We start from the raw sequence: 144179 nt of genomic DNA, 5'->3' as shown, positions 1-144179 counted from the left end.
AATGTAAGTTAAACCAAAGGGCAGGTTTCAAGCCTTTGGTTGGTGCGCAACAGGAGATTTAGCAGAGATGGTATTCACTGCAGACGGACATACATAGCAACAAAAAACAAACTCTCCTCGAGTATCATCACTGTTGGAGGGATTTAACTCTCAGTTACAAACAAAATGCTCTGTGGATTGATGAGTGCAATAAATCAGGCTGTAAATCAGGGTGTTCTGTTAATTGCAGCTTTTATAGAACAACCAAGCATCTGCTATCTGGTGTACCCGAGAGTAAATACAGATGCACTGCTGCTTAAACCACTGAAAAGAGTAGAATACAAGGAGTAAAAGTGAAAGGACTTGATGAAGACTCTACAAGGGTGCAATCAGGCTGAGTGTGAGGGTCAGAAATGAGAACAAAAACAGCTGCTTGTATTGAATAGACTTATCAGAGCTCTTCCGTGCTCACTGCATTCGGCCACGAGCCACTAGGCAGAGACTATTGTGTTATTTTAGTCTTGTGTGGGAACTCCAGCCCAAGGGAACAATTGGCCTAGCTTAAAAAACAACTGTCAATCAAATTTAGAGTGAAAGAGATTATCAATTAGGTCTCTCTCTGCGATCAGTGCAGTTTTACAAACTTCCATTTACTTGTTTCCCTGTCAGTGAAATTCTCAAATACTAGCTTTTAGCAAGTGTATTTTTATTCATTTAAAATAAAACGTTTATCTGACAGACCTTATAAACCAATTTTCCTGACTAGTCTTATACATATATAGAAATGCATAGAATTTCCAATGTGGAAACAGTCCAATCAGATTGTGTCAGCATTTACCCACCACATGAACAAATAGTTCTACTTAAAATGACATACTCTGTCCCCAAATTGTTTTAATATGCTTCCTCCAGCCACTGGTCCAATTTAATCTTGAGTGTTGACACTCAATTTCTGCCTCAAAAATTCACCTTTAAAGTGAATTCACCATTCTCTGTATAAAGATGTTTCTGCTCCTCATTGTCCTAAACCCCATTATGTAATCTTGTAGCTATGGCCCATCGTTTTTGCTTCTTTAACAATTGGAAATAGCTTGCTACCGATCCTGTTCCATCTTTATGGATATTGAAACTCTTCTAACAGGTCGCCTGACTAATCTAATGAAAATAAAACTTATTTGTAACAATCAAATCTATTTACTGCAGTCAACAATCTTGAATTTTGGTCATTTTATTTGACACCGAGCTGATGTGGAATGGCCGTGACCTTATGAAGACATGAAAGAAATGTTAATTTGTGCTAATCACCAAATCACTTTGACACCAATTTCTTAACTTCAGGTATCACTCATTACCTGAAGTTACCTGTTACCTGACAATCATGAGAGCAGTTTGACCTCTTTATCAATGAACGTGTGCTCAGAGTGCTGTGTTGTATTTTTGGTTTCTTCATGGAGAGAACTGAAAGGCTACATTTATCTCAACTTGCCACTCAAGTGAACAACTGGCATTACCAACTGGCCAATTGTTCTGAAACTGCACAATTTTCTTTCCGTACAGATTTCCAAAATAAAATTCAATGGATATGGGGGGAGGCAAAATGTGCATAGGTTACTGAGCTGGATGGTCAGTTATGATCGTAATAGATAGTAGAGCAGGCTCGAAGGGCCAAATGGCCTACATTTGCTTCTATATATTGAAAAAATAGTCAATTTCTATCACTGATAGCTGAGCCACGATGCCAGTTGGTCATCTCGAGGGGGCAATTTGAAAGTATACTCCACTTCACCAATTGGCAACATCAGTGGAATGCCATTTCCACTTTTGTATGATATTCAAAGAGTGGTAGGATATCAGTACGAGTACTCTCAATAACATGAACTACAAAACCAATCTAATATTGTAATGTAATTTGGTGAGGTGGCATTAAGCTGGTATAGGTATGGTGCCACTATAAATCCATATCACATTGCAGAAAATGACTCTTAATACTTCTCATATGATGGGGTCTCATTTTACTTGCCTTTGTCACTGTGAAATATTTCTGAATGTTTCCTTAAAAGGAATGTGCACATTCCTTAATATTACACAAGGCATTGAATTAAACTTGCAAAGCACAGTCATATAGGGACATTCAACACCTTTGATATGTCCAGAGAGATTCTTCTGTGTATATATATATTTAAATCTGAGATTTAAGTCCTAGTTTATGTACTCTGCCCGAAGTCAGGCCTTTGAACCCTGTTTGCTGTTGCTTCATCTGTGCTGATTTCTTGATAGTTTTTGTTAGTGATGATTTGCCATTGCATTCCATCCTCAGGAGTAGAGTGAGCAGGCAGACCCCAAATCTGCCTTAGCTAGGATAAGAACCGAATCTTTCTGGTCGGCGTTGTTCTGAATCACATGCTAGCCAACTGAACGAACCCCCCCTTTTGATATAAAGTTACTAATACACTCGGTGACAGGGTGAAATATTGAAGTTAAACCTTAATGTAGAACAAAATAACATGGTGTATAGGCCACCTGTACAATATATGTAACTGTTCTGGAATCTTGTTTTTATTACAGAGCTGTTTAAAAGTCATGGCACAGAGATGCCATTGTCATGAGTCCCACTGCTGTTGAATCATGTATTACGCCATGAAGTCTACTGCTAGAGGGCTTTGCAAGTCACTCCATTGCCACCATTTCCATCCCCAGCAATAGTATGAAGCTGTGGAAAACAGTTTCTAACCTTGTTATTCTGTTTGACCCTGAGATGAGCATCTTATTACATGTCCACTCTACCACCAAGACTACCTCCTCCATCTCAGCAACATCTTCAGATTGTGCCCTTGCCTCAGCTCATCCACTGCTGAAACCCTCACCCATGCCTTTGCTACCTCTAGACTTGACTATTCCAATGTTTTCCTGTTGGCACTCCACCTGACATATATTTCTGCTCAGCCAAAACTCTACTGTTCTTGCTTTGAGTGTCATCCATCCGATCCCTCTGTGTTTGCTGGCCTACGCTGACTCCAAGTCCAACAATGTTTCGATTTCAATATCCTCAGCCTTGTTTACAAATTCCTCTATGGCCTCGCCCCGCCCTATCTCTACAAACTCCTCCAGCCTTACAATCCTTGGTGTTCTCCTTCAATTTTGGCCTCACATTCATTCCTGATTTTAATCAATCCACCATTGGCAGCCATGCTTTGGCCCTAAGCTTCAGAATTCCCTCCCTAAAATATTCCATTTTGCCATCTCCCATTCATGCTTTAAGGTGCTTCTTAACCTCCCAACATTTTGAAGAAGCTTTTGATCACCTGCCCTAATATCCCCTGCAGATTTGTGTCAAAAAATGTTTTTATTGATATTGTTCTTAAACACCATTTTGCTATAAATGCAAATGGTATTGTCGTTGGTATCTCCTCATGGGGGCGACTAATTTCTGAATATAGAACCATGAATGTCAGTAAGGTCTGACAAGGGACCTCGGGGTCCTTGTGCATGAGTCGCAAAAACCCAGCTTGCAGGTGCAGCAGGTGGTCAGGAAGGCGAATGGGATGCTGGCCTTCATAGTGAGGGGGATTGAATATAAAAGTAGGGAGGTCTTGCTGCAGCTGTATAGGGCATTGGTGAGGCCGCAGCTGGAGTACTGTGTGCAGTTTTGGGCGCCGCACCGGCGCAAAGATATTTTGGCCTTGGAGGGAGTGCAGAGGAGGTTTACTAGGCTGATACCGGAGTTGAGGGGGTTGAGCTATGAGGAGAGGCTGAATGAACTGGGCTTGTACTCGTTAGAGTTTAGAAGAATGAGGGGGGATCTCATTGAGACGTATAAGATGATGAATGGGATGGATAGGATAGAGGTGGAGAGACTCTTCCCGCTCAAAAAAGACAGTAGGACTAGGGGGCACAGCCTCAAGATAAAAGGGGGGCGGTTTAGAACGGAGTTGAGGAGGAACTTCTTCACTCAAAGGGTGGTGAATCTCTGGAATTCTCTGCCCGTTGAAGTGGTGGAGGCTGCCTCGCTAAATATTTTTAAGATGCGGGTTGATGGGTTTTTGATAAGAGAGGGGATTAAGGGTTATGGGGAGAAAGCGGGAAAGTGGAACTGAGCAGCGACAGATCAGCCATGATCTTATTGAATGGCGGGGCAGGCTCAAAGGGCTAGATGGCCTACTCCTGCTCCTATTTCTTATGTTCTTAATCTCCCTTTCATGATTACCCATAACAATTCACTAAGCAAGTTGATGCTGGCCCATCTGCATCTTATAGTTTGGATGATCCCTGCAGCTATGTTACTGCAAGGATATACTTCATGAAAAATATCCATACTTAGATTCAGAACTATATAACTAAAGTCTTAGATGCCAATGGTGTTGTGCCATCAGTGACAGTGCAGCCAGCCAATGCTTTAAGACATTACTCTTGTATGATGACATTGAATATTAAGTTATTTGGCAGCTCTCATTCCCAGATCATCTCCCAGTGTAGCCTACAATAATGCAACCGAATGCTCCATACAAACCCATTAACGTCTATATACAATAATGTTCAAGAATTGTACAGAATTGGGTTGTTGCTCTGTACAATTGCCCTCTTGGCAACCATTTATCCTGTTATACCTTCTTCACTATTGTATTAGTGCTTTGTCATCAGTATCCCTTGTTTTTTTCCATGTTGTATTCACCTTGACAAGTGACTTCTTCAACTATGGATGGCGATAGTTAATACTCTGGTGATTATTAGTCTTTAAATATGTATAATAGGCAATTGCACTCTCCTTGCTGTATCATTTCATGAGTGATTAAGCATACTTAGCTACTTAGTTACTGCACTGAGATCATGCCCACTATTATGTACAATCACAGTGTAAGATAAAACAAAAAAAATTGCATTTATATAGCATCTTTTATGACATTACAACAGTGACTATACTTCAAAGGTGCTGCAGTGGTTAGACGGGACTTTGTGACAATTTGTGATACTGAAAGGCATTATACAAATGCAAGTTCTTTCTTTCATTCATTCTTTCTTTCATGTCTGGAAGACTAGGTTCGGAATTCTCTCACCATTCTGCCCTGCTGCCACAACCAGTGAGATGGGAGAATTTGGCACTCAGCTAAATCTCAATTCACTGCAGCGAGACCAGAGAATTCCAACTACGGACAAGGTCAGAGAATCTGGCCCTAGGTCTTTTTGCACAGTGTCACCCTCAATTACACACAAATTTAAAATGTTTTTTAAAAAGCGACATATCGGATTGATTTAGCCCACTGAGAATCTCTACACAAAACAGTTTCTCTCCCAACATGACATCAATGTACATCCCTGTTTTTTTCATTTCTACTTCCTCATTTGCAACATCCTGAAATCCACAGATGTACTTCCAGCAGGAGCCAGAAGAGGACAATCAGGAGCCGGAGTTCTGTTCAAGTTTCCTTTCATTACAGTGGAACACTGTCATAAGTCATAATAAAATGACTGCAGTCAACAGATCAAACCTGGTTCCTTCCTGATCTGGGAGGCCCAGACAAGCTTTTGGGGATGCCAAAGTTACTGTTTCATTTGTTTTACGTTTATAAAGTTGGCAAATTGATTTCTTAATAAATTTCTTAAGGGTGGCACAGTGGCACAGTGGTTAGCACTGTTGCCTTACAGTGCCAAGGACCCGGGTTCAATTCTGACCTCAGGTCATTGTCTGTGTGGACATTCTCCCCATGTCTGTATGAGTTTCCGCCAGGCGCTCCGGTTTCCTCCCACACTCCAAAGATTTGTGGATTAGCCTATGTGATTGATGTGATTATCTAGGCTAAGTTGCCCCTTAGTGTCAGGGGGTTAACAGGGTAAATAAGTGAGATAATGGTGATAGGGTGGTCGGTGCAAACTCAATGGGCTAATGGGCTCCTTCTGCACTTTAGAGATTCTATTATTCTGCAATTATCTTGCTCCAACCTGTCCTCCATACAGATGCTCCCGAACCTATGTTTCCCTGCCTTTTCCTGAAAAAAACATGTCCCATGTTGATCCTTCTTTCTAATCTATTGCAGTTGGGAACTGCAGTTGTAAATGTGAACCCCAAGTTCAAGTCAGGCAGATCATCTTTCCTGTTTTTCTACCTAGATCTACTGGTTCCATCTCCAAGATCAATGTTATAGAATTCCTACAGAAGGAGGCCTTTCAGCCCATTGAGCCTGCACTGACAACAATACCACCATCGAGCCTGTACTGACAACAATATCCCCGTAACCCCATATATTGACCCTGTAAATCTCCCTGATACTAAGGGGCAATTTAGTGCGGCCGATATAGCTAACTTGTACATCTTTGGACTGTATGAAGAAACAGGAGGACCCAGAGAAAACCCATACAGACACAGGGAAAACATGCAAACTCCACACAGACGGTCACCGGAATTCTACTGCCCCACCCGTCACAGGCAAGGGAAATGTCCATTGACTTCAGGCAGCATTTTACAACCTCACTCGAACGAGACCAGAAAATCCCGCCCAGTGATTCAAGGCAGGAATTGAACCCAGTTCCCTGGTGCTGTGAGGCAATAATGCTAACCACTGTGCACTGTCGTTAACCTTATGCTTCAAAATATGCTCCACGTATTCAGAATTATCAAGCATCAATGAAGGCTTTTTAAGTTCAGTAAGAAGTCTCACAACACAGGTTAAAGTCCAACTGGTTTATTTGGTAGCAAACACCACGAGCTTTCAGAGCGCTGCCCCTTTGTCAGGTAAGTCTGACCTGATGAAGGAGAAGCGCTCCGAAAGCTAGTGACATTTGCTACCAAATAAACCTGTTGGACTTTAACCTGGTGTTGTGAGACTTTTTACTGTGTTTACCCCAGTCCAATGCCGGCATCTCCACATCATGGATTTTTAAGTTACCAGGGATGTCAGCATGGACAGCAGCCTAAAAGATTAGCAAATATAGTGGTGTTGGGAAGTCAGTAGAAGTTTAAAGTTTAAGGTTTATTTATTAGTGTCATACGTAGGCTTACATTAACACTGCAATGAAGTTACTGTGAAAATCGCCTGGTCGCCCCACTCCAGCGCCTGTTCGGGTACACTGAGAAAGAATTTAGCATGGCCAATGCCCCTAACCTGCACGTTTTTCGGCCTGTGGGAAGAAACTGGAGCACCTGGAGGAAACCCAAACCTGCTATTTCCACAATCAACCTAAGTGCATTCGTTAGCATGTGGGAATGCAGCCCCCACCCTCCCCCACACAGTGGGATAGGTAATTCTGAAATTCACATCTGTTAGAAAGGCATTTAAGTGCAGCTTTAATTCCGGATTCTGCTTGTAACTCTCCGCGCACAGAATTCCCATACTTCCTGAAATTTAACAAATAAAACAAGGTGAGAAGACAGTAGGGATTGGCAAGGCTGAGAAACTGACAGGCAGCAAACTCTTGAAGTATTGCAATAAGACATCTTCTAAGTGGAAAGTAATTGTTTATAGAAATTGTTCTCAGAATGTACTTTCACTGCTTTGGGGTGATCTCCAATCATTTGGAGGTCATTTTTGTCACCTTGTAGTTTTTATGATTTTGGCCTGCACTTTCCACTTATCAGTCTTCTCCACAGCATGGCAGCCATTTATACAGTTCTAGCTTGGATCTCAGGAGAGGACCAAGAGAAGCAGCAACCTCAATAGTTGCAGCAACCTTCTCCTTAACTACTTGCTGCTCCTTATAGCAGAAAGGGGTGAAACACAGAGCTCCAGCCAGTAGGAGACGTTGCCTCCAGCACAGGATTTACTGCAGAGGATAAGCTTGTTGGATTTGATTGGATACCAGTGTAGCCAGACTTTCCTGTCAGGCTGCTTGCTGAGATTTGCGAGAGCTCCTGCCAAGGGAACCGGTGGGAATGCATTCCCAGCGATGATCAAGATCACAAAGGTTTCTAGTTTCTTCACATGCTGCTCCTTCCAGAGATGTGTGGGTGACACCTATCCAATCTCACAATTAGCAGCAACAAGGGGGTGTCATGAAGCAATGGCCACCATGTTTGGTAGGGCACTGAGGTGCACCTGGCTACTGATGATCCCAGTCAGAATGCAAGTGTTTTCATATTTGCTACTGTGGCCCGATTCCCATGGCTAAGGGGTTATGGATTGCTTACACATTGGAAAACTCAGATCACCCAGCAATATGCATCAATGGGATTCCCCTCTATTCATTTTCAGGTGGATTATGGCCACTGAATACCATCATTCACATATGTGCAAGATACATATGATGCCTTCAATCTGTGCTAGTCAAATTTTCCACAGGGATTCACTCCTCCAAGCAGAATCAACAAAAGACTCCTTGGAGACTAGGAGATGTGGCCAATAAAACCTGTGAAGATTCCCTCCCACTGGCAACCAGAAAAGGTACAAACAAAGTCACATGAGCAGAAGAGTGCTCACTGAGCAAGCCAATGAATGTCCAAGATGCAATTCAGGTTCCTGATTAGATCATTGATGGTGCACACTTCAGGATGCACCATCAATGGTTTCCAGAATGGTATTGGCCTGGTGTGCCCTGCACAGATTTGCACATGGTGAGGACCGGAGTTCCTGGAGGAGGAAGGTGATGATCACTGTGCATCTTCAGAGGAGGAACAAAAGAAGGAGATGCTGATTGTAGCAAGGAAACTGCAACCAATCAATTAGCTGCCAGGGATACCAGGGTTGGACTCACTCGAACAAATTTCTAACATTATACTAAGAAGTCTCACAACATCAGGTTAAAGGCCAACAGGTTATTTGGAATTGTAAGCTTTCGGAGCGCTGCTCCTTCATCAGGTGATTGGCACTCAGGGCATCCTCAGGGTGAATGAGTGAGTGAGTGAGTTTTCACCTTCCTCTGAGGAATACTCTTGAATTAGAACTCGCAAAATGAGAGGGCTCCATTTCATCATTGTGCACACAACCATGTACCCAGACTGGAGGCACTGCAGCTCCATTATTGACCTCCTCTGCAACCTCCAGCCAGTATACTCCAGTTACCTGAGTATTTATATCCCTGGAGCTATGACTACCCCCTGGACCTACCCACCCCCCAGCCAACCCCTGAGCTGCAGACTGGCTCAGCAACACAAAATAAACAAACCTATTTTTCATCTCATTTACTTCCAGCCCAGGAAAGATTATGTGCTCTTAGACAGAATGGCACCAAAAGATAAAAACTAACTGATCAGCAATACTTCATTAAAGAAACAAATGTTTTTTTTGTAAGTTGTATATCAAATTTATGCCGCATTGGAATAAGAAGCAATGCCACTGATTATTCAGATAACAAGAGACTATGTGTTTTGTGTCCAACTTAAAAATAAAAAAAAGCTCTCAAGTCCATTTCCAGAATAGTTCAAGCGTAACCAAGAAAACCAAACATTATTGTGATAATAGAACTGTAAAACGTCAGTGTTGCCTATGCTGTTATTTGTTCAAGATTAAATCTGAAGCAGTTACAGGAAAAGTACAAGAAGACAACAAATATTTTAGAAAAGACATTCAATTCAAATTATACAAGGCACACTGTAACAGGTAGTTTTGTGCCTTCATAATGTTTGCATGTATTGTGATCTTGGAAGATCACAACCCAGCTGTATCACTCATTATTTTAGAATTCAGCAGATATAATTTACTGATTTGCAAAAACTGTATTAATATCAACAAAATTGCATTGCTTTTTTACTCAAATACTGGGACACAGACAAGTAGGAAAGCCCAGCGCTTAGCTGAAGAAGGAATCAAAAAGAAATGCAATGCTAAAATGTTGTCTGCATTCAAAATCTTACTATAGGCTTGCTCAGGGAAGCATTGTTTCATGATGTGACCAAATGGAAGCTCCTAACCTCCTCAAAGAGTTTTTCTTTGGATTGCTGCAATGCAGTAGAAACATGCAAACATAGAAGATAGGAGCAGGAGGTGACAATCTGGCCCTTTGAGCCTGCTCAACCATTCATCACGATCATGGCGGATCATCTAACTCAATAGCCTAATCCTGCTTTCTCCTCATAACCTTTGATCCCATTCGTCCCAAGTGCTATATCTAGCAGCCTCTTGAATACATTCAATGTTTTGGCATCAACTACTTCCTGAATTCCCATAGGCTCACCACTCTGTGGGTGAAGATATGTCTCCTCACCTCCCTCCAATGCATGACATTTTACAACAATTTTAATGAAGTGCCTTCTCCTAAGATACAAAATATTAACAGAATAGAGTTGGAATGGGAGTACAGGACAGAAAATCCAAGAATTCAATTTAATCAGTTCCATGTATGATGCCATGAAAGTTGTATCTACCCACATGAATAGGGATTGGCTAATAACTCTACAACGTTAAATTTCTCAGAATTTAGTGCTGAATTCACATGGATAAAAGTCATCAGGGTAGTTGGTGCAGGAAATACAAATGCCATTCCAGCACAGTGGAGAGGTACAGTCTGAAGGACCATTCTTTACTGCGATATGGGGTTAATTTTAATTCCCTCCACTGGGTATGAAAGGGCAATAATGCAGACAAACCAGTAGAGTGGCACATTCTGACAGCCCCGACCATTTCAGTGGGAGTTGATAAATGGGGCAGTTGATTGTTTGCCGGAAACAGGCAGAAGTGTCATGAACCCAAGCATTCCTGTGATTCAAAAAAGACCACAATGGAATTCTGAAATGCCAGTGGTGTGAGCTTGCAGCCTACAATCTCCAGCCTTTGGTGGTTGATGTTGCATTTCCCAACCAGTGGTTCTAATGGACTGATTTTTACTGCTCAAACTAATTGATAAAAATGTTTATAGATGATTTTTGTGGGGCCGGGAGAAGTATTGATGAGAACCCTCTATGTTTCCCCATCCCCCTGTCCCCTCACAATTATCTCAAGTATCTCTTCCACCCCCATTAACACATCCAGAGCAGCAGGGCCATGTGGTGGGACTGGCAGATTTTCAACCCCAAGCTGTTCCAAAAGCAGAAGCGGCATGCCAACAAAATGTTAATGAGGGTCTGGCCTACCTATCCTTCCCATCAGCCAATCACTCGTTCCAGCCACGTTCTGCTCCTCCATTCCAGACGGATGTGGTCATCTGACAGTTGCAGCCAGCTTGGCATTGATTGGAATTGGATATGGAAATTGCAAGTACCCCAAGCTAGTAAAGGAGGTGGATGGGGTGGAAAAATATCAGTCGCACCAGATCTGACCATTGCCTACAGACTCTTCTTGGAAAATATGGGTGTGGTGAAGATGGAACTGGTCAACATAGGTGCCCATCATAGTTGAATAATCTATTGACACCCATCTGCCAATGCTGAAAAATGGGAGGTGCAAATTCACTTAGGAGTCAGTACCTCCAGGAAACGAAGGCAGAAAAATTAAGTGACACTGTTTAAGTTGTGCTTTATTTGTTATTAGTTATTTATTAATATGATATGAATGTCACTGGCTGGTCAATATTTATTGCATTTTCCCAATTGCCCTTATTAAAATAGTGGTGAACCACCTTCTTGAATCACTGCAACAATGAATAATTAGTGCTAAATTTCCAAGTCAGAATGGCATATGGCATGAAGGGAAGCTTGGAGTTGTCTGCTGCCCTTTTCCTTCTCGATGATAGAGATTATAGATTTGGAAAATGCTGTCAAAGGAGGCTTGGGTTAGTTGTTGCAGTGCAAGTTGTAGTTGCTACATGCTACAGTCACCATGCATTGGTGATGGAAGGAATGTCATTATGCCACCACCCTACCACTCCATCCCCATCCCCAACCTGGCCACCCCTCTTCAAAAATAGCAACACATTCTGGAGACATGTTAAGGCACAAGGGAATATGGCAAGGCTTAATGGCATTTACTTCAATGCAAGGAACCTTACGGACAAAGCAGATGAACTGAATGTGTTCATTAACACATGGGAGTTTGATATTATTGTCATCAATGAGACGTGGCTGAGGGGCAGCATTGACAGCTAAATATTCTGGGGTATCGAATCTTGTGATGACCCGAGGGGAAGAATGAAACAGGAGATTGTGTCATAATTTTGATCAAGGAGTCAATTACTACAGTGTGGAAGGATGAACAGGATCCTCAATCGAGGCCATATAGGCAGAACTTAAATACAAAAAGGAGGCAATCATGTTGCTGGGAGTATATTATAGACTCCCAAGTGATCAGAGAGAGATAGAAGAGCAGGTATGCCGACAAATCTCAAAAAAGTGTAAATACGACAAAGTAATAATAATAGGGGATTTCAGCGTCAATGTCAATTGGAATACGTAAGAAGTGAAAGGCTTAGTAGGGATGGAATTCTTAAAAAATCACCCAGGAGAGCTTTTTGAGCCAGCACAAAGGTAAGGGGCGATATATGGCCTAATTTTAGGAAATGAAGTCACGCAGGTAACAGAAGTGTCAGTCAGGGAGCATTTTGGTGATAGTGACCATAATTTAGTAAGATTGCTGGTAGCTATGGAAAAGGACAAAGATGGACTGGAAATAGAGGTTCAGGGGAAAGTCAATTTTATTGGATCTGGCCAAAGTGGATTTGGGGCAGCTACTTGTTGGAAAATCCATATCAGAGCAGTGGGATACATTCAAAAAGAATCACAAAGCCACATGTTCCCATGAAGGTAAAGGATGGGACAAAAACTCCAGAGAACCCAAGTAAACTTCTCTGAGTCTATAACTTTGGGAGACTGCCTTGCCACATTGAATCACTTTTTCAAAGCACTCAATCTCATCCCGCAGGTGTATGAAAATCAAGCTCTCTGAATCATTGAAATGTTACCAGTTTTCACCTGGGCTAGTGAAGTAAAATGGATTTCAATTTCAGAAAATGAGTGGGGTCTCTAGTGATCCCTATATCACCCCTCGTGAACTATGCTGCTGCTGATGCAGCATAATCTGCAGTCACAGCAAAAAGAAAGTTTGCTGCATGTCACAGTCCAACCTCATTGACAGCCCTGCCTGAAGGGGGGAGAATATGTGACAGCACAGAGAGGAAAAAAGAGAAATGCAAGTGAATTTTAAGGTGGCAAAGATGCTCTAGTGAATAAGTACTTTCATGTTAACAAAATTGTAGAGTTTGATTGGTTAAATGATTTCAGCAAAATGGAATAATGGCGTTTTAAAAAAGAGAACCTTAAAACTAGGACTTTTTTTAAATTTTAGAACCCAACTGTTTTAGCAGTTACAACTAAACAGGCTATTTGGATTTTAAAAGTTCTTACAAAAGGGACAGCTGGTTCTTATAAATGCTATGCATGACAAGAGCATTAATATACTACAAACAGAATTACCCAAATGAAACATTATGTTACAATCTGAATGACTTTTATGAGGTTGATAGAAGAAGCCCGTTGGCTCTAATTCCTTTCCTTCTTTTCTAATTGAGTGTAAGTAATGAATATACATGTTGAACAGGTCCATTATTCTTCACTGATTTCACATTTGTGCAGTGGCTTAGAGTCTAACAGGGCTACACTTCATTGTCTTCGAGGAGGACAAAACACATTCTAAAGGATTGCCCTCCAGATGTTTTAAGCCACCCACAGAACACCATCAATAGGCTGTAAATTTGTGAGGAATGTGTGAAAGATTTGTAAAAGAATCAGAGGCTACCACTGTGCTGGATTAGAATGGAAAGTGCTCCATTGGTGGTGATGGTAACAGGAGATGGACAAGCCCTTGGGTTTCATTGAATCTCAATCTGTTCTTCGCCATAAATTTCAATGTGTCCACACTAGACCTCAGAAAGAGTATACTTTACAAGTACAATATTGTATGGTTTCATCTTGAGTGCCCCACCAGCTGTCTGTCAAAACAAAGTCCCTTTGAAATGAGTGTATTGACTAAGGAGTCAAGATAGAAAAGATAATTTATATCATTTTATACTGTAAATCCTGGTAAATTCATTCTCGTTGCTGTGATACCCTCTGTTATCTTATTGTGTATAGTTTCTATTTTCTGGTTCTTTACAATATTTCAGCTTTGCACATCTGGTTCAATTTATTTATTTCTATCTCTCTATATATATCATATATATTATATCTATTTCACTTTGCTGTCCATTTTTATCTATTTCTCTTTTGCTGGGAATATCTTCCGGTTATTCCAAAATAGCTATCATAGTTTCAGCTGGAACTTAGTTCATGTGTAAACACAGTAAGACGTCTCACAACACCGGGTGGAGTCAACAGGTTTATTTGATAGCACAAATTTTTGGAGCGCTGCCCTTCATCAAGTGAATAGCCTACTCACCTAGTGAAGGGGCAGCACTCTGAAATCTTGTGCTACCAAATAAACCTGTTGGGCTTCAACCTGGTGTTGTGAGACTTCTTACTGTGCCTACCCCAGTCCAACGCTGGCATCTCCACATCATGTGCAAATAGGCTTTCCATCTAACCAGTGCTAAAGTAATGATAGAGCAGCAAGTGAGGAAAATCCGGGTGTCTGCCATTTATATGTCAAATTGCTCCTGTCAGAAGGACGGCACAGGGGCACAGTGGTTAACACTGCTACCTCGCAGCGCCAAGGCCCCGATTCAATTCTGCCCGCAGATCACAGTCTGCGTGGAGTTTGCATGTTCTCCCTGTGTCTGCGTGGGCTTCCTCCAGGTGCTCCAGTTTTCTCCGACACTCCAAAGATGTGCAGGTTAGGTTCATTGGCCCTTAGCGTCAAGGGGACTAGCAGGGTAAATACGTGGTGTTACAGGGATAGGGCATGGAAGGATTGTTGTCGGTGCAGGCTCAAAGATCCAATTGGTCCCTTTCTGCACTGTGGGGATTCTATGAAATTTTATTTTATTGAACAAATCTTTGAATTTTATCTTGTCAAAAATGCCTGCATAATGATGATCTAAACTCCCAATTTCAATGAGTCAATGAATATAAGAGTATAAGAAATAGGAGCAGGAATTGACCACGCAGCCCCTCAAGACTGTTCTAACTCTGGCATTCAATCACAAACACAATTATCCAAATGAAGTATCATCTTACATACCGTGTCTGTCTGCTGTAAATATGTCAAATTTCTCCTATCAGAAGGACAGTAGGATGGCACAGTGGTTAGCACTGCTGCCTCGCAGTCCCAGGGACCTGGGTTCAATTCTGCTCTTGTGTCACTGTCTATGTGGGTTTACACATTCTCCCTGCGTCTGGTGGATTTCCTTCTGGTGTTCCGGTTTCCTCTCTGCCACAATTCCACTTTCCCACCGTCTTCCCTTGATTCTCCGAGAAGCCAAAAGAACAACTTACCTCAGCCTTACATATACTCTACCCATGCTTCGATTTTAAATGATTGACTCCTTCATCCTGACACTGTGTCCCTGTGTCTCGATTCTCCAGCCAGGGAAAGCAACCTCTCAGTTACCGTTATGTCAAGAATCTTCTACAGTTCAATGAAATCATGTCATGTTCTTCTACACTCTAGAAAGTATGCACCCCAGTTCACTCAGCCTCCCATCATAGGACAGCAACCAATCTGGTGAATCTTCATAGCCTCCAAGACTTTCCATAGACATGGAGCCCAATTCTGCACACATTACTGCTGTTGTGGCCTGGCCAAGACTATATATAATTGTAGGAAACCGTTTTTGCTCTTGTACATTATTTAACTTGCATTAATGGCCAAAATATCATTTACCTTTCAAATTGCTTGTTTGATCTGCATGTTAGGTTTCTATGTTCTTTGTATGAGTACACCCACGTTTCTCTTGAGTATCAACATTTAGAAGTCTCACACCTTTTTTAAAAAACCTGCTTTTTCCTTATCAAAATAAGTAATTTCATATTTACACATATTATAGTCTATCTGCCACTGTTGCTCTCTCCCTTAACCTGTTCATATCTCTCTGAAGCTTCTTTGTGTTCTCTTCACAATTTACATTCTAGCTAGCTTTGTATCATCAGGAAACCTAGCTACATTACTCTCAGTCTCTTCATCTAATTCATTAATAAAGATTGGAAATGGCTGATCACTGGAGCATTACCTTGGGTCTCTGGATTACTAGTACAAAGAAAAAAGAACAAAGAAAATTACAGCACAGGAACAGGCCCTTCGGCCCTCCAAGCCTGCACCGACCATGCTGCCCCACTGAACTAAAACCCCCCACCCTTCCAGGGACCATATCCCACTATTCCTATCCTATTCATGTATTTGTCAAGACGCCCCTTAAAAGTCACTACCATATCCGCTTCCACTATCTCCCCCGACAACGAGTTTCAGGCACCCACTACTCTCTGTATAAAAAATCTCCCTCGTACATCTCCTTTAAACCTCGTATCTTAAACCTGTGCCCCCTCTTCCACCCTGGGAAAAAGCTTCTGACTATCCACTCTGTCCAAGCCTCTCATAGTCTTGTACACTTCTGTTAGGTCGCCCCTCAACCTCAGCCATTCCAGTGAGAACAAATCAAGTTTCTCCAACCTCTCCTCATAGCTAATGCCCTCCATAACCAGGCAACATCCTGATAAATCTTTTCTATACCCTCGCCAAAGCCGCCACATCCTTCTGGTAGTGTGGCCTCCAGAACTGAACACTATATTCCAAGTGTAGCCTAACTAAGGTTCTATAAAGCTGCAACATGACTTGCCGATTTTTAAACTCAATGCCCCAGCCGATGAAGGCAAGCATGCTGTATGTCTTCTTGACTAACTTCTCCACCTGCATTGCCACTTTCAGTGACCTGTGTACCTGTACACTCAGATCCCTTTGCCTATCAATATCATTAAGGACTCTACCATTTACTGTATATTTCATATCTGTATTAGACCTTCCAAAATGCATTACCTCACATTTGTCTGGATTAAACTCCATCTGCCATCTCTCCGTCCAAATCTCCAACTGATTTATATCCTGTTGTATCCTCTGGTGGTCCTCATCGCTATCTGCAAATCCATCAACTTTTGTGTCATCTGCAAACTTACTAATCAAACATTTTCCTCCAAATCATTTATGTATATTACAAACAGCAAAGGTCCCAGCACTGATCCCTGAGGAATGCCACTTGTCACAGCTCTCCATTCAGAAATGCATCCCTCCACTGCTACCCTCTGATTTCTTTGCCTTTATACGCTCTGTATGTGATCAGAACTCCTCACTCACCTGACGAAGGGGCAAAGCCCCAAAAGCTAGTGGCATTTACTACCAAATAAACCTGTTGGACTTTAACCTGGTGTTGTGAGACTTCTTACTACCTTCTTTAACTGAGCCAGTTTTGTATCCAGCTTGCCAGCTCACCTCTGATCACATACAACTTCACCTTCTGCATCAGTTTGCCATGTCAAAGGCCTTACTGAAGTCCATGTAGACAACATCCATTGCCCTCGCCTCATCAATCACCTTCGTCACTATCTCAAAAAACTCAATCAAGTTCGTGAGACACGACCTCCCTTTCACAAAACCATTTTGCCTCTCACTAATACGTCCACTTATTTCCAAGTGGGAATAAATCCAGTCTCAAAGAATCCTCTCCAATAATTTCCCTACCACTGATGTAAGGCTCACTGTCCTGTAATTACCTGGATTATTCTTGCTACCCTTCTTAAATAAAGGAACAACATTGGCTATTCTCCAATCCTTTGGGCCTCCCCTGTAGCCAGTGAGGATACGAAGAGTTCTCGCAAGGCCCCAGCAATTTCTTTCCTCACCTCTCTCAGTATTTTGGGGTATATCCCAGCAGTACAGTGAAAATATCACTGAACCACCATTCCCTGTCATTCTTTGTTCTCTTTACCCTTCCATTCTAACACCTTTCCTGACTGATGGATGTCTCAAAGCATTTTACATTTATATACCCGTTGAAGCACTGTCATTGTTGTAATATAGGAAACATGGCAAAACAGTTTACACACATCAAACTCCCACAAACAGCAATGAGATGACAACCAGATAGTCTGTTCCATGATGTTAATTGAGAGATAGATATTAAATGGCCAGGATATTGGAATTAACTTCCCTCTTTTCCTTCAGATTAATTACTATGGAAACTTTAATATCCACTGAGAAGGTAGACCAGACCTCAGTTTAACATCTAACCTGAGACACCCCCTATTATTGCTCTGGAATGTCAGCCTAGACTTTGTGCTCAAGTCCTGGAGCAGGTTTTAAACCCACAGCCTTCTGATTCAGAGGAATGAGTACTGCTAACCAGGCCACAGTTCACATTATAGCTATCCTGCTAAATTCTTTTTGTAATATTGGTTAAGACTAACAACACTGGTTGTTGAATAAAGATTGTATTCAAAGATCTCTCTATTGTTTGAGTTAATTTGTTCACAAGGAAGAATCAATGGTAAACCCATATTTGCAGTTACTCTTAACATACTCAAAATTAGTCACATTTAACTTATCAGCTATATGTAAATAAAGGCACTGAGATAGCCAAATTAGGTATGTAATTTCTGAGTATATAATAGCATACTGCAGTTCAGTTTATCTCATTATTGGATTACGGTGCTTCAAATGTTCATCCAAGAATTTTTAAATGCAATTAAGGGTTTCTGCCTCCACCGTCCTTTCAGACAGTGACTTTCTTGCCCTGATTAGCCCTTGGGTGAAATAATTTTTCATATTCCCTCTAATCCTTGACCACTTATTTTAAATTTATGTCCATTGGTTATTGACCTCTCTATTAAGGGAAATAAGTGTTTTTTAATCCATTCTATTTAGGTGACCTCATAATTTCATGTAGCTCAATTAAATCTCCCCTTAGCCTCCTCTGTTCTATAAAAAAAACTAACCCTTTATCACTCATTCCTTATAGCTAGACTTCCGCATTTCTGGCAATATACTCATAAATCTCCTCTGAAGTCTTTTATAATTCCATCACATTTCAATCTAATGTGGGGAACAGAACTGTTATGAGTACTCCAGCCGTAGCCTAACTCAAATTTTATATAGTTTTAGTGTAAACTGCTTGCTCTCTAAACTGCATGGCTGATATTTGGAATGTATCTCCTATGCTTTCTGAAACATTCTATCAATTTGTCTTGCCACTTTCGGAGGTCCCTGGACAGGCATTTAAGGGACCCTCTATTCCATTTTTCTCCTACCATTTATTGTGTTTTGCTTTGCCTCATTTGTGCTCTCCAAGTGCATTGGGTGGAATTTTCTGACTGTTTCTCTGGTCCCACTGCAGTGAATGGAGATTTGGCAAAGTGCCAAATTCTCCATCCTTGCTTGAAGCAGGGACAGGGCATGAACGGCTGGAAATCCCAGCCATTACCTCACACTTCTTCAGATGGCATTCCATTTGTCACTTTGCTGACCACCTAACGAGTCCATTTATATCTTCATGCAGTCTATAGATTTTTTTCTTCATGATCGACTACGCCGCTATTTTATGTTTTTGCATATCTACAAACTTCCTATTATGCTCTCTGCACTGAAATCATTGATATAAATGTGATCCATTATTTCAATAAATAAGGGAGTTAAGTATAAAAGCAAGAAAGTTTTAAAGCAGCTGTATTAAACCCTAGTTTGGCCTCTACTAGAGTATGGTGTCCAGTTCTGGGTACCATACTTAATTGTGTCAAAATCTTATCAAGAGTGCAGTAAAGGTTTATGAGAACCTTTGGTTCCAGGCATGATGTGTCTCAGCTACATGGGTAGATTGGAGAAGATCATAAGATGTAGCAGCAAAGTAGGCCATTTGGCCCATCAGATCTGCTCTGCCATTCAATGAGAACATGACTGATCTGATATGATAATCCTCAGCCCTACTTTCTTCCTTATTCCCCATAACTCTTGATTCCCTTATTCCCTTATTGATTAGCAATCTGTCTACCTCAGCCTTGAATGTATTTAACAACGAAGCCTCTTCAGCCCTTTGTGGTAAAGAATTACATAGATTTGCTACCCTCTGAGAGACAAAATTCCTCCCAATCCCTTTCTTCCTATATGTCTCAATAAGGTCACTTTTCATTCTCTTAAACACCAATGAGTACAGGCCTCCCCTAAAAGAAAATTCCTTCAAACCTGGGATCAACCAAGTGAACCTTTTCTGGACTGCCTCCAAAACCAGTATTTATTTTCTTATGCAAGGGGTCAAAACTGTTCACTGTATTCCAGATGTGGTCTAGGTGTGTAGAAGCTGGGGCACTTCTCCTTGGAGAAGATAACATTAAGATAAAAGTTGATTATGGTGTTCAAAATCAGTATGGAGTAGACTGGGAGAACCTATTCCTGTTGGCAAAAAGGTAAGGAACGAGAGGACGCCAAAGTAAGGTGATTGGCAAACGAAGCAGTGAGGTGACATGAGGAAAAATTCTTTATGCAGTGCATGATTAGGATTTGGAAGTCAATATCTGAGAGTGCAATGGAGGAAGATTCAGCTGAGGCTTTAAAAGAGAATTGGATAAATATGTGAAGTGAAAAGAATTGTAGACCTCTAGGGAAAAGGCAGGGAAGTGGGACTAGGTGAGTTGCTCTTGCAGAGAGCTAGCATGGGCACAGTGGTTTGATTCTATTTTCCTATATTCCATATAGCATTTAAAAAGTACTGTGCCATTGTGAAACTCTACTGGAAACAGTCCACCGATCTCAAAAATACCCCTAGAAAATTAACCTTTGTTTCTTAACACTACACCAATTCTGAAACCAACTTGCCATTCCCTTTGGATCCCACAGATTCTTCCATTTATGATTAACCTGCCATTTGGGAGCTTGCTAAAGCCTCAGCAGATGACATCAAAGGTGCAAACCTCATTTTTAATTCCTCAAATATTCAATCAAGTTAGTCCGAAAGGCGGGCTGATTAGGTGCATTGGCCATACTAAATTCTCCCTCTGTGTACCTGAACAAGTGCCGGAGAGTGGCGACTAGGGTATTTTCTCAGTCATTTCATTGCAGTGTTAATGTAAGCCTACATGTGTTACTAATAAATAGGCTTAAAAAAAAGCAAGAATTTTGCTTAACAAATTAAGGTTGTTTATCTTTGTTTATTTTATGCTTTAATAAATGGTGATTTTTACTGTCTATGGACTTTTTTCCAATATTTTACCCATCACCAAGGTTAGATTGATTGGCCAGCAATTACCTGGATCATCCTTCCTGCCTTTTTAAACAATATTTGAAATTGTCCAGTCTTCTGACACTATGTATACTTGTATACCAAAAAGAATTGGAAAATGATGGTCAGAGCCTTTGTTTTTTCCCTCCTTTACTTCTCATTAAAGTCGATTTCATCAGGCTTAGCTTGGTGATTTGCCTGTTTTCAAAGATGCTAAATCCCTTAAAACTTTCCTCCTAACCATATTCACCCTATCCAATATTTCTTAGCTACAATCTTGACAAACTTTCCCTCCTTTATGAAACGTTATTTTACCACATGCTGACAGTGACCAGGAGCTCTGTATTCTGGGAAACATACAGGAAAAGCCAGCAGATTTGGAAGTTTTAACTTTCATCAAGACCTATGAAATTGGCAGTGTAGTCCTCCATCAGGATTCACTGAAACTAGTGACTCAGGACTTCAAAGATGTTAATGATTTACGCTTCATTTCAAGGCCTGGGAATATGTTGTACTCTCAGAGTTGGAGGTCAAGGACTCTTCACAAATTTACTCTGTTCTCAGCCTTTGATTACAACTTGATTTCCTTTAGCATCAAACAAGCACCTATTTTGGTGAACAATGTTCTTCCTCAACATAGATCTTGTTACAATATCTGGCAGTGAGCCAAATTACTTACCGGCAAAATCCATCCAACTTTCATTTCATTCAACATGGATGAATCTTCAAAACCGTTTAATACAAATATGCTAAAACAATGTTTATAATGAGTAAATATTTTGTTCGTAAGGTTTTAGGCTGACGTATTTTTCACTGATCTTTTTTGATTGTCTTTCAGTTGCTTCTCAGAGGGTTAATGGGAAACTGTCCTAGTGGGCATGGAAACACAAACTGGGATGGTCATTGCATTCACTGTTTTTTCCCATGTGCTGCTAAATTTGAACCTATTGTTTCTTGTGCTCTAAATTAGGAATCTGACCAATAATGATAACAACATCTTGTCCAAAACCTTAACATGATGTGATGAAAGGTCATCTGCAGTAAGAAATACTCTAGGTGTTATTGACTGCCACAGGGGAATTGTGTAGCAGGGGTTTTGATTGTTGACAAACTCTATTCACTGACGATGCAATTCTGCAGACAGATTTACAGAAACAAACATGCATACTACAGCATAAATTTCTGGGAATATTGTAAAAGTCTCAGGTACTTGTATTGCCCACTTGGATTATGCAAGTAATTATAATGGCACTGGTTTGATTTAAAATATAATTTGAAGCACATTTCAATACCTATACTTTACAAATTTAATGCTGCCAACTTTTTGACGCACCAATGAGAGGCTAAAGATATATTTACACTGAAGCATTAATAGGGGACCTGCGGGACCAGGAACCTTCCACTCAATTGGAGTGAGGTGTTCTTGATGTTGGGACTGGCTAGCATGCTACTTACTGTTAGTGTCTTTGGGGAAATCACTTTAAGGCCTTTCTCATTAATGTTTTATCGATGTGTTATTTTTAAATTGTTTAAATACGCTTTGCCTGAAAGCACAATCCTTAAATGCAACTGCTTCTTCCGAATCCTTTTAATGGAAAATTGGTCACAATTCCAAAAATACGGTCCTCACTTTGCTTGACGCTAGTCAGGGCACACACACACACACACACACACACACACACACACACACACACACACACACACACACACACACACACACACACACACACACACACACACACACACACACACACACACGAAAATAAGTAGGCCATTCAGTCCCTGAGTCTGCTCTGCCATCAAATGATCTTTTCTGAACTCTATTCACCTCCCTTGATATTCTTACTGAACAAAACACTCCCTCAGTCTTGAAAGTTCCAGCAGATATAGTGTCAACAACTTCTTGTGGGAGACAATTAATGATGTTCACTATCTTTTGTATGAAAAAGTACCTCCAGATTTCCCTCACAAATGGCCTGTCTCTAATTTTAGGATTATGCTTTGTTCTGGATTCTCCCATCAGAGGAAGTAGTTTCTCTATATCTACCCAATCATTTTAAGTGTCTCAATTAGGTCACCACACTGTCATCTATACTCAAGAAAATAATACCAGGTTTATGCAACCTGTCCTCATATTTAATCCTCTAAATCCAAGTTTCATTCTGGTAAATTGGCACTGCACACCCTCCGAGGCTAATATATCCTTCCTGAGTGTGCTGTCCTCAGGATACTGCATTTAAACTACCAGTTTGGGGCAGTGTGTTCTTAAATGAACTTCTTGCCTTGATTGACACAGAAAAGCTGATTCCATTCATTAGCTGAGTTTTGCTTACTCTTAGCCAAACTTTTATCAGAACATTTTATACCAAAAAGCGAGCTGGGTCATTAAAGCGCATCTCCTGTAGTTAATGAAGGATATGATTATAGGGAAATGGTGAGGTTATCAGGAAAGATACGTACACATAAATGAACAATATGTTCATTGTGTGCTCGTTGTTTGGTCTATTGAAACTCTAATGAAAAATTAAACTGAAAATAAGTGATATCTAAGAGTGATTACAAAGCAACAATCTCACTATGTTGCCTCCAATTACATTATTAACTTGGCCAGTTTATTACTGTTATCTGTTAAGTTAAGATTACAATTTTGAGTTTGATACAATATGTCTTTTTTTAACTAATTCTGAAGTCCATAGGTAAGATTTATTTCACTTTGTGTTTTCTTTGTAAATAACATGTACCATTTAATTTAGCAATCAGCTAAATGACAGAGTATAGATTCAGGCAAATACATTTTTCAAACCTAGTTAATGAGCTTGTTTATTGCCTGATGTTTTAGATACTGAAATAATTAATTAACTTTAAACACAAGGACAAGGAGAATCAATTTGCTTGCATATAGATCCTTGAGTTTTCACAATGGTTTGACATCCATGCAAACACAAGAAAATAAATTATTTCTGCGCCTAGTTTATCAAATAGCACTATCATTTTGCAGGTAGGATGTGAAATAGCTAGTGTTGTGGGTCTTTAAACTTCTATGAAATTGTTAAATATTTCCATATATGTTTATTCAGTGTAGCCTATTCAATGTAAGGAGAGGAACTCGCATGACAAAATTATTTTCCAAAAATGTGCTTTATTCATAAAGTATCTGAAAGAAGATTACACATGTTTCAAAATGGCCATTGTACACAGTGCAATAATATTCAGGTTGCCTACATCATGTTGCACTCTAAAGTGCTTCAATACAGTCGAAGAAACACTACGGACATTTCAAAATGCTCATTACAAATGGTGCAAAGGTTTTTAAGTAGTCTACGTAGATCAAGATGCACTCTGAGGTGCTTCCATACAATGCATGTAATATTTACTGTATACGTTCAGTGGGAGCCCAACAGCCTGAGGGGATTCTATACAATTCCCCTTCACAAGTTGTCATAATGCATCCTGTAAATGATACTTATGATGACCTCAGTGTGCCAGTAGCGTAGAAGATGGATAATGATTTAATTGTCAGAGTTGCTGCCCTGTAATGGATGTTGTTGATCTCCTTACAATGTTGCCTCAACTGACAATTGTTAAACATTCCAAAATGCATTTGGCTTGAGCTTTGGAGGTGGTGACAAAGCACTGAGGGGAGGTGATCCATTGTCACTGAGCACCCGTCTTCCTCTTTTGCTTTTTAGCATCAGGGATATTTCAGGTTAGTTTCAGAAGCTTCTGCTCAATGGCAAGCACTGGCATATTTATTGGTCAGGGAACAATGGGTCTTAATTGTTTAAAAATAGTGGCAATAGCAAGGTGTTAAAATAATCCACTATATATAACATTTTTAAAGAGGCAATTCACGTGGATTGTTAAAATTTCAAAATTTATTTCAGCATGTAATTATACTGTGAACCATCCATTGCAGAACAGCACTTCTGTCATTAAAATGATATTCATTCCCTCTATTGCCGGTGGACTGTGGTTGCAGCATATACTGTCTGCAGGAGGCACTTCAGCAACTCAACAAACTTACCAAACTCGACCAACCGGGATAGGAGGAGCAATGATCCTGGGAGTACAATTACCTCCTATGATTTAGTTTACTACTGCAGGGCCAACATTATTTTTGATTATCGCTGTGGGAAAATTGCAGCATTACTTTTTAGAATTGAACAATATAAATGGGACAATATGTAACCAAACTTCTGACATTTACTCACGAATGAGAAAAAACAGAATCCACCTTTGGGGAAATACATGTGGCCATGTGATAATGATGGAATAATATGGGTAGTATTCATTATTTTAAAAGAACTATTATTAATAATCCTGGAAGGATGGGGCTATTGTCTGATGATTTAATAACGTGCTGATGAAGCCAGTTCCGCTCCAACAGAGGGCGTGTTTCCATTACAGCTTTCTGCTCTGTGGGCATGCTGAGGTTGTCAGGACCAAACATATGTAACCTGCTCATAACCCACCAGTATCACAAATCCCTGCTCCACAGTACCTGTCCATAATTTCCTGATTTACATTCCTATTACATGAGGAACACAACAGAAATGTATATTTAACTTAGACATTAATAAATCAAGAAAAGGCTGAAGTGAAGTAGAATGAAACTCCCTGGAAGGGATAAAGCATTGCCATGGAATATTCATCCAGTGTGATGTAAACTGTGGCAAATGATAAACTTATCTGCAAACTTTTGCAATATTTAGATAATGTGGATGTTGTTCTCATAGGTGCTCAATGCACACATGTAAATGGGCAGCACGGTAGCACAGTGGTTAGCACCGCTGCTTCACAGCTCCAGGGTCCTGGGTTTGCCTCCTGGTTCAGGTCACTGTCCGTGTGGAGTTTGCACATTCTCCTCGTATCTGCGTGTGTTTCCTCCCACAATCCAAAGATGTGCAGCTTAGGTTGATTGGCCATGCTAAGAAATTGCCCCTTACTGTCCAGGAATGTGTTGGTTAGGGATTAGTGGGTATAATATGTAGGAATATGGGGATAGGGCCTGGGTGGGATTGTGTTCGGTGCAGACTTGATGGGCCGAAAGGCCTCTTTCTGCACTGTAGGGTTCTATGATTCTATGATAAATGGTGGCAAATAGAAACTTCTGCTAGGCAGCAGAATTATCATTTCAAATAGGACCCATAAAGTTAGGCTTTTTTTAAAAAATTGATAGCCCTTTGGATTCAGGCGACTCTAGCTAGTTTACATTTATTACTTAGGAGAGCTGTAAAAGGGAACAAAAGGCAAAGAGAGTGTCTAAGAATAGGTTAGAAGTTAAAATAAAAGGGAACCCAAGAGTTCTTGATAAATATTCGAATAATAAAAAGGTAATCGTGCGAAAGGTAGGGTTAATTCAGAACCAAGCTGGGATGTTCTGGTGAGGTCAAGAGGAAATCATCATAGAATCATAGAAATCCTATAGTACAGAAATAGGCCATTCGGCCCATCAAGTCTGCAACAACCACAATCCCACCCAGGCCCTACCCCTATATTCCTACATATTTTACCCACTAATCCCTCTAACCTACCCATCTCAGGACACTAAGGGGCAATTTTAGCAGGGCCAATCAACCTAACCCACACACCTTTGGTTAAGATGCCAGCTGGAATTCTATTGCTGTTCATGCCAGCGGGATTATCTGGTCCCACCAGCGACATATCCTGCTATGGGTTTCCCAGCAGGATGGGGTGGCTTCAATGGGAATTCCCATTAACAGCAGTGGGACCAGAAGATCCAGCCACCAGCGAATAGCACACCACCTCCTGCTGCCAAGAAAGAAGCTGAGGGGGAACCATAGAATCTCGCCCAGTAAATGAGTCCTTTGCATCTGTCTTCACTAAAGATGAGAATGCTGTCAATGTCACAGTTACAAGATAGACAGTAGAAAAATTGGATAGGGCAAAATAGATGAAGATGAGATACAGGAAAACGTTAGCAGCATTTAAAGTACAAAGTTCACTCAGTCTGGAAGGGATACATCCCAGGTTGCTGATGGTAGAAATTACACAGGCTCTGTCCATAAATTGTGGTAGAGAAACCTTCAGAGACACTAATCCAGAACAAAATGAATCAACTCTTATAAAAATACTGGTTTGTAAATAAATCATAAAATCATAGAATGGTTCCAGCAGGAAAAAAAACATCCAACCTGACATGTTTGTGCTATCTGTCCGCAAGATTAACTCAGTTCGTCCCACTCCCCCATTTTGCCCCCAAGCCCTGCAATTCTTTTTGCTTCAGTTAATTATCCAATTCTCTTTTGAAAGCTGTGATTGAATCTGCCTCCACCACACTCACAGGCAGTGCAATCCAGGCCCTAGCCACATGCTGAGTATAAAAGTATTTCCTCATCTCGCTATTGCTTCTTTTGTTAATTACATTAAATAAGTGCCCTCTGGTTCTCAATTCTTCCACCAACTGAAACAGTTTCCCCATCAATGTGGGGACATGGGGGTAGGGCCTGGGTGGGATTGTGGTGGTGCAGACTCAATGGGCCGAAGGGCCTCTTTCTGCACTGTACGGTTCTATGATTCTATGATTCGAATTCCGTCCAAACACGTCATGATGTTGAAATCTTCAATCAAACCTTGAATAAGCCTTCTCTACTCCATGGAGAATACTCCAGCTTCTCCACTCTATGCAAGTGAAGCCCCCAGAACCATTATGTGAATGCACCCTTCACATCCTTCCTAAAATGCAGCCCTGAACTCAACATAATTTTCCAGCTGAGGCTAAATTCAGTGTTTTACACAGATTCATCATGTCTCATCATGACATATGGGCAGCATGGTAGCACGGTGGTTAGCACTGCTGGCTCATAGCGCCATAGACCCAAGTTCAATTCCGGCCTTGGGTGTGGCATTTGCACGTCCTCACCATGTCTGTGTGGGTTTCTTCTGGCTGCTCTGGTTTCCTCCCACAGATGTGGATGTGCTGGCTACACCAACATCCCCCACAACGATGGCATTGCTGCGACTGCCTCAGTACTCAATGCTGACAACTGCCAGTTTCCAGATGCAATTTTACAACTCATCCGCTTTATCCTGGACCACAACGTCTTCACCTTCAACAACCAGTTTTTCATCCAGACACACGGAACAGCCATGGGGACCAAATTTGCACCTCAATATGCCAACATCTTCATGCACAGGTTCGAACAAGATTTCTTCACTGCACAGAATCTTCAACCGATGCTATACACTAGGTACATCGATGACATTTTCTTCCTTTGGCCTCCTGGTGAACAATCACTGAAACAACTATATGATGACATCAACAAATTCCACCCCACCATCAAACTCACCATGGACTATTCCCCAGAATCAGTTGCATTCTTGGACATATGCATCTCCATTAAGGATGATCACCTCAGCACCTCACTGTACCGCAAGCCCACAGACAATCTCACAATGCTCCACTTCTCCAGCTTCCACCCTAAACATGTTAAAGAAGCCATCCCCTATGGACAAGCCCTCCGTATACACAGGATTTGCTCAGATGAGGAGGATCGTGGCAGACACCTCCAGACGCTGAAAGATGCCCTCATAAGAACAGGATATGGCGCTCGACTCATAGATCGACAGTTCCGATGCGCCACAGCGAAAAACCGCACCAATCTCCTCAGAAGGCAAACACGGGACACAGTGGACAGAGTACCCTTCGTCGTCCAGTAATCCAGTAATTCCCTGGAGCGGAGAAGCTACGACATCTTCTCCGGAGTCTTCAACATATCATTGATGAAGACGAACATCTTGTCAGGGCCATCCCCACACCCCCACTTCTTGCCTTCAGACAACCACACAACCTCAAACAGACCATTGTTCGCAGCAAACTACCCAGTCTTCAGGAGAACAGTGACCACAACACCACACAACCTTGCCACAGCAACCTCTGCAAGACATGCCGGGTCATCGACACGGATACCATCATCACGCCTGAGGATACCATCCACCAGGTACACGGTAAATACTCTTGCAACTCGGCCAACATTGTCTACCTGATACGTTGCAAGAAAGGATGTCCCGAAGCATGGTGCATTGGGGACACCATGCAGACGCTACGACAACGGATGAATGAACATCGCTCGACAATCACCAGGCAAGACTGTTCCCTTCCTGTTGGCGAACACTTCAGTGGTCACGGGCATTCAGCCTCTGACCTTCGGGTAAGCATTCTCCAAGGCAGCCTTCACAACACACGACAGCGCAGAGTCGCTGAACAGAGACTGATAGCCAAGTCCCGCACACATGAGGACGGTCTCAACAGGGATCTTGGGTTCATGTCGCACTATCTGTAACCCCCGTGACTTGCCTGGGTTTGCAAAACCTCACTCACTGTACTGTCTGGAGACAATACACATCTCTTTAACCTGTGATTAGTGCTCCTTCCACTCACATTGTCGGCCACTTCAAGACTTGAACAGCAGGTTAGGTGTAAAGATTCGCATTCTAATCAGTAATCTGTAAACTGTCTGTGCTTTATATGCTCTGTCTGAGGCCAGAACTCTCCATTCAGCTGACGAAGGGACTAACCCGAAAGCTTGTGCGTTTACTATCAAATAAATCAGTTGGACTAAAACCTGGTGTTGTCAGACTTTTTACGGTTCCTCCCACAGTCCAAAGATGTGGGTTGGCTGTGCTAAATTGCCCCTTAGTGTCCCAAGATGTGTAGTTTAGATAGACTAGCCATGAAGAATGTACGGTGTTATGGGGGAAGGGCCTGGGTAAGACACTCTTTCAGAGATTCATGTAGACTCAATGGGCCAAGTGGCCTCCTTCTGCACTGTAGGGATTCTATGGTTCTTTTGCTTTTGTATTCAATGCTCCTATTTGTAAATCTCAGGATCTCATATGGTTTATTATGAGATCCTTTCTCAAACTATCTGCAATCTTCAATAATTTATGCACATATCCCCCCCGAGTCCATCTGGTCCTGTAGTTCTTTTAGAATTATACCCATCGTTTTATATAGCCTGTCCTTATTCTTTCCATCAAAATGAATCACTTCACAATTCTCTTCATTGCATTCCATCAACCACTTGTCCACCCATTGTACTAACCTATCTATTTGAGCCTCACATCAAAATCACCTTTCTCTCATCCAAAAATTCTGAAATTGTACAACCAAGCCTTTGTCATTGATATGTACATCAGGAAAAGCAGGAGTCCTAAAACCAACCGCTGAGAAAAATTACATTCATACAACCATTGGCGTGCATTGGTGAACGCATCTTCAAATGCTATATACTTAAACTGAACCATTGGTCTCACATTATACTCAACTCATCACTTCTCCTTCATTCACCTTCTGCATTCTCTATCAAGCACTGCTCATACTTCGTAGCTTGATCTCACACATAAATGTTCCATACAGCCATAACGGGCAAATATGCATTTAACATCTTGCACACACTGCCAGATTTTCAATCATGCAAGCTACATATTTTAAACTCATTGGTATAAAATTAGAGGTGGCAGATTCTTACCACAAGGAACAGGTATAACAATGGAGGAGACATTGTGTGCCATAACTGGACTGGCCACGATTGAGTCTTTGGTCAGCAACAGGGATCAATGCATCAAAGGTGATGGGATGCTTATGCATGATCCTGCTTTTCACATCCCACTTCATCCTCATTCCACAATTTTTTCTGATTTGAAAGCAGTAGTGGGAATAATCATGTATCTTTTGCTTTCTCACCCTACCCTCTCACCATAGCCTATTCCTGCAACTTTCTCATGTCAAGCAACACACTTCAGACAATTGCACAGGAATGGCAAGTGGAAGGGGAAGAAGAGGCTGATGATGAAGAAGTACCATTGTTCACTGTCAAACTTGCATCCATTAGCTTAGATACTGACACTCTGGAGGGTTGATCTTCATGTGGACATTCACCAGCTATGGCTATTGTAGCATACAGTCATGGCAGGGGGAAAGAGGTAGCACATGTAGCAACTCAGAGGAGCAAAAGGTTGCACGTGAAAATGTAGCATAAGGAATGGAGCAGAGGGAATTCACATGTTCCCTTTGCCAATTAATACAATCATAGCTGATCTTCTGCCTCAACTCCACATTCTTGACCCCCCCCCTCATATCCCTACATTCCCCAGGAGTTGAACTATTGAAGAAACAGTATAACTCAGGAAAAAATACTATTGCCAAGGAAGTGGTACTGAGTAAATTGTTGGGGCTGCAGGCTGAAAACTTCCTAGATAGACTTCATCTCGGGGTCTTGAAAGAAGAAGCGAGTGATGATGTTGACGCATTGGTTTTAATTTTCCAAACTTCCCTATATTTGGGGAAGGTTCAATTAAATTGGAAAAAGTAACTCTTTTATTCAGAAAATGGAGGGAGACAGAAGTATGGAAGTACAGGCCAGTTAGGTTAACATCTGTCATGGGGAAAATGTTAGAAGCCAATATTAAAAAAGTTAAAGTAGGGCACTTGGATAAGTAAGCAAAATCAGTCTGGTTTTGTGAAAGGAAAATTATGTTTAACCAATTTATTGGAGCATCGTAAAGGGATACATAGGGGAACCAGAGGATGTATTATACTTAGATTAAGCACAGTAAGAAGTCTCACAACACCAGGTTAAAGTCCAACAGGTTTACATGGCAGCACAAGCTTACAGAGTGCTGCCCCTTCATCAGGTGAGTGGGACTTACCTTCATCACCTGATGAAGGATCAGCACTCTGAAACTCGTGCTGCCAAATAAACCTGTTGGACTTTAAGCTGGTGTTGTGAGACTTCTTACCATGCCCACCCCAGTCCAAAGATGACATCTCCACATCATAGATTAACAACAGTAAGTAAGATTACTGAAGACGTCATTGAGAGTTGGTTCAGATTTTGGTGGAGGCACAAAGGCTGCAGGCTGGCTCTGGAACAAAGCAGTTGAATGGAGGCAGTGATTAGCTCAAAGCTTTAGGTGGGCCCCAATGCATTCTTCTGGATTGGAGTTGGCGGGGTTGGGCAAGTGTAGCATATAAAGAGGGGAAAGATTATAAAACATAATTGGGGGAGCCACCGCTGCACAAGAAGGCAACAGCTGGAAATGGGAGAATGATTTGGGGTCTATTAGTGATGAGGAAGAACATCCTTTCCTGGAAGGCCAGAATCCAGGCATCAGGAGGTGATGGAGGGAGAGACAAGGGCCAGGAAGGACACAGAGGCCATGCCTTCTAATGGAGCCACAACTCTCCAGGCGGACTATCGCATAAATCATGTGCACTCACCACGAAGCATCGCACTGTCCATGATGTTCTGAGTAACCATCAAAGTCACTGTGACCTTGAACTTCTTTGCTTCTGGTTCCTTGCAAAGTCTAGATGTGGGCTCATAAAGATTTGCACACCATTGCGTCTTGATAGTAACTAATGCCCTATCAACAAGAGAATCAATTCCAGATTGACAGGGTCTCCCAGGCACAGAGAGCAGTGAGTTTCATTTCTATGCCTATTCCCACCTACTTTTTTTCATCCATTTGAAATAACCCATACATATGTGTGTTATACAAACAGCACATTCTCTATTCTGATGCTAGCTTGTCAGCGTACCCATCCTTGCCTGGAGTTACAGCTCTCCCTCACAGCAATGATATAGCAAACAAGGGGAAAAACAATTTATTTAAAAGTGTGGATCCAATCACCTTTCTAATTTCCAACATCCCAGTGTATGCTTCAGACAACTGACTAAAGTAGCTCTATTAATTACTTCCATGCTGTGCTGAAGTACAGCGCCTGTAGGAGGAGTAACAGTGATAACAGAGGGGTAGATTGCCAGATGCCCCTTGGGTGGTTGTAGCCATGACCCTCTGGGTACAGGGGTCTTAAATATCCTTAAAACAGCTGCAGCTATGGGTCGCAATAGTGTGGCTCACAATGCAGGATGAATGCATCTGCACTAAGGCTGTGTACACTCATACATTTTTCAATACCATTAGATCAGGGGTGAATACCCCAATTGAGTCACTTATAACTTGCTAAATGCAGTTTCTCTTTCAACATGCTTTAAGTCAACCATATGTAATTAACCTCTTGAATATTAAACTTCTTTTATATGCAATGTTACTCAACATTTGTGACCAGCTTGCAAGTTCATCGTTGTACAGCTAGTGTGAACAGAAAAAAAAACAATCTTTAGCAAGACAGTGAATTTTTAAAACTGTGTTCTTAGCTGAATACCAGAACTCTTTTATTTTAAGTGCAACAAGTGAAAAGACTATTATAGGGCTGAGAATTCAACAGCTGTAGGTCATGGTAGTTTATGGAGCTTACAATATTGTGTGCCAGCAGCTGTGATCTCAGTTTGTCCATAAAGTGCCACAATCCCAATGAAAACGGAGACCAAAGGGGAAACAACAATGAAGAATTATTGCTCCTCCTCAATGTCGCCTCATTTTCATGAGAATGTGTTCCTTACTTATGTCATATGTTCATGTTCATTTTAATCAAATAGTCCCATGTGCTCAAACTAATATTTGAAAAAGCGAAGATGTAAAAACAGATCTCACGGGTAGACTTCTCAAGATAAATATTTACAAGAACCTTGTAGATTCTTCAGAATTTTCCTGCAAGAATATTTGGATAGGCTGGTCCACTTTTCCCAATATTCACACATTTGTTCGGACCCTTGGCATCAGGAAGCACTTATTGTTTAAAGTGAGTTTAGTCATGTGATGACAAAGTGACATTTTACATTTACAGGAACAGAGCATTTCCTGCTCAGCGGTTTCACATGAGTGTTTCCTTTACTTAATGAATAGGTCAAAGTAAGAAAGAGTACACATTATATAATAAGTCAAACAATACCACCTTCCCCTTCTCAAAACTATACATTGTTTGAACTCACATCATAAAACGACGACTTGCACTCAACCTTCCTTTCTGAAATTAACCCATTCCCTGGCACCTAGCATCTAAATTTAAACTTTCAAGATGCACTTTTAATTTAAAAGAAAGCTTATGGTGTGAATCCTTGGAATAAGGTAAAGTAGACTATTACTTACTTAAATACCCAAAAGCTTTGTTAGTTCAGGTAACAATTCACCTCCTTCCTTTCAGATTGCGACAGTCAATTGCGTAACTAAAAAACAATTGGTCCCAATGATTCAGACTGCAGCACCTTCCTATATAGGCTCCAGAGAGTCTCTTTCCTTCACAAAGATTCTCCTTAGACTTGTACAAACATAAACACAGCCTTCCCTGGTTTTGAATACACGTGCATATACGTACACACAAAACACATCTTCCAGTTTCTGCTGCACCCAGAAACATTCCTTTCTCTCTTTTCCACACATAACATGTCACTGAAATTCTCTTCAACTTGTTTTTTCTCAAGGTCTCACAGGCCCCTGTGCCCTGTTTTACACATTTCCAAGGTCACTCTGCACTAGTGCATTAGATTTCTACAAATCAGTTTCAATAAAGACAATTGCGAGGTGATCCATCTACTTTGGACTTTTAAAAAAAGGATAGAACAAAGTACTTTCCAGCTGTCTGGGGGTACAGAACTTGATTTTTTACTGAAAATTGACATGTTGTCGTAGCTTTTCATCTTACACTCATCAGGACAATTGCCAGAAAACAAATGTCAAGGGAAACAACAATGTTATACCTAAAAGAAGAAGGTGCTGACTGGCTGGCAAGTGGACTCTGATTAATAGAATGTCTTTTTCAGCAATATTTTTTCAGTAATGAAAAGCTAGAAACACTGGACATGCAATTAACTTGGGAGTTCAGTCCACAATGATTAAAATGTCATAAACATGTCCGAAGATAATTAAAAAGTTAATGGATACTTTTTTTATATATATCTGGAGGAATAGAATACAAGGGGAAAGAAGTCATTCTTCAAAAGTCATATAAGCCCTGGTTGAATATTTAATTCAGTGCATTTTGGCAATATTTTAATTAGTATTTAAATTTAAAAGTATGTGCACTGCTTTCCTGGAATTCTTAACGTTTACTATTGACAACGAAGTGAGAAAGCGGCATGGGAATTCAGGGGGCTCATTAAAGATCAGGCATACAATAGTAATAAATACTCTCTCTTACCTCCCACTGGGAAAACAATTATTGAGAGTAATTGTGATGAGAGGCTAATTTGTGCACTATCAAGGCTCTGAATCAGGATGAATGGTGTCATGGCTGCCTCAGTTTAGACCTCAGGCATATTGCATATGACCAATAGCATCATCAACTAGTGTGGAGAGACCTGCAAGTGGTCAACAGAGAGGGGAGCAGCAGCAACAATCCGGTAGTATCTTGAACCCAGCAGCAAGCCAGTAGATTAATGAATTTATTGAGATAAACAACTATGTATGAAGAGTGGTGAAAAGGCAACCATGGAATATGACTCCAGACTCCCAACAACCAGGGAAATTCCCATGTTCTGTCCCTGGAACTCAGCGTCCAGCCAAATTAGCCAACTGGGTCTCATGACTCACTGAGAGCTTACCTTTTAAAGGGGCGTGCTGCCGCAAATCTGCTGTGGGGAGACCTACAGGTGCACAGCAGAAAGTAGCAGAGCAGCAGAAGCATTGACCTTGCAAGAGATTCTGCCCACACAATACAATGCACAGGTAGACAGACAACTTCCTTGACCTCTCAAAAGAATAGGGCTTCCAGAGGGGCAGACTGTCAATAAAATGCAGATGTCTGCAACCTCCTGGAAGATGATATACTATCTGCTGAACCCAGTTGTGAAGGCGATCACTGTCTTCATCATTATTATGGTTGAATCCTTGCCAGGAGCTACAGAAGGCATATCCATTTTCTCAACAGGGTGTAAATGCATAAGGCAGGTTACTGATGGATTGGTTGTGAAGGTCAAGAATTATGTCAACTTCACTTTACAAAATGAGCAGGCTTTACACCTCTGACTGATTCCCACATGAGCAAGGGATCATCAATGGCACTTGGCAATCTGTGCACATCCAGGTCAAACATTAGCATTTGTAAAATGCAACAAATTCCATTTCAGCAATGCTCTGCCTGTGTACAATTTTGCAGAAAGGTTATGCAAATGTGCCAAATTCTCTAAGAGCCACAATGAACGCATGAAACCTGCAGTAGCTGATGCTCCCCGACCTCACTTGACCTGTGAAAATATTTATGATGTGGATACAAGGAAACAAAGAATATCCCCTTCAAATATGGCTGGTGACATCTGTGAGAAATGTCACCATGAAGCACAAGACCAGCACAGTGGCAGCCATATGGCAACCAGATGTGCAATTGAGCAAGCAATCAACTTGTTCAACATGTACTTCAGGCTCTTAGCAGCCCTACTGCCTAACTGATCGCAATGATGTTGTGTGTATCTATACTGGACCATGACGTGCACAATTTCTATGATAGCGCACCATCAGAAGGATTCAACTCTTCTGAGGGTTTTTGGTTTGAATTACTGCTTGCAAGGTAACACTGTTATAGCACTGCATTACAAAAATGGCTGTACTCCAGTCATTGTTGAATTAAGTCATAATTATTAAGTATTACATGACATGTGTGTCGCTGATATTTGACTTTTCACTAGGTAGTTTAAGTCTCAATCTTTTGCAACAGGGGAAAGTAAACTTGGATAAGTTCACTACTGGATACAGAGTAATATGTGAGGGTAAGTATCACAGAGAGGGATCAAATTGACTTAAGATCAAGTGGCAGCAATAAACAATTAGATGATGAAGTGAGGAAGTGTATAAAAAGAGAATAACAAGTGTGCTTGCAAGATGTAAGGATTGAAGTGATTTGGTATGCTTGAAAGATAGTGGTGTTGGGGAGGGGAAATCAGGTGATTTGTAAAATAGGTATCAATGTAGGGAGTGTTTTATTGAACTAACCAGGTCAGGAAACAGTAAGTATCAGTGTTGCCAACTGTTGCCATGCAGAGTGGCATGTCTGCATCGTACCACATTGGACTACACACTAAAAAAAATCACATAACTGACCCACTTGAAACCCTTCCATTTTGTCTAACACGAGCATTGTGACACATTCACTCTTGCAGATCTCAAGAGGTCATTGAGTACTGTAGCCAGGTTCTCTGGATGACCCTGTACTGCTAAATTTCACTGTACCCAGTGGTGCATCAAGTGGTGGGGCATTAAATCGAACCATGTTCTTTGGACATCCTGAATCCAATAAGGAATTTTTGCCTCTTTTTGTTTAGCTAATAATTCCTCTAAATTCCTACTTTAGAGGGGCCCAGTTGAGATTTCATTGCACAAGTTTGCACAATACTCACTGCCATGCAATCCATGCCAAACACTGATGGAACATTACAAAGGGCTGATTCCATCCAAACTCCACAGACATACGTACTGAAGGTTTACATTTTAATTAATTCCTGGGATGTGAAGATCGCTGACAAGGCCTGTATTTTTTGCTCATCCCTAATCACCCTAGACAAGGAATTACTCAAAATCAATTCTTTAAGCCTTTTTTTCTCTCACTGGTGGCCAAGAGAATGGAGGCAGGAGCTGGAGAGGGTCCAAGATTTAGTCCAGCCCCAAGATTTGACAATTACTCTCTGCAAGCCCTCCTCCAGACATTATGCGATAGGCAGAAGGTCCTCATCTCCACTGAAAGAAAAAGAGATCTCCCAGCCTGTATGGAAGTCGCAGTGAAATTTAGCAGTACAGGGTCATCCAGAGAACCTGGCTACAGTACTCAATGACCTCTTGAGATCTGCAAGAGTGAATGTGTCACAATGCTCATGTTAGACAAAATGGAAGGGTTTCATGTGGGTCAGTTATGTGATTTTTTTTAGTGTGTAGTCCAATGTGGTATGATGCAGACATGCCACTCTGCATGGCAACAGTTGGTGTGGGGGTGGGGGGGTGTTGCGGGGAGAAGAGGAAGAGGGGAAACAGCATGGAGTCTGTTGTGGGAACAACAATACCTGTTATTTGACAAAGAGTATTGGGAAAAGTGTGCTGTTGATGAAGTGCATGTTGGCCACACAATTGGAAGCATGATTAGAGCACAGCATCATCATTGCAATTTCCTTCTTTATTTGCAGGAGAAGAGGGTGTTCAATGCCCAAGAGAAAACCAGGACTAGTGGTGGCTGGAGCTAGGCCATTGGTTGAGGTAAGGTTACAGGAAGGCCATGGGATGATGGGATTCCAAGGACTCATAGCTATAATTCCTGTAAACAGTTCTGAAGGAGCAAAGGAGGGGACTGTGCTTAACAGATTGGTGACTGTCAAGGATAGTTGAATCCAACAGTTCACTGATGGGATTCTGTGTATGCATTCTGACCCACATTCTGTTGCCATTTGTCTAAGTCTCAGGGCCAAGAACCTGATCAAAAGAGGGATGAGGAGCATGAAACCACATCCAGGTTCTGATCCCTCTTAGGGAGCTAACTGAAGAAGGTGTTAAGTTCCAACAAGGTGCTAATGAGCTGGAGATACTCTTTTGGTATCTTCTAAGTTTCAGAGAATCTCTTCTCTCACAGGCATCCAGACCCTCCAGTGGAATGGCTTTCATAGGTGCCTGATAAGGATCACCCTACACTTCATTGGATTGTCAATTTCTTCTTAACAGGCCTTTCCATCTTAGGACAGCCAGATTAACAATGTACAGCTATGGCTGTCCATAAGCAGCTCTCCTGCTGCTTGGAAAGTGCCATCTTACCAGTGCGGACATCTGAATCACATCTTAAGCAGGCAAAGAAGGAATCCATGGATGGAACTTGAGGGTAGCTGTACTGAGAACCATACATTGACCACACTTGTGAATGGCCTGCTCAATGATGGCCTTGGTCAATCATTACACCTATACTCAGGGTTCAACCATCAATTCCTTACTGGAGCCATCAGCTATCTTTTTAAAGGGTATCCTTAATTCACGAGCTGTGAATCCAAAGTTTCAAGGTGACAAAACACTACCTTGAAGTATCTAAAGATATAGCATCTTGGTTACTTTTCAGGTAATGTGCATAACCTTTGATGCTTTGATTCTTTATGTTGATTAAATGACATTCTTTTTGATAATGAATACCCCTGACTGTTCAGCTAGTGCATTTGTGGCTAGAATCAAATACGATTAATTACGATGTTCCAAATGAGAATCTTATCAGACTTGAAATATCAACTTTCTCCAGAGATGCTGCCAGAACTGCTGAGTTTTTCCAACATTTTCTGTTTTTATCAGGAACACACATTACAAATTTCAATGTCAACCAGAACAATTGTTATTTCTTTTCCTAATTATGCAATCTCAAAAATACAATTTTAACAATTGTTATTAAATTGGGAAACTAGGAATCCCAAATAAAAAATAAAATAAAAAGACATTTATGATACCTTCCAATCTGCCCCAAATCTTGCAGAAAAATGATAAGCTATTCAATGGGAAATCCATCTGGTACATGGAGATAAGGTTAACAAACACAGTGCCAATCTACATTGCTTATAATGTATGGTCATGACACATCAAGTCCTGCAAACTTCTAATCCCTGAGCCTCTAAAACTCAATTTTCTTAACCTAAATTGGAATATAATAAAAAGCTGCCAATAATAATGGAGGTAAACTTATCAAGCCTTGTTCCATGTTATCGAGGCAGGAGGATGTTGTGATGTTTGATCAACACTCCCCTCCCTATGTCTGGTCCCACTGGGGCAGGAGGCAAGTAATCTCTATGTTGTCTTCCAATCTAAATGATTGCAACATGCAATTCAGCATGGAAGGCACTGCTGACTGGTTGCAAGCTGAAAGAGTGTATATGATAGTCCATGTTTCACCTAGTCTCCCATGCCTTAAAGCTAATCCCACTAAAAGTGAAGATACATATATTGTGCAGAGGTTGTTTGCAGACTATCTCTGGAAGATATGGAGCAACAGCACAGCAACTGGAGCAACAGGCAAGAGCAAGAGGTACCATGTTTTCTGATGCCATGCTGAAGGCATTAGTATTGGAGGTAGGAAGGAGAAGAGAAGCAAGGAACTGGATCTTACACTCCCTCACTGGTGGATTTAAATGTGGAGGGCAGGGAGGGGTCATATAATTCAATAGGCCCTGCCCACATCAGCAGTGGGTGTGGCATTAGATAGTCTGGGGCAATTGAGGCCCTTAAGTGGACAATCCATGGCCACTGACAAGCCTCATTTTGCCATCACCAAGCTTTAACTATCAGCAGAAGAGACCTATGTCAACCACCCAGCCAGCAGATTTCCTTGCAAGGACCGGTGATGGGAAGAGGTGGGATTCCTCCTTAATGGGACTCCTCATCCAGCTTGACCTCCCCCAGGGTGTCTGAAACCTCAGATGCCCAACCCTTCCCACACACCCTTCATCTCCTCTCACCCCTCCTCTCTCAGGCCTGCCAGCTTAGTGCCCAGCAAAACACCAAACACTCAAGTCCTGATTCAAAGCCACACACTTCTGGAGACTTCTAGACAGATGCCATCAATACATGGTGTTGCAATTGATTGTCACACTGTGGTCATAAGATCCACGCTACTGCCACGCAGGCTCAGAATGCTGCCATCCATGACTGCCAATATCAATGCTCAACATTTCTCACAACAATGCAATCAATCCTTCAGTAGATTACTAGGATTACTGATTGCCCCACTCTGGTGGAGTAGCAGCTACTGCCTTTTGTTTGAAGTGAACAAGCACGTACTTAGAGTCATAGAGGTTTACAGCATGGAAACAGGCCTTTCGGCCTAATTTGTCCATGCCACCCCTTTTTTAAAACACCTAAGCTAATCCCAATTGCTTGCATTTGGCCCACATCCCTCTCTACCCAGCTTACCCATGTAACTGTCAAAATGCTTTTTAAAAGACAAAATTGTACCTGCCTCTATTACTACCTCTGGCAGCTTGTCCCAGACAGTCACCACCCTCTGTGTGAAAAAACTTCCCCTCTGAACACTTTTATATCTCTCCCCTCTCACATTAAACCTATGCCCGTGCTTCCACAGAAAAATAAATGAATGGTGCTATCATGCATATTAGTTTGCTTTTTACTGTTTTGACAATACATTTATATATTGCCACTCCACAGGAGCCTTTCCTGTTGTCTCTCAGACAGCCGGTCCAGGCTGCTGGTATCCATGCTGAGGTGGTTTAATCTGAAGTTAGCCCCACAAGACATAGCCCGCAAGCAATCTACAATCTCCCTCAAAATCAACAGTCTTCCATCAGCCATGCTGCAGTCACTGGAATAGCGCTGTGGAGCTGGGCTTGGGTAATGGATTCCACAAATGTTGAAGAGAGGATGTTAACCAGACCTACATGGTCCAAAATGGCAGACTGTGCAACATCACTATTTTCCTACTCTACATGCTCCCAACATACACGTTACTCCCATTTTGGTAGCCCGTCAGTCAGTGCAAGTCACAGGAGATGCCAAAGAGATGGCCAGAAGTGTGTTTTACTTCATTACTTCTGCAGCGTCTGTACGAATAATACTAAGGAATCTAATTTCATGGCCAATGACTTTTAAAAATGAAATTTAGTATTGATGATGAAGAAACTCCTCAGAGATCAGTGGCACTCATAAGTTACTAAAACCATATCATAAACAATCTATAACAATAATACTCAGTTATTATCTGAACAGACTGTTTTCATTGTTCAGTTTAAGGGGTGCATCAAACTCCATTGTTCTGTACCTATGGGGCTGATAGTTCGTCAATCAGATATTTTAAAAGTTCATTGTAACATTCAGGCACTGAGTGCACAGAGTATAGCATGTTTTTTGATTCTTCTGATATAAGACATGGGAGGAAGGTTCTCTGTTTGCAACCAGATGTGATTCTCCTAACTTCTGCCATGCATGTAGTATCAGGGGAATGGTTGCAAACTGCAATTTTTTGAACTTCTCACTATAGTTTGTGGAAACTTGCTGTCCACAAAATGGTTTCCACTTTGTTTTGGATGCAAAGCCAGGGACCTGGTGAAAAGGGAACAGATGGTGCCAAATCCATTGAGCTGAGAGATGAGCGGGGCCCAGGCTCAGCATTTTAAACGGAGTTCATTTTCTTCAGGTGAGGTTCAGATCGGAAAGACCGGCTTTTAAGAAAATCTGAACTGTCAGGCTGGTGGTTACGAGATTTTTAAAGCCAGATTTATTGGTCAGTTTCACTGAGTTGCTTCACTACTGCTTCCAACATTCAAGCAATTTTGTGATTTTTTTTTTGCCTGAATAGCCTACCAGAAAACAACAAAGATAAAGTTTATTTATTAGTCGTAAGTAAGACTTACATTAACACTGCAATGAAGGTCAGCAGCATAGCAACTTAAGCTATTCTGGGATGAAAAATGGTAAATGAAATCACTCATTATTTGAGGGCCAATAGGGCACTACAGGAGGCGAGATTGGGGGTGGGGATTGAAAGCAGGGGTGAAGGGGAGTTTGGGATGTGAAGGAATGTACAGGGGTGTGTTGGAGGCACGCGAGGGAGGTTGGGCGGATGGGATTTGGAGATTTAACAGTTGGGGTGGGACTTTGTTAGGGGATGGGTGAGTTTGTGGGGTGGGATATGAAGGATTGGAGGAGTGAGTGGGTTGATTGGTTGTGTCACTTTTAAGGTTTAGTGCCACAGACTTAAATATTACACACTTCTCAAAAGTCTCCTCGGAATGTAAACCAGCATACAAATAGAAGCCTAAAGTAGACACAAGTCTGCTGTGTTGACGTATGAGAGGTTTCAGAACCTTAGTTCTCATCAAATTAAATAGAAAAAACTAAAAACCGGATATGATGCAAATCAGGATGGTGACTCACTACCATTTGTTTTATTACTCTTGCAAAGTCTGAGAACGTCTGTATGTGTCACTAAGAGATTGCTTAAAGAAAGGTTTTACAATCTCTATTCCATCCTAGGTCCACCCCACCCTGCACCATTCTGTTTAAATCTAGCAGAAAGTGTTCACACTGGGACTAAATGACACCTAGGATGAGGAAAGGTCCCTAATCATCCATTGTAATTTTGGCAAATGAAATTAGTTGAAAGCCCAGAGGAACAGCATAGGGTTTTTACCATAAAGGGTCTTTATTAAACGCAATCCTATGACTGAAGTGCTTCTTCAAATGATTTTGCTGTAATTCTCTTTTATTGCTTTTGGAGCTTCTTATTTATTCATTAATGTTTCCATCTTAGGTTGTAAATTCACAGTGCACAACGCAATTTGTATGATAGCTCCTGAGGGAAGGGAAAACAATCCAGTTCTTGAGTTAAGACCGTACCAAATTTTTGTATCATGTATCATTCTTCTCTGAAAAAATTCAGATCAGAGTCTATGTTTTTCCTGAGCTGCCAGAAGATGCCTGATTGACAAATCTAGGGGCTAGTGTCATCAATGTAAAAGTACAAATGCTATTTATGGTACATTGTGGATTTGTGCCCAGAAAAGTCAGAATGGTAAGATAGTATTAATTACAGAATTGAATTATTGTATACATGTAGTGATCTCTTTGTAACCACTTGCCCTACATTAGATGATTGCTTTAAATTATCCTTGGAGAATCAGGATTGATTCTCTAATTTCACCATTGTTTCAGTCACTCTGCCTATTGCACGTCGGTGTAATGACAAAAAAAAACCTACATTTATACATACCTCAAATCACTTCAGAGCCAATTATAAAAATGTAGGCAATGTTATCAAATGGCAGAGCAGGGTCAAGAATTAAATATTGTTATAAAATTATTTTGCATAATAAATATTGAAAAGGTATTGTCCGGAATTCTCCCAAAAAAATTCTAAGTGTTGAATTCGCTTGAAAACTGGACTAATTCACGTTCATGGAAGTTCAGACTAGAAACACCTACACTCTGTACACTGCAAAGACCACCAGCTTGAATATCATTATAAATTGGTGGGTGTGACTTATTCCCACTAAGAAGGCTGAAACCAGCAGGCCTTTGTGCACACACAGTTTCCCTGTACTGTCAGTTTCCCGATTGCTGAGCAGCTCAGTCACTGGCCAGTCCCGTGACCCCCTCAACGCTGCCCCTCCGATCCCCCAATACCCAATCGTGGGCCCCCCCAAACAGTCTCAGACTTCCTCAATCTCCAGTGCCACCCATCAGTTACACCCCCCCCCCAGTAGTACTGATTTACCTCCTAGCAGGCAGACCCTGTCCTCCCCAGCCCAGCTGACAACTCCCCTCGGACTGCACCAATCACTGGCTTCTCTCCTTAGTTGACCGATCCCAATTGCAGAGTGTCCACACCCACCAATCACCCCCTGGGCCTCATTCAATCAAGCCCTGCCCCTTGGCATTGCTTATTCTCCTGGGTCCTTGGTCAGGCCTTCCCTGGATGCAATTGTCCTAGATTTCTCTTGTCTCTTCAAGCTTTGTGTCTGCATGGACATCAGCCTTAACCACTGTGCCACTGTGCTGCACAAGCCAGGGGAAGCAGCATCTAACTGTAAGCCCTCTCAGTATCTTATGTGTTTCAATGAGGAATGCGGCAGATGGCTCTCACTCTTCTAAACACCAGTGTTAACATCTGCAAGGCATATTTCTGGGTTCTCAGGGAGGACAGCAGCTATATTGTCTTTTTCACAATCTGCCTTACATGTAGTGGGTAGGAAGGTTGCAGAGAAGGGAGCAGCCAAGCAGCTCCTTGCCACATTTGCAGACAACACCAAGATTTAGCTTTCGCGTCATGCGCTGCAGTTACGCAGATGCATTGTCGAGAGGCTTTTTTTAGATAGTTATGAGTGGCTGATAATCCGTTTCATCAGATGCAGGACGACCATATAGGAAGTCATGAAACTTCTGACAGATGAAGACTAAAGCAAGGATTTCCTTTTCAATCTGTGTATAAATATTTCCGCATCAATGAGGACCCTTGATGCAAAGGCTATTTCGCTATTCTGGATGCAGACTGCACAAAGTCCATGCTAGGAGGCGTCTGCTGGTACACACACCAAGTATTATAACACTGGTGAGGCTGAGAGTGCCTGTTTTAATCTGTTGAAAACCAATATGTGAAAGCCCTGATGGAGGAGCTGACATAGAGATCCAGTGATCTCACTATAACAAGGAATGAACTTACAAAACTAATTTGTCATACCAAGGAAATGCTGCAAAGTGTGAATGTCCATGGGGATGACCATCTGTCATTTGTCTGTTGTCTTGTCTAGCTCTGACTTCATGCCATCGGCTGTGAATAAATGACCCACAAAAGGAACGTGGTTGACCCTGAATTTGCATTTCAAGATTCGACTGTATGATTCTGTCGAGGATAAGACAAAGACATGCATCATGTTCTTGTATAGTTTGACCCCAAGCAGGATTTCATCAACAATGATTTTGCAGGGTTGGCCTGCAAAGAGTTGCTCCATGCACTGCTGGAAAACTCACTACCTGTGGAGATCCCATAGGACATACAAAGAAAATAACATCTGCCAATCAGAGACATGAATGCGGTTAATCCAGCAGGATTTACCAGAACCCACATTTTGCATCCACAATTCTGAAAACGTTAGCATTTAGCATGTTATCACCTGCTCCACTGTTTTCATGGGGTAATGGGATCTGAACAGCGCAGTCCGTAAATGCAAATCCTGACTGTGACATTTTTATTTACTGCAGCCACCATTGCCAAACCCATTCTGTGGCTTCATCTGTGGGAATTATGCCACCACATCATCAGATGCAACTAATTGACTATTTCTGCTTTATGGCTATTGATACTTTTCTCTGAGTGCAGACTGTTGGTTGTAATGAGTCATCTAGTCACATGTTACTGATAGCTTCCCAGTGATGTTACAGTTGAAAATGTCTTTGTTCTCTGTCATTTCTGGGACCTGATGTTACAGAAGACATGCCTCTGGACCAAAGTAGACGAGCCCCTGTATGATGCTGTCCTGAAGACCTAGCAGTGGTCTTATGTTTTGATAAATGATATGAAATTTGAAACTGCCAAGTGTGCAATGGAGAGTGGCCACATCTTCAGTGCAGATGGTTTGTCCACCTTAAGCCACAAGGTCAACCTGGGTACTTAAGTCTGGTGCTGCATATGGGTCTAGTCCCCATAGCACAATATGTTATACTTTGCCCCAAAGTCAATCTTTACCTTTAGTCTTGCATTGCTGCAAATCTTGTTCAGGGTGGTGCAAATCTCACCTTTCTCCATGTCGGTGTTAACAAGTTTTGTTGGAGGATCACTGGTTTGGCTGAGCTCCAGTTCGTTCACCTTGCTAATGCTCTTAACCTTGAAGACCCAACAGCTGCAGTGTGGCTGATGGCAAAGGAAGGCTGCTGTGGTTTCAATCTACAGCATTATGTGAAATGATTCCACTTGCGGTATTTATTGCAGCATTTTCCATACGCAAAACTTGCTGTTTTTTCTGAGGGTGATGCCCATGACAGTTGAGGCTGAGTGTACCCTGTATTGCGAAAACTTGTTTTTTGTCCAAAATCTCTGCTGCTTTTTTCTGAATCTTCATTTAACATGCAGATGCTAATGGATGTTTGTAGTGTTAAATCTTTCTCTCACAGTGGCTACTTCCAGACAAGATAGCTATGGGCCCCACAGACCATTTGATCCCTGACTAACTTGTCAGTCATAGTGCCAAATGCACACTTCTTCACTATGATTTTCAAAGTTGCCATGTAAGATTCATCTGAAGATTGCATTGATTCATTTTTCATTAGATTTGTTGAATTAAACTTGTGCCTGTCAAATACCATATTTTTTACCAGACGGCAAATGCTCACAAACGTTTTTGCATTTGTTTGTGTCCTCTTTCTCCTCCTTCAATTGGAAAACAAAGGACTCGAATTTCTTGACGGCCTCAAGGCCAGCTTAGTTTAATAAGGTGTAAGTTTGTACCTTTTTTGATATGTCAGATAATGCAGCAGCACAGTAAATATGCCACTCCTTCTCAAACTTTTCCGAATTGTCTGCAATGTTTTTGTCAAACACAAGTGGGTTGATGAAGCAAAGTCCAGTGCCAACTCCTGACACCATATAAAAATGCTGGCTTTCCAAACACCGACAACCAAAGACTTGAAACAAACAATACTTTATTCACTAGCTGAGCAGCTATTCCATGCTTGTAATCCACCCATGCTTCAGGCAGAACTCCCACACTCCTGACACATAACTCTTTTAGTAGCCGCCTATCACATCATCATGTGACTACTCAGTCTACAGATACTATGGGTGGGATTTTACAGTTTCGCTTACCCCATAACCGTAAAATCCCACCTGCGGTCAACAGACCTTCCCGTTGTCTGCTCTTTGCCCTCTCCAATTCCCATGTCAGGGAGGGCAGGAAAATTCCAGTCTATCTGCTTTCTTAACTGCTTTTTCAATGTGCTCTGCCATTTCAATGACTGAGGAACATATCCAACAAAGTCCCTCTATTCTTGTGCCACCTTTTGCGTTTCTCCCTTTATTTTCTTCTGCTCTCCATATTCTTCCTGCCAAAATTAATCACCTCACACTGCTCTGCATTGACTTCATCTATCACTTATCTGCCTAATCCATCAACATTCTGTTTTTTTTTTAAATCTGAGACTATTCTCCTCACAGTTGACAACATTTCTAGTCTTCATAACATCTGCAAATTTTGAAATTATGCCCTGAATACCACTGACACTTGGTCATTATCGTATATCAGGAAGACAAGGGTCCCAACACTAGCCCTGGAGGAACATCACTTCAAATTTTCCTCTAATTAGCCTCAAATACTCATTGATTTTAATAGATAATAGGGATATAAACCTTGGAATCTTTGAAATACATTTTGGATGGAGGAAGGGAAACAAGTGTTTTTAAATGGGTGACTGCCAGCTTGCATATCATTCCTCCTTTGGTGCGGCCTACACGATTATAAAAGCAAATGTAAACAGAGTTAATCACAGAGCTAGTTTTTAAGAAAAGACTTAACATGTTTTGAAACAACCTGGCAAACACAGGCAAAGATGCAATCTGTGACTGATGAACCGTCTAAAGCAAAACAATTAGAGCATGAATGTCATATAACACATCTATATTAAATTCCTGTATCCAGGATTTTAATGGTGATGGTAGCCATGTTTATTCTGTTCCCTTAAGATATGTTTTGCGACTTTTACATCAGTATGTCTATTCATTATCAACTTGAAGGAGTTAAGACATTAAACAATATTACATGCCATGAAGGTTTTGATGTTGGAAAAATGAGATAGATATTTTCATCAGTGACAACATAGGAAATCAATTTAACCTGAAGCAAAGGAAACACTACTGCCTCGGCTGTAATATTTCTCAGGTTTATAGATGGGAAACACTAGAATCACAAATCAGACTTGGGTGCCTTAAACAATGTAACAAGGAAGCAAATGGAAGCAGTGCAAGGAAATTGCTACATCTCCCAAATTGTACATGTTCTGTAATTTATCAGCAAGACAACAATGGAAATACAGCGATAAATTTTAAAGAGACAAATAACAATGGTCCCACCACTTGTACACGTGGTTGACCTTGCAAATATAAAATGCTATTTTAGAGCAAAGAACATAGTGCAATGATCATCATACTAATACTGAGTGTTAATCAGGATTTCCCTTGGAAACCAGACTGAGAAAGGGGTCAGCAAATTGATCCTGGGATTTGGCCATGTAGCTCTGTTAAGGAGAGAAATCAGTTTTTAAACAACTATTGAAGTAGTCCAGTTTATGCGTTTAATGCGGACTGTAAATAGCAACAAAATAACACATTACATATTTCCCTAGTCAGCTACCCAAAAAATTGGGAAAGAAACAGAGGGCCAAAGCATCAGTGGGATGGCAATCCCTTTGGATTGCAACTCCACTCCTATTTACTTACCCTACACAGCAGCTCCATGTTTTTCATCCAGAGTTCAGACCCACTTACACTGAGAAATGTGGAGCATAGTTGCTCCTGGAGTCCTTCCTTTGTAGTGTAGGAGCATCGTTGGAAGTGAAGTTACGCCATGAAGACTTTTTACAGCACTAGCTGCCTTACATTGGTAAGTTTAAATGTCTCGGCCACATTGATAGAAGAGATAGTAACTGTGTAAGGAATCAGGTAGTAAGAAGGAAGACAGGTGATCGGCAGGGAGGAGGGGTTGGGGGGTCAGTATTTGGGGAGTGGGGCCGTGGGGGAGTCAAGTGATCAGTGGGTGAAAGGGTGGGGTAGATAAGTGGTCATGGGCGAAGGTGTAAGCAGGTAGACTGGGACAGTTGGGGGATCAAGAACAGTTGGGGGATCTGGGACAGTTGGGGGATCAGGAACATAGGCAGGCAGGGGAAGGGGTAGTCAGGGTGGAGTTAGTTGGTATTCAGGGACATTCAAATTCCATCATTTGCTGTGGTGGGTAGGAAAGAGTAACGGGATAGTTGGGTGGTCAGGGACGATAGTCTAGGGATCAGGGGGGGCGGCAATAGTATATTTATCCATGAGTTACAACTGTTTTAGTTCTTCTAACCTTTCCTAGGATGCCGTGTTATAGTGGTATTATCACCACACAATAAACCCAAAATTCAGGGTAATGACCAGGGTTTAAACCCACCACAGCAGATGATGGAATTTGAATGCAAAAAAATCTGGAATAAAGAGTCTAATGATGATCATTGTCAATTGTCATTAAAATCCATCTGATTCATTTATATCTTGAGTGAAGGAAATCCTCACTTGAAAGGCCCTCATGTGATTCCAGACCCATAGCAAGGTGGCTGACTCTTAAATGGCAAACCACTTAATTGTACCAAACTGCTACAACATCAATAAAAATGAATAAAATCAAATGGACTGCCTGACATTGATTGAAGCATTGGAAACAACAATGACAAAGTCAGCCCTGTCAAACTTGCGAAGTCCTCCTTACTAACATCTAGTAGTTTATGCCAAAATTAAGAAATATGGCTCATAGATTCTTCATGAGAAAGACAGAGTTTGGAGGACTTTGTGACTGCTTGTGATCATTAAAATCTGACTGGATTGCTGAGCTAATTCATAGGATCTGTCCAAGTTGGACCTGCCTTTTATGGTGAAATTTATAGTTTTTATTTGATCACAATTTGCCAGTTAATTCATGTTTAATTCATCTTATTTCTGGATGTTAGAACATAGGGTAGATATTATTTAGTGTTTGCTTTGGTGAATCTTATATGGTAAAAATTCTTCTTGGTAATACCAAACCTGAGTATTGCTGAAAAAAAAATGCTGTCAAAAAACATCTTGCACTCATCAGGACAGTTACAAGAATGACAAATCTCAAAGGGAACAACAATTATCTGTATCTTATTCATCTTAATTGATGTGAGCGTACTCCATATTGAACACATCTTGAAAGAAGCATTGAGGGTAACAGAATAACATTGGTAGCAGAATAACTGCCCATGCTGGCTAAGCCTTTGTTGAGGGCTTTGATCTCAGCCTTTTAATTGATCACAATTTTATCCTTCAAGTAACCGGTCAAGTTACAGAGTCTTCTTAAATAGGAGTTTTAATACAAGCTACCGCAAGGATACTAGGAAGAACATAAGAACATAAGAAATAGGAGCAGGAGTAGGCCATCTGGCCCTTCGAGCCTGCCCCGCCATTCAATAAGATCATGGCTGATCTGTCGTGGCTCAGTTCCACTTTCCCGCCCTCTCCCCATAACCCTTAATCCCCTCTCTTATCAAGAAGCTACGGTTCACATCCCTGTAGAGTGGCATATTCCAAGATATAAAGATACAAAGGCAATTAAAGTTTTCAAAATTGATTACAAGTAATTAGCATAAACCAGTCACAATCATTTTACGCTTGTTTTATTATAATATCCAGTCAGTATGAAAACTTCATAGTACATCTCATTTCTGTGCCTGTGGTTCACTCCCATTTTCCAGTTACAGATGTCTGATTTGTGTGCTTTTCCAGACTAATGTCCTTGGTGTCTGTCTGTAAAGGCTCTTAAAAAAGACCTTTGTTTTTCAGCCTGTGTGATTTTTAAACTTGTGTAACTATTAACCCTTTCAGTCCACCCTTTGGCCATTGGGCGACCACCCAAAAAGGTCAATATGATGTTGAGAATACCGTTCCCAATCCTTTGGGTGGCCAGCCATCCAGATGTTGAGAGATATCCCAAACTATTCTGCTGTAAATTTCAGCTTTTAATTTCTCCCCTTCTTTTACTTAGGGCACCATGGAAACACTACCCCATCCCCTACAGTCAACCCCATCTTGATTATTTCCCACCAATTGGTTAGGTGGTTCCTTGAACAAATACATCCCAGCAATGGTGTGTTTCTGATTTGTTGGCAGTCTGGGTGGCTAGGTTCATCTGCTTACGCCCCAGATGAGTTTGTTTTTTGAAGCGTCTGACATATTCATGGGCAACTTCCTTGGCCTCTCGTATGGCCTGTCGGACCACTTTCCCCAGTGTTTTGTCAGTGTACAATGAGTCAGCCCACCTGGTGCCAAATGGGTATTCCCAAGATTTTCCTGGCAAGTGGAATCCTTTCACAGTCAATGAGTCTGTCATTTGTAGACAAAAACTGTGATTACTTTCACAAAGTCAACCCCCTGATATGATCTCTGTTTCCAGGGTGATTATGCATCACTGCATGGGACTCACCTGCACTGCTTTAAATACCTCCTTCAACGGTAAATTATCAACAATTATCTTGCTGGTGTTCCCTAGAAGCTAAAGGGTCTGACAAGCACACACTATGTAATGCTCTGATTCTGAACAGCATCCTGTCATGCTCACACATACAAGGCCTCCTTATGGGTCATGTATCCTTTTAGATTTGCCTTGGTGAACCTAGCCCCCTTCTTCTGTCCCTGGGGTTTGATTTAAATCTGTAGCTATCCTTAAAGATCTCATTGGATATATTTTCCTGTGGTACCACCATAATGAATATTATAGCCCTTTCCACTGGGCCCCCTCTTGGTCAGGTGACTACTAATTCATGTCTGGTCTATGAAAGTTGAGGAAGTCTATTTTGGTGCAGGCAGACAAATAAATGTCGAGGGAATGGTTCCAAATCCCAAATCTTCAATGTCAGACATAACCTCACCTATCAGATCTCTGGTGAGATTATTTTTATACGCCTACCCTTCCCTTTGGGAAGTGGTCTTAATTATCCCCGCAGTTGTGTGATTAAATGTTTCTAGGAATCTCTCACCCTGTACATCTATTTAGGTTAGTACATACTAGTCCATAGGTTCCGTAGTGTAGTCTCTTTTCAACTTCCATGGCAACCCAGATGAATGGTATTTCAGTTCAGGCAATTGGACTGAATTAACTATGGAACTTGCACACAAACAATCCCTCGATACCTCCCAAGGGTGGTATGGTGGCACAGTGGCTAACACTGTTGTTTCACAGTGCCAGGAACCCAGGTTCAATTCCCGGCTTGGGTCACTGTCTGTGTGGAGATTGCATGTTCTCGCCGTGTCTGCATGGGTTTCCTTCGGGTTCCCCGGTTTCCTCCCACAATCTGAAAGACACACTGTTTAAATGCATTGACCTGAACAGGCACCAGCGTGTGGTGACTAGGGGAATTTCACAATAACCTCACTGCAGTGTTAATGTAAACCTTACTTGTGATTAATAATTAAACTTTAAAATGTTCCTTTATCTCGTATTCATGGTTCAGGGACAACTTTGTAAATATAATCATCAATGATTCCCTGCAGCTGCACTTCTGCCTATTTGATGACATTAGGATGATCGTGGCATGTTGAAATGTAATATGGTAATAACACAAAACATTGTAGCTTATCCCGAGAAATAACACTGCCACACCATGTAGTAAGTTTAGCTTTCCAATCCTAACTAACCCATCTGGGGAGGGCTCTATCATATTTGGATATTGGATAGGTTTTTGATATCTACAGATGTTAAGCTGGTAACATCTATTATGTCTACAATCAAGTCTTATCTGTTACATGTTCACATAGCTCTTGACAATACTGGCCCTCAAAGCCAATTCTGTGACATTGAATAAATATTTTCACAAACCTAATATTTGAATCGTATATCCACTAAATACCCAAATTGCCCTCTGTGAGTCTTTTTCATTTCTAAGTCCCATCTCAGACTATCTACAATCTGAATCACTGATTCAGATTGGCAAGTCTGGCCTTTCTCGGAGCCCAAGAACATTGGATATCAGATGTTGGGTTTCTTTATCCACTGTCCTGTTCCTCCGGTGGGTAGCTGACATACACGATCCCATGGTAGTCAACAGAGTAATTAGGAACCTGTAAAAACATTAATGTTGGTCCTCACCAGCAGGATTGTCATCAGGTTTGTTACTTTCCTCATTCGTTTTTAATGGATTATAACGCTTCCACCACTTCAGGTCCTTGTATCTACAAGCATGCATGTATCAGCTGTCATAATTAACTTGCACGGTCTATGCCATCACAATTGGAGACCACTGCACTCCATTCCCACCCTTACCATCACCCTGGGACCCACTTGTGGTATTCTTGATTTTTCAACTTGCTGACCCCTCTCCAGAACCTGCCTGTCAGTCTGTAACTTCTTTCTTAACCAAATTGTTCACGCAATTCTCTAATGTAACCTCAGATCTTGCTTCCACATGTTATTGCATTGTTTCCCCCTCTATGATTTGTTAAGGCAAAGTAATCTCTTGTGTGGAATGCTTCCACCCACTTAGTAAATTGATTCATAATTATAAGACAATATTACTTTTCTTTTTCATGGGGGTTACAGACTTCTAAAATCAGTCTGTATCTGTTCCCAACGTTCTCTGGAAAAAGGCTGGTAATGTAGTTTTATTTTTATTACTTTTCCAGGGTGTACTGGGCATACATAGTGCACTGCTGGCAAAATTGTGCAGTTTTTCTTCCCATTCCTTTTCACCACCAGCACTGACCCATTATATCTAGCATATTGTTCTGTCCAGTTTGCGATGTCCCATGATGAATCCCCAGTAAGAATCTTCTGATGGTTCTTGGGGTGACCACCTTCTCTTTGGCCCCATTTCCCATTTCATGCCTTGATCAAGTAGTGTGCATGTCTGACATGTATGTGCATGTTCTTACATGTATAATTGAAAGCCATTGAATAGAACTATTTTGGAATGGTTTCTTGTATGTCAGTCATTTCATATGTAACTCATGTGCATACTTGTACAGTAACTTAGTATTATGCCAACACTTCTTGACATTTAGGTGAACTTATCAAAAGATTTTGAAGTCTGCCCATCTCTCCACATAGGTCCAGATGCCTCAGGTGGTGGTCAGAGTATCAAATTCTGCTCTCTTAAAAACATAGATAAGGTCACAAATATCACCAAGAGAAAGCTATCAATTTATTACCCCATCTATACTTTCCTTTCATGAGAATATACATTAGTACCAAGTCAAAATATTGCAATAAATTGAATTGCACTCAATAACCCAATTCCCATTTACTGTTTAATTTCTGGTCTCTATCTCCTTAATTACTTAATCTGATTCAGCTTGTTTCATAACCTAATTACTTAATCCTATTCAGTTCATTTCATAACATCTTTAAAACAGAAATCAAATCTTTCCATTTGATTCCAGGCAGTAGCCTATTTTGATTGTTTGCTGTTTGTCTTGAATAGCATAATTTTAAAGGTGGCTTGCTACAGCATATTTTTCCTATGTCAGAATTGTCCCAAATTCAAACAACAGTGTTGTGGCTTTTCAAATGTCCGTCTTGTCTCTTGTTAAAATGAAATGTTGTTCCAGCGTTCAGCACTACCATCTAAACTGTATTCTTTTCTTTGAATCTCGTTAAATGTTTTTCTTATCATCATTGTCATTCTCATTAACCATCAAATGAATACCACCTTTAGTTCTGTCCGACCCTGTTCAACTATTGTCCATCCTATTCTTGGTTCTCCATTCATTCTACTGCAAACCTTTGACAACAGGATCACATCAGCTCCCTTGTAATGACTCTTCTATTACCCTGTTCACTTCCTCACATCTCATCTGTACATCACATACGTGTCCCTTTCCTTCAATGTTCATCTATTCCATTGGGTTACTTCCATTATCACTAATTACAGTAATCGGCCCAGTTGCTGGCAGGAGGAGGCTTTCCTATTGAACCCGTTTCAACCCAACATGGTTTTCAACCTTCCCATATTCAGGATTTGCACCAGATTGTGTTCTGTAAGTAGCTGCTTCCCCAACATTGTAATTAGTTCATTTCCTCTGTCAGCCCATGCTGGACAATCCAGGGCTTGAATACAAATAAATTCTCAAATACTTTAAAGCTTCTTGTTCCATTTGCAATTAGCTGCCACAATAAAAAAAATCCATCCTGCTTGGAACAGAGTGGGTTAATTCATCTGCACGTACCTGACAAATTTGAAACGTTAAAATCTTGTAATTCCCAATTCCTGAAAAAAAAAATCTTCAACTGTTTCTGCTAATTTCAAAGGGATGGAGTAAAAGTTCTCAAATGGATGTCATTACATCATTACCCTTTTGTAAAAACTAGCAAGCATTCAGGAACCAGGACTAATACCTTCCTTAGAATCTAATTCTAAAATTATCTTTTCATTGCCAATTGTATCAGGAATATATATTATAACCTGACAAAAAGTTTTGATCCAAGATCAATCCAATGCAGGATTTTCATAATCCCTGATGAGCTGAATGCATTCAACGCCCGTTTTGAGCAAGAGGTCAGCAAGAGCATGCCCTCCATCCTGGAAGCCCTGGATGAACCGATATCTGGGGTCACCATTGCAGATGTCACAGGATCTTTCTTGAAGGTGAACCCACGGAAAACAACTGGCCCAGATGGGGTACGTGAACGTGTACTCAGATCCTGCACAGCAGCTGGCGTAGGTACTCTCAAACCTCTACCTTCTCAGAAAGCTAAGGAAATTTGGCATGTCAGCTATGACTCTCACCAACTTTTACTAGATGCACCACAGAAAGCATTCTTTCTGGTTATATCACAGCTTGGTATGGCTCCTGTTCTGCCCAAGACTACAAGGAACTACAAAAGGTCATGAATGTAGTTGATTCCATCACATAAACTGGCCGTCCATCCATTGACTCTGTCTACATTCCCCACTGCCTCTGCAAAGCAGCCAGCGCAATTAAGAACCCCATGCACCCCGGACAGTCTTCCTTCCAACTTCTTCCATTGGGAAAAAGATACAAAATTCTGAGGTCTGTGCTGCTGTCAGATTTTTGAATGGATTTACCTCACATAAAGTTGATCTTCCTCTACACCTAGCTATGACTGTAACACTACATTCTGCACTCTCTCATTTTCTTCTCTATGAACAGTATGTTTTGTCTGTATAGCACGCAAGACACAATACCTTTCACGTTACGTTAATAGATGTGACAATAATAAATCAAATCAAATCAAACTTCAAATATCCCAAAGTTGAATTAACCCTCCCAACTATCACATTTTCACACTTATTCCACATTTCTCCAAATCATTCAATAAGATCATGGCTAATCTGATTGTGGCTTCAACCTCACATTCTTGCCTATCCCAATAACCTTTTGCCTCCTTGTTAATCAGGAATCTCTCTTCCTCCACCTTAAAAATATTCAAATATTCTGCTTCCACTGCCTTCTGAGAAAGCAATTGCCAAAGACTTATGATCCTCAGAGAAAAAACTTCTCCTCATACCTGTCTTAAATGAGCAATCTCTTATTTTTAATCAGAGACACCTAATTCTTATTCACCCACAAGAGCAAGCGTTCTCTCTACATCCATGCTGACCACCCTCCTTGGGGAGAGGTGGAGAATGCAAACTCAGAGCTTCTGATTCAGAGGCAGGGACGCTATCCACTGTGCCACAAGACCCTCTCCCCTAAGACATAGGAGTAGAAATAGACAATCGATCCTCATAAATTTGCTCCGCTATTCAATAATAGCTGACCTGCTACCTCAGCATCACTTTCCACCCTATCCTCAGAGCTTTGCATTCCCTCAGTATCCAAAAAACTACCAATCTCCTCCTTGAATACACACTGAAATAGGTATTACTAAGGGGATTCACAACCAACTATGTCAAGGTATTTTCTCCTCTCCGAAAGATGTGCTGGTTAGGTACATTGGCCATGGTAAATTCTCCTTCAGTATACCTGAACAAGTGCCAGAGTGTGGTAACTACAGGATTTTCGCAACTTCGTTGCAATGTTAATGCAAGCCTACTTGTGACATGAATAAATAAACATAAACTCATCACAGTTCTAAGCCGCCAATCCCTTAGCCTGAAACTATAACCCGAGTTCTAGCCTTTATAGCCAAGGCAAACAGCTTCTTGGCATCTACTACTTTAAACCCTTTATTGCTGCAGCATTACTGTAATCTGTACAAAATGAACTTTGACAAGTCCCAGCCAGTCAGCAGGACCAGATAGGACATTTCTCAGACAGGAAAATAACACTGAGTGTTAATATATGAAGTATATAAGTTAAACTAAAAGGGGAAGTGGAGGGTTCAGGTGAAGAGAGATTTTCAAATCTACAAACAAAAGTGGAGACAATAGACCAGTGTAGCCATTTGTGTAAAAATAAATAAAGTTGAACCAGAACTGAAGAGAGTTTAATGCAAATAGTTCACTAATGAAAATAATACACAAATAATTTATCTGAATAGGTGAAGCACCCACAATAAGATCATCGAACTGGTGGCACAATTAGAGATAAATGGGCGCTCTAACTGTCTTTGCAGAGGCATGATCACCAGGTGATCACTGTTAGGAACTGAATGTTAAAGTATACACAACATTTCTAATCCACAGATAGAATCGACAAAGAGGAGACATAGCCCTGACAGTAAATGATATGAGGACAATTGTGAGAAAGGACATTGGCTCAGAAAATGAGGGAGTAGAAACAGCATGAGCGAAGATTAGGAATCAGAAAATGCAGATTGGAGTAATTTACAGACCTCTGAAATTATACTACTGGACACAGTATTAAGCAAAATTGAAGTTTCCTACCTGCCTCACCAGTGCCCACTTCTCATGGTAGGGTTGCCAAAGTTCTCAATTTGACAGCTGTCTGATTGGGCTGTCAGCTGTAGGAACCCAGTTGCCATTCTTTAGTGAGGTAACAAGCATAGAGGCAGCCAATTCAGAGGTTGCCACCAAGAAAGTACCTCACCCAATCTGGCTCCCAGCAAGAGATCACAGTGACTGAGGTGGGTGAAGCCATAGAGGGATTTGAAAACAAGTATTATTCCTTGGACTGTCTCATTCTTTGGGAAATGAAAATCAGTTTGAAATTTCCAAGATTTACAGTAAGATGGAAATGAAAATCACGAGGAAGTAGTGAGGTAACTTTCCCTTGGTGCAGACCTCCATTTTGTGACTCATGCCTAATTAACATTTGGACATCTGGCTACAGACCAAAATTGAGCACCTCAAGGCAGTTTTAACTCCAGCTGTTGCAACATTGGGTGGCCTGGCCAGTATCCGAGCCTGAAAAAGGTTTGGCCCATTGATGGTTGGAGAAAGGGTAAAATCTGGAGAGAGGGAAACAAAGCTGCAATGGCACAGTCTCACATTGAGGAGCCCTGAGAAGAACTCCTGTTATCCATGCCTACATAAAATTACAGTGCATTTTTACTATTGGCCTGCAATGAGTGGACCAGCAGATTATGCTGGGCATTATATGTCCATTGGTCTCCTAAAATTGGATCCTATATAAGCCATTACATTTCTGAAAATTTACACAGCTCTCAAGACAAATAGTTTGTTGGCACCAGAAGTATTGAGAATTGCTCATCAGAGTAATATAAGGTCCAAAATAATCTAGATGAAGGATGTAATAACTCCACGAAGGCAAAAGTCATCAAGTTATTTTATTTGCACTATACATTTGTACACAGCCAGCTCTCCAGTTGCTCTCTGCAGGCTGGGAATCTGACACACTTGCTTTAAATAAGGAGTACGAGGCTCCCTGATTTAACCATCAATTAGAACTCATCAGGTACCTCTTTTTGTGATAGGACTCATCAGGTATCTCTTTCGACATAGGACTCATCAGGTAGTTCATACCTCATTAGCCTGGCTGAAGTCATCACAAAGAAGATTATAAAAGTTTCATAAATGTAACACTCCCAATTTTGACCTCCTTTACTTTTATCTTCATCCCCCCTTCCTTCTTTCCTCCTATAAGCTCCCCTTTGTCTTCCATATCCTTTCCCTTCTTGCCAGTCATTGATGACATCATTTCCTTTCACAGTGTCAAATCTTCCTGTCATGTTGCAAAAAGAATTACATATTGTCAACAAGAATCCCTGTTCTCTCCGATAATTCCCATCTGCTTTATATGACTGCCAAAATCACTTCAAATAATAATTGTGCTTAGGTAAAAGGACTGATTTGAATGGTTATCAGTGTAAAACATTCATAGTTGGCATATATGTAATTTGTACGGTCAGCAACAGATCTGCATGGTTACATGACAGGTTGGCCAACAGAATTTTGTGACATTGTTAAATAGCTTTACAGTGGCAGCTTCTTTAAGGTGTGCCAACTTCTTACACTATTGCAAACAGTGCAGAAAAGTTGAGTTGAGCATATTGTCTTGATGTCCTCAGCTGTGTCATCACTTTTAACTTGGGTATCTTTGCTTTACCAGTTCTGGAACAAAGAGCACCAGCGCTGCACCAACGTATCGAAGCCCACAGGCTGTTTCCTTGCTCCACATTAATTATATCAGCAACTGAACATTGACAGTTAACGCCTTTGCCCAGATACATTTTGGAAATGATCAATGTTTCAAAAATATTTACAGCTGCTTTCAGCCCCCAAGCAGTCTCTCACCTTTAAATAAATGTTCCTATTGTCCTCCACATGACTTCCTACCCATAGCCTAGTGTCAGGCTTCATGTCAGCTAAGAGTTGGCTGAAAATGTTTTGAGGTTAATTTATATTCATTTTTTTAATGTCGCATCTTCTCAAATGATTCCTGGAGGAAAATAGACTCAAGGGTAAACAATAAACTAACTCAGTGGAAATATTAAAATTGAACTGACTCCAACATTTCGTATGGGTCAACCCTCTTCAATCAGGTAGAACAAATCCTGGGCTGTCAACTTCCCGCTGGGTTTATGTCTGTAAATCTATGCTCAGTTGAACTAACTCTATGAAAATATAATTAGCTATTTATAGTGAATTTAGATATCATGAAAAGACAGTGAAACTGAACAATCTGATTCATATTTGTTGCTAGCACGTATTATGCCATCTCACAGCCTTACAATTCTTTCATTACTGACCATGTAGGTAGCATTTATTTTTTTCATTGTTACCTTTCAGTATTTTATTTATAATCAAAAATGTTAATTCAAATTAAGTGCAATCATGGCCCTACCTGGGGGACAAACCAGATCCAAGCTGAGAAGACAAGACATTGCATCCCATCTTGAGCTCGATCAGACAAGATCCTAGATGACAGGATGAGCATTGCACCCCCTCCCGGGCTTGATCTATTGCTTCTTCTTTGTCAAAAGGCCGAGACACTTTGAAAAATTGTTTCAGGTATAGTCTCGGTTTAACCTGGTTGGCTGCCCTGATCTTTTCCTCTGCTCTAGCTTAACCAGGCCATGATCAGCATGGTGATCAGGACATCAGCACGGTCCATGTGCAATCGGCTAGCCTCGTCCCCTCATGGTGATCATGGTTTCACTCCTGCCAACATGTCAATAATTACCATATCAAACTGACAGATAGCGTTTTGAAGTTTTGATTCATGTGCAGACTGGGGTCTTCATTGCCACTTCTAACCAAATCCTACTGTTACTTGACAAGTTTAATGGGGGGGATTAATGGGCCCATTAGCCATGGCCCAAACACTGTAATGATTGTTAAATTTCAACCAAAAATCGAAAACAGGATTTGAGCCAGTGAGAACTCAAACTGCGATCTTCCCAGGTCCTCACCTATAATGTTGTCAGGTTAACACCCAGGAATGATGAAAGCAAAGAGTGGGTGTTTTTCTGGTTGATGATCAGTGACTAGTGGTGTGCCTCAGGGATCAGTGTTGGAACCGCAATTGTTTATGATTTACATAGATGATTTGGAGTTGTAACTAATTGTAGTGTGTCAAAATTTGCAGATGACACTAACGTGGGTGGCAGAGAAAAGTGTGCAGAGGATGCTGAAAGTCTGCAAAGGGATATAGATAGTCCAAGTGAGTGGGTGACGGTCTGGCAGATGGAGCACAATGTTGTTAAATGTGAGGTCGTCTACTTTGGTAAGAATAACAGCAAAATGGACCATTATTTAAATAGTAAAAAATTGCAGCATGATGCTGTGCAGAGGGACCTGGATGTCCTTGTGCAGGAATCTCAAGGAAGTGATTTGTAGGCGCAGCAAGTAATTAAGAAGGCAAATGGAATTTTGCCCTTTATTGTTAGAGGGAGTTTATAAAAGTGAGGTTATATTGCAACTGTATAAGATGCTGATGAGGCCATACCTGTTTTGGTCTCCTTACTTGAGAAAAGATATACTGGCACTGGATGGGGTGCAGAGGAGATTCACTAAGTTGATTCTGAAATTGAGAGGGCTGGCTTATGAGGAGAGACTGAGTATACTGAGGCTATACTCTCAGTATACTGGAATTCTGAAGAATGAGAGGAAATCTTGTAGAAACATATATGGGAACAGATAAGATAAGAACATAAGAACATAAGAAATAGGAGCAGGAGTAGGCCATCTAGCCCTTCAAGCCTGCCCCGCCATTCAATAAGATCATGGCTGAAGCAGGGAAGTTGTTTCCACTGGCAAGAGAAACTATAACTCGGGGACATGGCCTCAAAATAAGGGGAAGCAGGTTTAGGACTGAGTTGAGAAGGAACTACTTCATACAAAGGATTGTGAATCTATGGAATTCTCTGCCCAGTGAAGCAGTTGAGGCTACTTCATTAAATGTTTTTAAGGCAAGGATAGATAAATTTTTGACAGTAAAGGAATTAAGGGTTGTGGTGAGCGGGCGGGTAAGTGGAGCTGAGTCCATGAAAAGATCCGCCATTATCTTATTGAATGTGGAGCACGCTCGAGGGGCCAGATGGCCTACTCCTGCTCCTAATTCTTGTATTCTTATAACCTGATTTTATCAATTGGAATCCATTATGATAGGGGGATTCACTGGTCCTTTTCACCGATGGAGGGAATACCATTTGCACACTGAATGGGGTGTCAAGCAAAAATTGGAATGCACACCAGGTGTGGGAGCATTTTGGATTCACCTGGCTCGCCCTGCAGGCCCCAGTCATGTTCACGCCCACAGCAGGCGCCAACCAATTAATTATGCTAAATTCCCGATTCCAATATCATTTGCAGCTGGAGGCCCAGTCATCTGCCATCCCAGCTGGAAGCCATGTAGGCATGATTTGGTGTTGCTCTTGAAAAGTGGAGCCCTGATGCCATAGCATCCGAGGGAGAGCAAGGAGGTAACTGGCTTGTTTTAAACTTCTGTACGTTGTATGCAGGACTTGAGCATCCCAACTGGGGGAAGTGGAGGGCGAGCTGGAAGGTAGAGGCTGACCTTGGGGGAGTATCTTCCCAAATGGGGGTGCCTTGGCTGACTGGCTTAATGGTGTGTTTAAACAATTCTAACAATCTCCCACCATGTTAACTTATGGCACCAGACAGTTAAAAGTCTGGTTTCTGCTCAATGTTAATCCAAACACCACGCTCATTTGACCCATGTAAACCCCTATAGCAACCATTCACAATCTGACTCTGCCCTGGGTTTATTTCACAACCTCCAGTTATTGCCAGCACTCTCTGAACTCCTCTGACTCACAGGATATGTCACTGCTCCAAGGACTCTCTGCTTTCTCAGCCTGAATGAGCACAAGCTGTTGGCACAGCTCATGGAACTGCTTTCATTGACAATCCCTCAGCGGATGAGACTGGGGAATTACTGAGATTAGTGCACAAAATGATCAGATGCCCATTAGCAGGTAAAAGATGTGCTGGCAGACAGCCCATATCACATCCAACATTGCATTGCCGCGTCATCTGCAGAATGCTCCATTCAGGCAGTTGCTCTCTGTCCCTGTCCGCAGCTGCTTCCTCTGCTCAGGAGAAGGGCCAGGGAGAATTTTGCTCAGGAGAAGGGCCACAGAGCATTTTGCTCACACCCAGTGTAGCGCCCACAGGCTTGTTGTGATTCAGAGAGGGATTGGGAGGAGTGAAATGTTTCATACCAAGGGGCGGCTGGTAATTCCCTGAAAGCTATTGGACTCATTGGAGGGGCCCTGGTGTTAAGGGGAATGTGGGTACAGTGTACTGCCAATTGAATGGTATGTGCCAGGTCATACCATAGTTGCCCAGCACTGTGGAGTCTGCCAACCTGCCTGGAAGAATGTGGCAGGGTGTTCAGCTTCCACCAGACTCCTTCCTCATCTGTGACTACCCTTGATCCTCCTCCTATCAATTGTTCCTCATCATTGACTCATCAGCCATATCACAGGAATACACATTATCAGCTGTCAGGGAATAGGCAGCCACAGTCAGGGCCATAAGCCTCATGGGCATGGGATCACCAAGCAACTTCCACTTTCATCACATCATGATGCGCTTTGGAAATGTTGAAATGAAGGGAGGGATGATGATGAGGCCATGTTCCAAGGTGAGAGATCATGGGGTTGTGTCAGTGGCTGTGTAGGCGATTTGCTGTGGGGGCTGCAGCTCTTGTAAAGCAATGCTGTGTGGGAGCAATGCTGAGAGTTGGTCAGCCCTCAACCACTGATCACAAGGGGATTAGTGAGGAAGTTAGAGTGAAAGGATATATCACATTGCTGAATGTGTGTGTGTCTCTCTCTCTTTTCCACAGCCTCACAGATTGAAGATAAATTTTGGTTTGGAGCCAGGCCAGCTTGCTTTATTGCTGCTGATTGGCACCAAGGCACACAGGAGGTGGTGAGTGTGCCAGAGCCAGCCCAGACCTGATCCAGCACTTCAGGAGCCAGACTTGGAACATCAGGGGGCTGCTGCAGAGGAACATCAGAATTTATTGACGAGGTGTCAGAGCCTCTCTCCGCTGGAGATCACAAATACACCATTATCCCAGGTGAAGCAGGAATTCAATAGTTTACCACAGCTGAACTATTCATTAGCCAGTATAATCATTGGGAAATTCATCATTTCTCATTTGTCACAAATGATTTAAAAAGAATTCAACAATCATGAAATAATTCTTCTCAAATATCCTAACTTTTCATCTCTTCAATCTAGACAATATTTTATATAGTACGGCTGTTCAGTGGGTGACCTTCCTCTCTGTCATGTGGAGGGGCATATGGTTGAACAGGAGGCAGGTGAGACTGCTAAAATAAAGGCAAATTACTGTGGGTGCTAAAATTGGAAACGAAAACAGAAACTGCTGGAAAAATGCGGCAGGTCTGACAGCATCTGTGGAGAGAGAAACAGAGCTAATGTTTCAAATCTGGGTGACTCTTCTCAGAGCCTTTTTTTAATGGAAGAACTGAAAAGAAAATTGATGAATCCAGGAGCAGAAAATTGGCTCTATTCTTTCCCTATAGATGCTGTCAGACCTGCTGAGACCTCGCTCATCCCGAAACCGTTAAATCCCACTTTCCCATTGTCTGTTCCTCAGCCGCTCCGATACTTTTGGAGGGCGAGACAGTAGAATTCCACCCAATGACTCAGTGCCTTATGACTAAGCAATCCAGCAAGTTTAAGGCAATAGGAGGAGTTGAAAGAAGTGATGATAAGGAGGACCTGAGAGTTGCCAGTATACATGTGAAAACTAACAATTTCTCAGTAATGATGGGGCGATTCTCCCAAAAGTGCTGAATTGTTGGGAAAATAGTACTATATTACAACTGTTTTTTTTCAGTGCAGCTTCAGATCTGAATCTCCCCACCCTGTGCAATGCAGAAGTCACAATCATGAATATCATTAAAACCTTGGGGGGTGTGGGGCCTATTTGCGCCAGAGTCTGACTGTTCTGGAACTTTGCGCACGCGCAGTGGCCCCGATCTGGCAGTCTCCCTATTCGCTGGCCAGCCCAGGACCCCCACACTACTAACCCTCCAGCCCCCTCCCCCCCCCCCACACACACACCTCAATTGCAGTCTCCACAACAATTCCTGGGCCAACCCTGACTCCCCCCCTCAGCCCAGAGCACCAGATATCCAACCCACTGCCCCCCGCCTCCAGCAGTGGCGATCCCCTCACCCCAGCAGATTCCCCCCCCCATTGACCCTCCTACCAGGGTCAGACCCCCTCCCCCAGGAAGGCAGGCTCCCCCCCCAAGCAGACCAGCCACACCCTCATCCCAAGCCCACCCCGATCACTGGCCTCCCTCCAGCCCAGTCCAATCCTAATGCAGAGTGGCAACGGGACTCCCCAACCCCACCAATCATTCCTAAGCCCTGCCCACAATAGGCCCCAACCCTTTGGCACTGCCCAATACTTGGTGGACAGTGCCAAGGTGCCCCCTGGACATGAGCACTTTGCCCCTTGGGCAGTGTCAGGGGACACTGACACTGCCAGGATGCTCATGTCCAGGGACACCACTCCCCTGCTGCCTGATCCTGTGGATGCCCCGATTGTATCCCCCCCACCTCATTCCGGTGGGTTCTCCCGCTAGTTCCCCGAGTGTGGGGAGCTATTCTAAATCCTGCTGGAATAAAGCATTCCTGGCAGGGTGGGAGATGCTATAGGCCCAGCACGTTCCATGGCGGGCCTGATAATAGCACTTAAAATACATTTAAGATATATGTAAAACATATTCAAATAACTTACCTTACTTTCTGCTGCTCTTCTGCGCGTTCCCAGTGGCGCCATTTTCTTCTGGTTGGGAGATGTGCGCAGGTCGTAAAAGCTCACGAGGAATCCATGAAATGGCCGACATGCGCATCGCCCAACCCAACCCGCCAGAAAAGTTATGGGTTGCAATGGGAGAATCGGGCCGAATGTTACTGATGGGGAGAATGTAAGTGAGAAATACGTGGGAACCAAAGATCAATCCTTTTGGAAGACCAGAGGAACTGTGCGGGAGCTGGATGGGAAGCTATTAGAGGTGAATATTTGGTTATGTTTCAATAAGATTGGAACCAGATGGCTTCAATTGCACCCAGCTGGATGATGGTGGAGGGACATACTGAATTTTTAGAGAAAAAAATGACTGTTGGCTTAACATGATATAGGGACGATTCTCCCATCCTGCTGAGCTGCTCTTGTAGCGCAGTGGGCCGGGAGACTTGAGCAGAGGCTATTTTGTGGGCTGTCCGCTGGGTGCCATGGCCACCGCGAGTCTCTAGCAACCGGATTCCTGGCACCGGAAATGAGTTGGGAGCTGAATAGTTTCTGGTAATGATCTTTTGCATATATTTTAAATAGCATTAGCAGGCCCGGGATTGAAATCTCCAGGCCTGCTAGCATTCCCACTCCCTCGTCAGAGGGTACAGCTGCGGGGCCGTGGTGTGCTAGATCAAGGCGGGCCGGGGTCAGCCATCAGGTCGTTGTGGGGGGGGCGGGGTTGCATGGCTGGGGATGCAGGGGTCACGGGGCTGGCCAACTGCACATGTGCTGAAATCAGCACTGACAGATTAGTGCATGTGCAGTGGCCCACTCAATGCTATGCAGCCGGCTTCTCCAGCGGGAATAGGAACCACCCATTAATTTTCAACGGGATTTACACTGGTGCAGTCTGCAGTGCACTGAGTGTAGGAGATTCATTTCTCCAGCGGGAATAGGCCCCACCCATTAATTTTCAATGGGATTTACACTGGTGCACTCTGCAGTACACTGAGTGTAGGAGATTCATTTTGAAACTCCTGCTGAAAAAAAAGCATGATTTACTCCAGTTTTAATGCAAATTCGACACTTAGAATTCTTTTGGGGAATTACCCCCATAACATTTAATACCCATACAAGTCTCTGTCATGTTTTCAACAATGCTTATGCAATCTTTCCTACTTGCTGCATAGGTCACAGGTTGCTGCAGGTCATATGATGATGCTTTTCCCTCTGGTAACTCATCTAATTCAGAATGACTCTTGTGCCATTGGGTGAGATTTTCATGTGATACATGGGTTCCCAGATGTGATCAGGACTAGTTAAAGGGTCAAGTCGCATTCAGTCACACCCCGAAATAGGTTTAACTATGCACAGGACTTGTTATTGTTAATGAGGAAAGATTCAGGAATACTATCATTAAAGTAATTCACACCAAAGTACAGGGAAAGGCAATTAAGAATGAGAGATCTGTCTCATTTTGAATTCATCCCTTCAAGCCAACACAACAATTTAACTGGATCAAGCCTGATGTAATTAGGATCCAAAGATGTACAAGTTAGGTGGATTGGCCATGCTAAAATGCCCTTAGTGTCTAAAAGATATGTAGGTCAGTGGGGTAAGTGTGTAAGGTTGGGGGATAGATGGGTGGGCCTGTGTAAGATGTTCTGTCGAAGAGTCAGTGCAGATTTGATGGGCTGAATGGCCTCATTTGAACTGTAGGGATTCAATGAATCGTGCATCAACTCTATTTTCCTGCCTTTGATCCATATTCCTTGATAAAGGTTTATTGATCTCACTTTCTAAAGTTTCAATTGATCCAAAAACCACAGCATTTCAGGGAAGGCAGTTCCACTAATCCTCTTATGAAATACGAGGAAGGGGTGGGAAAGTGGAGTCAAAGCTGAAGATCAGCAGTGCTCATATTGATTGGTAGAGCAGGCTTGAGAAGCTGTATGGCCTACTCCTGCTCCTATTTCTTATGTTCTTACTATCCTTAGGTTGAGAATGTGCTTTCTCTTCACTTCTGAATATGTAGCCCAGCCTCAGTGCTGAAATCCCCCTCTCACTGTGACTAGTATAGCTGCTATCCTTGCCAATGTTTCTACTGTCTGGAGAGAAATATAAATTAACCTATAGCTAGGAAGGCATCTGTATAACAAGGTAGCCTTTACTGGAAACAAGTCCGGCTTATGAGGCCTGCTTTAATTTTTTTAGACTTTGTGGCAGTCCACTATTTGGACAAGACCACCAGAGCTGCTCTCCTTTCACAATGTATCATTTTTCAGTTGGGCAGAGAATCCATCGCAACTGGCCAGTTTCATTGGCAGCCAGTGTTCATTGTCCTATTTATGACATTTATTGAAATACATCAAAGCTTGAATTACTGCAATGCAGATGGAACACACATATTTTCTGAGAATGAGAGAAGCAATATAATCTAAATAGCACAATTTTTAGCAGATGCAAGATTGAAAGACCTGGCAATTGATGGCGATGCCATAAATTGATATGTGACTTGAGTGGCTCGGTTGTACAAGAGGGAAGTAAGAAGAAAGGAAGAACAACAGCGAGAGTAGATTCATTAGTTACAGAACGGACAGCATTTCTGTGGCCACAGACATGATTCCAGGATGAAATGTTGCCTCCCTGATGCCTGGGTCAAAGGTGTCACAGGGCAGCTGCAGTACTTCCCTCTGGGGGAGGTTGAACAGCTCGAGGTTGTGGCCATGTTGGTACCAATGGCTTAGGCAGGAAGGGATAGTAGTCCTGTAATCAGAATTTAGGGAGGTAAGAAAGTTAGCAAGTAGGACTTAAAATGTAGTAATCCCCAGATCACTCACTGCGCCATGTGCGAGTGAGTGCCGAAATAGGAAGAAAAGGCAGATGAATGCGTTGCTGGAGAGGTGATGCAGGAGGGAGGGCTTTAGATTCCTGGAACATTGGTACAGGTTCTGGGGGAGATGGCATCTGTATAAATCAGATGGGTTGTGCCGGAATGGATTTGGGACTGATTTTTTTGTGGTGCATTTTGCTAGTGCTGTTGGGAAGGCTTTAAACAATTTGGCAGGGGTGTTGGAAAAAAAACAAAATATTACTGAGGAATACCAGCGTGCACAAGTATTGGGAGGGACAGAAAACACTAGTATAGAAAATAGTATTAGGTGAAGTCAGGGTAAGGCTAATGAGGTCTATATCAAGGTTATTATACATGTATGTGAATGTATTGAATATAGTGAATAAGATTGGGGAATTACAGATGCAGATTGTAATGTGGAAATCTGATGTTAAGGTGTTAACAAGGACTTAGCTCAAGGAAGAGCAGGACAAGGTGTTAATTATTACTGGTACAAGGTGTCCAGAAAAGATAGGAAAGGAAGAAAAGGAGGAGGGGTGGCCAAAATTTGTTAAGGAGAGCATTGCAGTGCTGGAAAAAGAGAATGTCTCAGAATCAATGTGGCTAGAGCTAAGGAAGAAAAGGGTGCAATTACATTGCTTGGATTCCAATTAGTGAGAAGGATGTAGAAGAACAAATCTGCAGGGAAGTTGCGGAGTGATGCAAACATTATAGAGTAGATATAATGGGAGATTTTATTTACCCAAATTTAGACTGGGACAGTGGTTGTCTAAAGGTCAGAGGGGGATAAAATTTCCTAAATTGTGTTAAGGAAATTTTTCTACAATGGTATGTGTCCAGTTCAATAAGAAAGAATGCACCATTGGATGTGGCTATTGGAAATGAGGTGGGCCAAGTGATCAACTGATAGCGGGGGAATATTAATGAAACCGTGATCGCTCATTGTACTGTAAAGGTTTAGGATGATGATAGAAAAGGACGATAGGCAATCCAGAGTAAAAACAATTTCACTGGGGGAGAGCTGACTTCAATGGAGTAAGAACGGAACTGAACCAGGTACATTGGAATGAAAGATTGGTTGGGAAATATTGTAACTGAACAATGAGCTGAACAAAATACTTTGAACTCAGTCAAGGCAAACTCTCTCAAAAGTGAAAAGTGGGGCAAACAAATTCAGAGCTTCCTGCATGAAAAATGAGACAGAAATTAAGATAACAAAGAGAAAGTGTGCTTATAACAGGTATCAGGTAGAAAGTGCAATTGAGAACTAAGAGGGGTGCAGAAGGTTCAGAGGGGAAGTGAAAAAGAGAAGCAAAGATGGATTATGAGAAAAAGTTAGCAGCCAACACAGAGGGAAACTCTGAAGTCTTCTGTAGGCATGTAAGTAGTAAATGGGTGATAAAAGGAGCAGGGCCAATTAGACTTTACACCGGGAGGCAGGGGGCGTGGCTGAGGTATTAAATGAATACTTCACCGAGAAGGTAGGTGATAGCATGGTGACAGATGAGGAAATTCCGATCCTAGAAAGGTTTAAAATTGTTAAGAGAGAAATGTTGACTAGTCTGTTGGTACTAAAAGTTGATAAGATACCGGTACCAGATAAGATGCATCCAGTGATATTAAAAGAAGTAGGAGAGGAAATTAAAGAGACATTTCTTTAGAGTCAGGGGATGTGCCAGAGAACTGGAGAATTATAGACATTACACCCTTGTTCGAGAAAGGAAAAGCCCAGCAATTACAGACCAGTCAGTTTAACTTCAGTGTTGGGCGAGCTTCAAGAAACAATTATTTGGGATAGAATTAATGGCCACATAGAAAAAATATGGAGTTATTAGTAAGAGCCAGCATGGTTTTCTAAAGGGGAAATCACACTTAACTAAGTTGCTGGACTTATTTGAAGTGATAACAGAAAGGGTCAATGATGGTAATGCTGTTGATGTGGTGTACATGAACTTTCAGAAGGCATTTGATACAGTGCTTAACATACTTACGAGAAAAGTTATAACTTATGGAATAAAAGGGATGGTAGCAACACTGAAGCCGAGACTAACGGTCGCTGGATATTTTTTTAGACTGGAAGAAGATTTGTGGTGGAATTCCTCAGGGATCAGTATTTGGACCCTTGCCTTTTCTGACACATATTGATGATCTGGAAGTTTTTAAAATTATGAGGAGCAATGTAGAAATTCGAAAGGACATGTACGAGTTGGTGGAGTGGGCAAATATATGGCAGATGAGGTTCAATGTGAAGAATGTTAAGGTGTTGCATTTTAGTAGGAAGAACATGGGCAGACAATAAAAAAAGGTAAAATTCTTTCAGGGGTGCAGCAGCAAAGGGACCTGGATGTATATGTGCATAGACCATTGAAGCTGGCAGAACAGATGGAGAGAATAGTTAATAAAGCATTTAATATTCTGGGCTTCATTAGTATGGGCATAAAGTACAAGAACAAGGAGGTAATGCTAAACCTATATAGACAGTAATTCGGCTTCAGCTGGAAAAATGTGTACAGCTTTGGTGCCAAACTATAAGAGGATGTGGACTCACTGGGGACAGTGCAGAAGAGGTTTACGAGAAAGGTTCCAGAGATCAGAAACTTCAGTTATGAGGATTAATTGGAAAGATCTCAGCAGGAGAGAAGAAGGATAATAGGAGATTTGATAGATATGTTCAAAATCATGAGGGAGCTGGACAGGGCAGATAGGGAGAAACTACTCTCCTTGAAAAGTATCAAGAATGTGAGGGCACAAATTAAAAGTGATCTGCAAAAAAAAGTGATGCGAGAAAATTTTTTTTCACGCAACAACTGGTTGGGGTCTGGAATGCACCGTCTGGAGATGTGGTGGAGATAGGTTCAATCAAAGCATTCAAGAGGGTGTTCGATGATTTGAATAGAAACAATGTGCTTGCATATGGGGAGAAGGCAGGAGAATGGCACAAAGTCATAATACATAATACTGGCCCAGGGACATCCAGGATGGAGTGGGGGAATAGGAGGGGCAGCATTGCAAGGTCACAGGGCTGGCCAGTGATCAAGCTGACCAGCGATCGGGAAGCCAGCAGTCCAGGGCCCCGGCACAATCTCAGCGCTGATAGATCAGTACAGGCACAGTGGCCCACTCAGTGCCATGTTGCCAGCCTTTCCAGCAGGAATAGGCCCCGCTCCCAGATTTTCATGCTGAATCATGCTAAGGCACTCTGCAGTGCTTGAAGTGTGGGAGATTCATATTGAAAACCTCGCTAAAAGAACCAATGGGTGTTACGCCAGTTTTTACGCAAATTTGGCATTAAATTAGAATTTTTTGAGGAAAATCCCGGCCAATATTTTTTACCAGAACAGGGAATCCAGGACTTAACTATATTGAGTGACTAGAGTAGTTCTTACAGCAGAGAAGGCTCAAGTAGGATTTAATAAAGGTGTCCAAAGTGATGAGGGATTTTAAGAGAAAATAAAGAGAAACATTTTTCCAATAGGCCAGTAATCAGTGAGCACAGGTTTAAGATAAAGCAGGTAGAGCCAGGTTGAACCATCCCATTGATATCAAGTGTTCAATTGACCCATGATCAATTTACAAGTCTGAATCCTGATATATTTTGGCTGTATACTGCTTGAATCAAACACAGTTTCAGGCACTAATGAATGTCAGCCCCTGGGAGTTTTGAAAAAAAAGTGACAAATTAAGTGATGATATTTGTAAAATGAAACTGAGATTCATATATTTGAGTAGATATGCAGGTTACGTAACTCCTGTTTCACCTTACATTTTATCAAATTTGACAGCTCTCTAGTGACAATGGGAGCTCTTCCTGTTTAAAACAAGCTTTAAGTGGTGTTTTGCTCTGATCAGTGCAAACCTAACAGAACATAACTTGTTTCTCTTGTCAGTTCTTTGAAAATAAACAGTATTGCTAGTGGAATTGGGATTTTTTTAACTCTTAAGCTTCTTTTCCCTTTGCACAACATGAAGCTTATTTAAAAATAAAATCCTGCAGACGCTGGAATGTGAACCAAAAATAGAAAATGTTGGAAAATTTCAGCAAGTCTGGCAGCATCTGTGGAGAGAGAGAATGTTTCGAGTCTTGAATGACCTGACAAAGGGTCATCCTCTACAGATGCTGTCAGATCTGCTGAGATTTTCCAGCATTTTCTGTTTTTGTGTTGATAAAGCTTATTTATATTGTAATTCTGGCAGTTTCATATTGATGTGAAATGGTCACTTGCAGCTTTGTAATAACATCATAGAATCCTACAGTGCAGAAGGAGGGCATTTGGCCCATCAAGTCTGCACTGACCACAATCCCACCAAGGTTCTATCTCCACAATCGCATACATTTACCCTAGCTAGTCCCCACAACACTAAGAGGCAATTTATAACAGCCAGTACAACTAACCAGCAAATCTTTTGACTGTGGGACGAAACTGGAGCACCCAGGGGAAACCCAGGCAGACACAGGGAGAATGTGCAAACTCCATACAGACAATGACCCAAGCTGGGAACTGAACCTGGGTCCCTGATGCTGTGAGGCAGCAGTGCTAACCATTGTACCACCATGCCACACCATGTAGTTTAATTTTGGATTCAATATGTTAACTGAAGCCAGGAGCAAATAATCTGTTTCTAATAGATAGCCATACACTGTATGGGCAATAGATGTGGTAAAAAGCCAAACTTAAAAAGTAAATAGACTATTCATTATATGACAGCTTTTGGCCTGAGATTGGTATCTGTGATATAACAGCGCTTTTAGTGTTGTTACCAATTGGGGTTTAAACTGGACAATTCAGTGATTAAAAATGACACATCATGAGAGTTGAAAGTAGAAATATAGGTAAATCAGAAAATTCAGATTGGGTAATGCAAAGTTTGGACACCAAAAACATGGGAAAATATGTATCTGATTTTCCTGTTAGTACAATTCTCCAACTCATTTTCTCAGGAGCTCAGGACTGAAACAATGGTTGAACATTCTGAATAATTTCTGAATGATTGCTTCCCCCAAATATTCACAAGGGAAGACATAAGCAACATCCCTCCCAAAGTAACACATCAAAGCAAAATTAATGTTTCAGATACAAATTAGATGTATTGAATTCCTTAACAGAGGAAATTGCTCACAACAAACCAATTCTCAAGCATAGATGGTATTCATCTCAGAATACTAAAGATAGACAAAGGAGTTCTTAATGAGATGGTGCCACTGGAGGGAAAACAGTCGACTGGAAATAAGCCATCTAAATAGTCATTTTTTAAAATTAAAGGTAATAAAGCAAATGCAGGCAAGTACAGGGGGAGCAGAAAGTCCCAGACAAAGTCAGTGGCATATTTGCGGCATGTTGAGGATTACACCATTCTGTACTTGTAATACATTTCAAGCCATGAATGCTCATTTTGGCACAACTGTTTTTAAATTATGTCCTGGCAACCAGTTCAGGATTACTTAACGGTGGCGTGCACCAGTTGGCTTTGTACAGTATCAGGACTTGTCTTTGTTTAACTCTACAGTATTGTAAAAACTGGAGGTGATTTGATGTGGTTCTAACAATGAAGGGTTTATTAGCTAATAATAATATATAAGTTAAGGATCTGACAGAAAACTTTTGCACAGGTACTCTCTTTTCTCCTCCCTGGCTCCAACTGAAGGTTCTACCCAAATTAGGATGTCTGTCTTCATTCCCAATTGGCCTGGCTTCCCACAGGGCTTCTCTCTAGGGTCCAGCCCAATCATATGGCTTACAAATGATCACTCCTTGCCTGGCATCCACCCTCCCTGACACTCTGGAACTATCCAATCTGAATGGGTTCACAGGCGTCATTCCATTGATAATTCAGCTGGCATAACCCTGATTGTATATTCAGTGCCTTATTGTAACAATAACATGAAACCTTCCAAACATAAGATCAGTGGTCTGTGAGCTTTCATTGAAGCTTCAAATGTTTGTATGGCTCACTCTGCCTAGCCATTTGAGGCTAGGTGATATGGGGCAGAACAAACATGTCCCATTAGACTTTCCAAATTGGTACAGTGCCTCAGCTGTAAATGCTGTGCCATTGTCTGACAATGAGACCTCAGGGATGCCATAATGGCAAAGTTCTGCTGCAACCTGTCGATGGTGGCTGTGGCCATTAGCTGGACATCTAGCCATTTTGAATGTGAACAACCAGGATGAGGAACGTATGTTCCATGAATAGTCCTGTGAAGTCTATGTGAAACTGAGACCATGGCCAGCCCGGCCACTCCCATGGATGCATATTTGCCGATGGCAGCAATAACTGCTATGTTTCATAACTTGGGCACTAGTTAACCATCCTTTCAATCATTTGTTGATGATCAGATATCACACATAGCTGTGGGGCAATGCCTTCATCCTATTTTGATACACATGCAATGAAAGCCTTCACCTGGTGTGGCACTATAAAATGAACCCTCTGTGATAACACACCATCTTCACATGTAATCTCCACCCTATGCTGTAGTTAGGGTCTGACATTCTCTGATTTGTCATAGTGGCAACCTTGTAGCACTATCCTCTTTACTTTTTAGAGCAATAGATCCCTCTTGGTCCAAGACTTTATGTGGGAAGCTGAAATGGGCAATGTCTCTAGCAAGTGCAATGCCAACACTATTTTTTGTGGCACAGGTGAGGACAGTCTGTGGCACAATTGATATTTGCATCCCTTGTCTGTGCTAAAAAGAGTAGCTGAATACCACCAGCAACAAGGCCCACCTCTGTACCCTCGAAGAGGCTAACAGTAGCGCTGACTTGTCCTCCCAAAACAAACCTAATCTAGGCTTGTGATCAGATACAATGACAAAGTGCCTTCTACATATATAATATAGGCAGCTCAGTGGCACAGTGATTGGCACTGCTGCCTCACAGCTCCAGGGACCTGATTTCAATTTCAGCCTCGGGTGACTGTCTGTGTGGAGTTTGCACATTCTCCCCATGACTGCATGAGTTTCCTCCAGGTGTTTCGGTTTCCTCCCACCTCCAAAGATGGGCAGATTATGTGAATTGTTCATGCTAAATTGCCCCTTTGTGTCAGGGCTGGGGGCCCGGGGGAGGGGCACTAGCAGCATAAGTACGAGGGGTTACAGGGGTAGGGCCTGGGTGGGATTGTTGTTGGTGAAGTTTGATGGGCTGAATGGCCTCCTTCTGTGTGGAGGGATTCTATATTGATGAAACTTCTCTACCACATAGATTACCATCAGAGTGTCCTTGTCAATTTGAGATTTCTTCTCAGCCTTGGATAAGTTTCTTGATGCAAAGGTAGTAGACCTTTCTATTCCACCTGACATTCTGTGGGAAAGGATTTCCCCCATTCAGTGGTGAAACATCACAAGTCACAACTAGATTTGGTTGGATCAAAATGTGCAAGTACTGCTGAAGATTGTAAGGCTTGCTTTACTTTAGCAAACACCTCTGTTTGTGCATTTCCACATTTCCATCTTTGATGCTTCAAAAGATTTTAACTCCATCACAGTCCTCAGCTGCGGTACTTCTTTGATGGCTTTCACCTTTTCCTTTAGGGAATGCAAACCCATGGCATCTGCCTCAAAGCTGACATACCAGCAGCTGGAGTTGGATGAAGACTCACAAATAAGTAACCTTATCTGTCTGGAAGGTGTATTTCTCTTTTGTAAGTGGATGCCCATTTCTTCAAATCTTTTTAGGATCGCTTCTAAATTTGGCTTCTGTTCCTCAGGGGACACTCCAGTAATTAGAACATGATCAAAGTACAGCACTACTCGAGGTATTCTCTGCAACAAACTTTCATTAGTATGCTGGAAAACGGTGAAGACCGACGAAACCCCAAATGGCAGTCAAGTGCACTAATATAGACCTTTGTGGGTATTAATGATGATTAGCTTTTGTGAGTCTTCATCCAGCTCCAGTTGCTGATATGCACGGTTGAGATGTAACTTGGTGTACTTGAGGTATTTAAGGCCCTCTGCTAACTTAGCATCGAGGTCCTCAATCCTCGGAATGGGGTATCAGACTATCTGGGGTCGTCAGTTCACAGTTGATTTATAGTCTCTACAGATTCTCACAATACGATCAGGCTTCAAAATAGAAACAATGGGCACAGCCCATCCAGAAAACTGAACTGATTTTATGCCCAAGTCTTTTAATCTTTTTAACTCAACTTCCACCTTATGTTGAAATGCATAAGGCCCTGGGTGGCCTCAAAAGAATTTTGGTGTAGCCCCGGGGTTTAAATAAATTTAGCTTTGGCCCCTTTTATTTGACCCAGTTTCTTTTGGAAAACTTCTGAGTAACTGCACAGGAGCTCTGGAAAACATCCATCATAAACATTCAATATCTTCAGCCAGTCCAATTTTATCTGTTTTAACCAGTCTATATCAATGAGACAAGGTCTGTGACCCTCAATCACTAAAGTTATTAACTATGCTGTTTGGTCCCTGTTGGATACCCTTATTGCAACTGACTCTACTGTCTTCAGCATCTATCCGATAAAGAGTGATAAAATGGCTTCTGAATGAACCAACCTCAAGGGTTGTCTTTCTGGATGTATCTGAATTCTTGTTCACTCATGACTGTGGCCTTGGCTCCAGTGTCAACCTCTGACTTTAAAAATCTGCCATTGACCAACAGGACTATCCTGATAGATGGTACCTTGTTAAATTGGACCTGGTTTAATGTATAAGTTTAGGATCACTTGTCAGGTTTCTCGGCCAGTCGGTTTAACAGTGTTGCCTTAACCATTATTTCTTGGTGCGTTCTGTCCTGTTTGATTTACTTTGCACAAAACCTGCAAATGATCCTTCTTCCTGCTAGAAAAACACATAATTTTTACACCAGGACATCTGCTGGGAAATGTTTTCATCCCTTCATGGACTCTGCTGTGCTCTCCTTCAGACTGTTCCTCATTGCAAGCTCGTTGGACATTGTAATTTTCTTAAGCCTTGCTCAGCACATTCAGTCACCTGGGCCATCTCTACAGTTTTCTCCAATTAAATTTTAGTCTCAGCCAACAGCTTGTTTTGTATAATGAGGCTGTTAATCCTGCAAACTAAACAATCTCCTAATAACTCCCCTAAAACCAGGCCAAATTCACAGTACTCTGCTAAACATCATAATCATGCCTGGAACCCGGAGACCATCACTCCTGATTTCCACGCAGCCAAATGAAACTTATAGCTCCACATGATGATTGAATGTTGACTGAATAGTCTTTGACCAGTTCCTCAATTTGATCAAAAGATCCTTGTCTGGAGCATCAGGTAATGTCAGGGTCCTCACAAGGCTATAGTTTGTGGGCCACAAACTGTGAGTAGTATCATCCTTTGCTTTTCCACTGCAGAATTCTCGTTAGTTATGAAGAAATAACTAACCTTTCAATCAGCTTTCAACTTTTGGGTGAAATACCTTCTCTATTAAAGGCATTCTAAGGCATCCATACCTGTTTCTTCTTAGCTTCGATATGGCCCTAAAGGGCCAGGACTGTGCAAATATATGGTCATTTCAGGGTGTTCAGTCATGTCCCACAGAACGGTGACTACAACTGGACACCACATGAACACAACTTTGTTTCTTCCACAATAAAAGAATTGTCCCTAACTCTCCTATAAATTTAAAGTTTATTCATTAATCACAAGTAATGCTTATATTAACACTGCAATGAAGTTAATGTGAAATTCCTCTAGTTGCCACACTCCGGTGCCTATTCGAGTCAATGCACCTAACAAGCATGTCTTTCAAATTGTGGATGGAAACTGGAGCACCCAGAGGAAACCCACACAGACACAGGGAGAATGTGCAAAATCCACACAGGCATTGACCAAAGCTGGGGATCGAACTCAGGTCCTTGACACTGTGAGGCAGCAGTGCTAACCACTGTGCTGCCCCTATTCTCTTCAATGTGTGCCAATCATGAGCCAGTAAACCTAGCTCTCTCACAAAGTTAGTCTCAGCAAATAATGATGATGCATACATGAATAAAGTGAAACAAATGTAATGTGCAATATTTATAAGTGAAATTTAGTTTTGAAAAACATCAATGCCATCTTTGATCTCTCAAGTCTTATGTTAATCACAATGGAGTTGGGTAAGAAAGTTTTGGCCATGATGCATCCCTGATTTAAAAAAAACTTGATTAAAAATTGACTTTTAAGCAGTTAGAAACATAACAGAATGCAGACCTCAAGGAGTGTGCTTTCAGCTCAGGACAACAAAGTGGGTGTGGTTTCACTTCAAGTGTACCTCACCACTAGGCCTCACATTACTCCTTGAAAATCAATGCAGGAGAGAAAGTTCTTGATGTGGGCAGAGTTAAAAATAAGAATGCAATTTAAAATGCAACCAGTAGTGTTAAGCCACAGTTTAAACACAAACAGGAATATCTGAGCTAATGGCTTCTGCTTTCCCAATATTTAATTGGTGGAAATTTTTGCTAATCTAGCATTGGATGCTTAGGCAAGAGGTCAAACATTTAGAGACAGAAGAGGGATTAGGGCAGGTGGAGGAGTGGTAGACCAGGTACCATCAATGTACTTTTGAAAACTGACATCATGACTTTGGATGATGTTGCCATGGGGCAGCATATTGATGAGAAAAATGAGGGAGGAGAGACAGAACCTTGAGGGACACCAGGGGTAACATTGTTGGGGTATGAGAAGATATTGGAAATTATTCTCTGCCTATGACAGCATAGATGCAAATGAAACCAGGCAAGTGTGGTCCAATCCAGCTGGATAATGGTGAGAGATAATGGAGTAAAATTTCAAGGTAAACCATGTCAAAGGCTGCAAGCAAGTTGAGGAAGATGAGGGAGGACAGTTTAATAATGTCACAGAGAACTAGCATGCCAGTTAGGAGTTTGAGAATTCAGTTTTTTAAACCACATTTGCACCAAGTTTGTAATAAGGTTGAGACCTTAATGATGTTGACAAAACTCCAGATGCTGGAATCTGAAACAAAAACGGAAAATGCTGGAAAATCTCAGTAGCTCTGACAGCATCTGTGGGGACAGAATAGAGCCAACATTTTGAGTCTAGATAACCTTTCAACAGAGATTTGTTGAGCAGGTTATCGGTAAGTGCTGTTTGATAGCAGTGTTGATGACACCTTCCACCACTCCACTGATGATCAAGTAGACTGATTGTGTGGTAATTGGGCGGCATGGTGGTTAGCACTGCTGCCTCACAGAGCCAGAGACCTGGGTTTGATTCCTGGCTTGGGTGACTATCTGAGCGGAGTTTGCACATTCTCCCCGTGTCTGCATGAGTTTCTTCCTGGGGATTCTGGTTTCCTCCCAGTCTGAAAGATGTGCTGGTTAGGTATATTGACCCAAACAGATGCTGGAGTGTGACAACTAGGGGATTTTCATAGTAGCTTCATTGCAGTCTTAATGAGCTGGGCTGGCGCTTAATATAAAAAAGGATAGCAAGAGTTTTTATAAATATATAAAAAGGAAGAGGCTGGCTAGGGTGAACGTTGGTCCCTTAGAGGATGAGAAAGGGGACCTAGTGGTAGGGGATGGGGATATGGCTAAGGTCTTGAATAACTTTTTTGTTTCTGTCTTCACGGAGGAGGACGTGAATAATTTGCCGGGTGTTAGCGATGGAAAGGTGGTAGGACTGGAGGGTCTTAATGACATTACTGTTACTAGAGAGGTGGTGCGCGACAGACTGGAGGGGCTGATTGTGAACAAGTCCCCAGGACCGGATGGAATGCATCCGAGGGTTCTGAAAGAAATGGCGGAGGTGATAGTGGATGCCTTGGTGGTTATTTTCCAGACGTCGCTGGATTCCGGGGAAGTGCCGGAAGATTGGAAAACGGCTAATGTTACGCCGTTGTTTAAGAAGGGTGCCAGGCAAAAGGCGGGGAATTATAGGCCGGTTAGTTTAACGTCTGTGGTAGGTAAAATGTTAGAATCCGTCATTAAGGAGGAAATTGCGAGGCATCTTGAAGGGAATTGCTTGATAGGGCAGACGCAACACGGTTTCATTAAAGGGAAGTTGTGTCTGACAAATTTACTGGAGTTCTATGAGGATGTGTCTAGGGCGGTGGATAGAGGAGAGCCGGTGGATGTGGTCTTTCTGGATTTTCAGAAGGCGTTTGATAAGGTACCTCACAAGAGGTTACTGCAGAAGGTCAGAGGACATGGAGTTGGGGGTAGGGTGTTAGCGTGGATAGAGGATTGGTTGTCAAATAGGAGGCAGAGAGTGGGGGTCAATGGGTGCTATTCGGATTGGCGGTTGGTGACTAGTGGGGTGCCCCAGGGGTCGGTGCTGGGGCCTCAGCTATTTACCATTTATATAGATGATCTGGAGGAGGGAACCGAGTGTAGGGTGTCGAAATTTGCTGATGACACCAAGATTGGGGGAAAGGCAAATTGTGCGGAGGGTGTGGAGAGTCTGCAGAAGGATCTAGATAGGCTGGGCGAATGGGCCAGGAAATGGCAAATGGAATTTAATGTTGGCAAGTGTGAGGTGGTCCACTTTGGTAGGAAGAATGGTAGGAAGGACTATTACTTACGTGGCGAAAAACTGCAGCAGGCGACGGTGCAGAGGGACCTCGGGGTCCTTGTGCATGAGTCGCAAAAACCCAGCCTGCAGGTGCAGCAGGTGGTCAGGAAGGCGAATGGGATGCTGGCCTTCATCGCGAGGGGGATTGAATATAAAAGTAGGGAGGTCTTGCTGCAGCTGTATAGGGCATTGGTGAGGCCGCAGCTGGAGTACTGTGTGCAGTTTTGGGCGCCGCACCTGCGCAAGGATATCTTGGCCTTGGAGGGAGTGCAGAGGAGGTTTATTAGGCTGATACCGGAGTTGAGGGGGTTGAGCTATGAGGAGAGGCTGAATGAACTAGGCTTGTACTCGTTAGAGTTTAGAAGAATGAGGGGAGATCTCATTGAGACGTATAAGATGATGAATGGGATGGATAGGATAGAGGTGGAGAGACTCTTCCTGCTCAAAAAAGACAGTAGGACTAGGGGGCACAGCCTCAAGATAAAGGGGGGGCGGTTTAGAACGGAGTTGAGGAGGAACTTCTTCACTCAAAGGGTGGTGAATCTCTGGAATTCTCTGCCCGTTGAAGTGGTGGAGGCTGCCTCGCTAAATATTTTTAAGAAGCGGGTTGATGGGTTTTTGATAAGAGAGGGGATTAAGGGTTATGGGGAGAGGGCGGGAAAGTGGAACTGAGCCACGACAGATCAGCCATGATCTTATTGAATGGCGGGGCAGGCTCGAAGGGCCAGATGGCCTACTCCTGCTCCTATTTCTTATGTTCTTATGTAAGCCTTACTTGTGACTAATAAACAAACTTTAATTGGTCGGGTTGCACTGGTCTTGTTTATTGTAGTAAAAAGTCTGACAACACCAGGTTTTAGTCCAACCTATTTATTTGATAATATTCTCACAAGCTTTCGAGGGGACAGCCTCTTCGTCAGGTGAATGGAGAGTTCTGGCCTCAGACAGAGCGTATAAAGCACAGACAGTTTAGAGATTACTGATTAAAATGCGAATCCTTACACCTAACCTGCTGTTCAAGACCTGAAGTGGCTGACAATGTGAGTGGTAGGAGCACTGATCACAGTTTAAAGAGATGTGTATTGTCTCCAGACAGTACAGTAAGTGAGGTTTTGCAAACCCAGGCAAGTCACGGGGGTTACAGATAGTGCGACATGAACCCAAGATCCCTGTTGAGACCGTCCTCATGTGTGCGGAACTTGGCTATCAGTCTCTGCTCAGCGACTCTGCGCTGTCGTGTGTTGTGAAGGCCGCCTTGGAGAATGCTTACCCGAAGGTCAGAGGCTGAATGCCCGTGACCACTGAAGTGTTCGCCAACAGGAAGGGAATTATTGTACACAGGACAGAGCTAGACAATTTTTCCAGCTTTGTTGAATGGTTTGCCACCTTCAGTTTTCCATTTTTTGAATTGTACAGAATTGACCTTGGTTAACATCCATTTGCCTGTTTGTGTTTTTGATCTCTCTTTAACTTTATTCAACCCTGGTACCCTCCGCCTCAGTTAGAAGCTGACCTGGAGCCTCCCTGAACCCGAAGCCGTTCGGTAATTTCCGGAAGAGCCCGAGGCGCAGTGCACTGTGGGTGCAGATGCCGTGCTCCTTTCCCATATTTACCCGGGCCGCCATTTTGTCGCCGTTTCCGCCGCGTCTCAGAGGCCTCGGGGAATCGGCGAGTTGGAAACCACCTTGGGAAGCTCGAGTGGGCAGACGGACTCCTTCCTCGGTTACCGGTAGCCAGTGTGGTATCATTCCGGGTCTAGACTCCTCTCCTCCAATTTCCTCCACACACACTCTCCCCCCCCCCCTTCCTCCTGTCCCCGAGACCGGGGGGCTGCGCCGGCGGCGATGGGCAGGTCTCGGAGTCGCAGCTCGTCCCGCTCCAAACACGCCAAGAGCAGCAAGCATGGTAAGCGGCGGACTCGCTCCCATTCGCGCGACAAGGAGAGGCCGCGCAAACGCTCCAAGTCCCGGGAGAAGAAGAGCCGCCGGCACGCGGCCAACCGGGAGTCGCGCTCCCGCTCCCGCTGCCGGACCACCCCGGAGCGCATCGACATCTTCGGCCGCAATCTGAGCAAGAGGAGCAGCCTGGATGAGAAACAAAAGCGGGAGGAGGAGGAGAAGAAAGCCGAGCTGGAGAGGCAGCGCAAGATGTGAGTGGGGGGACATGAGGCAGAGTTGGGACCTCCCCTTATTAACCGGCTGCGGCCTAGTCCGAAAGGAGGAGAAGGTTGGTTCTCCTCCTTGGGCCTCCGCCTCGATTTTAAATAATTGCGGACTGGGATGGGGCGGGGGTGGATACTCCATGACTTCCTTATTGGTTGAATGGTGCAGTTGGGAGATGCCGTTAGCGGACGAATACGATAAATTTGCAGGCCCAGGCTGATTGTGATGGCTTCTTTCTGGTTACCAATCTAAAATGGCAGCTTAGGCCCTGTCCCTCTTAATTAGACAAACACTATTCGCAGTCCCCAATTCTTGTCTTTTGACAAGAGGCCTGACTCCACCTGTGTTGGGTAAACCATTGGTAGATAGCTCAGGTATAGATGGTGTTATGCAGCTTCTTGCTGTTTGTTGTTTACTTTGGTAAGTTATTTCTGGTAATCATGAAGGGACTGCCCCTTTTGTTTTGTCCCTCAGTTCATTTAATTCAGTTTAATTAGACTCAAAAGAGTCTTTAAATGGGTACGTGATTTCATGCATGTCTGGTACTTGTATTGAAACATCAAAAAATGATATACAAAATGCTTTATGCTGAAATAGATGTAGCAAATACAATCTTATGTATACCCACTGCTTTAGTTTCAGTTTATAGGTAGTTCCAGTTATATATTCAGGATCTTGATATACATGAGCTGTCGTCCTTTTGCAGGTTTGTGTGCACGCATGTGCGAGCTTTTCTATTTTGGGAATAAGCCTGTATCCCTCAGAGTCTAGAATAATTAAAGGTGATCTCATTGAAATGGACCCAATTCTTCAAGCTTGACTGGGTATGTGTTGGAATCTGCTGCCAGAGTGGAGGGAGGTTCGAACAAGGCATTCAAAGGAATTGAATTAACAAAAAAGAAGAATGTACAGGGTTACAGTAAGAAAGCAGAGTTGTGGTACTAGGTTCCTTTCTCATTCAGGGAGCCAGTGCGTATGTGACAGGCTAAATAGCCTTCTCCCGTGCTGTATACAGTTCTGAGACGTTGGACAGATTTTTGCTTAATTGGGAACCTTGAAAATTAGGGCACAGGCTTTGAATAAGGAATTAATCAATGAGGACTGAGATGAGAAATTTCTTATCTCAAAGGATTGTGAATGGAGACTCAGTTGAGTATATTCAAGATATCAAGAGTTTTTTTGGGCACAGAGAATGGAGGCAAATAGGGACAGTGTGCAAGGTTGAATTCAAGGTATCTCGTTGAAGTGTGCAGCAGGCTTGTAGGACAACCACTGTTACTATTGCTTAAGTTCTCAGTTCTACACACTCTTAAGTTGTTCCATGACACTATTCCTACCAAACTGTTAGATACCTAATTACTTTTCCTGTCTTCATTGTTAGCTGCTCTCTCCAGGTACTGATTCACTTTGTGAGAGGATGATGTTATAATAATGCCAGTGGACTGATAATCCAGAGGTTGAGGCTAACGCTCCAAGGACATGGGTTGAAATCCAACCATGGCAGCTGGTAGAATTTAAAATAAATTAAAAGTTCTGGAATTGAAAGCTGGTTTCAGTAATGGTAACCAAGAAACTATCATCGATTTGTTGTAAAGACCCACCTGTTCACTATTGTCCCTATAGGGAAGGAAATCTGCTATTCTTACCTAGTTTGGTCTATGTGTGACTCCAAATCCACAGCAAGGTGGTTTACTCTTAGTGCTTTATGAAATGACCTAGCAAAATGGGCAACAAAATGCTGGCCTTGCCTGTAATGTCCCCATCCCATGAAAGAATGAATTAAAAAATCCCCTTCAAATCTGCCATCATCCTTCATCCCCTTCTCAAAATGTTGACCCTTGAGCCATATGCCTTTGCAAACTACTGCCCATCTCTGTCCACCCTTGCGCTTCAAATTCTTAAGCTTCAAATTTGTGCTGATCTTTCAAAGAACAAAGAAAATTACAGTACAGGAATGGGTCCTTTGGCCCTCCAAGCCTGCACCAACCATGCTGCCTGACTTAACTAAAACCCCCTACCCTTCCGGCGACCATATCCTTCTGTTCCCATCGTATTCATGTGCTTGCCAAGACGCTCCTTAAAAGTCACTACCGTATCTGCTTCCACTACTTCCCCTGGCAACGAGTTCCAGGCACCCACTTCTCTCTGTGTAAAAGAAATCTCCTTTAAACCTTGCACTTAGCACCTTAAACCTATGCCCCCTAGAAATTAACTCTTCCACCTGGGAAAAAGCTTCTGACTATCCACCCTGTCCACGCCTCTCATAATCTTGTAGAATTCCATCAGGTCGCTCCTCAACCTCTGTCGCTTCAATGAGAACAAACCCAAGTTTCTCCAACCTCTCCTCATATCTAATGCCCTCCATACCAGGCAACATCCTGGTACATCTTTTCTGTACTCTCTTCAAAGCCTCCACATCCTCCTGGTATGTGGCGACCAGAATTGAACACTATATTCTAAGTGCAGTGTAACTAAGGTTCTATAAAGCTGCAACATGACTTGCCAATTTTTAAACTCAGTACTTCAGCAAGCATGCCGTATGTCTTCTTGACTACCTTCTCCATCTGCATTGCCACTTTGTGACCTGTGTACCTGTACATCCAAATCCCTTTGCCTGTCAATGCTCTTAAGGGTTCTGCCATTTACTGTATATTTCCTATCGGTATTAGTCCTTTCAAAATGCATTACCTCACATTTGCCTTTCATGGAACATGTTTGGATCATTCCAGTTATGCCACAGTTCAAACACAGCTCTTACCAAAGTCAGAAATGACATCATGTGACTTTCATTGTGGTTTATTATATCACCTTGTTCAGTAAGTAGCCTTTGACACAGTTCGCCAAACTTCCAACGCTACTATTGTACAGCTGGTTAGAACTGCCCTTGTCTGGTTCCGTTCTCCATTCAATCATGGCCAATATCATACGCAATTGCTTCTTTTCACACTTCCATTCCATTATTCCTGGACTCCTCCCAAGTTCTAGCCTTGCCCCTCTCTCTATTTCTCATGCTGCTGCACTGTGACATTGTCATGTTCCAAATGTACACTGATAAATCCCAGATCTACCTCACCACCACCTCTCTTTCCTCCTCCACTATCTCTAAATTATTATTATTTTGATGCAGATGGACGATGAGAAAGTAGGGTCCCGGACCTGTGTCCTCTGTTTGAACAGAGGGGAGTATGATAGGATGAGAGAGGAATTGGCAAATGTAGATTAGGGACGCAGATTGGTCGGTAGGACTGCTGAGGAACAGTGGAGGATCTTTAAGGAGATCTTTTTCGGTGCTCAGCAGAGATATATTCCAGTGGTAAAGAAGGAATGTAGGAGAAGGGATAATCAGCTGTGGCTATCGAAGGAAATAAAGGAGAGTATTAAATTAATACCTGATGAGTTTAGAGTGGCTAAAAGTAGTGGGCAAGTAGAAGATTGGGAGAGGTTTAAAAATCAACAAAGATTGACTAAGAAGTTGATAAAGGAAGGATAGAGTATGAAGCTAAACTAGCACTAAATATAAAAAAGGACAGTAAGAGTTTTTACAAATATATAAAGAGGAGGAGGCTGGCTAGAGTGAATGTTGGACCCTTAGAGGATGAGAGGGGGGACTTAGTGGTGGGAGATGAGGAAATGGCTGAGGCCTTAAATAAGTTTTTTGCCTCGGTCTTCACGGAGGAAGACATGAATAGTTTGCCAGATATTAAAGATAGAAGGATGGTAGGAGTTGAGGGCCTGAATGCGATTACTGTCACTAGAGAGGTAGTGCTTGATCGACTAGCGGGACTGATGGTGGACAAGTCCCCAGGACCGGATGGAATGCATCCCAGGGTTCTGAAGGAAATGGCAGAGGTGATAGTGGATGCCTTAGTGATTATTTACCAAACTTTGCTGGATTCCGGGGAAGTGCCGGAAGATTGGAAAACGGCTAATGTTACGCTGCTGTTTAAAAAAGGTAGCAGGCAAAAGGCAGGGAATTATAGGCCGGTTAGTTTAACGTCTGTTGTTGGAAAAATGCTTGAATCCGTCATCAAAGAAGAAATAGCGAGGCACCTAGAGAAGAATTGTTTGATAGAGCAGACGCAGCACGGATTCGTTAAGGGGAAGTCGTGTCTGACGAATTTATTGGAATTCTATGAGGATGTGACTAGTGCAGTAGACAGAGGGGAACCGATGGATGTGGTGTTTCTCGATTTTCAAAAGGCGTTTGATAAGGTGCTGCACAAAAGGTTGCTTCAGAAGGTTAGGGGGCATGGAGTTGGGGGTAAGGTGTTAGCGTGGATAGAGGATTGGTTGTCTAATAGGAGGCAGAGAGTTGGTATCAATGGGTGCTATTCTGATTGGAGGTTGGTAACTAGTGGAGTGCCGCAGGGATCGGTGCTGGGGCCTCAGCTATTTACCATTTATATAGATGATCTGAAGGAGGGGGCTGAGTGTAGGGTGACGAAATTTGCTGATGACACGAAGATGAGTGGAAAAGCAAATTGTGTGGAGGGTGTGGAAAGTCTGCAGAGGGATCCAGATAGGCTGAACGAATGGGTGAGGACCTGGCAGATGGAGTACAGTGTTAGCCAGTGTGAGGTTATCCACTTTGGCAGGAGTAATAGTAGGAGAGATTACTATTTAAAGGGTGAAAAGCTGCAGCATGCTGCAGTGCAGAGGGACCTGGGGGTCCTTGTGCATGAGTTGCAAAAACCCAGTCTGCAGGTGCAGCAGGTGATCAAGAAGGCGAATGGGATGCTGGCCTTTATAGCGAGGGGGATAGAATATAAAAGCAGGAAGGTCTTGCTGCAACTGTACAGGGCACTGGTGAGGCCGCAGCTGGAGTACTGTGTGCAGTTTTGGTCACCGCACTTGCGCAAGGATATTTTGGCCTTGGAGGGAGTGCAGAGGAGGTTCACTAGGCTGATACCGGAGATGAGGGGGTTAGACTACGAAGAGAGACTAAATAGACTGGGTCTGTACTCGTTGGAGTTTAGAAGGATGAGGGGGATCTTATAGAGACGTATAAGATAATGAAAGGGATGGATAGGGTAGAGGTAGAGAGATTCTTCCCGCTCAGAAAGGACAGCAGGACTTGAGGGCACAGCCTCAAAATAAGGGTGGGGGGGGCAGTTTAGAACGGAGTTGAGGAGGAACTTCTTCACTCAAAGGGTGATGAATCTCTGGAATTCTCTGCCCGTTGAAGTGGCGGAGGCTACCTCGCTAAATATATTCAAGACACAGGTAGATAGGTTTTTGGTATACAAGGGAATTAAGGGTTATGGGGAGAAAGCGGGAAAGTGGAACTGAGCCACTTCAGATCAGCCATGATCTTACTAAATGGCGGAGCAGGCTTGAAGGGCTAGATGGCCTACTCCTGCTCCTACTTCTTATGTTCTTATGAGATTTCTTCACACTCAGTAAACAGAAATTTCCTGCAACAAAGTATTGGTCCCATCACAACCTTGATTCCAAAGCTACAAGTTCCATCCCTCTCCTTGACAACTGTTATTGTTGACCACAATATCCCTGCCATCACCAAAACCACTGACTTCCACTTTCATAACCATCCTTGACTCCACCCACTTCATCTCATTGGAGCTGGAACTTTTATCAATGCATTTGTTACCTTTTGATATGATTATTCCTATGTTCTCCTGGCTGGCATTCCACCCTCCATAAACTTGAGAATATTCAAAACTCAGCCTCTCACATTCCAACTTGCATCAGTTCCTTATCACCCATCACCCTCGCTGACAATGGCTGCTCGTCTGGCAATGCCTCAATTTTAACATTCTTATCCTTGTTTTCAAATCATTTTATGACCTTGCAGCTCCCTACCTTAACCACCTCTAAGGATTGCTGTGGACTGGGGAGCTCTGTGCTATTTCAATTCTGAGCTTTTGCGCATTCCCCACTTCAATCATTCCACCTTTGGCCACTGTACTTTCATCTGCCTCAGCTCTAGATTTCAGTATTCCTTCTCTAAAGCTCTCCATGTCATTCTGCTTTAACACACCCTTAAGAACTACCTCTTAGACCAAGCTTTTGATCATGTATCCTAATATGAGTCCCTGTTTAAGTTACATTTAATAACACCCCTAAGAAGAACCTTGAGATGTTACTACATTTAACGTGCCGTGTGAATGCGGATTGCTGTTATATACATATCTGGTATTCATTTTTTTGTTTAAAAAAAACATTTAATACAAATTTAGCTGTTTAATCTCAGCATTTCTGCTAACTGTGTACTGGATTTATGTTGTGTGTGTTGCACATGTTGAGAATCTAGACTGAAAGTAAAATAGTATTAGGGAGAGGGGGATGTGTGCAGTAGTCTGGTAGTAAGTCTGAATATGCCCTGTATACACATTTCCAGCTTTGCTGTTAAGTTGAGCAGCTGTAAGAGGTTTTGTTGCATTGGAAGGCAACCACACCACCATAAGCCAGTTCTCTGGTACACTAGTCCTCTTCTCCTCCATTATCCTGTGTTGAAAGTCCCACCAAACTCATTTCTCCATCTAGTATCTCCGACCAATCAATCTGTTGCCTCCCATCTTGCTGCGTAATTTTTTTCTAAAAAATGAATCCATTGTTAAACAGAAGTGGTGACAACAAAGAGAAGCTTCTGGAATGAAGGGGAGGGAATTTTGGCGCTTCAGAGAGCACAATAATAATATAGGCTGAAAAAACACCCAAAAAATGCACTTTTTTAACTTTATTAACATTCAGCACAGGAAGTCTAGTTTTTTTGCATGATTTTCCTTGTGACTTCGGTGGTGAACATGCCAAGAAGAAATTTATTATTGATACCCTGTGCTTGTCATTTGGTGATGGATCTTTCTTTTTGAGCTATTTATTTACATTAGGCTCTAGCTAGCTCAGGTTATTATAAGTTTATATATGATATCTGAACACCAAAATTATCTGAAATGCAATCAGCTCAGAGCTTCAGATAAAGGTACTTGATCTGTAGCATGTGAAAGTTATCAGAGACTTTGACAGGCATGCAGAGACAAAGAATTAGGGAGCGAGAGAGACAATTAGACAAAATTTTTCTTTAGTTTGAATAGCCATATGGGAAATGTGTACTGTGACAATAGAAATCAGTGATTTAAGGCTGTAATTCCATTTTGGGGTACTAATGCAGGTTTTGCCTAAGAGTTAAAGATGGGATGCGGAAGAAAAGATGTTTGCTTTTCCAAGACCAGTTTTTGTTGACTGTGGGCTGTCTATACACTTCTCCATGAATGGCTCCTGCTGCTGCTTCAAGGATATTCAAACAAAATTCTGTAACATTTGCTTATACTTTCAAATCTAGTGCAACATCTTGCACGGTCAACAACTCTTCCCTGTAGTATAGGCCTGTTGCACTTGAACTGTGGCTGTTAAATTAGTGGTGTCATTAAATTATTTGCCTTAAAAATCAATACTGCATATTGATTTTTTTCTACAATTCAAGTAGCTCCTGTAAAACTAATTTTATCCTCAAGCACTGTACAAAGCTGTTGGAATTCCTGTCTTAAGATCGGTATACATTCTGTATCAATCCTGTTCGTTATGGGGATCAAGATTGTTGGGCTGATGGGGGATTCCAGAAATGTCCTATGAGTAGTCAAGCAACTGTCCACTCCAGGAGTGATGTTGATGATTGTGTGGACTAAGCTGTCTTCGCTTTCTTTCAGAAGTATGTGGATCAGATAGGTGAAAATGGAATCAAGTTTCAAGAATCAATCAGGAAACAAAGGAATATTCTGTGCATGCAACTGCAATGAATACAAATCTGTCAGAAATGTCTATTTGACTGCAAGTTGCGAATTTTACTTTTCTATTTAGGTTAAGAAAAACTTCTTCAACTCCCATTTACTTAGCATTATAGTACCCCTTGTCCCGTGTCTAATTAACCAAAAAATGAAGAAGCAAAGAAATAATGTCAACAGTCCACTACCTACCTCCTCTTCCTTCCATCTTCCCTATTGCTGTTATTGGTGTCACCAGTCATAATCTGTTGTAATTCATTCCTAGGTCATGTCACATGTATTAGAAATCAGTTGTAGGATAAAGCTCATTCCATGCTGAGTCCTTCAGGCCCATGTATGTTACGATAAACTTGGAACTGCATCCTCTGTCATGTTAATTTGATGTTTTCAAAATAATTGATCACTTTTGAGATTAGTGATCAATGCTGAATTACCAATGAAATGATGCTGCAGATTCTCAGGGGCATTCTGGGCACTTTAGCCCTATTGCCTCATTTCCTTTCTAACCACTTTGGTTATGAATAATGAACAAGATGTGCTTTATTCAAGATATTTTAAATCTACTGTTTTAGTAAGAGGTGAAACATGCAGCTTTATAAAACTATCTTAAGTTTTACTGCAAGTTGGATTTAACAAGCAATGATGGGAAAGTAAAAAACTGGGACTGTTAGAAATAAAAAAATGCTGGTAATACTCAACGGTTCTGACAGTATCAATGCTGAGAGAAAAACAGATAATGTTTCAGGTCTATGTCCTTTCATCAAAACACCATGACATTCATGTGGTGGTTTTCTTTTGGCTATGTTCCAAAAATGACAAACTAGAGATTGCCACAAAAAAGTGAAGCTTACGTAGAAACAGGGATATATTCTCAAAATCCAAATGTGTTTTAGTAGCTTTGTGAGTTCTACAGTCTCTTCAAAAGTTATATTGTTATACATTATTTTTACAGCCCAGTCTTGTATAATTTCTGATGGGCTGCATTTTAGGATATGGAAAGAAGTGGCTACAGAGATAGTAGAATCCTTAAATTCTGGAAGAGTCTCAGGATTGGAAAACTGCCAGTGTAATGCCCTTATTCAATCAGGAAGGGAGATAAAAAGCTAACTAAACGTGAAAGGCCTTTATATAGGATGCAATAACAGAGCATTTAAAAATACATAATGTAATCAAATATAGCTTCATGAAGGGAAAATCATGCCTGACAAATTCATTAGAATTTTTAAGGTGGTAATGAACAGGGTAGATAAAGGAGAACAAAGAATTCAATAAAGTACTCAAAAGGTTATTTAACAAAGTAAGAGCCCTTGATCTTGGGGTAATATATTAGCATGGGTAGTGGATTGGGTAACTAATAGAAGACAGTGCAATCAGGATGGCATTCTATAACTAATGGTGTGCCACAGGAATCCATGCTGGAGCCACAGTTACTTACAATACATATTAATGACTTGGACGAGGGAAGTGAATATACTTACCTAATTTGCAAGTTATGTGCAAAATAGGTGGGAAGGCAAGTGGTGAGGATGACAGTTTGCAGAGGGATATAGACAAGCTAATTGAGTTGGCAAAAACTTGGCAGAGGGACTGTATTGTAGGAAAATGTCAAGTTATGCACTTTGGTAGGAAGAATAAAGGAGCTGAATATTATTTAAACTGAGAAAGTTGCAGCACAGGAGGATTTGTAGGTATTTGTTCATAATCACAAAAACTAGCATACAAGTTCAGCAGGTAATGGGGAGGCAAATAGAATGTTGGCCTTTATTCAAAGGGAATGGGGCATAAAAATAGGGAAATCTTCTATAAAAGTATACACGGCATCAGTTAGACTACACCTAGATACTGTGAAAAATTTTGATCCCCTTGGTTAAGATCTAGTGGCAGTCCACAGAAGGTTCACTTAGTTGATCCTGGGTGTGGAGGGATTTTTCTGCTGGGGCGGTTGCATAGGTTGGGTATGTGCTCGGAGTTTAAAAGAATGACTGGCAATATTATTTGGACATATAGGAGCTAGAGGGCTTGACAAAGTAGATGCTGAGAGGTTGTTTCCTCTTGTGGAAGAGTATAGGATCAGATCATTGGAGAAGGGGTCACCCATTTAAGATAAAAGTTGAGGAGTATTTTCTACTGAGGATAGTGAATCTGTAGAATTTTTTTACTGCACAGTACTGTAGAGACTGGGTCATTAAGTATGTCCATGGCTGAGATTTTTTTTAATCAGTAAGGAAATTGAGGATTATGGAAATCAGGTGGAAAAGTGGAGTTGAGGATTACGATATCAGTCATGATCTAACTGAATGGTGGCGCAGCCTTAATGGGATGAATGGCTGTCTGCTCCTGTGTCTTATTGTTTAGGCTTTGGATGTTAAACAAGTTAGGAAGCACTATATGGCAAAGAGAAGATGCACATTACTTGTGAGCATATTTCAAACTTAGTGTTTTTTGTCACCTTTTACTGACTCACATGTAAATATACATGTGCAATAAAGTACATGAAGAATTATATTTGAACATTATCTAACTCCCTCCATTTTCTTCCCTTACCGTTCCTTTCCTCCATGAAGATGCAACTTTTGCTGGCGAGCAGCAACTATGTTTTTTGGTAACTAATGGAACAAGTCATAAAAATTGACTGTGCCCTCCTTTCAAATGCAGTTCGAATAGGGATTTCTGAACAATGGTCAAGGCTGAAAATCTTTCTTCCTTCACTCAGGAAGTTAGAGAGTGTTGTAACGAATCTCATTGTTACCTTAGGATGAGTGGTAAGTTTGGGACTCACTAGTCTGTTTAACTTGGATTAACTGCAGGGTGTATTTATATTCTGAACTATGTGAATGTTGTGACATTTACGAAACTAAAAAATTTAGTAAGTTAGTTCTGGGGACCAACTTGACAGAAGTAAACGTTTTTGGCACTTTTGTATCAAAATGAGAATAGCATTGAAAGCACTTTGTGATCAATATAAAGGGAATCAGCCATCAACAGTCTCCCATTCAGTTGTGTGAAAATTCAGAACATTGAAGAAGTTGTCCTTTTCCTGTATGTTGCCCTCGAACTTGGGTCAACTGATGCTATGGACCAAAACGCGCAAACTCTTGAGTTATGTACAACAAAGGTCTTTATTGTACTGTACCAGGCTACTACAAAATTACATCAGACATCAAACTTCGTTATACACAAAGTATTTAACTGTGCACATAGGGATAGGGACGTTTTGCTGCAATTGTACAAATCATTAATGAGACCATATCTGGAGTTGTGTGCAGTTTTGGTGTCCTTATCTGAGGAAGGATGCCCTTACTATAGAGGAAGTACTATAAAAGTTTATCAGGCTGATTCCTGGGATGGCAGGTCTGTCATATGAGAAGAGACCAAGTTGGTTAGGATTGTATTCATTAGAGTTTAGAAGAGTGAGAGGGGTTCTCATAATTTATAAAATTCTAACAGCATTAGACAGGGCAAATTCAGAAAGAATGTTCCCAGTGGTGGGGGAGTCCAGAACTAGGGGTTGTATTTTAAGGATATATGGGGTAAACCTTTTAGAACTGAGGTGAGGAGAAATTTCTTCACCCAGATGGTGGTGACTGTGTGGAATTCTCTACCACAGAATGTAGTTGAGGCCAAAACGTTATGTAATTTGAAGATGAAATTATGTATAGCTCATGGGGCTAAAGGGGTCAAGGGATATGGGAGAAAGGGGGATCAGGATAATGAATTTGATCAGCCATGATCAAAGTGAATGGCAGAGCAGGCTCAATGGGCTGAATGGCCTACTCCTACTCCTAGTTTCTATGTTGCTCTGTGCACACACTGACTAACCTCTGACTTTGTTACACACAAAGTAACTAACCTGTGATCTCTGTTATGTGTAAAAATATTCAAAAGGTATCAAAACGTCACACAATGTGCAAACTCAAATTGGATTTAGAAATGCTACCCATGGTGAGATGACTGATTCTTGCTGGTGGGTTTTGTTCCGATGTCTCCAAGTCCCAGACATGGCGTCTTGCTTCTACTGTAGTTAATTTTACATTACTGCTGCCGTTGTCTCGCTTCCTCGTGCCTCCAGTCATGTACTCCAAGGACAGACACTAATCAATTACTCGTTTGGTCACGAATTTTGAGAATTGTGCCTCTGTCATGGGTTCATAATTCTCTCAGGAACACAACACAAGAATCTGTGTTCTGTCCAAGGCATAGGAACAGCCATTGTACAATAATCAATGGGAACATCAATTCCCATGTTTGTTCCATAGCTACACAGCTTGTTCTTTGCTGATCCCACAGTCCTTAGCCTGATACTGAATTAGCTCTTTTAACCATCAGGCTTTGCTGGTGTAGTTATGAATACACATCAGGTTACATATGTCTACACCATTTCACTTCTTTGTATATGCTGGATAAGTTCCTCTGCAATACAACAGTCCAATAAGGAAGGGATTCCTTGTCATTCAAACTAATGCAAGGTTTGTCTGTGCTTAACTCTAGACAGATACATGCACGCCTTGAGTGTTGGAGTAATTATTCTAGTGATTTCAGACATTGTCTGTAAAGGATGTTTTAAGAATGCTATATCTAGCTATGTTCATTTATCTGAAGTGGTTGTAACCACAACTACATGGTTGGCTTTTTCTTATGACAGAAGCTTCCCAGTAGGAAAGTGTCCATTTCTTAGGACCTGTGGTGGTGAGCGCAACCTATTTTTAATAGGGAGATAGGCTATAACTTCAAACAATTTTGCTCATGGCAGCAAATCATAGAATAGGTACTGCCACCTGAATGTAAATGCATAATTTGGTATTTAGGGTACAGGGTTTCTTCTTGAACTTTTCTGAATACTTTGCTGGCCTGATAGCATTACTGAAGCCACACTCCTTAACAAAAGGATTCAAGAACGGTTTGACCTGAAGTTTGAGAAAATAAAATTTTTCTAAGTCTTGTATCTATCATGAGTCTGGTGTTTTCTTTACCTTTTTCTTAAGCTTGCTGTTTTGAATAACTGGTATCGCTTACAAAATATATGCAGTTCTTTTAGTAATAATAATTCTTCCTCCTGCTTCCAGGAATGCTCACTGTCAACGTAAAAAAAATCACTTATAAATGAAAAATCTTACTGGCTGATGATGAGTAAAACAGTTAATGGGAACTGTGGTGTTGGTAATTCCAGAGGCAGATTCCTCCTCTGCACTGAGTTGCAGGTATCAGCCAGCATCTTCCATTAAAACCATTGAGATAGCTAGTAAATCTTATTCCCATAACCCCATCAGCAGATCACCCATTTTAGAGGGAAGCAGTTGCTTCTGTCTATGAAACATTGTGTAGAAATTACAACACAAAAATAGACGAAGTGACTAACCACATTATTAGAACAAGCACTAATACTAATCCCAACGACCTGCCATTATACCGTATTCTTTAATTTCCTTTTCTTTTAAACCCATTCCCATTTAACTGTAGAATATTGGCATGGTTTCCTCCTTCAATCAACTAACTCTAATAATGCATTCCACAGTTTTGCCACCTTCTGCTTTTAAAAAAGCTTTTCTTCATCTCAGTCATGAATTTTAATTTTGTGGTGTCTCACCTTGGTTGTTCTGGTGTTTTCCTCCATCTGCTGTATATGGGCATATGCTCCTCTGCTGTTTGTATCTGTACCAAGTTGCAGTTACTCATTATGCTCACTGACTAAATGTTGCTTCTGATCTGGCAGTACATCAACTTAAAATTCTCATCCTTGTTTTCAAACCTTTCCTTGACCTTGCCTTTCTTTATCTCTATAACTTCCTTCAGTCTTTCAGCACTCAGATATTTGCACTTCTCTTAATCTGATTTTTTTGTGCTTCCTTGACCACCATTGGTGACTGTCTTCGAGTACCTAGACTCTAATTTTGGGATACCATCTCAATCTCTCGGCATCTGCCTTTCACTCCTTTAAGATTCTCCTTAAAACCTCTCTCCTTGACCTCTGTGTCAATTGTTTTGATCACTTGAAGCGCCATGGGATGTTTACCGTGTTATATAATTGAAAGTTATTAATTGCCTTACATTAAATCTTTTATCTAAATCCTCTCCTTTGCAACCCCTCAGCTACTGGAAACAGTTTCTATTCCATTTCTGTTGTAATTTTTATTTTATATTAAACTTCTATCAAATTATCAAACAGTCTAAGTTTTCAGCTCATTTCTTGTATTCAATTAGAGTCATAGAATCCCTACCATGCAGAAGGAGGTCATTTGGCCCATTGAGTCTGCACTGACAGCAGTCCCATGAGGTCCTATCCCCATAGGCCAACATATTTACTCCTGACACTAAGTGGCAATTTACCACGGCCAGCCAAGATTGCCTGCATACCTTTGGGGTGTGGGAGGAAACTAGAGCACCCCTGGAGGAAATCCACATACATTGGGAGAATGTGCAAACTCCACACAGTCACCCAAGGCTGGAATTGACTCTGGGTCCTTGGCGCTGTGCTGCAGCAGTGCTAACCACTGTGCCCATTTTTCTTCACGGCAGGCTGTATCAAAGTAAAATTGCACTGCACTCTCACCCCAATATTCTTCAAAAATTCAATGTGAATAAGTGGAGCCCAAAACCTCTGGTCCAACTGTTGTCTTACAAATATATCACATAGGTTCACTGTTACATGTTGACTTTTATATTCTACACCTCTTGCCATAAACCCAGTATTTCATTAGTTTTTATCGCCTTACCTGATATGCTCCTTGTTGTGAACATCAACCCCCAAATCCCTTTTCCACATGGCTTAACCATCTCCAATTAAAAGCAGTGATATTAATTTGAATATCAAAACATCTCGCCTTAATGTCACTTTACCATTCCCCACCATCTTAATTATATGTGGCAAGTTAGCACGATCACTAAGAGATTGAGTTTGTACATTGAAGTGCCACTCTGTATGCTAGGTGAAATTGGAAAATAAACTTGATTAGGGCCACTGGTTCAATACCCTCTTCCGAAGCATCCATACACGCTTGAACCTTTACACACCACATCTGGACTTTTCATGCATGGGGATAGAGACAGGAACATGCCTGCATCAGGAGCAACACAACGCTATGACAAAGTTGTTGTACCCACCGTGACATCTCTGGATGTCTTAGGGCATTGTAAATGGTAGAGCTCTGAAGAGTGCAGTTGAACAGAGGGATCTGGGAATACAGGTACAGAATTCCCTAAAAGTGATGATACAGGTGGATAGAGTTGGAAAGAATGCTTTTGGTACATTGGCCTTTATAAATCGGAGCATCGAGTATAAAAGTTGGAGTGTTATGGTAAGGTTATATAAGGCATTGGTGAGGCCGAATTTAGAGTATTGTGTACAGTTTTGGTCACCTAGTTACAGGAAAGATGTAAATAAGGTTGAAAGAGTGCAGAGAAGGTTCACGAGGATGTTGCCGGGACTTGAAGCTGAGTTACAGAGAGGGATTGAATAGGTTAGGACTTTATTCCCTGGAGCGTAGAAGAATGAGGGGAGATTTGATAAAGGTGTATAAGATTTTGATGGGTATAGATAGAGTGAATGCAAGTCGGCTTTTTCCACTGAGGCTAGGAGAGAAAAAAAAAGGGCATGGGCTAAGGGTGAAAGGAGAAAAGTTTAAAGGGAATATTAGGGGGGACTTCTTCACGCAGAGAGTGGTGGGAGTGTGAAATGAGCTGCCGGATAAAGTGGTAAATGCAGGGTCACTTTTAACATTTAAGAAAAACTTGGACAGGTACGTGGATGAGAGGGGTGTGGAGGGATATGGTCCAAGTGCAGGTCAGTGGGATAGGCAAAAAATGGTTCGGCACAGACAAGAAGGGCCAAAAGGCCTGTTTCTGAGCTGTAATTTTCTATGGTTCTATGGCTGTCTTGTGCACTCATCAGCAGTCTTGTTTGCCGGCATAATTTTCCACTGGTATGAGGCAAGGTTGAAAGGTCTGATGGGATGCCAGCAGTCAGCTGCATTAATAAGTATTCATAAGAGGCAAAGTCAGTAAATAGTGTTTGTTCAACTGCAAGCAAGAATGGCAGCTTGCCATTGGGAGAACTCCAATATGATTTTAAATTGGCCAGTTTTTAAATTTTTGGTTCCTGCCAAATTACCCATGCCCATCTGCCTAATATAATGGCTGGAACTACTATGTTTTAAAGTTTCTGATGTATGTGGTTGTACTATTGTTTTGGGAAAATACAGATTGTTCTTTCAAATTTTTTTTTCCATGTTCCCACAGCAACTTTGACGACACTTCTTCGCACCCTGCTTCCTGTGAGGATCCCATTCCCCTAGTTCTTCTGTCTATCTTGCATCTGACATATCTTCAGTTGAGGATCCCCAACCATCATGGCTGACAGGGCACTGTACCTTCTCTTATCCATTTCACACATTTCAGTTTTCACCCAAAAACCTCTCAGATACAAATATGATAGGATTCCCGTGATCCTCTCAACTCCACTCCTCCAGCCTCCATATTCAATTAATTGTCCACCGGCATTTTCATCAGGCATAGTCAACATTGGTTTACAAATTTATCAAGAGATTTTTGATGGTCTAACGAGTAGGAGACAAAAAAGGGAACCAAGTACTATACTTGGATTTTCAAAAGAAATTTTGAAATTCTCCCAATCAGCCTCTAGCAAGTTTGGTGTTCTCCCAACGAGCCCCTGGCAAGTTTGATGGCAGATCAGCATGGTTAATTTGGTGGGAGCCAAAAATTTAAAAAACGGCCAATTTAAAATCATATTGTAGTTTGCCCAAAGGTGAGTTGCCATTCCTGCTTGCAGTTGGTACAAATACTATTTATATTACTTTGCATCTTATGAATACTCATTAAAACAGTTGCCCACTGACATCCCATCAGGCCTTTCAACCTTGCCTCACACCAATGGAAAATTATGCCAGCATCAAATAAGATCTCTGTTGAGTATGCAAGACAGCCCTAAGACATCCAAAAATGTCAAGGTGGATACAGGAACTTTCCGTCATAGTGCTGTGTTGCTCCTGATGCAGGCTCTAGCTCCATGCATGAAAGTTCCAGATGTGGTGCATAGAGGTTCAAGTGAAGTATGTATGTTTGAGAAAAGTAATTGAATCAAGAAACATTCTTCCTCAAAGCTGCTGGTCTGTCGTCTTTGGGTTGCTGATATTCTGCACAATCTGGTGAAGGCAGGTGGGTTGGAGAGCATGATATGATCAATAATTAAATACAGTACCAGGATCTTCAATCCCATCAGCCAAGGGCAGGTGGACAAATCAGCTGCTGGCCTGCCTGGAGAATCGGAGGGGAACTTGCTTGTGTATGACTAATGACCTTCCAAGCAAAGAATCTGACGTGGGATCCCACTATTCTGGTCGGTGGAACAGGCACTGCCAGCCACTGCACTGCAAATCCATGGGATGAATTTTGCCCAAAAATATATCACAGTTTAACATGCAAGACAGATGGAGGATGGGTAAATGAAAGACTAGGGACAAATCAGGCATTTTTAAGTTGTCAAGCTGTAACTAACCAGGGGGTACAAAGATTGGTGTTGAGGTCTCTGCTATTTTCAATCTATATAAATGATTTAGACAAGGAGACAGAACATGCTTTGATATTTAGTGTGCACAGTTAAGATTTCCTTAGTAATATTCTCAAAAGCTGATATCAGGTAAACTGACTGTTTTCTCCCTCCTCTCTTGAATACCACTGTTGTATTTGTGTACTTGCAGTCTGGTAGATTCCAAGGAAATTTTGGAAGTCATAAAAAATGCAATTGATATTTCTGCAATTACTTTAGAATCCAAAGTGTTGTGATTTATCGGGAATTTCCTGGGGATTTATTGGCTTGTCCCTCAAGTTTTTCTAATATTTTTCTGATATTTCTTTTAAATTTCATCTTGGTCCTCTCTTTATTTCTGGTAATTTATTCCTTCATCTGTGAAGGCATGCAATTTAGAACCCATAATGGACTTCTACCATTGCTTTCTGACCCTTGTTAATTCTACTCTCCGCTGATCACTTCCTGATCTTCTGAGACAAGATCCTTTCTTACTTATTATACTCCTTTCTTATTGTCTTTGTGTTATGCTTTACTATAAAGGTAACTCTTCCTTTCCCAGTTTACTTATTCTCAAATGTTGTATCCCTGGAACATTTATTTCCCAGTATTGGTCACTTTGTAGTCATGTCCTCTCTAATGGCAATTAGATTTAAGCAATTTGTCTCTGTTTGTTCCACCAGTTCATCTAATTACAAATGTTCCATGCATTCAGATAAAGAGCTTTTTTATTTCTATTCCTTGCATTGACTTTATTTGTTGATTCATTATTGCCATTAATCTGTTTGATCCTTCCCATCCCATTCTGCCTGTTTTTGCTCAGATTGTTATACAGTTGCGTTGTCGAGACTTTTTTCATATTTCTAACACTTCTTTCTCCCCACCCAGCACTCTTTGTTTACAGTCCTATACACAGCTCAGATTGTACAATTCAACAGAATGTTGATCTAACCCAGTTTGAATGGAACCCATTCCAACTGAAAGAGTTCTCTTATTTCTCCAGTGCTTGTTCCAATGTCTCATGGATCAAAACCTCTTTGTCTCCACTCTTTGAATCAGGTGTTTAATTTTTTAATCTGCTTGCCTTTAGCTAGTTTGCACGCAGTTAAGGTAGTAATCCAGAGATTGTTACATTTCTGGTTTTGCTTTTGTTTTGGTCCCTATCTCCTCAAATCCTCAGCAGAATGTCATTCCTCATTCTTAACACTGTTGTTAGTTCATATTGAACCACAGCAACTGGACCATCCTCTCACTTGTGTTCGTCTCCAAATTTAAAGAGATGTTTTTAACCCTAACACCAGACAGGCAAAACAATGTTCAGAACTTGATGAACGGTTATCAACCTTAAAAGTCAACTCTGTTTGTCTCCAAATATGCTGCCTGACCTTTGTACATCTAACATTTTCTGCTTTTACTTCAAAACTCCCAATTATAGTTGCAGAGAACAGTATCTGTCGCTTACCTACACTGTCCTGTGTCACTGCTACGTTTCTTTCTATCCTCCCACTTGAATGGTTTCCTGCATCACGTTGCCATGGCCAGTTTTCCCATCCATTCTGCAGTCCTTGTTTTTATCCACATAGGTACCAAATATCTTGCACCTGTCAGTTAAATCAAAGGTTGAGGCTCCATCATCACTGCATCTTGTATCCATACCTGCCTGATTTTCACTGACACCTTGCAGTCTCTAACTACTGACTAATTCTAAAGTTTTATTTAACCAAATAAATGTGACTACTTTCTGGAAGTTCAAGTGAATCTCCTTGATGCTTTACAGTGTCTGCAACTTAGACTCCAGTGCAACATCTCTGAACTGTGATTGCTCAGTAATAGACTTGGAGCAGAAATGGCAGTCGAGGAATGCAGTGCCCTCTGCAAACATCCACATGCTGCAGTTGCAGCATGCCATCTGCCATGTCTGTCAACTATCTGTATTTACTTACTTGATTAGTTAATTAGTTAGTAATTTAGTAACGTGATGGGAAGTTACAGTTTCCTAATTTGAGGCAGCGGAAAAATACTCAGCAAGCTGTTGGATGTAAAACAAAACAAGTAAACCGCATCCTTTCACTCTCTGCACGAAATTCCTGACATGCTGCTTAGAAAGTACTCCATTCATGAACATTGTATAATAGCAGAAACTCAGTAGTCTCGACCGTAACTGCACACCGATTGGTTGTGACCTGATGTGGAATATTTTGAACTGTATAAATTCTTGTTCAATATTCTGGCTGTTATTCTGTGATTTCTTCTTTTCAAAGATATTTTTCACTTGTTTAGATCTTCCTTTGTTTGCTGTACATCGTATAACTGTCACAGAAGCTTTGGTGGTGATATACCTGAAGTCAGAAACTTATTATGAATGTTTGAAATCCAAGGGTTGCCATGCTTTCAGATTTTGGTTCTAAACACGGGGGAGAATATGATGCTCCCTTGCTGGTGGTTTTGTTGATGGGGAATGGGGCCTACTATTCCTTTTATAGGCTTTCAGTTGCATTCCTGACCACCGCAATTTTTTGCGTGAAGGACAAGGTCTCGGCTAGCCTGCCTGCTCTTGCCCCAGTTGATCAGTTGCTCTTAAGTGATCAATTATTGGCCATTTAAAGGCCTTTTGCTGACCAGCCTCAATTGTTATGCTGGTGGAAGTATGGAGGATGCCCCAAAATAATTGGGTTCTGGGGGCAGGGGGGGCAGCCATCAGCAGCCCCCTTTTTAAGGTTGGACCTCCGTCCAGCCTCTCCACTGATATCCCAAGCCCCCATCGTCAACCCACCCTGCAATCTCTGACTCTTAACTATTCCTGGAATCCTGGCACTTAGGCTCTGGGGACTGCATACCGTCAAAGAGCTGCAGATACGCAAAGTGTACCTTGCTGTTAAAGTATTTTTTTTCTATTGTTGTTGTTGTGGTTTAAAACAAAAATTTTGCAAGCCCCATACCTCAATTTCCTGGTGTGCTCTTCCAGAACCGGAAAGTTTTGTTTATTATTAGTGAGGTTTCTGACTTGTACTGTGTTTAATTAACATAACTCTTCATAAACTAGTAAAACGTACATCATAAAATACTTATTTATTTACTCAATTTTCAAGTTTATAAACAGTATTGTATATGTCTGTATCGTGCAAAAGTTTCTGAGGAGTTTTTTTAAAACAATATGTAACCAAAAGAGACCATTGAGTTCCAAAGCAAAACAAGAATTCTGAAACAAAATTTTGAACTGGATTCAGTCATTCATGGCGCTGAACAAAATGTAGTAGGGATAATTGAAATTTTCTGCATAAAATATAGAACTGCGAGTTAAATATTGCCAGTTATAACACATTTGGACAGGATAGAGAGAGAAGGAAAGGGATGAAGATCACTATACTAATTAAAGTTGGCAGGAGAGAAAAAAAGAACATATTTAATATGATAGAAATGGAATTAATGTAGATTAGGATAAAGGATAAGAATGGACCATTCATGCAAATGAAGATATTCTACAGATAACTCCACTGATCTGTGGAATAGAAACAGGATGATGAAAGAAGAAATGTGTAAGCAAATTTTGAGAAAAACAAAATATTTGGAATATTCATGGGAGATTTTGAACACCTGCAAGTAAATTGGCCGCAAGAAATAGAGAAAGGAGAATGGAATTCTGGCAGTGTGTTCAAGTCGCCATTAAGTTAGAAGTCCAACAGCAGAGTAAGTAGTGCAGATCTAATGACGTGAAATGAAAAGAGCCAATAAAAGAAATAAAGGTTGGGGGATAGCTAGACACTCATGCTTATATCACATAGTTTGAAGTAATAATTGAGAAAGGCATGTACAATGATTGAAAAAAGTTAAATTTGAGTGAATGAGAATGGAACTGAGAAAGATGAACTGGAAAGCACATTGATTAACAAATCAGGAAAAATACTTTCTACCAAAATAACATGGAAAAATTAGCCAATAATGGAACACCGTGGATCAATAAAGGGATCTGGGCAAAATTGAAACTAAAGGAAAAACACTGTATACAATACAGAGTTGCCAAAAGTAAATAAGACTTCAGAAAAATGAAAATAAAAGCCAAAGAGGAGCTACAAACTAAACTACCAAGGAATATAAGCCAGAGTCGAATCACAAAAGGGATAAAGAAGATGGCGCATCAAGACAGTAAAATGGCAGAAATATTGAATCAGTTACCTCAGCATTTACCAGGGAGACAAATGGGACATGACATCAGAAAAATATCAAAAAGATATCAAGACATATAAGATGAAAAGAGGAGGCAAAATAATTCATAAACTTTGAATAGTTATGGGAACTATAGATTAATTGGGTCAGAAAAATCATTGTTACTCAAGATGGGATAAGAAAACATGTAGAAATTGAAAATAACATTTTTAAAGGGAATGTCATTCTTGGTCAACTTTATTGAATTACTTGAAATACTAATAGGGAATAAAAAATGCAGTTGAGGCGTAATATTTAGATTTTCAAAAGATTTTTGGTAAGGTACTATACAATAGATTCATGGCTAGGATAGGATCCTGAGTTGACAAGTAACAGAATAGATAGCAAGTTGACTACAAAACATTGAGTAGGGAGTAAAGGTACCAACTCAGACTGACCAGGTGAGAAGTGATCGACTGGGATTGATTGGGACCCACTGTTGTACACTGTTTACGTGTGCGATTTAAGGTGAATTACCACTTAAAAATGTATAGTTAACATGAGGTCAGAGGTTTGGTTAAAACTGAGGACACTGACAGAATAAAACATGACATTAATAAACTTGCAGAATGCATGTATGAATAGGAAGTAGATATCAGTGACCTATGGAATATGGTAAAATTAGGAATTGGTAAAGGTAGAGATGTCTCCACTTATGGAAGTCCAAAATTAGAATTATACATATAATATGGTCACCAAGTTCAGATAGTCACCAATAGAGAATTCAGCAAAAACTTAAGTGGCTAAAATGTTGAACCTGTTACTACAGGTGAATAACATAGGTGCCTTTAAAGATAAGATGGATGAGCACATGAAAAATAGAAAATTATAATCACATCTTTTGCAACCTAATGACATTCCAAAGCGCCTTGCTCTAATGAAGTTCATTTGAATTGCAGTTACTCGAGATGTGATAAGAAAGCATAGAAACTGAAAATAATAACATTTTTAAAGTGAACATCATTCTTGTTCAACTTTATTGAATTATTTGAAATGCTAATGGTGGGCAAGCAAAAAGCAGTTGATGTATTATATTAGATTTTCAAAAGATCTTTGGTAGGGGATACTATAATGTAAGAAATTAGGGAGAAATAAATAGGATATGCAAATATCATTAGATAACATAGTGAAGGGGAAAGTTGGGAGGAAAAGACAGGACTGTTGGATCAAGTGCTCCATTTTGGTGCTGTAAATTCTACATAATTTGTAATTAATCTTTGTTCTCTGATCAGATAGCAACTGATTCTTTTCATAGGCATTTGTGACCGAGAGATGTTTGTAACTAAAATAAAATTGCCAGTGTATTTATGTAAATGCTTCTCTTTAAAATATTTTCAAAATGTGGAAAAGAAGCTTCTATGTGTGCACAATTGGCATGTTGGAAAATTGTGCATTTGCATGAGGCATTTTGTTTACAACCTTATTTTGGACATCGGGAAGTTTAATTGCTGAAAAAAGTAGTATCTGAATTGTTTAAAACTCGATTCATTTCTAAGTGAAGCTCACTAGTTAAAGGGACTTAAAATTGTGACTGGGCAGTGAAGGTTGTATGTGCACAACCAATATTTTTCATGAAGTAATTGTTTGTTTCTCAGTTGAGATGTTAAACTGAGACCCCATCTGCCTGCTCAGATGACAGTGTTTCAAAGAAGGGCATGGTAGTTATCCCCATTGTCATGGCCAATATTTATCCTTCACTCAACATCACCAAAACAGATGTATTATGAACGGGATACTTCAACAGTACTTAATTGACTGTGAAGTGCTTTCAATGCCCAATGATTGTCAGATATGCTATATAAATGCAAGATGTTATTATCCTCATGCTTTTGATATGTTGTTACTTTTTGTACTAAGCACAAGAATTTTTTTCAATTTTGGAACACGTGTAGTTTCTAACCAATCACGTTCCTGCATCTTTGTGGCCTGTTCAATATAGGGATGAGCTGTTTCAGTAATGGGGCTCCATTAAGTGGACTGTCAATTCATACATTATAGATTACTAGTTACATATGTACAAAAGCAGTGAACAATGGTTTTGAATATGATTATGGTTCATTACATAAACAGAGTTTTAAAATTGACATTTAATTTTTAAAATGCATGCTGCCTTTTGGGTGTTCTAGTACTGTAAGCATGATTTTGGTAGAAGTAAGCAGCATCTGTGTGGATAATGTAGAGTCATTGAGCAATACAGCATGGAAATATGCCCTTCGGTCCAACTGGTCCATGCTGACTATGGTCTTCCCAGCGAGCCCCAACTGCCCGTGTTTGGCCCATATCCTTCTAATCCTTTCCCATCCACGTACTTACCCAAATGCCTTTTAAAAGTTGCTATTTAATCTGCCTCAAACACAACTCATTCCATATACACACCACCCTTTGCATGAAGAATTTACTGCTCAGGCCCTTTTTAAATTTTTCCCCTTTCACCTTAAACCTATGCCCTCTGCTTTTCAATTCCCTGGTGAAAAATGACTGTGTTTCTATGCCCCTCATGATAGTAAGCTGTATAAAATCATCACAAATTATTTAGGATGTTATTCATTTCCTTGAAATTCAAAAATTTAAAATTCAGAAAGTTAAATTAAGTAAATATTAACCCAGCTTTACCAGTAAAAGTGATAGACAAATGTTGGGCATTATTTGGGGAAATGATCCAGCAGCTTTAGGCGAGGAACAGAAACATGATTAAATTCAAGTTTACAGAAGTTGCAGTCCAAGTTGGTCCACTCTGCTGTTAACTTTACAAAAATTTCATCTTGTTATCTGCATCACCATTGAAATGCATAAAATGTCAGGATTTTGATGTGTTTGCACATATTGAAACTTGCCTCAATATGTCTTGTCCATTTCAGTTCAAGCACCCTTTAAATTATGTAATAAATGTTAAGTACTGAATTGAAATTTTTGCTTTTCCTTTCTGATTCTTATGTCTTAGTCCAATTTTTCTTTCTTTATATATTTCTTCCTTACCTGATTTGGCATTGAATTTATGCACTCTTAAGTTGCCCTTTTTTAGAGCCATAAAGGTGTACAGCATAGAAAAAACCCTTTGACTCATTGCATTTGCGACAGTCAAATTATTCCAATCCTTTTTACCAGCACTTGGCCCATAACCTTATATGCTTTGACATTGGAAGTGCACATCTAAATATTTCTTAAATATTACGAGGGTCTCTGCCTCCACCATTCTTCCAAGGCAAAGAGTTCCAGACTCCCACCATCCTTTGGGCTAAAAGGTTTCTCCTCACATCCCCGCTAAGCCTCCTGCCCATTGCTGAAATCTGTGCCACCTAGTCATTGAGCCCTCCACCGAGGGGAATAATTTCTTCCTCTCTATCTATGCGTTTCATAATTTTATACGTCTCAATCATGTCCCCCCTCGGTCTCCTCTGCTCCAATGAAAACAACTCCAATCTCTCTTCATAACTAAAGCTCTTCAGCCCTGCTAAATCTCCTCTGCACCCTTTCCAGTGCTATCACTTCAGTTCTATAATATGGATTCCAGAACTGCACACTCTAGCTGTGGCCTAACCAACATTTTATACAGTTCCAGCATAACCCCCTTGCTCTTGAACTTTATGCCTTGGCTAATAAAGGCAAGTATACCATACGCTGCCTTAAACACTTTAAGCACCTGTCCTGCAACCTTAAGGGACTGGTGTTCATGCATACCAAGGCCCTTCTGATCCTCGGTGCTTCCCTGTCATTAGTCATGTATGCCCATGTCTTTCCTGCCAAGTGCATCACTTCACACTTATGTGGATTGGATTCCATTTATACAGATCAGCCTGTCTATATTCTCCTGTAGTCTAAGGCTATCCTCTTCACTATTTACCACTCCCACCAACATCATACATAAACTTAATCAACTCTCCTACATTCAAATCTCAATCATTTATGTAAATCACAACAGCAGGGATCCCAATAACTGATACCACTGGACACAGTCTTCCAGTTGGAAAAATAACCTTGACCATCAGTCTCTGCTTCCTGCTACTCAGCCAATTATCGATCCAATTTGTCAAATTTCCTTGAATCCCATGGGCTCTTACCTTCACTATCTGTCTCACGTGAGGCCTTGTCAAAAGCCTTGCCGTAGTCGAAGAAGATACATCAAATGCATTGCCCTCGTCTACGCACCAAGTCACCTCTTCAAAAACTTCAATTAAGTTGGTCAGAGATTATCCCCCTTAACAAAACTATGTTGACTGTCCTTGATTAATCCCTGCCTCTTCAAATGCAGATTAATTTTGTTTCTCAAAATTGCTTTCAAAAATTTCCCCATCACTGAGGTTAGATTGATTGACCTATAGTTTCCTGGTTTTTCCCTCCCCTCCTTCCTTCTTGAATAATGGTACCACATTGGATGTCCTCCAGTCCTCCAGCACCTCACCTGTAGCTAGAGAGGAACTTAAAATTATTGCCATCTCTTGGGATGTATTTTATCCAGCTCCAGAGATTTATCAACTTTTAAGCTTACCAGATCACTCATTTGCTTCTCTGTCTATATTAATTTCTTTAACTGTATTGCAGTCTTTCTCCCTAATTTGTATATCCAAATCGAGTCTTTCACTAGTGAACCACTGGCACAAGGTAGTCATTTAAAACCCTGCTTACTTTCGTGGGCTCCACGCACAAATTACCATTGGGATCCTTAATGGGTCCTATTCTTTCCCTAATTAGCTTTTTATTCTTGGAAAACAACTCAGAATTTTCCTTTATTTTACTGCTAGTATCTTTTCCTTTTCTCTCTTGCTCGTTCTATACTTCTCTAGGCCTTCAGTTGTTTTGAGCCTCAATGTTTGCCATAAGCCTTCCCTTTTCTCTTTATTCAGTGCTGTATATCCTTCAATATCCAGGATCTGTTAGCCCCACCCTTTTTTGAAATTGGAACATGTTGGCCCTGTACACACACACTTTCTTTCTTGAATGTGTCCCATTGTTCTGTCACAGATTTACCTAAAAGTACCTGCTGCTCGTCCACCCTGGCCAAATCATATCTGATTTATTAAAATCAGCTTCTCAGTCACTTCTCCACCCCCCCAAACCCAGTTTAGAACTTTTGATTTCTGACCCGTCCTTGTTCTTTTCATAACAACTTTGAATGTAATGGAGTTATTTATGATTGCTGTCTGTAAAATGATCCCCCAAAAACTGGGTAAGTGGTTGAAATATCACTTACCCAATTTTGTTACCTAAAATTAAGTCCCCCATGTTTTAATTTGTGTCCTCAACTTATCTGCCTTATTCATCAGAATCCTTGCACTAAAATAAACATCAGCCAATCCTACTTGGACCTTCATTTCACAGTTGTTCAATCTGATTGGATAAGGAGGTAAGGGTTGCTTGTCTTTGCTCGAGTCCTAAGTGCCCTGTTTCCTTCACAGCTACTGTAACTTTAAACTTTCATCAACTTGCTACACCAAAAGATAAAAATAGACAAGACAAGTCTAACAGTACATGTCATTAGATGCTCTGCCCCAGCAAACGTTGGTTGAATTCACTTTGGAAGCACCTTGAAATGTAGTTGCTTTGTAATCTAACATTCACATTGCTTATTTCTTCAATGATCATGAAACATAATCTTCAGGATATTGTTCATTTTATGTTCTCAGTTTACCACACTGAACAAAATAGCACAGCTTTGGTAATGGTAATTTGTAAGTTTGAGCATTTTAAGCTAAATTATTATTTTGTTATGTTTTCATTACAGTGGTTTTAGTTGGAGTATTGAAATATGCATCTGATTTCTTGTCATACACTACTTGGCATTGTGTGTACATTTGCTTGAGAATGCAAGCACGTTGCTTCTTGTAGAGACACAATTTTGAGTCAGTATTTTTCTGTTCTGTGTTTTTGTAACCTTCTGGAATTTAAAGCTTTCCTGGTTCCTGACACAACTTTTTTAATAGAATATTAATAGAAGCTTTGTAGAGAGAAAGGAGAGAGTCATTAAAACAAACTGGCCAAAGCATTCTTGCCTCTTCAAAATGTAATGCTATTTCTGGAGCTTGGGCATTGAGAAACAGTAAAAATTCTACCATAATGAATAATCTTTATCCCACCCCACTGTATGTGTAAAACTACCAGTGAATGCCAGTGCCTCAGAAAGTCAGGCTGTTGACAAATCATTGTGTGCCCACATCCAAAATTCAAGAAGCATGGAGCCATAACTCCTGGCAATGTAGTTTGAAATAAATTACTTTGTCCCCAATTTTAAAACTGCTTTAGTGGTTGCATTTTTGCAAGCTAGTAATTTAGAACATTACAGCGCAGTACAGGTCCTTCGGTCCTCGATTTTTGTTCATTAGTCACAATAGGGAAAATATCAATTGTTCTTGTATAAAATTGTTTTCATTCTCAGGATATTCTTCAGTATTTCAGAGTCATGAATTACTCTGAGGTGTTATCGCTATTGATATGTCAATAAATGTAGCATCCTATTTGCAGAGCAGGTCCAATAAGGAGTAGTGAAATTGTTAACCAGTTAATTGTTTTGACCTTGACTCAGATGTATGTTGGTTTGTGGGAACTCCATTGCTGCTCCTTGAATAGTGCCGTTGGTTCTAAATACTAGCTGCAATGCATCACATCTTCAGAACTTCACTAAAGAGCCAACTTAGAATATGTCACCTTTTACAATAGGGTTTGAATCTACAATCTCAGGACTGAGTTAACCTGATAGTAGATAATGCTATTTAAACAGTTCACTTTACTAATCTTGGCTGTTGTGAATCCAGGATTCCACTTTGTGTCCCATGATAAATTTTAAATTGATGTGTGGCCTGTTATGAATTAGAAATAAGGTTGCAGGCAACATTGGCATTGTAAATTAAGAAACTACAGAAAAAGACCAAGGGCTGCAGCACGGTGCAGAACCAGAACAGGACAGGGTGAAGAGAAGGCAATATTTTGATGAGCACTCATGATTTATAAAATGAAATAGTAGATATTGCTGAAGAGGTAGATATATTGTCAAATCTTTTCATCCTATACCCATTAGGACAAATGCAAAAATGCCAAGTTTCAAACAATAACAATTTATACCACAGGAGAAAAGGCGAGTTGACTAGCCAAGGCGTTGCCATGAAGGAAATAATGGGGAACTATAGGTCCTAAGCTCTCTGATATTTCAAAGAATGCACAAAATTTGAATATGTTTTATTTGCAGCAAATGAGTCCCTGTGTATGACTGTCACTTCTAGCAGGCATAAACTTCAGGATTGTTTATACCAGTGGTTGGAATGACTTATCTCAAGGTTAAGTACAGTCCCTTAGCTTGCTTATGTCCTATGAAAGAATGTTGTCAGAGCAGTTCTGAAGGATATGAAAGCTTTGTGGGATTGTATTATACCCTGAATTAGGTCATTCCAAGTAATGTTTTCTAATGGGAGAAATTTTACAATTAAAATTCATTTTTGATTACATAAAATAACTCCAATAGCCTATCAGGCAACTTATGGTGTAAAGCAAAGTACTGTACAAATTCTGGATATGTAGGCAACAGACATGCAGTTGATGTTAAGTTGCAATTTCTTTCATCCAGAATCCTGATTCACGTAATGTTTCTGTAATTTGGGGGTGATTTTTACATACAGGTGTAAGTCAGTTCTAATATGGCCAGCATGGTAATGTGTATTCTTAGTGCTCATCATTCATGGGTTGACCCAGGTACAGATTTGAGTGAGGGTACGAAGGATATTGGAGATGAAAACAGGAAGTTAGGAGTTAGCAAAATAGAGACACAAGGATAATGCTGCTTAAGAACAACACCGATCCTGAAAGCCTTCAGAAAGACTAGGTTTTGGAACCTTGTCATTCAACTTGGGGTCGGAGATCCAACTCTAACTGGTCTTAAAGGGATGAACATTTCCCCTATTTGCAAACTGTAGATACTGTTTTAAAAAGGAATTTGTATGGCCTCACCCAGACATTAATGAACGTGGGCAATGAGCACAACACTCCCTAATTTACCATAAATGGACAAATTTCACTCCGGCTACTTAGGCAGGTATGGAAGGTTGAAAAATGCCACTTGTGCAGTAGAGAGTAATCTTTTGATATAGAAGATAGAATAGATTTAATTTGCATCTAGCTTGATGTTGTGCTAGAATTGAGAGAAGTACTATTCCCCAACAGAAGCATTCCTCAATTTTATTAGCACGAAAACAAACATCAAAGTGCAGTGGAAGAGAAAGAGACAAAGACACCTCAACCTATTACAAGCCTTTCCAGTGCTCAGGAGCAGATAATCAAGCGATAAATCTAAAAGTGGAAGCAAGATTTTCCAGTCAAGTGACAAAGAAACCCATCACTCAAGAATCTCTTGTACTGGTGGTTCATAACATGCTTGCGATGAGAAAGTGTGCTCTCAATTGCTACATGGCATTATCCCCATCAATCAACATGCAAGGAAGTGAGCTTAGTGCAGCTGGTGCCCTTATAAGCAGGTGATTTGGCATTGCATTTAGCTATCTGGTAGCATAGAACCTGTGAAGACAGTTCCTCACAGTCATTGCCAAGACAGCATGGTATGTCTGGAAAAATAATTGGGATGTTGCCTATATAGCCAATTGGGCTTTGCTTATGATTACCATGGCATGCCTTTAACAAAGTCCTTTGAACATCAGAAAAAGCACTGAACATTGGTCTGAGGTCAGTGTGGGATAGGGGATAAAATGAAAGTGGAAGATCTGGAAGAGAAAGGAGAAGAACACCTATTGTTTCAACTAAAAGGTAGTGCAATCCTTTACTGTCTTAATCCTGGGACGTAAGTGTGGAGCCCAGAAATGGAAGCAATGCACCATCATGTGTTTTATGCGAGTTTAACATAACTTCCTTGCTGTTGTACTCTGTGCCGCTGTTGATAATGTCAAAAGATACTGTATGATTTATTAACTCCTCTCTCAATCAGTCCTGTTGCCTTAATTGAATTAGGCACATAAACCTCCAGGTCTCTTTGCTTCTGCACCCTCTTCAGAATTGTGCCATTTATTCGCACATAGAATGTGGGCTTCACTAGCTAGGGCCAGCATTTACTTCTCATCCCTACATGCCCTTGAGATGGGGGTGGTGAGACAGCATCTTGAAGGGCTGCAGTCCTTGTGTAGGTAAACTCAGAGTGCTGTTAGGGAGGGCATTCCAGGGTTTTAACACGTCAACAGTAATTGAATAGTGATATAGTACCAAGTCAGTACGGTATGTGACTTGGTGGGGAACTTGAAGATGGTAGTGTTTCCAAAGTATCGTCTGCCTTTGTCATCTAGATGGGAGAGGTTATGGATTTAGAAGATGCTGCTAAAGGAGCCTTTGTGAGTTGCTGCAGTGCATACAATGCTGCCACGGTTTGTCAATAGCAGAGGGAATGAATGTGTAAGGTGGTGGATGGGGTACAAATCGAGCAGTATGCTCTGTCCTGCATGGTACCAAATTCCTGAATGCTGTTGGAGCTGCACTCATCCAGATAAGTTGAGAGTATTCTGTCACACTCCTGATTTGAGTCTTTTAGATAGTGCCCCCAGGATGTTGATGGATGAGTCCAGGAAATTAGCTAAGTGATTCACTAATTTCAAATGCTGAACAGACGTTGTTTGGGGAGTTAGGAAGTGATTCATCTTTGCAGGATTGCTAGCCTCTGACCTGTTCTTGCAACCACTATATGGCTGGAACAGTTCCGTTTCTGATCAATATGCTCCCAGCATATTGATATTGGGAAATTCAACAATGGTAATGCCAAGTGAAATGGTTAGATTCCCTATGGTGGAGATGGTCATTGGCAGGCACTTCTGTGGTGTGAATGTTCTTTGCCAGTTATCATCCCACACTTGAATATTGTCCAGGTCTTGCTGTGTTCGGATTCGTACATCTTTAGGATCTGTGCAGTCACGAATGGCGGAGGAGATCATGCAGCCATCTGAGAACATCCCCACTTCTGATGTTTTGGCAGAGGGAAGGTCATTGAAGAAGCAGTTGAAGATAGTTGGGCCTAGGACAATATTCTTGTAGGAAATCCTTCTGCAGCAATATCCCCAAACTGACATGATTGCCCTCCAACAACTATTTTTCTTAGTACTAGGTACGACTCAAAACAATAGAGTGTCACCACTCCCCTCCCTATCCCATTTCCTATTGGCTTCAAAGTTGCTCAGGCTCTTTGATGCCACAGTTGGTCAAATTCTGCTTTGATGTCAAAGGCAGTTACTTCTTGAGTTTAGCTCTTTTGACCGTGTTTGGACTAAAGTTGCAAAGAAGTCAGCAGTTGATTGGCCCTGGCAGTAAGTGCTGCTTGATAGCACTATTAACAATATCTTCCATCACTTTGCTGATGGTTGAGAATAGACTGATGGGGTGGTAATTGGCTAGGTTGGATTTATTCTGTCTTTTGTGTATAGGACATATATGGGCAATTTTCCACATTGCCAGTTAGATGCCAGCATTGTAGCTATGATGTAGAGTTGCCGACATTGGACTGGGATAGGCGCAGTAAGTAGTCTCACAACACCAGATTACAATCCCAACAGGTTTATTTGGTAGCATGAGCTTTCAGAGAGCTGCTGCTTCATCGGGCAATTGTAGGATTTGTTTTACAAACAGAGCATATATAGACACAAACTCAATTACAAGAGAATGGTTGGAATGCGAATCGTAACGGGTAATCAAGTCTTTGCAGGTGCCGACAATGAGTGGAGGGAGGGTTAAGCACAGATTAAAGAGATGTGAATTGTGTCAAGCCAGGACAGTTAGCAAGATTTTGCAAGCACAGGCAAGTCATGGGGGATTACAGATAGTGTGACTTGAACCCAAGATCTCGGTTGAGGCCGTCCTCATGTGCGGAACTTGGCTACCAGTTTCTGCTTGGTGATTCTGCGCTGTCGTGTATCTTGAAGACTGCTTTGGAGAATGCTTACCTGAAGATCAGGGGCTGAATGCCCTTGACTGCTTAAGCGTTCCCCGGCAGGAAGAGAACACTTCTGCTTGGTGATTGTCGAGCGGTGTCCATTCATCTGTTGTCGTAGTGACTGCATGGTCTTGCCGATGTACCATGCCTTGGGACATCCTTTCCTGCAGTGTATCAGGTAGACGATGTTGGCCGAATCGCGTGAGTATGTAGCATGTACCTGGTGGAAGGTATTCTCACGTGAGATGATGGCGTCTGTGTCAGTGATCTGGCACATCATGCAGACGTTGCTGTGACGGGGTTGTGTGGTGTAGTGGTCACTGTTCTCCTGAAGGCTGACTAGTTTGCTGCAGACAATGGTCTGTTTAAGGTTGTGTGGTTGTTTGAAGGCAAGTAGTTGGGATGTGGGGATAGTCTTGACGTGATGTTTGTCTACAGCGATGACATATTGAAGGCTCTGGAGAAGATGTTGCAGCTTCTCTACTCTGGGGAAGTACTGGATGATGAAGGGTACTCTGTACCTGTTAAAACTCGCATTCCAACCATTATCTTGTAATTGATATTGTCTATATATGCCTTGTTTGTGAAACAGATCCTGCACTCAACTGATGAAGGAATGGCACTCTGAAAGCTTGTGCTACCAAATAAACTTATTGGATTTTAACCTGGTGTTGTGAAACTACCTACTGAGCATTGTAGCTGTACTAGAACAACTCGGCATGGACACTGCTGGTTCTGGAGTTGAAGTTTACAGTACTATTGCTTGAATGTTGTCATTGCCCAAAGCATTTGTCATATTGGCTGTCTTCCGCTGTTTTTTGATATCAGATGAAGTCAATCAAATTGGCTGAAGCCTGGCACCTGTGATGCTGGGGACCTTAGGATAAGGCTTGAATGGATTCTCCAACTGGTACATTTGGTTTATAATTGAAAATGTTTCATCCTGGTGTTTTTGGTGCTGCACCTGGCATGCCCTCCTGCACTCTTTGAACCAGTGTTGATCCCTGGCTTGATGGTAATTGTACAGTTGGGATATGCCAGGCCATGTGATGAGTACAGTGCTATCACTGATCACAGTGTCTCATTCCCAGGTTTGAGTTGTTAGATCTGGTTGAAATCTAATCCATTTAGTATGATGGTAGTGCCACACAACATGATGGGTGTCTGCATTGTGAAGATGGAGCTTTGTCTCCATAAGGACTTTGCGGGGAGCGGGGGTGAGTTAATCCTGATGTTGTCACGGACAGGTGCATCAGCAGCAGGCAGTTGTCGAGTGGTGTTCATTCATCCATTGTTGTAGTGTCTGCATGGTCTCCCCAAAGTACGATGTCCCGAATGAACACCGCTCGACAACCACCAGGCGAGACTGTTCCCTCCTTGTTGGTGAACACTTTAGTGGTCACTGGCATTCAGCCTCTGATCTTCGGGTAAACGTTCTGCAAGGCAGCCTTCACGACATATGACAGCATAAAGTTGCTGAGCAGAAACTGATAGCCAAGTTCCGCACACGTGAGGATGGCCTCAGCCGGGATCTTGGGTTCCTGTCACATTATCTGTAACCCCCATGACTTGCCTGGGCTTGCAACATCTCACTGTCCTGTCTGGAGACAATACACATCTCTTTAATCTATGCTTAATGCTATCTCCACTCACATTGTCTGCACCTTTAAGAATTGATTAGCTGTAAAGACTCGCATTCTAATCAGTATTCTGTAAACTGTGTGTGCCTTTATATGCTGTGTGTGTGACCAGAGCTCTCCACTCACCTGACAAAGGGGCAAACCCCGAAAGCTTGTGGGTTTACTATCAAATAAACTTGTGGGACTTTAACCAGGTGTTGTGAGACTTCTTACTGTGTTTACCCAGTCCAACGCCAGCATCTCCACATCAAGATGTATACACCAGAGGCCTGGGGGATGGCTAATGTGGTTCCACTTTTCAAGAAGAATGATAGAGATGAACCAGGAAGTTACAGAGCCAGTGAGTCTCATGACAGTGATACGGAAATTATTGGAGAAAATGCTGACGGAAAGAATTATTCTCCATTTGGAAAAGCATGGATGAATTAGGGATAGTCAGCAAGGCTTTGCCTAAGGGAGATCGTGCCCAACAAATTTGATAGAATTTTTCAAAATGTGAGGCCATGTCTGGTGGCCTACCACAAGATTCAGTGCTGGGACTCTTATTGTTTGTTTAACATAGCCTCTTCTGCAATGTTGGGATTCTATCAGCCCATCAAGTCTGCCCCTGACAGAATATCTTACATAGGCCCTGTCCGTCATCCTATCCCTGTAATCCCAGACATTTCTCATGGCTAATCTATATAACCTACACATCTTGAGATACTAAGGGTCAATATCATAGCTAATCCACTGAACCTGTGCACCTTTGGACTATGGAAGGAAACCAGAGTGCGCACAAAAAAATCCCTATTGACACAGGAAGAACATGCAAACTCTACACAGTCACCCAAGGCCAGAATTAACTAACTACTGTGCCACTATACTGCCCCCCTACAGTAATCCGGAGATTACCATTTTTGAGGTTCTGCTTGCTAATTTCCTACCCACTCCTTAAATTCTGATTGCAGGGCCAGTCGTTCTATATATGTTGTTGGTACTGATGTGAACCACGAAATGTTGAGTGTTCAGCCTCTCCCCTCAATATACTCTGGCAGCTGCTCGGTGACATTCTTAACCCTGGCACTAAAGAAGGTACGTGCCATGCTGCATTCTTGTTGCAACTGCACAAATGCTTGTCTATTTCCCAGTTGATTCTCCATTGACTATTCTTCCAGTCATTCTTGGGCCTCCCATACAGTTGAGCCAACTGTGGTATGGACTTGGCTCTGGCTGAACAACCCAGATAAACTATTAATTTCATTCAGAACCAGATTTAATGAGATACAGTCAAGGGTCTCGTGCATGATTTGCCTATTTCTTCTTGATTGCCCAGTGGGTACTCATTCCCTCTCACCTAATATGCTTTTAACTTTGGAATGACCACATCTGTAAATGTGTTACCCATAAAATTCTCAACCTTGCAGTGATGTCAGCTGCTGCTCAAGCTCAGAAGAGTGGAGCTCAAGTTGCTCCACCTGATAACGGTTCCTGCTCATATGATTATCTTGACACTGGGGACATCCTGGCATTCCCACATAGTACAAGATGTGTGTACTCAGGTCTGAATTGCCCTGGCATTCCTCCATCTGCTTGGATAGTAACCTTGCTACTAATAAATCTTCCACTTTTCAAAAAAAGAGAGTTATCAGCATTTCCCATCTGTGGGCTTCATTTAAATATGGGAAAACTGTATGCTTTGCTTGACCCTTTTTTAAATATTTTAAATTTGACAACTGCTTAGACTAACCCCAGAACTTTGGAGAAAGAAAACAGCTACAGTAATCACAGCTTCTCTCTGGTATTCCAAATTTCTTTCAACTCCACTCCAGCTCCCAGTTCTTACCCTAATTAATTGTTAGGCTCAAAGCCTGGGTCTCAATTAATCTCCCCTTTGATGCTCCTGATTCACTCTTAATTTGAATAACTCGAGAAACAGTTTACAATGTTTTCTCTTGTTGACATAGGTAGAATGTCAAAGTAAACAAGTTTGGCAAAAGTGTGTAAGTCTGTACCACTGGCTTTCTTCTGTTACTCCTTCTGGTTTTGATAAAATGGGAATGAGTGTAGGTTTTCCCATACTTTTAAAGAAAACAAATATTTTAATAATATAATTGCATCCTATTATGAATGCACTTGACACCCATTTAATAGCAATAAAGTTATACTTTGCATACCAGAATCTACAGAATCATTAATACTTCTGATGAATTTTTATTTTGTCACTCCCTGAGTATCTTTGTTCAGTGAAAACAAATCGCATTAGTGTAGATGTTCCTTAAATAAATGCATAGATTCTAGCCCTATGGCTTCTTTGTTATGCATTGATTCCACAATTCATACAGGTTTCATCTGAGCTGAATCTTTTTATGGGAATATACCCAAGCCTGGAGAAGGAAAACATCCACAAAATGTCTTTTATTGATTGATCAATTCAACCCAGAATATTTGGAGATTGCCATTCCTGAAGTATAGGCAGCCTGAAGACAATAAGACAGTATATGGTTCCTATGTGCAAATTATGGTGATAACTTGAGGTACAGAGAAAGTAACTGGCATGAAAATAAATTGGAGAAATAATTATAAGAGGGGAAGAATAAAACCTGCACTTTTGCCTAACCTTTTCCACTACTTGATATCCCAAAGCATTTTGCAGCCAATTTAAATACTTGGAAGTGTTGCAGCGTCAAGAAATATGGCAATCAATCTGCACACAGCAAGTCCCCACAAACAGTAAGGAGGTAGTGATCAGATAAGTGCTGTTATTGGATGGATAATTATTGGCCAGGATTCTGGAGGAGGATTCCCCTGCCCTTGTGCCATGTGTTCTTTTACTTCCGCCTGAGAGGGCAAATTGGTTCTCATTTTAACCTGCAACAGTGTGATACTTCCTCAATACTACGGGGCACTGTCAATCTACATTATATGGCTGAGTCTTGAGTGCAATTTGAACCAGAACGTTCTGATTTAGAAACGAGTGCAACCACTGAGTTAAAGCTGGAATCCTTGATTATTCTTGTTAGGTTTGCCCATTGTTCATTATTTTTACTGTTTCTATGTCCTTTGCTGGTTATCTGGGATTGCAGCAGATTTTCTTTTACCATGGAGATTTTGAACTTGCAAGGTTTGAAACCCATGTAAACTGCAATTTCTGGACATTAATCTTTTCTTTTAAAATGAAGCACGTGTTTTCTAAAAATTAATGACTTTTGCACCAAGATTCCTTTTGATTGAAATTCTCTGTGCAGAGATGGGTCTTGACTTCAGAGAGGGAGGGTGTTATCATATTCCAACAATGGTACCGAAGACTTGTGTTTCAGAACTTGCCATGCCTTTATCTAAGTTTTTCTAGTAAAAACTCCAACACTGGAATTTGTATGGCAAAATGGAAAATTGCCCATGTCTGTCCTATATACTGAAGCAGGACAAATCATATCTGTCCAATTACTACCCCATCATTACTTCCTGTCATTAGTGATGGATATCGATGGTGTTTTAAAAGCGCCATTTACTTTGCAATAATCTGCTCACTGACTCTGGGTTATGCAAGGGCCATTCAGTTCCTGACCTCATTACTGTCTTGGTTCAAACATGGACAAAAGGGCTGAATTCCAGAGAAGAGATGAGAATGACTGGCCCTGACATCAAAGTAGCACCAACTGTTGCATCAAGGAGCTGTAGCAAAACTGAAGTCAGTGGGAATCAGGGTGGGGGGAGTCTTTGGTTGAAATTATACTTGGCAGAAAGGAAGGTGGTTGTGTTGGAGGTTATTAATCTAATTTCCGGGGCATTACTACAAGACTTCTCAGGGTGGTGTCCTAGGCCCGACTATCTTCAGCTGCTTCATCACTAACTTCCATCATAAAGTCAAAAGTGGGAATGTTTGTTGATTAAACCCCATTCACAATTCCTCACATACGAAGCAGTCAGGATGAGTGCTGGATGAATGCTGTTTCAACAAGTGATGGCAGTGTGTATCATCTATAAGACCATGAGACATAGGAGCAGAAGTAGGTTATTTGACCCATTAAATCTGCTATGCAGATCATGACTCCTCAATTCCACTTTCTCATTTTAATCTCCATAACCCTTAATTCTCTTACTGATTAAAAAAAATCTGTCTGTCTCAGCCTTCAACGTAACCCAGCCCTCTGTGGCAGAATTTGATAAATTCACTGCCCTCTGAGAGAAGAAATTCCTCCTCATCTCTGTCTCAAATGGACCTCTTACTCTGAGATCTGGTCCTAGACTCCCACAAGACGAAACAACCTCTCAGCATCTACCTTGTCAAGCCTATAGACAACCTATATGTCTCAATGAAGTTGCTTGTCATTCTTCTCAATTCCAATGAGTACACACCTGGCCTACCTAACCTCTACTCAAAAGAAAATCCCACCAAACCTGAGAGTAATCTAGTGAACTTTCACTGGACTGCCTCCAATGCCAGTGTATCTTTCCTTAGATAGTTCACAGTATTCCAGGTGTGGTCCAGCTCATGCCTTATACATTTTTAGCAAGGCTTTCCTTTTTTCATGCTTCATTCCCTTTGAAATAAATAATTTGCCTTTCCAATTGTCTGCTAAACTTGTATGCTAGCTTTCTGCGATTTATGCATGAGGACCCCCAAATTCCTCTGTATTGTAGTCTTTCTCCATTTAAATAATATTCAGCTTCTTTATTCTTCCAATCAGGTGCATAACTTCACATTTTCCTGCATTATATTCCATCTGCCAACCTTTTGCCCACCACCTCATCTGTCTATTTCCCTCTAGGCACTGTCATTCTCACCACTTGCTTTCCAATCTATTTTTATGCCATCTGCAAACTTGGCAATAGTACATTCACTTCCCTCATCGTTAATATATATTGTAAGTAATTGTGGCCCCAGCCAGATTGCTGTGGCGCACCAGTAGTTATGAGTTGCCATCCTGAGAATATCCCACTTATTGCTACTCTCTTCTATCAGTTAGCCAATCTTCTGTCCATCTTAATATATTATTCCAAACATCATGGACTCTTATGTTATTGTGTGTTACCTTAGCAAGCACTTTTTGGAAATCCAAGTATATTAGACTATTAGTTTTCCTTTGTCCTGCTCATTACCACCTCAGAGAATTCTAGTAAATTTGTCAGGCATGATTTCCTTTTGTGAAACCATGCTGAGTCTGCTTGATTATATTATGCATTTCTAAGTGCTCTGATGTTAAGTCCTTTATAATGGACTCTTAGTATTTTCCCACTGACAGAAATTAAGCTAACATTTTTCTAGTGACAGAAACCTGTTTTTTGTCTCTCTTTTTTGAATAAAGGAGTTGCTTAGTAATTTTCCAATTATCTGGGACTGTTGGAAAATTTAATGATTCTTGGAGATTACTACCAAAACATCCATTATTTCTGAAGCTTTAATATCTTCCGATGAACTATCAGGGAGCATATTGGCCTTTAGCCTTATTAGTTTCTTTCATATTTTTCTCTCGTGATAGTTATTGTATTTGTTTAATCCCCCTGCCCCTTGATTTAGTATTTTTGGAATGTTATTAATGTCTTCCACCATGAAGATTGACAGTCTCTTTCCAGAAGGGGCCTGTGTTCACTTTGACCCCCCTCTTCCTTCTCATATCTTTAAAGAAGTTCCTGCAGTCCATTTTTATGTTACTTGCTGGTTTAACCTCAGTTTATTTTCTTCCTTTTTTTGGTCAAGATGCACTGCAGGAACTCACCAAGCCTCCTTAAACAACACCTTCCAAACCTATGACCACTACCATCTCGAAGAACAAGGGCGGTAGACATGCAGCAACAATGCCACATTGAAGCTCCCCTCCAAGCCACTCACCATGCTGACTTGGAAATATGTTGTTGTTGCTTAGTCAAAATCCTGGAATTCCCTCCCCACCTGCATTGTGGGCATTCCTATACCACAGTCTGCAGCAATTCACAAAGGCTTCAGCCTACCACCACCTCAACAGTTAGGGATGGGCATTAAATACTAGACGAGCCAGTGACTCCTACATCCCTGGAATGAATTTTAAAAAATGCAATTAATCGTCAGGTTTGTTCCTCATTACTGCTTAGCAGCTTGCACATTATAATAAGACATTCAAAAAAATCCTGGTCACATGACACGTCTCCCCATAACAATTTCAGAAGCTATTACTTCGTGTCTAGACAGACCATAGGAATTGTTTTATAGCTGAGATGATTAGATTCTGCAATGCCTCAGCGATTAGCTTCTGAATTATCCATTCTTCACCTTGATGGAATAGGAAGAACATTGTTCAACATAATTATTGTCCTGGTAACTTTCTATCTCCATGAGTTTTCTAGAAATGCAAATGAGGTCCAGTACAGTTTCATTAAATATTTTGAAGTAGACCTTAACATTGGCAGGTGTGAAATTCCATTGGAGGATGACTTGGCATGTCTTAATTGTATTCCACATTGGAACCTTCCAGAAAACTGGTCAGCAGTAATAATATGTCAAGTGACTGGTAGCCATCTTAAGCCAGTGTGTTTGCTTGCTTTTCAAAAGTCCTTTTTAAAAGCAATTCAAAGTATGTTTGATCAGCCAATGCAATTAAAATTAATGGACACAGTGGTTAGCACTGCTGCTTTTACAGCGCCAGGGACCTGGGTTCACTTCTGGCCTTGGGTGACTGACTGTATGGAGTTTGCGTATTTTCCCTGTGTCTGCGTGGGTTTCCTCTGGGTGCTCTGGTTTCCTCCCACAGTCCAAACATTGAGTATGAATTGGTCATACTAAATTGCCTCATGGTATTGGTCAGATGGATCTGCCATGGTAAGTGTGGGGGGTTACAGGGATAGGAAAGGGCCTGGGTAATATCTCTGACAGAGTTGGTGCAGATTCAATAGACTAAATGGCATCTTCTGCACTGTAGGAATTCTGTGTTTCTATGATCATACTTGCACACGTTACATCATTGTGACAACCTGCTTACTAATTGTTTTCCCTCATTTATTTAAGCCGACAGCAAGAAATAGAAGAGAAGCTGATTGAAGAAGAAACTGCAAGAAGGGTTGAGGAACTTGTGGCAAAACGTGTTGAAGAAGAGTTGGAGAAACGTAAAGATGAAATTGAGCGTGAGGTACTCCGGCGTGTTGAGGAGGCCAAGCGCATTATGGAAAAGCAACTGTTGGAGGAGCTTGAGCGACAGCGACATGCTGAGCTCGCTGCACAGAAAGCTAGAGAGGTAACGCTCGATCGTTGGAAAAGCAAACGACAGTCCATGGCAAAACTTTCAGTCACAGTCAATGGTCACCACTTAATCTTCATCAGTAAATGGAATCAGAATACGTCTTTCCCTTTCCAGCAGTCTGCAGTACCAGTGTTGTTTTTTTTAAGTTGTATTTCTTTTGATGTACAAACCAACCTTTTATAATAGTTTAAGATGCTGAATGTAGTATTTAATTAGGCTACACAAAGCATTGTTCCATGGCATTTGCTGTTTAAATTCAAGAACCTTTGACGAAATAATACTAATATGCCAACATATCAATCAATGCCTGTTAAAAAATCTTTTTCCACACTTAAAGTTTAAATGAAACTTTTGCCATGGCTGCAGACTTTGAGTTAACCTAACCATGCAAAAGCTTTTTCTTTAAAGGCTTTTCAGGCTAGCAATTTGCCCTTCATTTGTCTAAACACTTTTCCATCCTTATTCTAAGTGGCTTAGTCTTTTCAATGCTGAAGTAGGTTAAAGTGGCTGAGCTTGCAGTACTTGCTTATGGCAAGTGGTTTATGTTTGCTGTATATCCATCTTAAATAAGATTATAAAGGGGAAATTTTATCATGAGGTTTCTGATATCAGCCTCCATTTTATTCAAAGGATTCTTGTGGGACTGGAGCTAGTCCTTTATAACCCACCTCCAGCGTGTAGTTATAAGTACCTATTCCTTCCAAGAGGGCTATTGACGACTGGTGAGTCCCTCCTTGAAGCTAGACATCCTGTATGCTATGTGGTCTAGAAGCTGGAAGATGTCTTCCTGTGAAATAGTGAATTGCTACTATATTGAATTTTGCTGGCACTCATCAGCCCTGAATTCTGAAATGATATGCTTAATCTTACAGGGAAGTGCATCACCTAGCTATTCATTGCAATTTTAAAAATCTAACATTAACCCTTTGAGTATGAAATAACTTAGCTTTCACCAACGTACACGTTTTCTTTCAAGTAGTTTAACCTTTGGCGTTGGACATTGTTGAAGGAAATTAGAAAATACAGCACAAAATAGTGCTTTCTACACCATATGCTCTCAGCAAACCAATATTACTTTGTGAAGTTTTATACTGTATATGGTCCTACACGTTTATGGCAACACTCCACTTACACTGGCAAAAAATTGAATTCCAAGGTCCTTTTCTGCATAATTTTGCCAAATATTTACTGTCTATGTCAATGACATTGTAAATGCTGGTGTGCTTAATTTCCCAATTTTTTGTAATAATTAAATCCTTTTACCACTATCAATTAGTCCTTACCTTCAGGTAAGCTTTTTTTTTGTTGCATCATGGATCAGATTTATGGTAAATAACAGAGGCAGAAAGAGAAAATGCTTTAATTCATTTCCCAATCAATTCTAAACTTTACTTACTTTTTGTTGTTTGGCTTCCCCACCCCTAACCTTTGTCTGTCTCTGTACCTCTCTTTCATTTCATGCACTCATCTCTATCTTCTGCCTTTCCATCTCAGTTCCATTTAAGCTAGATCGGAGCCTAGACTTTTAACTAACACATTGCAACTATATTATTTTATCATTTTTTTAAAAATCTGTGTAAAATGTATTAATTGACTTTAAAAAAATCCATTCAAGAAAATACAATACTGCAAATTTTTAATCCCATACTTTGTTAATGATAATACTGTAGACTAAGACTACTTACGTTGTATCTTGCTGACAAAACACATTAACAAAATAAGAATAATCTTCAACATTTCATCATAGATGAGTAGGACTATATTCTAAAGTTGTGTGAAGTTTTCAAAGGGTTAGTGATTAGTTTGTTTTGCTGGTAAAGATCTATTGGTTGTTGCTTTAGAAATTAAATCATCGGTATTTTTGGCTACAATGCCTTACAGTTTTATTTTATTAGTATTTTTAAGGTTTGTTAAATTAATCTGAAATTTCTTGTTTATACTGTTGACGTTAAGTGAAGGAGGATTGACTATTTTATTTACTATATTTAGTTGGCCTGTTGGACTTCATTAAATACTCATTTCAGAATGTTCTTATCTGCTCCTTGAAGTGAGGATCAGTCTATATTCTTTACATTTAATGCAACCAAGGGAGACACAAAATGTATGAGGAAATCAGTACAGTTAATTTATATGCCATTTTCATAAAATTAAAGAACGCCTTCAAATTGAGTTATATTATGAACGATTACTGTATTATAAGCTGCATGATAGTCAGTGCAATCTTATTTTAATGTAATTTCATTTTATTTAAACACACTTATTGAAGTTGTGAAGTATTCAGAGTTTATTGATATACTGTAAGAATTAATGCCTATTGTATTATGATTTGCATTCTAACTTGTTTGTATCTAGGTAATTTGAAGTTCCAGGGTTGATGAGTGTCAGCTTGTAGCACATTACTAATCATAGTAAGATCATTTTTCTTTTTCATGTCTCTTGATAGTTTCGCTTGGCTTCATGTTAGCATTGTCATCCTACAGACAAAGGGCAAATTTCCTGGGCTATTCACAGTACTGAAGATGTATTTTTTCCGTTCTGTGCACAGTGTGAAATTGTTAACCTTAAGTGCTTGGCGGGTGTCTTGTTTAACAGAATTTTGTAGCAGGCTACTTCCAAGTGCACATAATAACCAAGGTAGCTGCTTATACAATTGTTTGATCCCAAGGTCAATATAATTTATTCAGCATTTACTCATTAACTTGTAATAATAGTGCCTTGACTTTGAAAGGTTACTAGATCGCCAGTAGCTTAAATGGCACTTACGTATGTGTTCTCAGAACGGAACAAACCATCATTTCTCTTACTGTGAAAGATGCTCTCAGTTCCACAAAAGGATGGATTAAAGCTTGTATTTTTCACTAACAGTAAATGTATCTTTCTTATTAATTGTTTGCCTTAGGAATGGTGATTTATATTGTTTCTTCTTACCGTAAACATCTGCATTCCTCAGCTCAGCCTACGTTGTGTTGTGTTTCTTGTTATTGGCTGAGCTGCTGATGCAGGTGTTGCCAAGCTAACAGTACAAATCAGTTTAAAGAGGAAGCTGGCGCATATGGCAGCCGAGGAGCACACTCTGCAGGACACTGGACGAGACAGTAAATATTCAACTTTTAATGCTGATTAATGGAGCTATAGGTAAAGAATACGTAGGTATTTGTAATTGACGAGAAAAATCTATTTTTTTTATTTTTGTTAATGTAATTGGTAAAGTTTCTTTAGCAGTTGTATTATGTGTGGTTTAAAAAAAAATAGTAGTATCAGCAAACCTGACGAAGGAGGGTTTGGGTCATTGCTGTTTGAGGGCTGGGGTGGGATGGTTTAAACCCAGAAAGAATTTAACTAAGGGCAAACTAGTTCACATGAATGGCAATAAAAAAGGTGGCTGTCTTGGGGATAGTCAGAGGAAGGAAAGTATACTAAGGGAAGGAGCAGCTAGTGTAGATGCAATCTTAAAATTATTTCTCTCTATTAACATCATATTGTCTCCTATTTAGGAGGAAGAACGAGCTAAACGAGAAGAACTTGAGAGAATATTGGAGGAAAATAATCGAAAAATAGCAGAAGCTCAAGCTAAATTGGTATGCATTATTAAAATATGATTGCTTTGTTTTATGTCTTAAGTGTGGTTTCCTCTGTTTACAATAGATCATGGAGATATTAAATGCCCAACATATGAAATTAAGAATGATTTTTGATTTTGGTTGGTAAAGATAAGAGTTCTGATAAATGAATTTCCATATGCACAAGATATTGTCATTATCCTGTAAGGATAGGAGAGGGAATATATCTGTATACTTTGGATGCTTTGGGAAACCATGGCATATCTTGATTATGTAGGGATATTACTTAGTTTTTCTTTCAATTATAATACACTTTTGTATTTTTTCATAATTTTTAAGTACATAAGAACATAAGAAATAGGAGCAGGAGTAGGCCATCTGGCCCTTCGAGCCTGCCCCGCCATTCAATAAGATCATGGCTGATCTGTCGTGGCTCAGTTCCACTTTCCCGCCCTCTCCCCATAACCCTTAATCCCCTCTCTTATCAAAAACCCATCAACCCGCTAAAATATTTAGCGAGGCAGCCTCCACCACTTCAACGGGCAGAGAATTCCAGAGATTCACCACCCTTTGAGTGAAGAAGTTCCTCCTCAACTCGGTTCTAAACCGCCCCCCCTTTATCTTGAGGCTGTGCCCCCTAGTCCTACTGTCTTTTTTGAGCGGGAAGAGTCTCTCCACCTCTATCCTATCCATCCCATTCATCATCTTATATGTCTCAATGAGATCTCCCCTCATTCTTCTAAACTCTAACGAGTACAAGCCTAGTTTATTCAGCCTCTCCTCATAGCTCAACCCCCTCAACTCCGGTATCAGCCTAGTAAACCTCCTCTGCACTCCCTCCAAGGCCAAGATATCCTTGCGCAGGTGCGGCGCCCAAAACTGCACACAGTACTCCAGCTGCGGCCTCACCAATGCCCTATACAGCTGCAGCAAGACCTCCCTACTTTTATATTCAATCCCCCTCGCTATGAAGGCCAGCATCCCATTCGCCTTCCTGACCACCTGCTGCACCTGCAGGCTGGGTTTTTGCGACTCATGCACAAGGACCCCGAGGTCCCTCTGCACCGTCGCCTGCTGCAGTTTTTCGCCACGTAAGTAATAGTCCTTCCTACCATTCTTCCTACCAAAGTGGACCACCTCACACCCAAACTATGGATCAGTATCAACGGCACATCATAGTATTGACTCTTGTAGTATGTCTTCAGCCTCATATCATTTGGATCAATTTCTGTGATGGAAATGTCTGGGTTTGGTGAAAATGTTTCGCTGGAGTACAATCTTGACTATTGAATCATCCAAAATTTAAATTCAATAGACTGGACAGCCTAAAATTTGACGGATGGACAGGTCTATATTCCTCAGTAAGAAAGGGAATAATGTGTTTGTGAAACATTCTTAAGTGTTCTACTATGCCAGTCATTTTCAGTGAAGAAGATGGCATTGTGACTCACTCACTCCCACATCAGTCATAGGCAGAAATCAGTGACAGCCCTGGCCAGTGCTCTACTTACTGACTAGAATTGTTGATTTTGTTTTTGCGTTTATTATACAGACTTTGCTGTTGCTGAAAAAAGTTGATCTAATGTCAAACCCAGGTAACTCCTTCACTGGATTCCTGAGCTAGGTCACGACCAGCACGTGCTTAGCTAAATAGTAAAAACTGTTGAATAGCCCTTCCCTCACCCCAGTCATTTAATATATTCTCATCCAAGACATAATATTTATATGTATGGGACTAGCTCCTAAACACAGTATCAACTCATCCATGGCCAACTCATCAATTGTTTGTTCTCAGTTCTGCTATTTATGCAGGCATTGCTTCAACCTTATGCTTTGCCCTTCAGCTTGAAGTCATTTGCAAGGACCAGTAACCAATTTAATTCTAAATTTATTTGACTAATGTCTGTAATCTTTCTGTGAGTTATTATGGCTAACATTGTCCAAACAGCAAAGCAGTTACAATAGTAACAAATGGACTCATGAGATGAAGAAACCTGGAGTATTATCTGGCTCTGCTTGACTTAGTCAAAAATGTCAAGCTTTATGCTCACTTAACAAAGAGCTGCTGAAGGCTTGACCTTTTCAAGCTTGAACCTTTACGAACATCATTATTTAAGGGTTTTCAGAACACTAACAGTTGAGGAGCCAGTACAGTTGAGTCTGTAAAGAGACAGGATTGGGCAAACCAGACCACTTTATAATTAAGAATTAAACACCTTTAAGGGGAATAGAAACTTTTTCCTTGGAACAAAACATCTATCACAATGATCACAAGGGTTCCAGAGGATGTTCACGTTGTTTCTGACAGTAACCTCTGCCACAAGACGCCAATACGACTGCAACCAAGTATTGCATAGCAAATTTTACTGACTGATGGATAACATCTAAAATCATCCTTAAGCAAGTTATGTTATGCATCAGCATTTATCTTTGACAATAATCTTAATGATATCAAAGAACAAGTTGCAGAATAGAGAAGCAAGTTAAAGCTGTTGCTTATTTTGCTCCACAGGTACAGATGTCAGAATTTATAAAGTCAGTATCTAAATGTATGAACTGTAGAAATGTTAGAGGGTGGATTTCTAAAACAAACTAATGAATTTACTTTAAAAATCAACAGCTTTTAAATTATACTTCCACATGATCAAAAGTGATCAAAGTATTGTGCAATTTAATGGCACAATGCATGTGCCCTTCAGCCAGGCTCCCTAACCCATGATACCGGAGATCGAAACACTTTTTTCAGATATTATGTGTGTTAGAACTTTTACTTTTAAACATCATGCTTTCAGTACCCATATTTTTCACCACTGTTCTTGCCAAGGTATCTTTTGGCTCAATGGTGGCAGTTTCGCCTCTGATTCCCAACTGAAATAGAACAGGATTTCCCAAGCTTTGCTAGCCATGGAACTATTTTTGACTGTCCAAGAATAATGGCAGAACCTCTGAAAAACATATTTATTATGTTGGAGTGAAATCTCAAAAAAATTGATTGCTTTTGCACAATAGGCACAAAGATACAAAAACCAGTTTATGATTTGATTTATTATTGTCACATGTATTAACATACAGTGAAAAGTATTGTTTCTTGCGCGCTGTACAGACAAAACACACTGTTCACAGAGAAGAAAACAAGAGTGTGCAGAATGTAGTGTTACAGTCATAGCTAGGGTGTAGAGAAAGATCAGCAAGGTAAGTCCATTCAAAAGTCTGACAGCAGCGGGGAAGAAGCTGTTATTGAATCGGTTGGTATGTGACCTCAGACTTCTGTATCCTTTGCCGAAGGAAGAAGGTGGAAGAGAGAATGTTGGGGTGCGTGGGGTCCTTAATTATGCTGGCTGCTTTGCCAAGGCAGCGGGAAATGTAGACTGTCAATGAACGGGCAGCTGGTTTGTGAGATGGATTGGGCTACATTCAGAACCTTTTGTAGTTCCTTGGGCAGAGCATGAGCCATACCAAGCTGTGATAAAACCAGAAAGAATGCTTTCTATGGTGCATTCTGTGGTGCAAAAGTTGGTGAGAGCCATAGCTGACATGCCAAAATTCCTTAGTCTTCTGAGAAAGTAGAGGCGTTAGTGGGCTTTCTTAACTATAGTGTCAGCATGGGGGGATCAGGACACGTTATTGGTGATCTGGACACCTAAAAACTTGAAGCTCTCGACCCTTTCTACTTTGTCTCCATTGATGTAGACGGGCATGTTCTCCTTTACGCTTTCTGAAGTCAATGACAATGTCCTTCGTTTTGTGACATTGAGGGGGAAATTATTGTTGCCGCACCAGTTCACCAGATTCTCTGTCTCATTCCTGTCTTGTCATTGTTTGAGATCCGACCCACTATGGTGGTGTCATCAGCAAACTTGAAAATTGAATTGGAGGGGAATTTGACTGCACAGTCATAGGTGTATAAGGAATATAGTAGAGAGCTAAGAACACAGCCTTGTGGGGCATTGGTGTTGAGAATGATTGTGGAGGAGGTTTTGTTGCCTATCCTTACTGATTGTGGTCTGACGGGACGTTCAGGATCCAGTTGCAGAGGGAAATGCCGAGGCCCAGGCCAGGGAATTTGGAGATGAGTTCTGTGGGAATAATAGTGTTGAAGGTTGAGTGTCGTCAATAAATAGGACTCTGACATAGGTGTCCTTGTTATCTAGGTGTTCCAGGGTTGAGTGCAGGGCCAGGGAAATGGTGTTTGCTGTGGACCTATTGTGGTGGTAGGCAAACTATAGTGGATCCAGGTAGTTTGGGAGGCTGGAATTGATTCGTGCCCTGACTAATCTTTCAAAGCACTTCATAATGATGGATGTCAGAGCCACCAGCCGATAGTCATTAAGGCACGCTGCTTGGTTTTTCTTAGGCAACGGGATGCTGGTTGTCTTCTTGAAACACATAGGGGCCTCGGATTAGCTGATCCACACAGGATCTGAGTGCACGTCTGGGTTCCCCGATCCGGGCCAGTTACTTTCTGTGGATTGACCTTCAAGAAAGCTGTTCTGACATCTGCAATGGTGACCCCAGATACAGGTTCTTCCAGGGTGGAGGGCATGCTCTCACTGACATCTTGCTCAAAATGGGCATAGAATGCACTGAGCTCATCAAGGAGGGTTGTGTTGGAGCTGGTGATTTTATATGCCTTCATCTTGAAGCCTGTTATGTCTTGCAGATCTTGCCATAATCGGCAAGGTAGGTGTAGCTAGCCTGGGACTCCAGCCTGGTCCAGTGTTGTCTTTTGGCAACCTTGGTGGATCTCATTGGATTGTATCTGGCTTTCCTGTATAGGTCACTGTCGCCTGGCTTGAACGCCTGAGACCTGGACTTCAGCAAGCAGTGGATATCCCTGCTTCCGGTTGCGGAACACACGGGTTTGCTTCTTTGGCCCACAGTCTTCTACACACTAATGAAGTCAGTTACTGTAGTGGCATACTTATTCAGGATGGTCGCAGAGTTTTTAAATACTGGTCAGTCCACTGACTCCAAGCAGCCCTGTAGGAGATCATCCAATTCCTCAAACCAAATTGCACAACTCTCTTTGATGGATTCTCCCACTTCGGTTTTTGCTTATAAGCTGGGAGCAGGAGCATCGCTTTGTGGTCTGATTTGCCAAAGTGGGGGGGTGGGTAGTAGAGTGGTAGGCATGTTTGATATTTGCGTAGCAGTAATCTAGGATGTTTGGGCCTCTGGTGGAGCAGGAGACGTGTTGGTAACTTGTTAGTATTCTCTTGAGCTTGGCCTGATTGAAGTCTCCGACTATGATTTACAAGGCCTCTGGATGTTTCGTCTCAAGGCTATTTGTAGTGGTGTACATTTTGTCCAGCGCGATCTTCACGTCCACATGGGGTGGGATATAAACTGCCATCAGGATAACAGAGGTGAACTTCCGCGGAAGTAGGGACAGCATTTTAGCATTAGGTATTCTAGGTCTGGGGAGCAGAAAGTTGCCAGTGTTGCTATGTCTAGGCACCATGAGGTGTTGATTAGAAAGCCTCTAGCCTTACCTGAAGCTGCTGTATTTTTGATGGATTGAGAAGCCCTCGGGTTGTAGGTCATTGTCCATTGAAGCAGGAGTAAGCCATCACTCCATAAAACAGAGTACACAGCAGTCCCTCAGTTCTCTTTGGAAAGTGAGTCTGGCTCTGAGTTCGTCTAGCTTGTTTTCCAGAGACTGGACATTTGCGAGGAGTAAGCTGGGGAGGGGGACTTGGGACCGCGTTGTTTCACTCTCACTTGCAGGCCTGCCATTTTCCACGTTTCCTGGAGAGACGGCTTCTTTTTGAGCCTGGGAGACGCTGAGAATGGTTTGCGATGTTGAGTATGGCTGTGTCCATTGAGGTTCTTCGCTCTGTTCGGTGTGCAGATGGAGGATTTGTTGCCTTGCTTGCAGTTCCTGTGTCGGTAGGTGCTTCTGCACAGTCGGGTGTTCCCGCACGCTGTCAGGCTGCGTTTTGGCTTTGCCGGTCGGTGGATATCCAGACCATGCTCTGGCGTGGACAGGTCGAAGGCCGGAAATCGGATAATGTCCTTAGGGTCACGGATGAGCCTGTGTATCGAGCTCCACTGGCTCACTGCCAGTTTGGGCTCTTACTTCAGAGGTTGGAGGATCTTGAGACCTGCAATTGGATTTAAAAAAGCATTTTAAGTGACTGTGAGGCTGAGAGAGTTTATTTTTTTTAGGAGTGTGGAGCAACTGAAGAAAGGGGGAGGAGAGAAAGTGCTTGAAGCCTGCAGAAGGTCGCAGCTCTCTGGCTCAGAGGGGTTGGGAGATGTGGGGAGAGGTCTTCAGCCTCAGTTGTTGGGGACCAGCAGAGTGCAGTTTCCAGTTCCCGGAAAGTATTTGTATGCATTTATTATAGTTAAACAGTTATCTTATTCAGCAAATACTTAAAACTTATCTTGTTACTTTTAATGGAGAAGTGATGCTGCTACTTTTGCTCACAAATGTGTTTCATATTCAGACTGCTGCAGGAGAGCTGGATCCTCATGTGGGGCTCACACACACCCTACCCATACATGCTGTCCTCTCTCTCCTGCACACTTTCTCACCCCTTTCACACACAGTCGCAGTTTCACCCACATATATTCCCACCTCTTCCCCTCTCACTGTCACCTCTTTTGCACACACATGCACACACTCACCCCACTCTCTGACAGTCACATCTCTCCACACACCCACCTCTCACACTCTCATCTCCCTCACACACATGCACGTACAGTTGAAACTCTCACGTATCTCTCACATGTAGTCTCACCTCTCACAGGCAAACTCTCATCTCTCCATCATACACAAACTCACTTCTCACACACACAGACATTCTCACCACTGTCTCACAGGTGTAGTCACACCTCATTCATGCTCGCCCACCCCCGCCCTCCCTGCTGTCCTATTGGCTCGCCCCTGCCCTCCCCCCTGTCCTCTCTCAGCTCGCCCCTGGCCGCTCCCCCGTCCCCTCTCGGCTTGCCCCCGCCCTCCTCCCGTCCTCTCTCGGCTCCCCCACCACCACCACCCTCTCTCTAGGATCGTCCCACCCGCTCTCTCCCCCACATGTTTTCTCACCTCTTCCTCTCACACTATCGCTTCTTTTGCGCACACATGCTCACACTCACCTGTCTCTGACAGTCACATCTCTCTCTCACGTACCTCTCTCACTCTCACTTCCCTCATACACACATGCACGTACACTCGAATCTCTCACACAAACATTCATCTCTTATACACAGTCTCACCTCTGTTACGCAGGCAAACTCTTTCCATCACACACAAACTCACCTCTCACACACATGCACACACACTCAGCTCTGTCTCACATGCATTCTCACCCCTCATGCATATGATTTGAATGAAGATTTTCAACAGTGGTGGATGTACCCATAAAAATGAAGTGCATTGAATTATTCCAAATTGTAAATGTAATTAAGGAAGGAATATTTTCATTAATATGTTTTAGATTGAGTCTGTTGTAGTCTTTTTGTGCAGAATCTGCCTTGTGACATTAATGTATGAAAGTTTATCAGTTAACAAAACCACCATTTATATGGTGGTTTTAACATTTTAAAATGTACCAAGATGTTTCACGTTACAGTAATCATGCAGGAAAAATCATTAGTCTTCTAGATGACATTAGGATGGGTGACCAAAAGCTTGGTCAAAGAGGTTGGTTTGAAGGAGAGAATTACTGAACCTAGGTACCTGGAGCCCCAGCTGCCAGTGGTGAAGAAAATGAGGGAAGCACAAGATGTTTATGAATCTGGTGGCTGAATATCTACCATCTAATACTGATTTTCTCAGAATATTTTTATTTAAATGTATTTGATAGAATTGAAGTAGTTTCAGAATGGGTGTGCCTGAGCCGATTTTGAACCAATCGTAAAAATCAGATAAATTCCTTTCTGTAAAGGAAAGCCTGTTGATTATTTAACTATCAAGTTATATTTTAAATTGTAATTTGCAGGCTGAGGAGCAATTGAAAATTGTTGAAGAGCAAAGAAAAATCCATGAAGAAAGAATGAAGCTAGAGCAAGAAAGACAGCGTCAACAAAAGGAAGAACAAAAACTGATCCTGGGCAAGGGGAAGTCCAGGCCAAAGCTGTCCTTCTCACTGAAAAGCTCTGTTGGATAACTTTGTGCTTGTGTTCTTTTTTAACCTTGTAGCTTCATGTTGAAGTGTTTTTGGAAAAGACAAAGTTCGAATGATCAGATGTGGGCTGTGCTCTACAACATTTCTTAGCAGAATGAGAAATGTGATTTTAAAACTGAAATTCAAACATTCTGTTTATCAGTACAATGGAACCCTGTATAGAGCATCTCTGATTTGCAGATGTAAAATGTTCTCGAGCAGAAATCATCCTCATCAGTTTTCTTCATAAATTGGCTGTAGTAGATTGGGATTTTGAAAGATTAAGGGGATCTTCACAGAGATGATCTAAAGATGGGTTCCGCTGTAGTTAACTTAGCAAACCCAATGTGATGTAAATGTTAAGTAGTATTGGGATGATGTAGTAATATCAACTGTAAATGAAGCAAATTAGCAATGGTGCCCATTTTAAATACATTTGATCTGTAATCAAAATTGATAGCCCAACAAACCCTGAAATAACTGTGGAGTCTGTCTGTGGTGTGTTAACAAATACAATGCTGTTGTCAGTAGAATGGCTCCTGACATTCACAGGTAAGGAAAATCACCACATTTCTAGGGGCAAGGAGAATTATTGTCTGGACCGGCAGTACATATACCTCTTAATGTTCTGATTTGTTTTCATCATTTAGCAAAGTTAGCCTGCTTTTTCCCCATATTGTAAATGTAAAAACAACACAAATAAAATAAGATTTTAAATGCACTAGAGATCTAGTATATTATTATTTCTAATCTATTGTCTGATGAGCTTTGCAAAACAGGAATTGTTAATATTTTATAGTTGTATGCATGCAAAATATTGGATTGATGCTGTTTGTATTTATACAATGTATTTAGCAAGTGCATATTATGATCAAATGATTAAAAAGAGGTAAAGTCGCCATAGTCCCAGGTGAGCATAGACTGCTCTACGCTTTGAGGAGGAAAGCTGATTGGTGTTGATTTAACCTGATCAGGCAAGGGGCAAGATTGAGAAGGCAGACCTCCATGAATAACTTCAGCTTGTATGGGAATTGAACCCTTGCTATTATCATCACTTTTTATCACTAATCAACCGTCCAGCCAACTGATAGGCATGTGGTGTATTGCAACATCAGAATTTATGATTGCTTTTACCATGGCCCTACAACATCCATTGCTGTGGAAAGGCATGTCAGCCATAATGATGATGCAGATCCATAAGCTGTACATTTGTGGCCATTCTGTGCCTGTTGCACATTAAACTTTGGATTTGGATGAACACTTGAATGTCAGAACTTGCATACCTCTTGTGCATGAGCCTGTGAACTTCCGTTAAGAAAACGCATGTTGGGAGATCACCCATGTTACTAATTTGGTGACTAGTGGAGTGCCCCAGGGGTCGGTGCTGGGGCCTCAGCTATTTACCATTTATATAGATGATCTGGAGGAGGGAACCAAGTGTATGGTGTCGAAATTTGCTGATGACACCAAGATTGGTGGAACGGCAAATTGCGCGGAGGGTGTGGAGAGTCTGCAGAAGGATCTAGATAGGCTGGGCGAATGGGCCAGGAACTGGCAAATGGAATTTAATGTTGGCAAGTGCGAGGTCGTCCACTTTGGTAGGAAGAATGGTAGGAAGGACTATTACTTAACGTGGCGAAAAACTGCAGCAGGCGACGGTGCAGAGGGACCTCGGGGTCCTTGTGCATGAGTTGCAAAAACCCAGCCTGCAGGTGCAGCAGGTGGTCAGGAAGGCTAATGGGATGCTGGCCGTCATAGCGAGGGGGATTGAATATAAAAGTAGGGAGGTCTTGCTGCAGCTGTATAGGGCACTGGTGAGGCTGCAGCTGGAGTACTGTGTGCAGTTTTGGTCACCGCACTTACGCAAGGATATTTTGGCCTTGGAGGGAGTGCAGAGGAGGTTTACTAGGCTGATGCCGGAGTTGAGGGGGTTGAGCTGTGAGGAGGGACTGAATAAACTAGGCTTGTACTCGTTAGAGTTTAGAAGAATGAGGGGAGATCTCATTGAGACATATAAGATGATGAATGGGATGGATAGGATAGAGGTGGAGAGACTCTTCCCGCTCAGAAAGGACAGTAGGACTAGGGGGCACAGCCTCAAGATAAAGGGGGGGCGGTTTAGGAGTTGAGGAGGAACTTCTTCACTCAAAGGGTGGTGAATCTCTGGAATTCTCTGCCCGTTGAAGTGGTGGAGGCTGCCTCGCTAAATATTTTTAAGACGCGGGTTGATGGGTTTTTGATAAGAGAGGGGATTAAGGGTTATGGGGAGAGGGCGGGAAAGTGGAACTGAGCAGCGACAGATCAGCCATGATCTTATTGAATGGCGGGGCAGGCTCGAAGGGCTAGATGGCCTACTCCTGCTCCTATTTCTTATGTAATTTGCCATTATACCTTATTGGGTTTAATGCCATCAGTCATTTCCTTAAATGGTCAGACTGTCTTCATTTGCTCAACACCCTGTATCTATTTGTATAATTCCATAACCCAAGCATCCTTTTGTGATATCTAAGATTATTGTGTATTTCATGAACGTATTTCTTCAATTCTCTTGAAGCCAAATTGATTGAACATTTAGTAAAAGAAAACATTAAGCTATTTTATTTTAAGAACATAAGCAGTAGGAGCTGGAATAGGCCATTCATTGAACCTCAACTCCATACTTTTGTAGTATCCTGTATATTCCCTTAGTAACCAAAATTCTTAGTAACTATAGCCTAATGAATAGACTATGACTGAGCAGCCACAGCTCTGGGTTAGAGAATTCCAAGGATTTGCAACACAAAAGAAATTTCTCATTGTTCTATATTTTTGAGTCAGGATAAACATTAGTTCACTTGTTACTCTGGAACGGACATGATTGTTTCACCTGATATGGGTTTCTCATGCTATTGGGGAAATTTAAACTAACTTGACAAAAGAGGTGGAATTCAAAATGTAGCATTAGAAAGGAGGAGCAAGGAGCACAAAGGATTGGAAGACGACACCAGAGTAAGAAATAGTAATGTATTAGGTGGAATCAGACTAAGGGTAATTACAGTAAGATATGTTTCAGGTTTACAATGCATGTAAATACACAAAACATGATAAATAAAGTTGAGTGCAGGTACAAATATACACATTGGAATAAAATGCTGTGACATTTATAGAGACCTAGCTCATAAATGGGCAGGGCTGCATATTAAATATTTCTGGATTCAAGATGTTCAGTAAAGAAAGGAGGAAAGATAGAAACACATTAAATAGAATGTTAGGGTTGAAAGGAGTGGATGTCCAGCATTGGGCAAGGATAGAACTTATTTTGTTGGAATTAAGGACTATAGAACTAGCATTACACTGGGTATATTCTGTAGGCATTAGCTAATGATAGAGACAGTTTGCATGGAAATTATAGATATATAAGAACTATAGAGTAATGAGTGACTTTTGTTAACCCTGGTATAATTGGGATAAAGAGCAGAGAGGGGTAAACATTTCTTGATCAGTATATTCCAGTATATCAACATCCTGGAGTCATCACTGACCAGAAACTGTATGTAAGATTCTCAACAGTCTTGACAATGCGGATGCAGAAATTGAGCTTCCTCTTGCAGGTGAGTGCAGAACTAGGGAGCACTGTTTTGAAATTATTAGGTGGCCTTTTAGGACAGAGGTGAGAATTTCTTTCTGTGAGGGTTGTGCGATTTTCGAACTCTGCTTCAGAAGACAGGGTTATTGAATATCATTAAAGTGGTGGTTGATGGATTCTTGTTAAGCAAGGGAATCAATGTTTAATAGAAACCTGGATATATGGAATTAGAAGCAAACCAATCGGCCATGATTTTATTGAATAGCAAAGCAAGCTTGGGGACTAAATCGCCTACTGCTCTGCCGTAGAAAGTCTGGACTAAGTCCAGAATTGGTCTTCAGCTGATCACTTGCATCTCCCTATGCTGCTTTACTAATTTTTTCAATATGCAACTTACATCGAATGGGCTCCTATTGAATGGATGTACCTTCATTGGTGTTGCTAAGGTGGGTAGATTGAGTTTGTACTTTGAACTCCATCAATTACACTGCCAAAGGACCAGAAAAAGAATATATTTTAGACGTTGATCGCTTAGGATGACAGTAAGTCACTCATTGAAACAACTTAATGCTAATTTTCCACATTCAAGGAGTGATACAAATTGTTGCTGCCTTCATATGGAAAGACATTAACAATTAATAGTCCTGCAAAACATCTGTGTGAGGAAATGAATGAGTCAGTAAACAGAAAGATAAACAAATGACAATGCCAGCCATGACCATGAGGTGGCCTCTAATCTCCTACTTCAGTTTCAGGTTCTGCAGTGATATGTATGGCCTTCAGCTCATTTATTTGTCAGTACAATTATAAACATATATGGTATTAAATGTGAAAAATTCAATTAAAAAGCTGAGGTAAAAGTTGAAATAGAGCATCTGTCCCTATCACAAGAGACTGAAAACTAAGTGGGTTGAATTATAATGGTGCCTGATAGTACTTTTGCTATCATCTAGCCAGGGTGAAAAAAACGTATGCTTGAAACTGGCAGTGGTCTGTGTCCAAACAATTATATGGCCTCAATCTTTTAAGATTTTATAATCTTTTTACCTGTTGACCTATTATAACTGGGAAGAAAGAAGTCTGTGGTAGATACAAATGTCATTCTGACAACACCAGCAATAGATATTCTGCTACTATTACAATCTCAAAAGCTTGGCCAAGACTCCTGACAGCTTTAAAGGTTTGGTCTGAATCGTCATTCAAATGCCAACAGTTGCCAAGTGCCTTTCATTGCTGGAATTCATCTTCAACCTTTAGAATAAGAAGCATTCCAATGAGTCTAGTGTTTGATCAAAGTTATCACACCAGGAGGCACTGGGGTGCACATCAGTTAAAACAACACCGTGAAATCAACCATTTTGAAGGTTTGAAACCACCAGAAATGATATAATATCAATGAATGTCTAATTGAAAAGGGAATCCAGTTGTATTGTTTATGAATGTGAGAACCACTTTCTATAATACCCAGAAGTGGTGTGGGATGCTTGAGTCTGCATAAATTGAAGTTGCTATAAATTGGATATTTTTTCAATAAATGGGATAGAACATATCCACAATAGATGTGTACAACAATATGCAGAAAGCATATTTACATTCACTACATGTCAAATATTTTAAATTCAAAACTGATAGAGTTTGATGCCTCAGTTAAACTATGTCAAATTACTGAAAACTAAAATTACTTAATTGTGCTTGTTAAACTTTAATTATGTGTGAAAATTAGATGTATAGAGCAAACCAGGATCACTTAAGTTATTTCTGTGGTACTTTGGGACTAAGATGTAAGGGTTTGGTCTGTGTCTCACAAAGAGGTCTGGGGGCTTGTGTGGTTGAACATTGTGTTTATTAACAACTCATAACTGTAGGGTATAGACTTAACTAGGTACCATCTCCATGCTGGCTTCTACTAGACAGCTACTGCACTCAGCCCACTTTCATGCAACTCCCTCCATCATACTAGAGTGTTTCCCTGATCCCACATTAACCCTTGCTTTGCTGAACACCTTTACACTACAAGTTGTATGTTTCCAAGTAAATTTTGGTCTTAAGAGTCAAACATAAACTAATAATTTTGCTCTTATATCTCAAAGATATTTAAGCCTCAGCTTCTTAGGTAAAATAGGATGGCAAGAATTGTCATACTTGAGGAAACTTAGACTTAAACCAGAATTAACAAGATAATTTGGTCATTTTTGACACCTGGTAGTTAAATGTTATAGAAATCAGGAGGTCACAAACCCCATATTTAAAAAAGCAGGTCATAATGTAAGGTTATTGAAAATAAGTTTGGAAGACAATTAAAATCATGCAGAAAATATCAGTCAAAAAGAGCAATCTTGTTATACAATTGCATGGAGGTATTTTACATTAATACAAGTGGGAAACATCCTTTTGAATGTGTTGAATTTTACATTGAACTGTAATCACGTTATTACAAATTTCTTTTTTTTCCAAATTCCCTCCTTTGAAACTGAAGGCAGCTCCATTAATGACAAGTGTCCCACATATTTGCAACCAATATTAAAAAGAAAGTAAATAATGCTCTGCTATTACAACTTTTCAGAGAAAAGAGCCTGAAATCACTGTTATGTTCAAAATCCAATTACTATTTCATCAAGTCAACAATCAATGCGGCCCACCTTGGTAGTATGGATGACACTGCTGTCTTTCTTACCAATCCCTATTTGCCCTTAGAACATTAAAATTAAAACAAAATACTGTGGGTGATGGAGATCCGAAATGAAACAAAAGTGCTGGAAAAACTCAGTCGGCCCAGTGGAATCTGTGGAGCAAGAAACTGTTTTGAATCGGATATGATTCTTTCCAAAGGCAATATATTATTCAAATTCCTTCAGTAACTATATTTGTATTGAAAATTACTGTGCAAGAGCATGCTATTAGCAACAAAAATACCTTGTATTAGTATTATACCTTTAATGAAAATATCCCAAGTCTTTCACAGGAAGGTTATAAAACAAAATTTGATACGAAGGAGACATCATATATAAGGAGATATTTGGGCAGATGATTAAAAGCTTAAATAGGTAAATTTGAAGGAATGTCTTAAAGGATTAAAGCAAGGGAGAGAGATTTAGGGAGAGAGATCTAGAGAGGGAAACCCAGACCTTATGGTTCAGGCATGTAAAAGATTAACTGCTAATTAATTGCACAATAATACTTCTATGTCAATGTATCAAATGCACACATTTTCACAATACAGAGTATTAAAACGTGTGGAGAAATTTGTTCCCATGGTGCAGCTTCAAGTGTCACTATGCAGATCATGTTGATTCCCATGAGTGGTTCCTGGTGCAGCTACCTGCATGGATTTCTCCATTTATATCAATGGGAGTTTTCATGTGGAAAGTGCATGCAGTGGCCTGTGATGCTGTATGCTCCAGCAGAATAAACAAATGTCTGTGTAGTGCTGCTTAAAATGATGCTATGTGAATAAATTTATCCCAGTTTCCTTTCAGCATTTTAGATGTAAGGAAAGCTAGCAAGCTTTGGGAGAACTCATCCAAAGCAATGGAATCTTTCAAGTTGCCCTCAGAGATGGAGATAAAAGATTTCATGGAAGATTTCCAAAAAAGCAGAAAAATGGGTTTTCCAGATGTACACCAAAAAGCAGATTATCTCGTCATTATCCTATTGCTGTTGGAGGGAATCTTGTCACATTCACTTCTACTAATTCAGATTGTTCAGGATATGTTAGCATAAATAAAGTGGCTAGTTGAGGCACTAGATCAAAATAGTGGCAGCTAATTTCTTGTGTGTCTTTATTGCCAGTAGCTGGACTGACTGACGTTTATTGGAAACTGCACCTCTCTGAAATGGGGAGCAAATAAAGGAATTTAATGCTTTTAATCTCCCTAAAGGGCTACAATTCCCATAGGTTAGAAAATTACCTCAGCTATGGTATTAGGATAACATAAATTCTATTAATTAGTTTAATTTCATAAGGCAAGTTGGGTTAATTACAAAATTGATTCTTCCTGTAACAAAGGGTAAGGTTTTCTCTCTATGAAGGTACAAGGCTATGATTATTAAGGTATGATGAAGGATAATAAAGTCAAAAATAGTTAATTAGTTTAATTTACATGAATAAATTCTACCTCTCAATTCTCAAAATTCAAAAATCATAAGATTCAGTTTTATGCTAAGTTTTGAAATTATATATTTTTTCTTTAGTTAATACATCACTGAGTTGCACTAATTACATTTAATTTACACATGCTGAGTTCTATGGCTGAAAGAGCTAAAAATGCGATTCTGCAAAAGAATGAATGCTATGTTACTGTATTGTAAAAGATATCCACTTTTATAACAGTTGCAGTCATAATCTTCAGTTGTCAATGAATTATGTTTCTATCAAATTCTTTGTCTCCCTCTAGCTCCCAGCTTTCTCAAGATATGTTGATAAAATCCATTGGCGTTAGGCTCAAAGTATATTGTTGCTGTGGGAACAGCGGCTGTCTAATTAGTGGAAATTGGGATTGCTGATCTATAAATATCTACATAATTAAAAGCCATGCATGTAGCATGCATCCTTCACAT

At 41.2% G+C, this 144179-nt stretch overlaps 1 protein-coding gene across 2 annotated transcripts; it reads left to right on the top strand.

The window, feature by feature from the left end:
• The first annotated feature begins 82594 nt into the window (after positions 1-82594).
• LOC145348868 (arginine and glutamate-rich protein 1-like) lies at positions 82595-136778 on the top strand. Of its 2 annotated transcripts, none has more exons than XR_013888026.1 (4): positions 82595-83160; positions 124158-127484; positions 127884-127967; positions 135893-135918. XR_013888026.1 is itself a non-coding variant. In XM_080196885.1 (4 exons), exons 1-4 carry the CDS (start codon positions 82856-82858, stop codon positions 136058-136060), a joined length of 783 nt encoding a protein of 260 aa, XP_080053011.1. In that variant the 5' UTR covers positions 82598-82855; the 3' UTR covers positions 136061-136778. The 2 variants fall into 2 exon arrangements, 1 of the variants encoding a protein (XP_080053011.1); XM_080196885.1 differs by having other exon boundaries at positions 82598-83160; positions 124158-124383; positions 135893-136778.
• Positions 136779-144179: the final 7401 nt, after the last annotated feature.

This window comes from Carcharhinus amblyrhynchos, chromosome 10 (assembly GCF_965287045.1).
Source record: "Carcharhinus amblyrhynchos chromosome 10, sCarAmb.v2.hapA, whole genome shotgun sequence".
Lineage (NCBI taxonomy): Eukaryota > Metazoa > Chordata > Chondrichthyes > Carcharhiniformes > Carcharhinidae > Carcharhinus > Carcharhinus amblyrhynchos.
This window is presented reverse-complemented; position numbering and strand designations above follow the sequence as displayed.

Bases quoted from the DNA above. Each gene is read 5' to 3' on its own strand.
- LOC145348868 (XM_080196885.1), top strand. From the start codon at position 82,856: ATGGGCAGGTCTCGGAGTCGCAGCTCGTCCCGCTCCAAACACGCCAAG. The intron at 124,384-127,883 runs GTAACGCTCGAT...TCTCCTATTTAG, and splicing joins CTGCACAGAAAGCTAGAGAG to GAGGAAGAACGAGCTAAACG. The intron at 127,968-135,892 runs GTATGCATTATT...TGTAATTTGCAG, and splicing joins CAGAAGCTCAAGCTAAATTG to GCTGAGGAGCAATTGAAAAT.